The sequence below is a fragment of the Squalius cephalus genome (assembly GCF_949319135.1).
Source record: "Squalius cephalus genome assembly, chromosome: 2".
NCBI lineage: Eukaryota > Metazoa > Chordata > Actinopteri > Cypriniformes > Leuciscidae > Squalius > Squalius cephalus.
In genome coordinates this window covers 45,274,706-45,418,884 of record NC_137123.1, presented here as the reverse complement: position 1 = coordinate 45,418,884, position 144,179 = coordinate 45,274,706, and the positions used below count along the sequence as shown (strand labels likewise).

At 41.2% G+C, this 144,179-nt stretch overlaps 3 protein-coding genes across 3 annotated transcripts; 2 read left to right on the top strand and 1 right to left on the bottom strand.

The window, feature by feature from the left end:
• The first annotated feature begins 76,464 nt into the window (after positions 1 to 76,464).
• Positions 76,465 to 102,586, top strand: tet2 (tet methylcytosine dioxygenase 2). The gene is made up of 10 exons (XM_079863464.1): positions 76,465 to 76,912; positions 91,432 to 94,302; positions 95,185 to 95,275; positions 95,380 to 95,473; positions 95,688 to 95,896; positions 96,539 to 96,689; positions 96,779 to 96,868; positions 97,041 to 97,178; positions 99,378 to 99,729; positions 99,923 to 102,586. The coding sequence occupies exons 2-10, from the start codon at positions 91,476 to 91,478 to the stop codon at positions 101,299 to 101,301; spliced, it is 5,331 nt and encodes a 1,776-aa protein (XP_079719590.1). The 5' UTR covers positions 76,465 to 76,912; positions 91,432 to 91,475; the 3' UTR covers positions 101,302 to 102,586.
• A 26,269-nt stretch (positions 102,587 to 128,855) lies between these two features.
• LOC307153953 (uncharacterized protein) lies at positions 128,856 to 132,496 on the top strand. The gene is made up of 2 exons (XM_079863785.1): positions 128,856 to 130,552; positions 131,032 to 132,496. Exons 1-2 carry the CDS (start codon positions 130,297 to 130,299, stop codon positions 131,424 to 131,426), a joined length of 651 nt encoding a protein of 216 aa, XP_079719911.1. The 5' UTR covers positions 128,856 to 130,296; the 3' UTR covers positions 131,427 to 132,496.
• Positions 132,497 to 133,560: 1,064 nt separating this feature from the next.
• ppa2 (inorganic pyrophosphatase 2) lies at positions 133,561 to 139,424 on the bottom strand. The gene is made up of 12 exons (XM_079863712.1): positions 139,158 to 139,424; positions 138,678 to 138,742; positions 138,482 to 138,520; positions 138,339 to 138,392; positions 137,874 to 137,993; positions 137,617 to 137,703; positions 137,154 to 137,280; positions 136,945 to 137,072; positions 136,767 to 136,855; positions 135,608 to 135,677; positions 135,476 to 135,515; positions 133,561 to 135,351 (listed from the first exon to the last, which is right to left on the bottom strand). The coding sequence occupies exons 1-12, from the start codon at positions 139,330 to 139,332 to the stop codon at positions 135,323 to 135,325; spliced, it is 1,023 nt and encodes a 340-aa protein (XP_079719838.1). The 5' UTR covers positions 139,333 to 139,424; the 3' UTR covers positions 133,561 to 135,322.
• Positions 139,425 to 144,179: the final 4,755 nt, after the last annotated feature.

The window sequence follows — 144,179 nt, the reverse complement described above, 5'->3', positions numbered from 1 at the left end:
GATGTAGGTAGAAACAGTTCTTATAATAACAATTGCACACTATCTCTTTTCATTGTGCTGGTGAGGTGAGCTCTTTTAGATAAATGCTTTCACTGCCACTTCGCAGTTTTAGACCATTATGCACGGACACATCGGTGTCAGTCCAAACCTCCCTTACCACAGGCACATTTTATCTTATGAGCGTCCCCTTAATCCTCCTGGGAAATCTGCAGAGATGGTCCTAACTGTCAGCAGACAGAGATGAGAAATCGAGAGTATTTGTAGCTTGAGAATGTAATGGGCCTAACATGGCAGCCACATGACTGGCTCTGTGCCTGTCTCTTCCTACAGGTGTGTGTGTGTGTGTGTGGTCCTGGTAAACCCTATTCTATCATCTAATCACATTCTCTTGGGTATATAACCAACATTTGTATGTGGGGCCCATATGGGTATGAAATGGGCTGAAAATGGGCCCCATATAGGATTGTCCGCGGGTTCCATAATGGATTCTATGGAGGCCTGTTTTATGCCACATAAGAAAATAAAGCATGCTTTAATGATGAGTTAAGTTAAAATTATGGCAAAAAGTGGAAATTATGAGATTTGTTTTTATTTGTTATAATTTTGACTAAGTATGTCATAAAGATGTTTTCCTGTTATGTAGAAGAAATGGACTTCCATAAGAAATAGAATTGTTTGTTTCATATTGTGTTTACTATGAGTGAACTATTATATAATGTTATAAAATATTATACAATATGTTTTTTGAAAATGTTTTTTGAAGTTTTCTTTGATGGGTAGGTTTAGGATTAGGGGATAGAATATACAGTTTGTACAGTACAAAAAATCATTATGTCTATGGAATGTCCCCATAAAAAATGGAAGCTTTTTAGTCAACGTATATGTTGGTTTCTTCCCCATTATACTGAGTTTTTACAATAATTTATCAATTTTACAAAAATATTGCATTTTGGTTGCAATTGGATCACATTGCAACATCAAAAAAAATGTATATACATTCTAGAAATCGCTTTAAAAATTATGTAATCAAAATATAGCTAATGTGTAGTTTACATTTTCAGATTAAATGATCACTACTAAACTGTCACTTTGAGAAAAGTAAATTTGTCACAAATTAGGTGTCACAAAATGCCTGTTTTTGTTTCGTTTTCATTAACTTATTATTTGTTTTTATCAGTCACCTGTTTTCCTTTGTTTCAAGTTTCCCTCTCTTTGTTTGTTACCATGGTTTCTGATTAATGATGAGTGTTCAATCACCATGTGTATTTAACTTCCTCCTTTTCATGCTGTTGTTGTGTGATACATGCTGTCATGCTGCCTTCCTGCATTGGATTAACTAAGTTTGTTTAATTAAAGAACCTTTTTGTTTATTGAAACTCGTTTAAATGTTTTCATTATCTGGACCAGATCGTGACATTAGGCTTTTTATTTAGTTAGTTTTACACAGCCAAAATAAACATTTTGGCAATATTGTCCAAAGTAGGTTTTTAAATAATTGCCTCAGAATGTCCTTTTTGGAAGCTTTGGAAGTCGACAAAGGGAGTTATTATAAAATGTTTGAAACTATTCATATTTCAACTTTGACCATGGAAAAAACACACATACGTTTCTCATTTGTGCAATAAAATATATTTATACATCATGAAATGTAATTTCTTTTTTTTTTCTTTTTTTTTTCACAAATCTGAAGACACCTCTTTGGTAATCCACAACAATAAACAAATGCACTTATAAAACCTATTTAATGCAGTATCAGACTGGACCTATATATTGAGGTTATAAAACAAACTTTTCTACAAGATTTGAATATGCGTTTTTATGTAAAAAAAAAAAAAAAAAAACACCTCAGACATCTGTTGTTTTAAGTACATGTAGGGTAAACACAACATTGTGCTAACTGGGTTGAAGTCAGTCTTATTTGTAAACACTTTAGAACTCTCAAATTTACAACTCTGCTCTATTTTAAATAAGAAAAAAGTCAGTATTTTCAAATATATATTAAGAAGTAGCCTACATTTATTTGCAACAGCAAATGCTTCCTTTATAGTTTGCACTTGAAGAGCTGTGCCCTCCGGAGTGATTAGGGCAGGGATCCACAAGATCTACTTTCCTGCAGAGTTTAGCTCTAATTTTAATCAAACTCAACTGCCTATTCACCTTATTCCGCCCCGTCCACTTTTAATACTTCGCGCTTCCGCATTTTGTCATCCGACTTCCGGTAAACTGACACGACACATCCGGTAGCTATTTCAGTAAATAGAAGATTGTTTTTAGCTAGCTAAAACTTGACAAAAATGACAAATAACATTAATTCTGTTTTAAATTGGGAGCACGGAGAAAACTTGCGACGATCAGATGGTCTCATATTGTCCCATCCATCGTCATTGTTAACGTGGATAGACGATATGAAGAAGTGGCCTGAGGTAACCTATGGGGACATATTTAATTACTTCGTCCTGTCAGAAGGAGTTGATGGAGCAGTCATGAAAAACTATAAAAGTACTGAGGCCTATCGGTATTTACACAGTGGTAAAGTGGGTCGTGTACTCTTACACCCTGAGGGTGACTTTGTATTTTTAAAAGCAAACGTGCACCCCAGCCAGTCGAGCAGTCCACACCACTCTGCGTGGGTGCTAGTTAGCAGCCTGGGATCAGTGGAGACTACTGGATGTTCGTGCATCGCTGGTTTGGGAAGGTCCTGTAGCCACGCAGCCTCTATATTATGGAAGGTAAGACTATATCACACTCATTATTAGTATTTATTATTCATGGTAATATCTTGCAATGTTCGAGTTGTTAACATAAGTGTGTTATAAATGTATATATTTAGGTATATTAACATTATGTTTGTGACATACACAGCTGATGATGACCTGATGACCACCGGCAGGCTAAGTATTTTGTCAAATCTCTTAATTGTACATTGGAGTAAGGTAAGTGAATGGAGTCCAGGTAAGTACAGTGCATGCATCATTATTTTGCAATTTGATTTTATGATGGCACATTTGACCAATTCCAAACCACATCAATCTTAACAACTACTATTAATTGTGTATTTTAGATGTGCATAAATATTAAGCAGGTTTTCTTTTTAGACATATGAATAAAATGTGTTTTTTATATCACTTATAAATAATTAAATACAAAATTAATGCTAATTATTACAATTAATGTGGTTTGGAATTGGTAAAATGTGCTAGGAAAAAAAATATGCATGCACTGAAAATGGAAAAGGAAACGTAAAGATACATTTGGTAGGCCTACATGTATAAGTGAACATTAAGTCTAACTACGCTATCACCTGATGTAAGGAATACGGTAGGTTAACATTACGTGTAATAATAATGAATGATTTTTAAATAAGACAACTGTGAAAGTTTTGAAATATCTTTTAAGTATTCAAGCTCATCAGTGCATATGTTTGGTCTCAGGTGGAAAATGCTGTGTCCAGTGGGCTCACTGGCATTGCCTGCACAGATGAGCAGCGGCTCTGGAATGTGGGGACCCAGAGGAACCTCTGCCCGAAGCGGTTAACGGACATCACCTTTTCACACCACTGAGCTACTGATATACTGACGTCAGAGGTAATGCCCAACATTGTCCCTCTGCCTCCCACTCCTTCATTTTGCACCCAGGGTGAGCTGAGAGAGGGTCTCAAGCATCTTCAACTGCCTGTGTCAAGCCTTCTGCACAAATGTCTGAGTGCTGCTCAGACACAGGAGCCAGAAAAGCCTGCATCCTCCTTACCACATGCTGACCATGATGGCACCAACATCTGCCAGAGGTGCATGGTGTTTTATGACAGTTTCGTAGCCATTGATCTCTTCAAGAGTACAGCATTGGAGCGTGTAACTCTTGAACAGAGTTCCTCTCACTTGTGGCATGACTCTCGCAAAGTAAGAATCACGGCAAGCACAGCAAAGAAGGTCCCCAGCAGAGTCAACCCTCAGACCTTCCTCAGAGAGCACCTCTACCCCAGATTCCATGGGAATGCGGCCACTTACCATGGCTTAGAAAGCGAGGCATCTGCAATACAGTGGCTAGAGGGTTGCAGGTTTTCAGTCAGCCGCAGAGGCACAGTCGTGTGAGCAAGCGAGCCCTGACTGTCATCAAGCCCAGATGGAGTTTTGAACTCGGAGGAACTGCTGGAGATCAAATCCCCTCTCCTTAAAAGTGGCGAGACTCTGGAGGATCTCTTCAGAAGTCAGAGATATGATGTGAAGATGGTGGAGGGGACACCTCAGCTGCAGCCAAATGGTCCACGGGGCTTCTATATGCAAGTGCAGCTTGGAATGTTCTGTACAGGGCTGAGGGCCTGTAAGCTGCTCATCTGGGTTCCATCACAGCAAGTTCTACTACAAGTCCCATACAATGAGCAATTCTGTGCCAAGACTGTAGATAGACTGAAAGCATTTTATTTTAAGTATATGCTCCCTCATGTGTCAGATGAGTTTCAGGCAGGCCGTCTTTTGCTATCCACAAGATGCATGCAGCTTTGTAAATAAGCAGGAATGAGATTAATTAGGGTTAAAGGGATAGTTCACTTAAAAAATAAAATTCTGTCATCATATACTCACCTTCAAGTTGTTTTAAACCTGAATTAATTAATTTCTTCTGCTGAACACTGTCATGAGAGGACACACAAGGTCTTTTAACAACTATGTCTTTATTGAGCGGACTGCATTAACTACACACTTTTGTGCACTTTGAACTTCCTTCTCCAAAACTCCCCACTCCCCTTTTCCCAGGCCCCACCTACATCCGTTCATGGGGTGCAATAAGCCCATAAACAATAAGGCTGATTCACACATCTCCCCCCTTTTGAAAAAGAACATTTTCTTATCTCTTTTCATTAACACATAACAAAATAAAATGTAACACAATGAAACTACCTCATTATGGTTGTTTGTTTTTCTTATACTAAATGAAGACATTAAAGAACAATATGTGATATAGCATTCATTGTCTCGTTTTCTACATTAACTATCTTCTTTCCTGTTTGTTTTTAGAAACCAGAACAATAGAACAAAACCACATTCTTATCAAACTCTGTAAACTGATTTTAGTCTAAGTATCGTGTTGGTGTTTTCACAACTCTTCCGCTGGAAGTTACAACTGGTGTTGCCTTATCAGGTGCAGCAGGAGCAACTGCAGGATTATTTAAATGTACAGTCTCTGCAACAGGAGGGCCTGAATTCCTCCCTCCTTGAGGTTCACTGCACCCAATAGAATCTGGCTGCAATGGCATCACTTGCAGATGTTTACGGTTCCTGCGTAGGACAGCTCCATTCTGTGTTTGCACCATGTAAGATCTTGGTTCGGATGTTTTGTTCAGCACAACAGCTGGTGTTTTCCAGCCTTTCTCACTGTCCAGTTTAAGAAGAACTTTCTCCCCAGGCTGAAGTTCTGATAAAACACGAGCTGAGTGTCTCCGATCATAGAAGAACTTGTAGGATTTCTTTGCAGCTTGATCCTTCATCTCCACGGCTTTATAATCAATGGGTTGAGGCTGGTGTTTTTCCTCAAGCATTGGCAGGTTGGTTCTGATCTGTCGACCTGTCATTATCTGGGCCGGGCTTAGACCAGTTGCTGTAATGGGTGTCGCCCGGTAGCACATCAGTGCCATATGAGGGTCAGGTTGGCTGAGAATCCGTTTTGCAGTTTGAACTGCTTTTTCAGCAGCTCCATTGGCTTGGGGGAAATGAGGACTTGAGGTTGTGTGTTGAAAATCGTAGTCTGTACTGAACTGCTGAAATTCAGCCGAGGTGAACTGAGTCCCGTTGTCAGATATAAGCTCTCTCGGAATTCCCCATCTTACAAACATGCTCTTCAGTCTGCTGATAACTTGGAAGCTGGTTGGTGGTTGAATGTGGGCTATTTCGATGTCACGCGAGTAATAGTCTACAACTATCAAGTAAGCTTTACCATTCAACTCGCATAAATCTGCTGCAATTTTGCACCAGGGACCAGCAGGCAAGGGGGTAATGATTAAAGGTTCTTTCCTTTGTGTGTGTTTGTGGGCCAGACAAAAGGTGCACATTGAGACCCTCCTGTTAATGTCATTACCTATTGCAGGCCACCAAACTGACATCTTTGCCCTCTGGAATGACAATTCTGTCCTCATACAGGAGCAGCCCATTGACAACTGCCAAGGAAGCCTTAGCGGTATGATAGCCGCTCAGCCGGAAGGGTATCTTGCTAGGCCAACCCTTGTTGAGAAATTTTATCACTTCCTGGAGATCTTCATCTTCTTCTGTGGCCTCTCTAATAGCATCTAGCTTTGAATGTGAGACCTCTTTGGATGTGACGACTGCTTCAACATATGCTTTCACCTCATCCTCCATCTCTGAGTGGCAGTGCCCTTTCAGAGGATTCCGAGAAAGTGTGTCCGCCACCACCAAACATTTACCAGGGACATGAACTGCTTTCACATTGAAGCGCATGAGGCGCATTAATAACCGCTGACACCGTAATGGGGCACGATCAATATCATAGGAGTTAATGAGTGGGACCAAAGGCTTGTGGTCTGTTTGCAGGCAAAATTCATCCAAGCCTTGAAGGTAGCGGACAAACCGCTCGCATGCCCACACACCAGCCAAGCACTCCTTTTCTATTTGGGAGTATCTGCGCTCCGCTTCAGTCAAAGTTCTGGAACAGAATGCAACGGCACGTGCTGCATCACCATGGACTTGGAGCAAGGCAGCTCCTAACCCGAAACTACTCGCATCTGCACTAACTATAGTGGGTTTCTCAGGATCGTAATATGCGAGAGCAGGAGCTGTGGCTAGCTTGCACTTTACTTTGTCCAGAGCCTGCTCGTGGACTTCTGTCCAAAACCCCGCTCGCATTTTGGGTCTTAATGAGCTCAGACTGCCGCGCGATCTGGACTGCTTTGTCCAAAGTCAATTCAGGTTCCATTTGTAACCTTTGGGAAACGTCACGATCTGCAATCCCAATGACGACTCTGTCCCGTATTTGTTCCTCTTTGCTCGCACCGAACTCGCAGTATTCAGCCAATTCATAGAGGCATCTCACAAAAGCCTCAACCGTCTCTCCCGATCTCTGCGCACGCTGGTGAAAACAGGCCCTCTCATGTATGACGTTCCTCCGGGGAACGAAATGTTCATTAAATTTTCCAACAACAGTCTCGTAATTATTTGCATGCGAAGCTTCGGCAAACGTGAATGATCCGAATATCGCTTCGGCATCTTTACCCATTGCATAAAGCAGGGAATTGACTTGTACTTCACCATTTTCCTTGTTCAGCTTCGTTGCGATGCGAAAACGGGAGAATCGCTGGATCCACGCAGGCCAGGTCGCAGGCTGTGCGAAGTTGAAAGCCTCAGGTGCGTTGAACTTGGACATTATACCACTCAAGACGAGCCGAATTTGTTCGTGGGTGAAACTTGCTCTTCTGACACCATGTCATGAGAGGACACACAAGGTCATTTAACAACTATGTCTTTATTGAGCGGACTGCATCAACTACACACTTTTGTGCACTTTGAACTTCCTTCTCCAAAACTCCCCACTCCCCTTTTCCCAGGCCCCACCTACATCCGTTCATGGGGTGCAATAAGCCCATAAACAATAAGGCTGATTCACACAAACACAAAGGAAGATCATTCTTCAAAATATATTCGTGTTCAGCAGAAGAACGAAATTCATACAGGTTTAAAACAACTTATACTACAGGGCCGTTGAATGCTTGAATCTGATTGGTTGACGAACGTTCTAAGGTGTGCATTATTTTCAGGGAAACGCACAGCTAAAGTAGTTCCAGGCAGGTCTTGACCGCATTACAGTTCCATATCACTTCGCGTAGTTAACGGTAATAACGGAAAATAGGATACAATTCATAACAAGAAAAAACATTTAGCCGCATGTGCTTGATCTGGAATTTTCAATGTCTAGCTTCACAATCAATGGAAACATGCAGTTTAATTTGAATAAAGTATAAAGTCCTATCTATAATCAATAGAAAATTAAACTGAATATAGGCTAAATAAATGGATAATCTGCAGCACGGATTATTATTGCAGATAATATAACAAATAAATAATTATTGATAGGCCTGCTTGTTAAAAGGGCTTTGTGTTTCATTTATTTGGCTAGTCTGTCATCTGTCAATAATAGAAAAAAAAAGAATGAATTCGAATTAATTAAAAGGAATTTAATTAATAAATAAATAATAATATTGATGCACATGCTTTTCTGTCTCATTATTGCAACATCTCTCTCTCTCTAATAACTGCATTAATAACTGGGGACACACTTTAAGGCCGGTTATGAATGTAATTTGATACGTATGACTGATCATGCCCAAACGCGTGTTCAGCGCGTTCAGTCTGTGTTCAAAGTCGGTGTTTAAAATCTGCTGCAGTCGATGAAAACAGTCAGAGAAGGCGTTTCTCAATGTCAAGGAAGGATCCTCGGAAGCCAGAATTTCGAGGATGCTACGTCATCGACATCCGTCGAAGGACTGTTCCAATGTCGAGGATCCTCGGAATTTCCACCAAGGACTGAGTCCTTCGCTCAAACCTCCGTTACTAACTCTAAAATGACGTTTTGGAATTAGCAACGGAGGCATTGGATTAGATGCATAAGAAATTAGTCCTACATACAAGAGCGTTTTAATGACAAAAACTTTACAAACGTCTTGAAATACATAATCTGAACAATGTTTCGAGGTGTGGTAACTGTAGTATAAGCGGAATAATTGACTTCAGGCCGTTGAATTATTAGAAAAATAATGCACACCCGAGGTGGTAATGCGGTCACGACGCGAAGCGGAGTCATCAATTATTCCTTACTTGAAGGTGAGTATATCATATGATGACAGAATTTTATTTTTAAAGTGAACTATCCTTTTAAGGATAGGATATTAGATAACTGGGGTGGGATGCATTTTAAATTGGTTGTGTTAAAGCTCCAATATGTAAAAAAAATTTACCACAAGAGGGCGCAGTTTCCAACAATAACAAAGGCGAAGCTTGATGACGCTATGAAGGAGGTGACAATGGGAGATGTCGTTTTTAATGCGTTTTCACCATCTAGCGATGTATCTAAATGGAATTAATGAATCATGATCACGGATGAGGTAATTTATTCGTTTTTGTATTACCTGTATGTCTGATCGTATTATTTTATGTCATCATAATTAATGAACTGCAAGGAACGTTATGCTATATTATCCCGTTACAACTTACAGCTATTTGTCAAATGATTTGTTGGGTTAATGTTGTGCAGTTTTACGTGTTTATGGTTAACCCCCTGAGGTCGGCAATCACGCCGGCGTGATCTGCTCGTTTTTTTTTTTATCAGTGCAAAATACTCTGTTGATTTTGATTTTACATACTTGTGTTGTACATCATTCAAAGCTGTTAAATGTCTTCTTTTATTTGTGTACACTCATAATAAAAACAAAATGTTGTGTTTTCCGTAAAACAAAGAAAATAAACATGATGCGCGTTCTGCCGTCTCTCTCAATGTGAAACTCATTCTGAAACGCGACAGAAAATGACCTGTTACTCAGCGAATGTTTGTCACACAGACTTAAAACGCATGTCTATACAACGCTTGGAATCTCTATTTTTAAAGTATGTAAATTATATAAAAAACAAATATTATATTTTTAAGTAATCCATACAAAAGCAGCGGCATGTACAGTTTCTCAAACGCGTCCTAATTAACTATAATGTGACCACACCCACGCGCGCACGAGCGATTGACATGCAAATGATCCACGCAGAGAAATGCAGACCTGTAAACGCCCTCATCACCTCAAAACAAAGAAGCAGAGACTTCGTAACTTACTCCTCTCTGCTTTCATCGAGTTTGGACGAATGTAAGCTGTGCTGTGCTGTGCTGTTTACCTTGAATTTACCTCGGATTTACCTCAGAAGAACGCGATTTGAAGATGAGACGATTTTTAAGGTAAGACATGTTAAACTGGTCGTGCCAGATTAAAATGTATGTTATGAAATGAGTTTGGAGTAAAAACATGAACTAAGCCTAATGTCATATATGTAGCCTACATGTAGGCCTATATATATAGACAGAAACATGAAATGTGAACTGGTAGGCAACCTTTCAGTGCTTGTATACATGTTCGACACGAGGATGTTTTTATATTCTATAATAAAACACAGCATGGTAAAAGTAGGCTAATATATATATATATATATATATATATATATATATATATATATATATATATATATATATATATATATACATATATATATATATATATGTGTGTGTGTGTGTGTGTGTATTCTGTACATTTTAAAAAGCTATTTTAACCTGAAAAATCTAAAATGTATTCCCCAAATTGTGCAGCATAATTTCTCTTGATATCAGCATGTTCACAGCTGTTTTGTTGTTGTTGTTTTTAGAGTAACAAGATGCCACTGAATAAGTCCTGCTGACTTCAACATTCACATAAGTCTCCATACATGAACATGCTAAAGTGAAAAATCAAACACCATGGAAATGAAAGGTATGTACTATGTTTCAGGAATGGCACAAAGGTGTGTGACAGTTCAAGTCTCTGTCTTTAGTTCAGTGTGTTAAATAATGTGTTTTTTTTTTTTTGTCATTTGTGTATCTTTGGATTATGTTGTGTTGTAAATAAATGAAAAACAATCAAAAAGCCATTCTTTTTTAAGTCTCCTCATTCTTTGTGAAAGGTTGCTCAGAATGATAGGGCCTGATAGCTCCTAATAGGGCCGTTAGGGGAGGTTCTTTGTCTTTCTCAGGTGAGAAAAGCTTACATATTAACGAGCTCCCGCATAAGGCTTTTTCACACAAAGCACGTCGTAAAATTTTTAAATCAATATATTGTCTTCTCTGAATGAGCAGTCAGGGTGATTTTCACATAGTTTTGAAGCAAATATTCTGGGCTACGTCATAAAATTTTCAAAAGTCTTGTGAAGAAATAATCAGTATGGGTTTCATGAGCTTATTTCAGTGACAATTGTTTTTTGTTTTTTCACAAACCACGCATAAATGTTATTATCTCAAAACTACAAACTTTTATATACTTGCTGCTGATATATTATTGTAGCAGAGTTTGTGCTGAATACAGTGTAATCAGACTTTAGCCATGAAAATGTCACAAGTAACAGAAATAAGCACAAATGTCAGAGCATGTCAGAACACCTCCAGGGCCCAGAAAACAGCTCAGACCCCAGAGGGTTAATGCCGTGTTGTTTAACGTGTTCAAACCAATCGTTCTAAAGTAGGCCTATATTTGAATGAACATTTGCAAGTAATGACTAAATATATATTTTTTAACAACACATATCCGATTGTATTTAATTGTACTGCCATAATCTCGGTCACCACACGTGATAAAAAGCCTTACCGAAGTACAAAGAGCAATATAACTTTGTTTATAAGTGCTATTATTGACAGTTGCATGTGTTGCAGGGAAACACATAAAAAATGCTACAGTGACAGAATGTACAGGCATGTGGTGTAATTCATATCTATTAAAATCATCTTTACTGTAACTATTACGTTACCTGTACAATGAAAAAATAATTGTTTTGCTTACCTGTCTATCAATACACTCGCGAGAGCAGAGTCTCTGTCAAGTCCAAGATTGTCGTGCAGCTCTCTCCATCTCGAAAACGCCTGGCCGATATTTATCCGGGTTTGTAGCAAACTCCGTTTGTCACACAGTCTGCGTGTATCCGAATATGGACGCTTTCTTTTTGTTGGCACTTAAATACTCGCCAAAGAGTAATCGTGATCCATAACAACGATAACCATACAGTCTATGGCTATAACGCTATAACCACCACTTCCGAATTTGATCATGTGATATTCCGGTGTGGTGGAATATCACATGGTCCACACCGGAAAGGATAGTGCGGACATTGCGTCACTGAGAGGCGACATTTATTTTCCGGGACGGACAGTTATTTAAAATCGGAATTTCTATGAAATAAAAAATCTTTGGAGACTTTTGAGATATTGTAAGTACACAACTGGAGGAAATATATCACACTGTGCAAGTTATTTTCAGAAATTTTATTACAAAATTGTTACATATTGGACCTTTAAACAAGATATATTTGTGATTTTGTGTTTTAGAAAATATAAATGATTAAATAAGTTTTATAAAATCACTTGTGTTTGATGTTTTCAGGAAGCTAGAGACACCTTCTACTGACCTTCATGTAGATATATTTCACCATTTCATTTTCATCAGTAATAAACCAAGATGGTATTCATTTGCAAATTTGACATGACTTATTCCTTCTAACCAGAAGACTTAATTTAAGTTTTAAGGGGAAATCTACAGAGCTCACATTATATGGTTTTATAATAAATTACTGACAGGTAACATCTGGTCACATTGTAAGGGTTTATTAAACATCTGGTCACATTGTAAAGGTTTATAAAAATAACTATTCACAACAGGTAACATCTGGTCACACTGTAAAAGTTTATAAAAATAACTATTCACAACAGGTAACATCTGGTCACATTGTAAAGGTTTATAAAAATAACTATTCACAACAGGTAACATCTGGTCACATTGTAAAGGTTTATAAAAATAACTATTCACAACAGGTAACATCTGGTCACATTGTAAAGGTTTATAAAAATAACTATTCACAACAGGTAACATCTGGTCACATTGTAAAGGTTTATTAAAATAACTACTTACACTATTTACACTGATTAGTTAAAGCAGAATGCAGAAAGCAAAAAGTATCAACAGACATGGAACACACATACAAATAAACATTTATTCATCCTCAATCTCAGAAATGATGTCGCTTCGAAGGCTGCACAGGGCTGCACAAATTCTTAGAATTTTATCAATTTTAGGGGTGAGGTTAATTGGAATGGTTTGAGAGAGGACTTTGAAGTTTTTAAGTCGGCATATGACCCGCTCAACGTGGACACGTACATTGGCGATGCGCCTAGTGTTAGTGGTGTCTTCTTCAGAGAGTTGCATGCCTCTCTTGGTGAATGCTGGAAGGACAAGTTTCACCTTCCTTTCATAGAGGAGATCGGTAATGGTGAAGCCTCTGTCTGCCATTACTTCATCGCCTGGACGAAGGTATTCCAGGAACCCTGAATTTGCGGTTATGAATTTATCACTGCACCTTCCTCCATATGCTGGTGAAATGAACATGATCAGTCCACATGGAGCAATGGAGACCAGGTATTTAATGGTGTTCTGGCTGTAGTAATGGCTGTAGGACTCACCTCTTGAGTCAAGGTTGCGTGGCTTTTGAAGGGGTGTCTCTGAACAGTCGATCACACATGTTGTGTTTGGAAATTTCTCTCTGAAACACTGAGGCATTGTTGCCTGGATTGTCTCCCTGGGAAGCCATGGTATGTAACACCTCATCTTCTCCTCCATGATGTCAAGCCAACACGAAATCACCTTGCTAACAATAGACTGAGAAACACCAAACCTTTCAGCTAGATCACCCTGCAATAAATTAAGACGCAGCTTCATCAGAGTGATCAGGAGCTGATCCCAAGTGTGTAGCTGAAAGCTGTTGGTGTATGAATGGGTGAGGTGCTCAGCAACTGAATGGAATGCATCCAGTGTTAACCCTGTGTAGAGCTGACAAAGGTGGTCGTTTCTCAACAGAGTTATGTACAATGGCGCTGACTCAATGCATTGTGTTCCCATTTCAGATGTAGATGGCTTCACGTTGAGTTTAGATTTTAAAGTGTAGTTGTGGTCAGAGACAGATGGATCCTCCCATTGTGTTTCTGCATCACAGGTCTGGGGCATGTGGCTGTGATCATCCTCACAGTTGTCCACTGCATCACTAACGCTCATTGATGCATCTATGGAAAAATATAACCATACAATTTTTTACATTAGTACTTAAAATAGATCATGAGATTTAATGTATGATGGACCCATAGTTACAGAGAACAGTGTGTAAAAGAGAGATCCATTAAAAACACAAGACAGTATACACATACAATCTCCTCTATTTAAGTCAATATCAATATCTGAAAGAGAGATGTAGCTAGCTGGCCTGCTTACAGGAATAATTTGATCTATTATAATACTGTAATGTACCATAATATGTTATAATATCGTGAATATTAATTAATAAATTATAAGAAATATGATATTTAACGTTATAGTTGGGCAATGGTAATAATGCAAGGTTCGTTTTGTTAACGGCTCGTTACTGATCTTAAATGTAATCATTGAATCACGAATCTAACGTTAGGCTAACAAGCACATAAGTTAGCTAACAGTTAGGTAAGTTAGCTTACCTGAATCTGACAACCTGTTCAGCACCCGGCGTGACTTCTTTGCCGGAACATCGTAGCCGAGCCATTTCTCGGGGTAAGGGTGTTCGTCAGTCGGCTTCCCGTCTATAAAATGGTATGAACACACATAAGGGCGCTTGGGTGGGCACTTTAAGTTTAGCGCCTTCCACCATTGCCTCAGGTGCTCCTCGTCTTTAGGTGGTGGGTGTAAATCGTAAACTGCAACACAACACTCAGATCGCATCACATTGTGTTCGTAACACAGTTTGTTCAATTGTTCTCGCCTCTTGATCCAATTATTATGGCAGCCCTTAACTGAACATATAATACTCGACATATTGTTTACGTCTAGAAACTAGCGTACCGGTATGTCCTCTCAGCCGGAAGTTGAAGTCCCGCTCAGCTGGAAGTAAGATGACAAAATGAGCGTAATGGCGTCGCCCTTGTTGTCATGGAAAATAAGGTGAATAACTTTCTTGTAATTCTGAAGACAGTTGCTGTGTCCCAATTCGCATTCTAAATAGATCCGTGCACACTCTAATGTTGCTCACAACCCAATGCGCATTGGACAAGGATTCGATTAGAACTATGAACACAAATAAAAAGTGTTTAAAAAAAAAAAACTACAAACATGGCGAGTCCGATGGTTAAGAACAGAGGTTTAGTTAAAGGGGTTTGAGTGATTCATAATCAGTATCTAACTTGACGAAAATATATTTATTCAATGTTATCCACATTATATTTAATCTGCAACAGCATTGTGAACTTTTGTAAAGATACGTTTGCATTAACCTTTAAATGCATCATTATGCAAATTGCAAACACATGAGGAGAGTTATCCGGATGAAAGACCAACAACTGGCAGATCAACGTGCTACTATACTACATTTCTCGCCGAAACGGTAGGAAATTAAATAAAATTGAATTTGGAGGATTTTAACTGTGACAAGATGATTGACAGGGCAATTTAAACGGTTATAGGATGCACGTAACTAAGCGACAGAGCTGTCATTATTATGACAAATTATGCCAATTATGAAGAAGTATTAGCTTGCCTACTCTTCTGCAACACACTCTGAAGTATGTACTTTTTCTTCACAAAAACAATAAATCCTTTTAGTGCATGGAATAAGTAGGCTTATTGGGACGCAGCACTTGATTAGCTTGTTCAGGTCTGTTTGATTAGGTTTGTACAAAACTTACTTCCAATTAGAATTTGCGTACTAATGCTTCATTCTCTGATCATGCACTTCCCTTAATTGACCCAATACTGCCCTCTGCAGGACTAAATGGCACATCATTCCCTTTCTTTCAAGGTTTTAAAAACAGGCTAACCAGCTTTGCCACTTAGCTATTACACAAGTTTCTTTCTTTGCCTATATAATACTGCCTCATGTTATTAATTTATATCTACACAGTTCAGTCTCATTTCAGGACAATTATAACCAAATGTGCATTTTGATACTACCAGTAGCAGCTCCTGACTGTAAATTTAGGTAGGGCAGATTCTGGGTCTTTGCGCTAGTTTAAACATTTTGTAAGTTGAACACATGCAGACACAATTTTGGCAAAGGTCTAACGAGTTATTCAGCCTAAGAGTGGTGCTCTAATGTTTATTGACAGTCATGCATAGAATTCTATCTTAGTATTGCCTTAATGTAGTATTTATTGCATCTGAATGTTACAAGTTGTGTAAGAATTACGGTGAGGAAAAGAAAGTCGTTTCTGTTCTCAAAACAAACTTAAAACAAACACAACAGAACTATATAAAGGATATCCACATTATTATGTTTAAACTTTCATTAATTTGAAATGAACAAAGACTATTATATAGAAAGACGGTTAACTCCTATAACTTATGTTATGAACTGAAGAAACTGCAATGCACAATATGGCAGAAAACTTCTAAGCAAAAGAGCCAATCACTGACTGGTAAGGTCATTACGCCACTGCAGCTGCCTAGAAGCTCCAGTTCCCATAGAAACATGACACTCGCACTTAGGACTGCTCATGCGTATTGGATGGTATAGCCTGTAAAATACGCTTTTTTAATATTTTTAGGCATTGCAAATATGGCCACTGAGTAAACAGTGTTCCATCCTACCATCCTACCTCCATCCATGGGGTTCCATGGCGTTCTCTTTCTAACATTCGTTCGGTATCTCACTAAGGGAACGCCTCTGGCTTGACCGACTGTGGAAGCACCAATTACACCACGTCTGTCAGACTGACAGACCAATCGCTACAGCGATCAGGGAGTCCCGCCTCCTTGGTATATAACTCGCTGCTGCCCCCTGCTGCGTCATTCTTGCTTTCTTCCCCGTGAAGATTGTGGAAGCTGTACTCACTGACGCATTTTGGATTTACTGCTCAGCGGTTTACAGACGAAGCCGGTAACGTCACAAACGCGGAAAATCTATATTGCTGTTAGGAGTGCATTTTCTTGCGAGTGTGGGAAAACGTCCATGTCAAGGCGAGTTTTTCCACTCCTAGAGAATAAACAGCCTTATCTTCTAATTTAATACGATTCAGTTCATATTTGATACCAGAAAATAAGAGTTTATTTTCAGAATTACTCTGTATTCACTGCTCCGGGATAGTAAACCTACACGTCACAGTGAAAGTTTACTGAACAAAGAGGGTGAAGATACGGCCACGGCTAGAACGGCAGAGCACAGGAGGAAAGGATGCTCCTCCTCGCATGTGCTCCCGTGGCTTATGGATTTCGGCGAGAGATCTGCATTCGATCTGCATATCGTGCTTGGGTGTTAAGCATGCCCAAGCAGCGGTATCAAACCCAGAGGGCTGCCTGTTCTGTTTTCCCTACTAAGATTTGTGAAAGGAGACTTGGAGAGTTGCAATATCAGGAAACAAGGACCCATGCTCTCCTCTCAGACTCAGCCCAGAGAGGAGACAGTTAAACAGCTACCGGAGCCAGGTACCTGGAGCGAGATTATGGATGTGGAGTCCCTGGACCTCCCCCCTCTCTTTGGAGATCCCCTCGCGGGTATAGCGGGGGAAGATGATGATGAAGATGAGGAATTATCCCCTCATCTTCTAGATGACGATGAAGAGGAAGAGGATGACGCCATCCTCCCTCCTAATTCATCTCGTCCACCGAGTAACCAGAGTGGACATTTTCGTTGGCGGGTGCCATGCTTCCGGGAAAAACGGAGCGGTTTTCAGCATCTGTTTTTCAGAAGATTTACAAATCTTCCGCTTTGGCTGTCAGGGTCCTGAATGTGACATCTTTTCTGACAGCATACCAGGGGGAGCTACTGGAGGAGATTGGCTCTCTGAACCCAGCGCTTTGGGAGGAGATTTGCGTGATAGCAGATCTGAATCTCCGCACATCACGTGGGGCGGTTCAGAGCTGCAGCAGAAGTATGGGGCTGGCTGTAGTTATGGAGCGTTAAGAGCTAAGAGCGTTATGACTCAGTCTCTCAGGCCTTTCAGATAAGGAAAGAGTGGAGTTTCTGGACGCCCCCATGGACCCCAAGGCTATGTTTGGCTTTACTGTCACAGATATGCGCCAACAGTGTGACTTGAGGAGGGAGGAGGGAGAAGCGTCCGAGACCTGCTAGAAAGCCTACAACTCGACTATATCAGCCTGCCCGCGTGATTTTCACGCCGCAGTCAAAGAGGGCCTACCCAGACTATTGCGGTCATCAATCCCACCCACCTCAGCATCCGATTGCTGTGACGTCACACTCACAGCCCAAGCCGGTGCAGGGTAAGGGGAAAGGCGAAGCACCGTCCTTCCAATCCCCAGGGGGGCAAGAAGAGGCGGGCTACCTAGGATCGAGCCTTGGTTATCACAAGGGGACAGAGAGCAGCTCCTAGGATTTTCTGCTCCACCCCCCTTAGAGTTCAACACTTTTCCTCCTCCCCCGTGGAAATTAAGAAAGTTATCAAGTGTGAATGGCCCCATTTCAAGTGTTCCAGTGGCCAGTTCAGCAGGTTCACACACCATTATGAGAGGAACGGTAGCAAAAGTTCCCATGGTGCCCCCTGCGATTATTCTCCTACCTCCATCCACGGGGTTAATGATGAAGTCAGGAGAGAATGTTTGCACAAGCAAACTAGGTGTGAAAATAAAATAAATTTCCACACATCCAGGCCAAGAGCCAAGGGTGGGGAAATGTGTGAAAACAACAATAAAAATGAAACTAAAAAATTCCCCATTGAAACTGCAAAGCCTATCTTCGCCACTGAGTAGCGCCATCGCACCCCCAGTAAGCGAAGAGAAGCGGAGCACACTTGCTGCACAAGCAGAGAGCTGGCGCGCATGCGCAGTGTCTCTGTGGGTTTTATCCACAATAGAGAGAGGTTACAGACTCCAATTTGCTGTAAAACCACCTAATTTCAATGGAGTGGTGATGTCAACAGCACAGGGGGAATCAGCTCAGATTTTAGAAGAAGAAATCTCTTCTCAAAGGAGTATTAATAACGGTGCCGCAGGAGGAAAGCCATCAGGGTTTTTACTATGGTACTTTGTAATTCCAAAGAAAGGGGGAGGTTTCCGCCCTATTCTAGATTTGCAGACCCTGAACAAACACCTCAGGAGGTACAGGTTAAAAATTCTCGGGATACGAACTCTGTCCCAGACATTGCGTCACAGAGATTGTTTTACATCGATAGATCTCAAAGACGCTTATTTCCATATAGACATGCGCACAAATTTCCTGCTCACAGGAAATTTCTCAGGTTTGCTTTTCAGGGCAAAGCCTACAAGTATTTGAGGATTCCATTTGGTTTGTTTCTCGCTCCAAGAGTTTTCACAAAATGTGTAGAGGCGGCACTGACACCTTTGCGTCAAACGGGAATCAGAGTGTCAGCTTATCTAGACGATCTTCTGCTCTGCGCACAATCACTGCAACAGGCAGAGAGAGTCACAGAGACGGTGGTTTCACATTTAAAAAACTTGGGTTTCAAAGTGAATTACGAGAAAAGCTGTTTTTTCCCCACACAAGAGATAAACTACCTGGGTATCAGGCTGAATTCAATGCTGTATTGAATACTTGGAGCTATTAACAGTGTTGCTAGTGCTAAGCCACTTTATTCAGTTCCTTCAGGGATATCATGTGTTGGTAAGATCAGACAACACAACAGTGGCAGCGTTCATAAACAGAGAAGGGGTAGTGTGCTCTCAACAGCTGCACAGTCTAAACTAATTGTGTGGGGCAACACTCTGTTTCTGTCGTTACGAGCAACACATGTACCGGGAATAATGAACAGAGGGGCAGATTTGTTGTCCAGAGGAAATCCTATGTACAGAGATTGGACAATCCACCCGCAGGTGGTGAGTGAGATACAGACAGACTGCCGTAGATCTCTTTGCATCGCGTGAAAACACATAGCGCCCTCTGTTCTTTTCCCTGGTAGATGCACCGCTGGGTGTGGATGCTCTAGTCCACCCATGGCCAAACGTACTGTTGTACGCATTCCCCCCACTGAGCCTCATCAGGCCAACACTTGAGAGGGTGAGGGAATTCATATTCATATTCATTCTTTATTGTCCTCGTTAGAGGAAATTTGTTTTCACAGACTGTACCATGAGCGGTACTTAATTCTGAGAGATATTTCATTCTGCCCCTCTCAAGATAGCTCTCTGGGCTTGGCCCGTGAGAGGATGAATTTAAACGGCATCAGGCTACCCCCTAATGTGATCGAAACGATTCAGAGTGCGAGAGCAGCCTCTACGCGCTCTTTGTATGATCATAAGAGGAGCATTTTTGAACGATGGTGTGCAGAGAGACAAATCATGTTCTCTGTTTCCTGCAGGAACTGTTAAATAAAGGTAGAGCCTTTTCCACGGTAAAGGTCTATCTTTCCGCTATTTCGGCATGTCATGTGGGGCTGGATTCGGGAACGATAAGCCAGCATTCCTTGATATGTCAATTTATGAGAGGGGCGAGACAGTTACTTCCGGTCATGAAGTACCTGATCCTGCCCTGGGATTTATTGGTGGTTCTGGCGCGTGCTCTCTCTGCCTTCTTTTGAACCATTACTGTGTATTGATGTACAGCGTCTTTCTTTGAAGACGGCTTTACTACTGGCTCTCACTACAGCAAAGCGAGTGAGTTACATGCTTTGTCTGTACATTCTTCCTGTATGCAGTTTGTAGCAAGTGGATCGAAAGTTTCGCTGAAAACTAATCCGGCATTTGTTCCTAAGGTCAGAGAGACAGGAGCAAACAGATCTGTAGATTTGTTGGCTTTCATTCCACCGCCTTTTTCTTCATCAGAGGACGAGCGTTTACATTGTCTGTGCCCGCTGCGCGCTCTGCACACTTATGTTCAGAGAACGTGTGTTTCGAAAGGAGCAGTCTGCTCTTTGTCTCATGGGCTGACAGTTACAAGGGGAGACCTATTTCACGTCAGCGGCTCTCTCATTTGATGGTGAACGTGATTGTAATGTGTTACAAGAATGCAAATGTACAATCCCCACCAGGGCTTCGATCTCATTCCACTAGAGGGATGGCTACCTCCTGGGCCCTGTTCAAGGGTGTCTCTATTAAGGACAAGCTTAAGGACATGTGATGCGGCAAGCTGGGCATCACCGCACACTTTTGTCAGATACTATAGACTGGATGTGACCAAGCCACCGTTGGCTCACTCAGTGCTCAGTGTGGAAGCGGCGAGTGTAACGTCATAACACTTCACACATGTCTCTTATTTTTATTCTGTTTCCAGTTAAACACCCTGGTGTTGTCCACTTTAGGGGTTTTATAGAGGCTTATAAGGGCATGTTTTTCACTTTAGTGTCACAACCAAGGCCATTAGTTACCAGTTTCAGTGTTGCGTCTGTTCATACAGCATATCTGCTATACGGGAGTGGTCTATATCCCTTAGTGACATACCGAACGGATGTTAGAAAGAGAAAATTAGGTTACTTGCCTAACCCCGGTTCTCTGATAACAGAAATGAGGTATCTCACCACACCATCCTCCATGCAGACTACACGGTGAATAAGATATGTGTAGAGTGACGCAGCAGGGGGCTGCAGCGAGTTATATACCAGGGAGGCGGGACTCCCTGATAGTTGTAGCGATTTGGTTTGTTAGTCTGACAGACATGGTGTAATTGGTGCTTCCACAGTCGGTAACACCAGAGGCGTTCCCTTAGTGAGATATCTCACTTCTGTTATCAGAGAACCGGGGTTACGCATCTAGAGAAGCCTTATGCTACAGACTTCCAACTCTCTCTTAGGGCGCTTTCTCACTAGCACTTTTGGTGCGCACCCGGGTTCGAATGACGTCAGAGTTCGGTTCGTTTGGATGATGTGAACGCTGTCTTCCGAAAACAAAACCAAAGGTTCAAAAAAAGAAGAACAAATGTGAAGCGAGCAATTCTATCCATTTTGACGCCTTTCCATTCATAGTGGTTTACAAGCAACACAATTACGTGCCAGCTGCAGTCTGATGATATAAGCGTACCACGGTTCGGATACAAATATTTGTCATAGTGTGAAAGCACCCTTTGCCTCATTTTATCTAACGGCTCATCAACAGAGGTACTCTCAAATCAGGCAAAAACCTTAACCTAATTTACACTCACAACTGCATCACAGACAACATTTTGGTGAAACCTCTGCACATTTCTGATCATTTCTTTATTACTTTTATTTTACATCTAACTACTTGTGCACCACCAACCCTTCTACCAGTTACTTTCAGACGAAACCTGTGCTCACTTTTTCCTAACCATCTTTCCTTTGTTGTGTCATCCTCTCTTCCCTCACCCACACAATTATCACAATACTGCAACAGACACTTTATGTTCCACTTTAAGTTCTTGTCTAGATAATATCTATCCTCTCTCTTCCAGGCCAGCATGTGCTACTCCCTCTAACCCCTGGGTATCTGATGTTCTTCGAGAACACTGCACCAAACTCAGGGCTGCAGAAAGAAAATTGTGCAAAAACCCATCTGACCTGAGTATCTATCAGTCTCTGCTCTCATCCTTTTCTGTTGAAGTCCATGCTGATAAATCTTTATATTTCCACAAAAAGATCAACAGCACTTCAAACACATGCACGATTTTAAAAATATTCAGCTATCTCCTCTGTCTCCCTCCACCACCACCTCTTTAAATGCTGAAGATTTTGCTAATGTCTTCACTGACAAAACAACAATCAGCAGTCAGTTCTCTGCTCCACACATACAAGAACTCAGATCAACCACATCCACAGCCAGAAATCTTCTCTTCTCCTTCTTTCCCCTCACTGAGGCAGAAGTATCTAAGGCTACGTCTACATTAATCCGGATACATTTGAAACCAGCGTTTTCGTTTATAAACGCTCTCCGTCCACACTAGCGTTTTCAGGCATTTTCGGACGTTTCAGTGTAGATGAGAAACTTTTTAAAAACGCCTGAAAACGCTAAATTCACCTTTACTGCGCAAGCGTAAAACCCCACAAAAGATCACTGACATGATTCAGATGGAAAAATAAATAATGAAGTTATCGCGCAATTCTTCTGACAGGATCATTTTATTTAGTAAAATATCTCAGCATTCACTGATGCGGTCCAGGTCGGATGCAGTCACCATAGGTTTGGTCTAAAATGCTAAAACTGCTCTCCTGTATTGCCGCAGGATAGCAAATGTGAGTAAATTCTGTCATCTTTGCAGGACTGTGATATGAAGAGTGTGCAATGTAGAATATTTTTAGCAACAGTGTGAAAGTGAATAGCACATAACAGGCACAATACTGGTATGAACATGAATATCTATTGGTACAATATGCGTCACATGACTAAATTTACATCATCAATTTAAACACCACCGGTTTCTCAGTCCACACTACAACGCGAAAACGGCGTTTTCAAATGTATCCGCTTTGGAGTGCATTTTCAAAAAGCTTCGTTTTCATTAATAAAAACGCCGTCTCAGTGTGGACGGAAGGCCAAAACGGAGAGAAAAATATACGTTTTCAAACGAAACCGTATTAGTGTGGACATGGCCTAAACTTCTCCACTCTGGCCATCTTACCACCTGCCCTCTAGATCCCATCCCCTCACACCTTCTACAAGCCATCTCTCCTACACTTTTGCCAGCACTCACACACATAAACACATCTCTCCACACTGACAATTTTCTTACTGCATTCAAGCAGGTTTGGGTAACCCAACTTCTTTAAAAAACCCACATTAAACACATACTTTGTAGATAGTTACAGACCAGTCTCTCTACTACCATTCATAGCAAAAATACTTCTGTCATGAGAACTCTCGGAGTGATTGGCAAGGTAATGGGTTATTGCTGCGGCAGAGCAAATACGGGACTTGCTACTGCCAATACATACACGACACACTGCTGTGAGCAAGTAAGACATGCAGCTGCTGTACAATATAGCATACATGAATTACCCCGTTGTAGATCTATACAGGTGGAGCTGGGGAAGGTGGAGGGTTTCTGAAAGTGCGCTTCACTACTAAGGCAAATACTACCCAAGTATTTGAAGGTTGAGCAGCGAGCTCATTACTGACACGCAGGAAACAATCAGCTGCACCCTATAGATAACGATGTGATTATGAGCAGGTGAGTAAAAGGACCTATTAGACTGCACCATCTAGAGTTTCATGCCAGAACTTTGTATTTGAACGTGTTGTTTTCAACAAAGTGTCATCTTTCCTCTAACAGAATAACCAGCAGGACGTCATCCAATCTGGTTTCAAGAACGGCCATTCAAACAAGACAGCATTACTTTCAGTCACTGATGCCCTGCGGATTGCAAAAACTGATTCCAAATCATCAGTTCTCATTCTCCTGGATCTATCTGCTGCCTTTGACACTGTGAGTCATCAGATCCTTCTGTCCATCCTCTCATCACTGTGCATCATGGGAACTCCACTTCACTGGTTTGAAACCTATCTCACAGGTAGGTCTTTCGGGGTTGCCTGGAGAGGGGAGGTATCCAACACACATCAACTGATCTTGGGGGTTCCTCAGGTTTCAGTTCTTGGATCCCTCCTCTTTTCCATATACACTACATCATTGGGACCCATCATACATGCACATCTTGTCTTCAACAAGCCCAAAAGGGCCCACACCACACCTCTCTTTGTCTCTCTGCACTGGTTACCACTTGCTGCTCGAATCAAGTTCAAGGTTTCTCCTCATGATCATTGCTGGAGTGCCAGCCCCCAAAGGCCTGGTCCATCAGACTTATGGGTAGCCTAGTCATGCTGGACAGACACCAGTGGTTAACCCTGACTGATTTGAAGGACGCAGAGAAGGCTGTCCTCCTGAAAGCACATCAGCCTGTTAGTAGCTGTTTGGCAACTCTGTGAATCGCTCCACCAGCAGTTCACAGAGACACAGAAACTGTCAATGGCCTTTAAACACTTTATGCCAAAGCCTGTCGGAGACTCTCCTCCCTCACACACATTGTCTGCCCAGTGCTCTTTCTTCTTAGGGGTGTCAAATTCAAACTCAGAAAGGGCCATGCTGAGGGTTGTGAATAAAATCAGGGGCCGGACATATATTTAAAGGATTTTTCATTAATTGAAATATAAGTGTATTAGTAACTCTATTAAAAAAAAAAAAACTCTCAATTTATGTTTCGTTTCGAAATGCCTTCTTAGATTTGCGAGTGACTCTTGACATATGAGACACATTGGCATTTCTTTGTATTCACAGAATAAATATTCGGTTTCCCATCTTGCTTGGAATTGTCGATAGCCCATTCGCAGTCCACTATTCTTTACTAGCCATTATGCTAGCTTGTTTAAAGTCAGATAGCATTCAGGCTACGTTGTTTACAGTTATACTACAGGCTTTTGAATGCTTGTATATGATTGGTTGACGAACGTTCTTTGGTGCGCATTTTCAATGTAACTTTATGGTGCGCATTTTCAATGGAACGTTCTTTGGTGCGCATTTTCAATGAAATGCACCGGCCAGTTATTTCAAAGGTCCTTACAGCCAACAACAGCAAAATAACCAAAACTCACAGCAATATGCGACCAAGCAAATAAATATAGCCTAGTAAACAGGATAAAAAAGACAATGAAGAGTTTGGTTCCAAAACGCGATAAACACCATTTTTTTAAATAACTGAGAACCTGCAAAATTCAATATTGTATCTGGTTGGTATTGAAAAGTCACTTTTTAATTTTACGTAAAATGCGATATCCGCCGTGTTATTCTGTCACGTTTTCTCCCTTTCTTTCCAAACCGCGACAAACGCCAGTCTCCTTTCTCTGCAGAATGCGATAAATACGCTCAACCAATCACAGCGCACCATTCCACGCATTACAGTAACAGTATACCAAACAGTAGGCCTAACGGTGGCGCTTTGAATACACACAGCTTCCTAGTTTTCCGTATCTACTTTGTACTTTTTGATCAACAAACAGACAAAAGAAATTAATACATTTGACGGCATTGATGAACCTGTGGTGGTTTCTGTGGTAGGGAAGAAACGTAAGCCATCGAAATCTAATCGTTTACGTGAGGAGATTAAGAAGATGAGGCACTTGGGAGGAGGAAAAATGCCGGCTGTTGCTTGTTCTCATGGCTCTTCTCATTCAGCATCAGCACGGCGGTAAAAATATAATTTCCGGGTTCTAATTTGGCCTTATAAAACCATTAAAATCGACCTCATTTCCATATTAATTTGTGAATATTTTAAATGTTTAATAAATGAGCAAAAAGTCATAAACAAAAATCTGAAAATATGTTATTTTATTTTTTGCGCAGCATTTGGTGTGTAGTTCAAATTCAAATTTTGGTGTTAAATTTTGGATTTAAAAAATACAACAACCGTTAATTTTTCGTTTTTCGATTACTGGTTAAAAATGGAAAAACGAATGGACGCAAAAGTACACGGACCAGGTCATTTGCATTTTGGAAAAAAAATGTCATGGATTTATTGCATTTTGGGGGGGGGAAATAATCAGTTTTTTTGATAAGTCTTTGAAAGTCAAAATCTGGATTTAATTTTTTTTATGTTATTATAGCCTAATAATGCTATGTGAAAATTTGAAACAGAAAATAGTGGTTTTCATCTTGCCACTTTCTTGGTAAAGAAAAAACATTTTTTGCTCAAATTAATCAAAATGGATTTACTGCGTTTTGGAACCAAACTCTTCATTCAATGTTTTTGCTACAAAGTTACGTTTTATTATGCATAGATGCTCTCTCTCCCACCTAAACGCACACATATGGACACACACTCACACAGTGTTGTCAGCACTGCTCTGAAGATTTTATCAGTAAAATAGTTTAACAACTTAAAAGCTACAAGACATTTATCCTGGAGCGGATATACTTACAGTCTCACTATAGGAGAACCGCTGCTGCCGAACACTGTTGAAGACACTTATCGAACAGACACTTATCGAACACTTTTCTCTCTCTCTCTCTCTCTCTCTCTCTCTCTCTCTCTCTCTCTCTCTCTCTCTCTATAACAGCATTAATCAGCTAATAATTCAACGGCCCCTCGTCAATTATTCCTTACTTATTGCCGTATTCTCTGATAAAATTAGCGACTTGAGTGAAGCGCGACAGCACCACCTGCGTTTTAATGTTGTAATTGTCACAGACGTATATTTTAACAGCGGATGGGCCACTTTAAATTAATCACCAGAATTTGTTGGCGGGCCTGATTAAAAGTCGTGGCGGGCCGTGTTTGGCCCGCGGGCCTTGTTATTGACACGTGACCTAGACCGACAAAAACATTAATAATTGTGATAACATGCTAGATGATATAGACTCGGTAATTGCGATGATGTATTCGCTGTTTTGTATATTTTTCTCACAATGTTTGTATAGCAGGGTGACTGAATCCACTTATGAGGATCTCATTCACCTGTGCTTAGTTTAAGCCCCCGCCCCTTTTTTGTTTGATATAAGGGATGTGTGGTTGCCACATGGCATGCGTCTTGGTATTGCCCTTGTGACGTCATCCGTGGTTGCCGCAGGCTTAGACTGTAAGCTGGCTTCCTCCTCTGCTGTGTGCTGGCTGCCCACGCCTCACAGCATGTCACTGATAGCATGTGTTCCTGACTGAGCTGCTGTACTTAGTGATAGCAAAATGAGGCTTCCTGAACCACTGAGACCTCGCAGGCCATTGCTTCAGCTAAAGGTTTATTACTCGAAGCTTCATTCAGCATTGCTCACTAGTGACACCTAGCTACTGTGCAAAGAAATAGCAGACAAATTAATTCATTCTGAACCAGTGTCACGCCTAGCCTGGGTTTCCCCATACTGCCTTGCTCGCAGCGCGATTTTATTCACGCTGCTAGGCAGTCTGGACACCATGGACCAAATTTTCCCCTGAAAAAGGGAACCAATCACAGAACGGGGAGGGAGCAGCAAGACGATGACGACACCGAAGCAGTTTGTTTATATCTATGGATCCAACATGGAATCAGACTCAACGTTACCTTCTACCCTCATGTTTATCTTGCACAAACGGTAATATTCACTAAACGCCATCGTGTACAAATACATCTTTGACCCATCGTCTTTCTCCTCGTCGAATTTCAGTCGCTTTACATACGTCATCTGGTATAATTGAAGCGATTGGCTATGAGCTACATACAGGCGCATTTGATAGACATTCATAGCGCCCAATAAACGGCTCTGAGCATTCGTAAACCACGCCTCAAATACGAGAAAATGAACACGTGGTTCCCAGACCAAGTCTCAAATGAGACTTGGTCTGACGTTAGCCAGGCTATGTCACGCCCTCCCTCCCTCCCTCCCTAATTTTATAAAAAAAAAAAAAAATTTATAAAAAAAAATTATATTTTATAAAAATACTTTTATAAATAAAAATATTTATTTGTAATGTAAATATACAAATAAATATTTATATTTATTTGTATATTTATATTTAAATGTATATTTTATAAAAATATTTTTATAAATAAAAAATATTTATTTATTTATTTTGTACACACTGTTGATGTCTGTAACCTTTCATTTGCAATAATAAAAAGACATGATCAGACATTTGTCCATTACTGTGTATAATATAAAATATGTAGCCTATCTTTCTCTGTCTGAATTTACTTGTCCAGAGTCTCACACACAGTTAATTAATTATTCATAAATTGTTTGGATAGGGACAGTATGAACAACAACAGTGACACTGTGTTGAGTGCAGTGCTTATGTTAGAGGGAGTGTAATAAAGTACATTTATTAATTTAACAGATTATAGATAACAGATTAAAGTAAACTGCAACAGAATAGTCCGGAAGGAAGGAAAATAAAAATAGATTTTTTATTGAGAAACAGAATTATTTCAAGTGTGTTGGGGTTTAGACGATTCCTCTTTTTGGACAAAATCTCTCTAGCCTTGGAAAATATCCTTTCACAAGGAACAGAGGATGCAGGGGAACGTAAAAATGGCAGTGGTACAAATGAGGACACTGATGCTTCTGTTGAGCCCAGACAGGGGAGGATTCCCTCTTTCTTGCTGGCTCCATTACCAGGAAAAAGGAAGAGTCACAAAAAGCAAACAAATCCAAAAGGGCAATCCAAATCAAAAAGCAGTCCAGTCCAGATCCAAAAATCCAGAGCAATCCACATAATCTTATCTAATTAATATAACAAGACTATAATATAGCTAGGCCTACTATAATAATAATATAGACTACTATAACTATTCTAACCTAATAATGTAATAATATAGGCCTACAGCCCTCACATATGACACAATAACGACAATGACAATGATAACTCTCTGAGTCTCTGACACTACTACAACTCCTGACAACACCCACAAGGAGGCGCGAGTTTCGAATCGCCTTTTATCCGGAAGTGACACTCAGACCGAACCGATGACGTATTTACACAAACCGAGGCCTCGTTTGTCATTAGTCACGTGATTTTCACGTTAACAACACAAGCCTAGAATCGCGGCTTCATCTGCCACGCCCACTTTTTTTCGACACACGCTCCGACGCCTCGGTTCAAATGTCACATCACTAGCTGTACTGCAATATGGTGCGCGACTGCGAAGCGGTTTGTATGCCGGGATCATCCCGCGGTCCCCCTGCGTAACTGTGGGTCTCTTGGGCTAATTATGGGAATTGAGCATCAACACTGAACTTTGATTGTGTATAAGTGCGACTATGTCGCTGTTTTGCCTCGACGTTCATCACGATAGCAACCATTGGCCGCTGTGATTCTGTCGCTATTGAGTATTGCGCATTCACCTGACTGTGCGGGCTGACTATCTTATCTTCTCTGGCCGCTGCCTGCCGACTTCCATTAGTTTGAAGCATCTTGTATGTATGTATGAATGTATGTTTAACTGTGGGTAATGTACGGTTTTATGTTTTATTATTTGGTTTTGTTCATTGTCTTATTTTGGATCACTGCGAACCGGAGGGAACTTGGTTTATTTCACAGTGGTACTGTGAGTCCTAATTATGTCAAGTGGTTTAGATCGTTGAATTACTTGACTTTTCTTGTTTTTTTTTTGGATTGTTTTCATATGTTTTGTGTGTTTCCCTTTTTTTTTTAACCCTAGAACAGTGCCGAATCTCTTCCCGTGCTTTCCCCTCCAAATGGTCAAACAACAAAAAAAACAAAACAAATTCTGGTGATTAATTTAAAGAGAGAGAGAGAGAGAGGTCTGTTCGATAAGTGTCTGTTCGATAAGTGTCTGTTCGATAAGTGTCTTCAACAGTGTTCGGCAGCAGCGGTTCTCCTATAGTGAGACTGTAAGTATATCCGCTCCAGGATAAATGTCTTGTAGCTTTTAAGTTGTTAAACTATTTTACTGATAAAATCTTCAGAGCAGCGCTGACAACACTGTGCGAGTGTGTGTCATATGTGTGCGTTTAGGTGGGAGAGAGAGCATGTGCTGTCTATGCATAATAAAACATAATTTTGTAGCAAAAACATTGAATGAAGAGTTTGGTTCCAAAACGCAGTAAATCCATTTTGATTAATTTGAGCAAAAAATGTTTTTTCTTTACCAAGAAAGTGGCAAGATGAAAACCACTATTTTCTGTTTCAAATTTTCACATAGCATTATTAGGTTATATCAACAATCATACCAATCATATACAAGCATTCAAAAGCCTGTAGTATAACTGTAAACAACGTAGCCTGAATGCTATCTGACTTTAAACAAGCTAGCATAATGGCTAGAAAAGAAAAGTGGACTGCGAATGGGCTATCGACAATTCCAAGCAAGATGGGAAACCGAATATTTATTCTGTGAATACAAAGAAATGCCAATGTGTATGTCAAGAGTCACTCGCAAATTTAAGAAGGCATTTCGAAACGAAACATGAATTGAGAGTTGTTTTTTTTATTTTATTTTTTATAGAGTTAGGCTACTAATACACTTATATTTCAATTAATGAAAAATCCTCTAAATATATGTCCGGCCCCTGATTTTATTCACAACCCTCAGCATGGCCCTTACTGAGTTTGAATTTGACACCCCTGGTCTAGGTTATGAAATACCTGCTGACAGAGCGCTGTTTTTATCTGCGTTTACTCAGAACTTCTCTTGAGGAGATAATTAGGCTAATTAATTTCCACAGAGCTGTAATTATTAAGATGTTTATTAGTGAAATAAAGGTAAGCTAGTAGACGGAGATGTTAATGTAATTTAAAGAGTTTTAAACGAGTGGATCGTGTTACTATGCTATAAGAACTATGCTGAAGCATCAACCTGCTATGAATGCGGCTATACGATACTAATGATCAACTACAACAGAGAGAATTAAAGTCAGTGCTTTTATTTCCAACATGCACTCATTCATAGCTGTTTTATTTCTTTCATGTAAAGCAGAATTTTCATTTTTGGGTGAACTATCCCTTTAAACTACTAGGGGTGTGCATTGGCACTGCCCTCACAATTCGATTCGATTACGATTCACCAGGTAACGATTCAATTCAATTCGATTCTACGATGCATTGCGATGCATCAAAATTCTACTGCACACAACAAGGCGAATTTTTCATCAGTCATGAGGCATTACAAGCAGTCAGATATTGAACAACAGATTTTATTGGCTGCTATGTGTGTATTATCACTCTCCTGTATCTTTGACATAAATGTTATTAAATAAAATAAAATTGAATGGTACAGGGTATTGGATATGGCATTTTCAAAACTGAAAACTGAAAAAGAAAACATAAATCACTGCATTCAGTGCTTTGAATGAGAAATGTTTCTCTTCTTTAGAACCATTTGAAATTAAATAGAGCAATAATAACAGCCAACTTTTTCCAGCAGTGAACATAAGTGTTTTTTAAACTATTGCCAACATGCTTGATTTTAGTGTGGCAAGTTTTACACACCGGCCGGCGACACACCATGTTATCAGGTTAGAGCTTGCACACTATGGCAAGCCAAAGTATTCATAAACGCCTGGTCGGGCGTCTGATTGCACACTGGCACGTCAAAAGCGTGCGTTTCGACCGCCAACGTTCTTAACGCGCGCTTTGTGGTCAGGAAAACGCGCGTCACAAACGCGCGGTTTTTGCATCAAAACGCGCGTCCTCGACGTGTGATCTGCCATTTAAAACGCACGTTTGCAACGTGCGCTTTGGGGTCACGGTCATTTTGTCCTTTTTTGTAGAACTTATAGAAATAATATATTTAAATTGCAGTTTTATCTAAATTTAGATAAAAATAAAATTGCCTTGTTTTTCTTCGCTCATGCCTTTTTGTAAATAAACACATTAGTGGTCATTCTAGCTCTAACATGAAATCATTAACATTTGTGTGGGAAAATCAGTTACGGTGGAGGTAAGCAATCAATGCAGGTTAATCAATATCTGTTTTTAGAGAACAACGTGGACTTTTGTTGTGCTTACATTTGAAGGTATCACAAGCAGGTGGTGCTTATTGAAACCTTTTTGTTCAAATATTGTGCACTCAACACAGACAAACAGTAATTAAGTACAGAGGTGATATTATCCATTACATTTTTTTTAAGACTTAGTGTTTAAATAGGGTATTTTATACTTTATGGAAGTATTTAAGACTTACAGGATTAGAATGAGAGCTTGTGCTCAGGGCAGGACATATATAAGAACTTAATTTGTCCCTATATTTTTTCCATTTTCTTTTTCTTGTGTAGGCCAAAGAAAATATCTAGATTGCAATTTTATGAAAAAATGTTTTTTTACCAAGATAAGATTGCCTTCTTTTGCACATTAATACCATTCTAGCTGTATATCTATACCTCAAGTTTTCAAACTTTAAAAGTTAACATTTGATTGGGGAAAAGCATACAGATGTGGTTATTGATCGATGCAGTTGTAATGAAAATGTGTTAAGCAACATAACCTTTATATATATATATATATATATATATATATATAAAATGACTATAAAATGTATCACTATTGCGAGCAGGGTGCCACCAAGATGCTTTACAGGGACCAAATTACAGAAACATCCGATAGTTCACTCAAAATTCAAAACATTCTGTCTACATTTATTCACCCTCATGTTATTTCAAACATGCACAAGTCATCCTAATTTTTTAGATTTAACATATGCGTTTTATTTATTTTCTTAAATGTGAGCAATGGTAACAGAACTAATTTACATCCTGGGATCAATCAATTATATTTTTTATCCAATTTATTTTCTACAAATGTGATGCATCTTACCAGGTTTCAAATATAAATAAATACTGTTTATATGATATAAGGCTTATGTTATGAAGTCTTCACCTCAATTAGCACCAAATAAAACCAGTCAACCCATTAACATGGATAATCCATCTCTACATCTCTAGATAGATGGATAGTCATCTACATCTAGATCGATAGATAGGTTTATTTTCAAATAAAAGTACTTTTAGCCAGAGGCACTCTGAAGCGCCTCCCGGACTTCAGAAGTTCAAACTCACTATGGGGGTGAGTACTATCTATTGTGATCTTTCTTGCTTTTTTACTCATTCTGTCAATGTATATTTGAGTCAATTGTTTTTGTGGTTTTCCTACTATCTTACTAGCCATTAACACTATATTGTTAAGCTTTTTCTTAAGCTTACAGTTTAAATGGCCAAACCAAGCAGAAAGATGAAAAGTTAAAACACTTTCAATGTGTGTGATATACACAAGCTCAATAATCTTAGTACTGACACCCAAACAGTTCACACTTCGCCCTTTCAGGGCTTGGGCCCTAAAAATAATCAATCCGAAAACAATAGGGCCTTCGCCTTTTCAGGGCTTGGGCCCTAAAAACATGGCACATAAAGTTAAACTAATGATTTTTGGGTGTGTGTATTGTAAGTTGTATACCATTTCAATTCGTTGGGTTCGTCTGCAGCATGCTGCAAAGCACACAGTACTCCTCTGCATTACCTATACATTTGTTAACATTAAAAAGTTAAATGTGAATTCTTTGGGCAATCATAGTGTAGCCTACTAAATGTCAACATACACGACATGAAAAATACTATCTCAGAACGGTTCTGAAATTACATTAAATCATTCTTGCATTACTTTTTGCAACCTTCAAGTTATTTTGATGTATATCTGGATTGTATTTCTGTATATTTGAATATTCTTACTTGATTAAATACATTTTTAGACTGAAGATAGCATCTAAAGAGGTGTAATATGGCATACTGTACATACATTACCATTACAGAATTAAAATTAAATTAAATTAAAAATGGAGCACCCCAAACAAGTAATTATCAAAAGAAATGACAGCAGTAGATAAATACCAATAGATTCTTCATTTGTGATGTGGAGGCAAACTATAACTCGGGCTTTGATTCTTTCCGTACATTTTTAACATTACTTTAACATTTCCATACAAATATTAACATTACTGCCCTAACTATTTCTGAATAGGATGTCTACTTCATACATATTTGGAATAGTATGGAAATAAGGTTCAGATCACTAAAAACCATACATGGAAGTCGAAGATCTCATCGGTGGAGTCTGGATGTCATCTAGTGGAAAATTTTGGTACTGCGCACAATACACAATATCTTTCCTAAAGCTCATTTATTGAGACATCAACCTAAAATCTGGCCCAGAACTTGTCCAGATATTTAACATTGATTTTCTTGAAGTTTTAGGGTTGAAAATGTTTTGTAAAAAATAAATAAAAATAATTATATATATATATATATATATATATATATATCAACATTATGTATTGTATACATTTAAGATGTTCATAAACTTAAACTACTTTAACAACTGTTTTACTTTACTAATCTGAGAAGTGTACCCTTTTAGTACCCTGTTAGTTCGCAGTGCATTAAGTAATGTTAACAACAACTTTTGATTTTAATAAATATTAGTAAAGGTTGAAATGAAATTTGAAATTAACATGTAGAAGTGCAGTTCACTATTTATTCATGTGAACTAATGTACTTAAATAATGTATGAAACCTTTTTGTAAAATGTTACCAAAATTACAATTGGAAAATAAAAAAAACGTGTTTTTTCTCTTTCTTTTTTTTTTTACTTAAATGATAACTATTGGATTATAATAACTCACCAATTATAATCCCCTCCTCTGTAAAATTTGCCATCGATAATTCCATGCTGTTTTGCTTGGGTTTAATGATAATACAAGAGACCAAAACCACATAGGGACAAAGGCATGAGCGAAGAAAAACAAGGCAATTTTATTTTTATCTAAATTTTGATAAAACTGCAATTTAAATATACTATTTCTATAAGTTTTACAAAAAAGGACAAAATAGATAGGCTGAATAACCTGATCTATGGCATGTTAAATGGTGGTAGCCTAGTCGAACAGTAGCTAAACCCCCCTAAGCCCACAGAAATGGTTAGACCCAAGCCTTCAGCAGCCAATGACACTGACCCGTTCAAACTGATTTTAACTCGTATTTCACGCGTCCTTTTCGCCTGGTTGGACACTTCACACACGTTTGTACTGCCTGTTTGGGTTAACTGTTTACACGTCAAAAGCGTGCGTTTTGTCCTAGTCAAAACACACGTTTTCAACACCTATTTTTGTTATTATAAACGCGGGTCAAAAATGTGCGTTTTCGGTGACCCCAAAGCGCACGTTGCGAACGTGTGTTAATGGCAGATCACACGTCGAGGACGCGCTTTGATGCAAAAACCGCGCGTTTGTGACGCGCGTTTTCCGTGACCACAAAGCGCGCGTTAAGAACGTGCGCTTTTATGGCAAATCGCGCGTCAGGGCCGCGCGGAAAACGCGTGCATGCTAGAAATAGAACCGACGCCTATTTTTCACGCGACACGCAAGGCAAAATAGAACATGAAAAGATGTGTCATTTTGACAAGAATACATAATTAATAAATGTTATTTTGATGTTTGAAAGTCCCGGAAGTAATTGAAACTTCACAACTTATTGTCCAACTCAAGGCCAGAAAATAAACAGTGACATAATCGATTATGGCACTTTGCCTCATCGAAATCGATTATTGTTGACACCACTATAAACTACAAGGAGTGTAAATGAGACACTCACAACAATGAATAAAAATAATTCAATACCAAAGATAAGAAAATTTGGTATAATATGATAAACTTGGTATGATATGACATGAAATTTGGACTGATATGCTCACTGAATATATATGCTAGTGAAACAGATCACTAAGATCATAAGGATTCATTTTCATTCATTTTCATTCATTCATTCAAGAGTCATTTTTTAATGACTCTTCCATTCAGACAGGGGCACCATGAATTTAGTGATTCAGGTAGTCACGAATAGGATTTTAGCCAGTCGGGGTATTTGTGGTTGTTGGTTTTCCACCAGTTCATGGGGTCGATGTGGATGGGTGGACACATGTCCTGGCAGTACTGATTTAGTTTGGTTATGTCTGAAATTTCTACGTTATAGTCCTCACCAAAGAAGACTGCAATTGCAGATGCAGACAGCGAATCACTTCATGGCTTTTTGGCCAATGTTTGTTTCATCTGATTCTACTGTTAGGCCTATCTCTTCCTCGCTCTGAGCTGTTCGAGATGAGATCACACACCTTGGCCTGCACAGCACGTTTAACTTCCTCAGTTGCGAATCTCAGGTGTTTGTGTCTAGGATCCAGGAAGGATGTGATGCAACCTTGCAAGCGCTGCTGACATCTGCAGGTGCAAGTCGCCGCTCCAGTGAAGTAGACACTGTTTGCCTGAACTGAGAGACTTTGGGAGACTCTCCTGGGATTTCTTTGAGGTGTTTTGATGGAAGAGTTACTGTCACTGGGTAAACCATGGAGATGGATACTCTGGATTCTCCACACAAGGCAGTGGTGGCTCATTTAAGTGAGTGAAGCACTGGTAAGAGTTCCTCTATAACTCTCCAGCTATCATCAGTCAGTTTGAGGGTTTGTGCATCTGATAGTTTAGTGAAAGCTCTGTCTGATAAGACCGCAGATATTGCTCATCTTTGCTCTAGTAAGCGATCGAACATGTCATGAATAGAATTCCACCTAATTCGGTAGTACTGCACATGTGCTCAGGCAAGTTCTGCAGTTGCTGCTTTTGTTTCAGTGCTTGTGTTGTAGTTGTGCTGTGATGGAAATTAGAAACAAGACAACTGGCAGATGCAACAACATGGTTTATGTGTTGAAGCTTGAAACCGTAATTTGTAGCGAGTTGGAGTGTGTGTGCAAAACAAGGCTGAGAGTCCCACTCTAATCATTCAGTGTTGGCAAGCACCATGTTGCTCGCATTGTCATGTATGCATGCAGTGAATTTTCCGCATAGTCCCCAGTGGTCCATAGCAGTGGAAAGGGTATTTGCCAGATTTTCAGTTGTATGCCGCTCTGGAATGGTTTTGGTCTGCAGAACAGCACTGTGAATTTCCCAATCAACTATATAATGACAGGTGACCGTGATGTACGATTCGGTTGTACATCATTTGGTTCAACGTGCTAACTGACTGCGCAAAAAGCATCAAAAAGTTTCTCCAGTCTGGCAGTGATTATTTTTCTAGACGGGACCATGCACTCTGGCTCTACAAACTCCTCTAAAACCCTTTCCTTCTACAAAGCTGATCGGTTGTTTGCTCTGCCTATCTAGAATCCAACTTGGTTGATCATGAAACTAGCTACTGATTGCTGCTGACCTGTGGATTGACTTACTGGGTGCTTCGCCCTCAAATGACTGTGCATTGTAGTGGTTAACCTATGATAAGCTAGCTTCACATGGCAGACTTTGCACTGCACTTCATTCTCATTAATTTTCTAATAAGAACTCCACACAGAACTCTTATTTGACCATCTCAAGTTACAGTATTCGTTATATGCCACGCAAGTCTACAGTGTGCATGTGAGATAATGTGTTCTTCTTCTGTGAGTTGATTGACAGCTTTTAGGTGCGTTATTGGCAGTGCCACCTTCTGGTTACATGAAAGCATCACCACCGCATCAGCACCAAAAACATGTTGTTTTTTACAATAATCACAAAACCTATTCACAAGTACAGCCCTCTCTGTTGTGATGCTTGGTGCGTATACATCATCAAGGATTATGTTCTTTTTAACAGGGAACATCCCTGTGCCCCTGAATCCAGCCTGAGCATTTTCAACTGTCGCAGTTTTCTGCCAGGCCTGATGAAACAGAGAGAAGATCTGTGTTTTGGGGAGCTTCTGTCCTGCCGTCCTCCTTATTCACTTCCTCGTACCAATTGTGTTTCAAACTTTTGAAAAGTGCTTTGTCAGCAGGCTGGAGGGCATTTTTGGCTTTCATAAGTTGTAAGAAGTCCAAATTATAGACATGACTACGGCCATTCAACAGGATAACATGGGGCCTTGGGTCATCTTCTATCTCAACTATCTCCTGGTATTCATTAATGGGACCCCTCATTCTGTCATTTCTCCACTGGTTGTACTGACATCTTCCTTTTCTTTCCCTTTCGCTTCTCTCTTCTTGTCTCTCTGTTTCCTTTCTTTGCTTGTCCTTCTGCCATGCTGTCTGCAATGCAATTTTTTTGAAAAAAAAAAGAAAAAAAGACTGTTAAGATTTTGTAGGATAATGTTGATACATACATAGGCCTATACATATATTTTCAATTTCAATTTCTGTGTAAAAGTGTGTGTGTGTGTATGCAGCCCATTTTAGCTGAAAATTGTGGCCTATTTTAGCTTGACCAGCTATTTCTACCTAAAATGAAGTTTCTTTTTTAAATTAAACTTTTTTTATGTAGCAAAAATTCAGGAAACTTCAAGGCACTCTCTTTAGAAAGATTAAAAAGCCTTTATTGTTATGGCTTGGTCATCTTTAAACCTTTAAAACACTCTGTGTTTCGGCATACAAGACTTCGTCAGGGTGTCAACAGTTTTCAAACAGGAAGAGACTTTCTTATAAGCTTTCAAAACACCAATCAGAAACCTCCATTTGGCAGAAGCAGATTCAAAGTTGTAATATTATACAAAGACCACTAGATGTCCTCCTTGGTACTTAATAGAACAGAATTTTCGTGACCACACATCAAGGTTACATACAATGCATACATCACTACAATACATATAAAAGTAAAAATAGTGTCACCGGGTGACGAATAGGAACTACGATGAACGGAACGAGTTCCCTTGGGGAAACAGTTCCGGTGTAACACCAGGCCGGTTCCGGCGGCCTGTCATGGCCGCCCATATTGATGAGCAACAGCTGCGGTGGATAATGAAGTGGCTATTTGAGCGTGTGTTGGGAACGAGTGAGTGTGCGTGGCGGTTTGAAGAGAGAGAAGCGGCAGGTTGAAGGGAGGAGTGCGCAGGCAAGCAGAGCGGTTGTGATCAAAGTTGAGGTTACGAGAAGACGAGAGGCAGAGGCGGCAGGACGGCAGCGGAAGTAAAGATGGTTGGCGTGGCGAGGGAAATGAGTGGGGTCTGAATTGCAGATTGTTGGTCGAACTCGGCGTCTCCCTTTTGAAAGTATCCTCATGGTGGATCGGCCGGCCCCGACGAGCTGAAGTGAAGGTACACTTTTCACTGTGTGTTACAAGCGGTGTGTCATTGCAGTGTCTGACGATTGAAGTGAGCATGTTGAATATTTAAAGTGGTTTGATACATGCACGAGTGTTTGAACGTTTGATGTTGCCAGCACTTAGAAAACTTAGTCGGAGACCATCTAGTCTGGTGGAGTACCAAGAATTAATGTGAACATAGAGGACCTGATATCCTCCACCGCATGCTGCCATCGCTGTCCTGTGGTAAGAAGACTCAGTTGTTAACTGCTGGATTCTGTACTCACCACTGTTGTTCTTTGAACATAGAGAAACTGCTATCCGCCACTGCATGCTGTCATCGCTGTTCTGTGGAAAGAAGACTCAGTTGTTAACTGCTGGATTCTGTACTCACCACTGCTGTTCTGTGAACATAGAGAAACTGCTATCCGCCGCTGCATGCTGCCATCGCTGTCCTGTGGTAAGAAGACTCAGTTGTTAACTGCTGGATTCTGTACTCACCACTGTTGTTCTGTGAACATAGAGAACCTGTTATCCGTCACTGCATGCTGCCATCGCTGTCCTGTGGTAAGAAGACTCAGTTGTTAACTGCTGGATTCTGTACTCACCACTGTTGTTCTGTGAACATAGAGAATGTCTACGGTTACGTATGTAACCCTCGTTCCCTGACTAGGGAACGGAGACGTTACGTCGGATGACGATGAATGGGGTTTCGCTTAGAAAGCCTATCACCTTCGAGTATATAAAACGAGCCAATGGCAATGAAATGCCATGGGTCTGCGGAATTTGCATAGCGTAACTCCGCCCCACCCTGGGGGTATATAAGGAAGCGCGCTGGCAACATGCAGATATGTCTTCGCTGAGGAGCCGAGACTGAACTCAGGCGTTCCAGCGGTACAGCGGAAGTGGCAGGGAGACATAACGTCTCCGTTCCCTACTCAGGGAACGAGGGTTACATACGTAACCGTAGACGTTCCCTTTCGTAGTCACTCCGAGTTACGTCGGATGACGACGAATGGGGTTCCCAGTCTAATCGCGCCACCTCTCGACTGTCTTCCAGTGCCCTGCGTAAGTCTGAGCTCCCTGTCGTGAGATTAGCACGAACGAAGGAGTCCTACTTAACACAGGAATACCAAGGTACACTGGGAAGCATATCTCAGTGGAAATATGCAATTATGCCCAGCCCGAAGGGGGGAACTTGGAATACACATATGACCCCGGGGGGCTGCATATGGAGTATCACTGGGGTGTCCAGCCGCAGGTGGAATATTTCAACCCCAGGGGTGGCAAGGTGGCTTGCCAAGGGAAAGACACATGCTCAGAGAGGCTTACAGTGGAATACACATGTGGGGGTCACCCAGAGGGGGAACCATGCACATGGAGGCACCTAGCCAAGCGCGAAAGCTGCCGGTGGCATAACTCGGTGTTGACGTCGTCAGTGCTGGAGGAGACTCAGGGCTTATTAGGCTCACCTGAGAAGAATATCGCACGTATCCCGTCCGTGGAGAGGAATGGCGAGCAAGCGAAGACACCTGAGCAGAATCTAGTACCGGCTAGTTGAAGCGAGTACATGAGAAGAAACTGGCTCCACTCGGAGATTGTAGAATCTCGCGAATGTATTAGGTGTCGCCCAGCCTGCAGCTCTGCAGATGTCTGTTAGCGAGGCGCCATGCGCTAGAGCCCAAGAGGATGCCACACTCCGGGTGGAGTGAGCCGTCACATCAAGGGGGCACGGTCGACCTTGCTGCTAGTAAGCCAAAGCAATGGCGTCCACTATCCAGTGAGACAACCTTTGCTTGGAGAGAGCCTTTCCCTTCAGCTTCCCACCATAACAGACAAAGAGCTGGTCTGAGGTCCTGAAACACTGCGTTCTGTCTACATAAGCACGGAGAGCGCGTACTGGACAGAGCAGTGCCAAGGCTGGGTCTGCCTCCTCCGAGGGCAGCGCTTGCAGGTTCACCACCTGGTCTCGAAAGGGTGTGGTGGGAACCTTGGGCACATATCCAGGCCGGGGTCTCAGGATCACGTGAGAGTTAGCCGGCCCGAATTCCAGGCACGCTTCGTCAACCGAAAATGCCTGCAGGTCCCCTACCCTCTTGATGGAGGCCAATGCAACCAGGAGCGCTGTCTTCATTGACAGGAACTTAAGCTCCACTGATTGCAGAGGCTCAAAGGGAGCACTCTGCAGGGCAGTTAAAACCACTGAGAGGTCCCAAGAGGGTACGAAGGGAGGACGAGGAGGATTCAGTCTCCTCGCTCCCCTCAGGAACCTGATGATCAGGTCGTGTTTTCCCAGAGACTTACCATCAACTGCGTCATGATGTGCGGCAATGGCGGCAACATACACTTTCAGGGTGGAGGGAGACAGCCTTCGCTCCAACCCTTCTTGCAGGAAGGAAAGCACAACACTGATCAGGCATTTCGTGGGTTCTAGATGTTTAGAAGAACACCAGTTGACGAATAGGTTCCACTTCAACGCATAGGCATGTATCGTGGACGATGGTCTAGCGGAAGTGATGGTAGCCACCACCGCTGGTGGTAGGGTACTCAAACCTGCCTCGTCCCGTCCAGGAGCCACACGTGGAGGTTCCAAAGATCGGGACGAGGGTGCCATAAGGTGCCCCGTCCCTGAGAAAGCAATTGGCCAGGGAGGTGCTGTCGCGAGGAGTACTAGTTCTGGGAACCAGGTGCGGTTGTGCCAATACGGGGCAACCAATATTACCTGCTCCTCGTCCTCCCTGATCTTGCGCAAAGTCTGCGCAAGAAGGCTCACTGGGGGAAACGCATACTTGCGGAGGCCCCGCGGCCAGCTGTGCGCCAGTGCATCCGTGCTGAGCGTGCCCTCGGTCAGGGAATAAAACAGGTTGGAGTGGGATGAGTCGTGGGAGGCAAACAGGTCTACCTGTGCGTCCCCGAACTGGTCCCAAATCAGCTGGACCGTCTGGGGATGGAGTCTCCATTCTCCAACAAGAGGCCGAAGCCGAGACAGCTCGTCGGCCGCCTGGTTCAGGTCTCCCGGGATAAAAATGGCTCGAAGCGACCTCAGATGCTTCTGACTCCATATGAGGAGGTGGCGGGCGAGTTGTGACATACGGCGGGAGCGCAGACCACCTTGACGTTGATGTACGCTACGGTCGCGGTATTGTCTGATCGGACTAGTATGTGTTGACCCCTGAGCAACGCACGGAAGTGGTGCAGGGCAAGACGTACAGCCAACAACTCGAGGCAATTGACATGCCAAAGGCGCTGGGGTCCTGTCCAGGAGCCCGCGGCAGCACATGGCGCCCCAACCCGTGGTGGAGGCATCTGTTGATACAACAACATGCCTGGAAACTCGTTCTAAGGGAACTCCGGCCCGTAGAAAACTGAGGTTCGTCCACGGGGTGAAGGTCTGACAGCAGGCTGGAGTCACTGGGACTTGGAGTGTGCCATGTTGCCATGCCCACCTCGGGACTCGATCGTGAAGCCAAAGCTGAAGCGGTCTCATATGAAGCAACCCGAGCGGCGTTACTGTGGCTGCGGATGCCATATGCCCCAGGAGCCTCTGAAATAATTTCAGTGGAACCGCACTCTTGTCGTCGAATTGACGAAGGCAAGTCAGCAGTGACTGCGCGCGCTCGCTCGTAAGCTGCGCGCACATGGCGACCGAGTCGATTTCCATACCGAGAAAAGAGATCATCTGCACGGGGAAGAATTTGCTCTTCTCCCAGTTGACCCGAAGGTCCAGACGAGCTAGGTGCCGGAGCACTAAGTCCCTGTGTTCGCAAACCTGGTCTCGAGAGTGAGCTAGGATCAGCCAGTCGTCGAGATAATTCAAGATGCGAACCCTGTGTTCCTGTAGGGGAACAATGGCTGCCTCGACGACCTTCGTGAAGACGCGAGGAGACAGGGCTAGCCCGAAAGGGAGAACCGCGTACTGGTATGCCTGCCCCTCGAAAGCAAACCGAAGAAACGGTCTGTGTCGAGGAAGAATGGAGACATGGAAGTAGGCGTCCTTCAGGTCGATCGCTGCAAACCAATCCTGCGGCCGCACGCATTCAAAAAGGCGTTTGGCCGTGAGCATCTTGAACGGCAGCCTGTGAAGGGAGCGGTTCAGGACGCGCAGGTCCAGGATAGGTCGTAATCCACCGGATTTCTTCGTTACAATGAAGTAGGGGCTGTAGAAGCCGGACTTCATTTCGGCTGGAGGGACAGTCTCGATCGCACCCTTCGCCAGTAGGGTGGCGACCTCCGCTCTCATGACAGGGGCATTGCCACTGACCATAGTGAAGCGGACTCCCCTGAAGCGGGGAGGAGACCTCGCGAACTGAATCGCGTAGCCGAGCCTGATGGTCCTCGCGACCCAGCGGGACAGTCTGGGAAGCTCTAAACAGGCTCCCAAAAACTGTACCAGCGGGGTCATGCGGACCACAGACGTACCCTCGGTGGTGCAGCGAGGCGGAATGACCGGCCCAGGCGTGGGTGGCATAGCGGCCCGGTGCGGGGGCACGGTCATTAGCTACGTCCTGCCAGAGGAGGCCAGAGGAGGACCAGCGTCCCACGGGGGCATGCTCTGGCAGGGGTCTGGCGACAGAGGGGGACGAAAGTGGCGAGGCTCGTGGGCGGCGCGCACTGTCATCCGAGAACTCTGTGTGCTCAGAGATGGGAGAGTGAGTTCTTTCTTTAACCACAATAGGGTGCTGCCCGTCGGGGGACGAGCAGCGGGAGTGGGACAACCAAGGATTCTCCCCCGGCCCTCCACCGGGGGAAGGAGCGGCCCTGCTACCGTCAAAAGAACTCAAAGCCATCTCTGAGCAGCCCGTCTCAGGAGCGCCGTTTTGCCTGGCGTTTAGCGGGGCGCGGGGCGGGAGAGGGCTGTGGCGCCTTCCTGCGGCTTCCTCCACGACGCGGCCCGGAAGCAGCTTGCTGCTGGGGCCGATCGGGAGGGGCGGGAGCCGCAGAAGGGCGCCCTTGGCGGCGAGCAGACTGAGGCACCTGTGCCGACGGCTGCGTTGCCGGAGCAGCGGGCCGCCGGGGCAGGACATGTTTTAAAGCCTCAGTCTGCTTCTGGGCAGTCGAGAACTGCTGGGCAAAGTCCTCGACTGCACCGCCGAAGAGGCCAGCCTGGGATATGGGGGTGTCGAGGAACCGGGTCCGCTCGGCCTCCCGCATATCAGCCAGGTTGAGCCACAGGTGTCGCTCCAGGACCACACAAGTGGACATCACCTGACCCAGCGAGCGTGCGGTCACCTTCGTCGCCCAGAGAGCGAGGTCGGTGGCGGCACGCAACTCATCAAAGAGTGCTGGGTCAGTCCTCCCCTCGTGCATGTCACGCAACAGCTGGGCCTGGTAGACCTGCAGCGTCGCCATGGCATTCAGTGAGGAGGCTGCCAGCCCCGCAGCTCTATAGGTCTTCGCCACGAGGTTGGAGGAGAACCTACAGGCTTTGGAGGGGTGCTTTGGGTCGCCACGGGAAGAAGCACTCTGAGGACACAGTTGCATCGCAACAGAGCGTTCAACCTGGGGAACCCCAGTGTACCCTTTGGCAGCCGCCTGATCGAGAGGAGGCAAGGCGGAGGAGGTCGCCGAGTGATCACGGGAAGACAAGGGTGCCTTCCAGGACCTCGTGACCTCCTCATGCACATCCGGGAAAAAAGGCATTGTTGTCGGGCGCCGACGAGGATCAGCGGCCGCCCCCAAAAACCAATCATCCAGCCGCGAGCGCACTGGACCAGGTGGCGGGGACCACTCAAGACCAATGGCCACGGCTGCCCAGGAAAGCATGGCCGTCAGCTCGGGATCAGACTCGGGCAATGCTGGGACACCCGAAGGTGGCAGCACAGCCGAATCGTCACTTCCCAAGGACTCCTGCCCACCTTGTGATGCAGCGATCGACATCACATCTTCCTCTGGAGCGCCGAATGAGACCCGCGGCAAGTCAGAGGACTGTACCGCGGGCTCATTCGGAACACTCACGGGTTGCACGGTGGTAGAGGGAGGTGTGGAGCGTGGAATAGTCGGCGCTCTATTCCACACCGTAACCCTCAGGTCACCCTGGCCGCCAGCCGAAGTACTAGCTCTCGTTGAGCTCGTAGATCGGGGTGCGGATGAGGGGACTCTACCATGAAGGTCATTGAGTCTAGACCGCAACCGTGTGATGGGCATGTTCCCGCAATGGGAACATGACTCATCCACAAATGCTGCCTTAGCGTGCTTATCACCCAGACACACAAGACAGCGATTGTCCCCATCAGAGTCAGAAATGAGAAGACCGCAACCAGAAGTGCACGGGCGAGGCATCTTTAAAAAGACGTGCAAGCTCTTTTAGAAAGGAGATTTCTCCACAAATGTTGAAGCGACCAGGGAGAGAACACACAAACACTGGCAAATCACTGCACAGATAAGCAGGGAATGTGCACTCGCTGGAACTCGCTGTCACACCAACACTTGGAGAGAGGCTCGTCTCAAAGAGAAGGAGAGATGAATCTCAAGATTGGCTGTGGAGTGAAGTACATCAACTTGGCTCCGAAGCGAAAACATATCTGCATGTTGCCAGCGCACTTCCTTATATAGCCCCAGGGTGGGGCGGAGTTACGCTATGCAAATTCCGCAGACCCATGGCATTTCATTGCCATTGGCTCGTTTTATATACTCGAAGGTGATAGGCTTTCTAAGCGAAACCCCATTCGTCGTCATCCGACGTAACTCGGAGTGACTACGAAAGGGAACCTGTTATCCGTCACTTCATGCTGCCATCGCTGTCCTGTGGTAAGAAGACTCAGTTGTTAACTGCTGGATTCTGTACTCACCACTGTTGTTCTGTGAACATAGAGAACCTGTTATCCGTCACTGCATGCTGCCATCGCTGTCCTGTGGTAAGAAGACTCAGTTGTTAGCTGTTGGATTCTGTACTCACCACTGCTGTTCTGTGAACATAGAGAAACTGCTATCCGCCGCTGCATGCTGCCATCGCTGTCCTGTGGTAAGAAGACTCAGTTGTTAACTGCTGGATTCTGTACTCACCACTGTTGTTCTGTGAACATAGAGAACCTGTTATCCATCACTGCATGCTGCCATCGCTGTCCTGTGGTAAGAAGACTCAGTTGTTAACTGCTGGATTCTGTACTCACCACTGTTGTTCTGTTAACATAGAGAAACTGCTATCCGCCATTGCATGCTGCCATCGCTGTCCTGTGGTAAGAAGACTCAGTTGTTAACTGTTGGATTCTGTACTCACCACTGTTGTTCTGTGAACATAGAGAACCTGTTATCCGTCACTGCATGCTGCCATCGCTGTCCTGTGGTAAGAAGACTCAGTTGTTAACTGCTGGATTCTGTATTCACCACTGCTGTTCTGTGAACATAGAGAAACTGCTATCCGCCATCGCATGCTGCCATCGCTGTCCTGTGGTAAGAAGACTCAGTTGTTAACTGCTGGATTCTGTACTCACCACTGCTGTTCTGTGAACATAGAGAACCTGTTATCCATCACTGCATGCTGTCATCGCTGTCCTGTGGTAAGAAGACTCAGTTGTTAACTGCTGGATTCTGTACTCACCACTGCTGTTCTGTGAACATAGAGAAACTGCTATCCGCCACCGCATTCTGCCATCGCTGCCCTGTGAGGGATCCTATTATCCGTCGCTGCACTCCAACTGCCGCTGGCCTGTGAAAGGAAGGTGACACCCAGTTAGCTGACGCTGTCCTGTGAAAAGAGAAAGACCACTGTCTGTTGCCACCCACCTGTAGTCCCTTGTACCCTGCCCGTCACCTACTGCTGACTACTGCATTCGATCGGACGGTTATTGCCTTCTGCCTACCATATACTGCTCGTTGCTCCCTACCAAAAAGGTCCTGGTCCTCTGTCCAATCCCCGTCGTCCTGTGAAAGAGAGGTGACACTCAGTTATCTGATGCTGTCCTGTGAGAAGAGAAAACCCACCGTCTATCGATCCTTACCTGTAGCCTCCTGTGTCCTACTCATTACTTACGTTGGCCTGCTGTCTCCCATCTGAAGGTCCTGGCCTTTGGACCAATCTGTCCCTCGTCCTTTTTTCCCCTCCCCCCTTCTATTGTGGTCCTGTGAGCAGAGTTTCCCAGTCCCTGCTGTTTCTTAACCGAAGGCATCCGTCCCTTGTCCCTTCCCCTTCCCCCTGTACCAATCCGTGCAAGGAGGTGATCAACTGGCGGCTGACCTGAGCCTTCCTCCACTGAAGCCCCGTTCCGATGAGTGGCCCTTATGAAGAGTTCTGGGGCAGTGACATTCCTTTAAAGTGTTTTTATATTCAATAAAAATAATCAAGTTTTTACATCACGTCGTTGTCTGGCTTTTGGTGTGTCTTGGTGTAGCTCCTCCGGAGTGGTGGTTGTCCTCGGCCCTAGCGGTGACAATAGACAAAATAAAATTAAAATTAAAATAGATATGAAGGGTGTGGTTTACAGGAAAACACTAAAATCAAGTTCTTCGTTCAGGCCTGGGTATCTAGTAGCCTCCAGTTTGTCAATCCAGAAACCTTCTCTCTGTTTTATTTGTTTTTGTTTGTCCCCTTTCCTTAGTGACAGTGGTATATGGTCAATCCCACAGGCCTGTACGGTAGATGGGTCACTATTATGGTGTTCCCTGTAGTGCCTCACCATAGGATATTTCATATTGCCCGTGAGGATTGCATATTTATGTTCAGCCAATCTGTCCTGTAAACGTCACTTTATTCTTCCTATATAAAACACTTTGCACTCAGGGCATTCCAGTGTATATATATAAAAAATAGTTTTACAGCTTATGAAATGGTTAATAGTAAATTGGTTTTGGGATACAACATCACCAAAGGTTTTAGGATGTAATACATTTGTACAATGATTGCAGTGTTGACATTTGTAAGACCCTTTGGGCTTAGATCCCAACCATGTTTGTTGGCCCTCTGGTTTCAAATGGCTCCGGATCAGTTTGTCTCGAAATGTAGGACATCTCCTGAAAGTGACCAGAGGTGGCTCAGGAAACAGATGGCCAAGCACATCATCACTTTCAATAATACCCTAATTTTTTCTTAGTATTCTCTTAATTTGTTCTGCCTCTGTACTATACGTAGTGACAAAAATGGTGTCTGTCTTTTGTTGGCTTGGGTGGGTTTCTTTGTAGAAGTGATGCCCTATTTACAAATTTGGCCCTGATATATGCTTTCTGGAGAGTTGTGCTTTTATAACCCCGTTCCTTAAAACGTAACGTCATCTCTTTTGCTTTACACTCAAATGAATTGTCTTGGTCACAAATTCTCCTAACTCTCTGGAATTGCCCATAAGGAACATTTTCCTTCAACCACTTAGGATGGAAGCTTTTAGCATGCAGAATGGTGTTCCTTTCAGTAGGTTTTCAGTGTGTAGGGCACCATGAATACATGTCTTTACTATGTCTTACATGTCTTTACAGTCTTTACTATATTCCATAGATGGTTTAATGTTGGCATTAATGTTATTCAAAAAAGCATGGAACTCTTTCAAATCTGCCTCTGACCCAGACCAAAACAAACAAACATCATTAATGAAATGTCCCCACCAGACAATGTATTTGAAGTAGGCATTCTTTTCCTGGTTTAAGACAAAATCTTCTTCCCATTTTCCCAGAAATAGACCTGCATATGATGGGCTGTAACAAGCCCCCATAGCAGAACCTTTCATCTGTTTGAAAGTCTTATCCTGGAAGATGAAGATATTATTATTCAATGTCCATTCCGTTAATGACAGTAAAAAATCAGTTGGTGCCATTTCCGACTCAGGTCTCCTACTCAAAAAAATGTGTCAGAGCTGCAAGACCCTGCGTATGTTCAGTGTTAGTGTACAATGCTTCTACATCCATAGTGACTAGATATGTATCAGAGCCTATGTTTTGTAGTTGTGTGATCTTATTCAGAACATCTGTGGTGTCTTGAACAAATGCCGGAAGTGAAGGCAAATAAGGTTTAATAAAATAGTCAATGTACTTAGAGATTGGTTCAGTGAGACTGTCATTACCAGAGATAACAGGTCTCCCTGGAGGGTTCTTAACACACTTATGGATCTTGGGTAGCATGTAGAATGATGCCACTATTGGGTTTTCATTTCACAGAAAACCAAGTTCATATTCAGAAATCTAGTCGTTGTCTTTGGCCACATGTAGTAGTTGTCTCAGTTCCTCTTTAAGAGACTCAATAGGGTTAAATGTCAATGGTTGATAAAACTCCGTGTTGTTTAACTGACGAAAAGCCTCTTTTATATACATGTCCCAAATTACTATAGCACCACCTTTATCTGCATTTTTAATTACTAGATCACTGTCTTTGGATAGTATATCCAAAGCTTTCTTTTCAGTGTGAGACAGATTATTCTTCCTGGGTGATCTTTTATGTTTAAACAAATTTTCAATATCATAATTCACCGTTTTAGCAAATGTATTTAATGCTGTATTCTGAACCAGTAAACTTATACCAGTAAACTTAAAATTGCTTATACCCTTATTAGTGATGAATGAAATTGGTAACGCTTTAGATTACAGCCCAGAAAGTACTGCATCATTAAGATAAATTTACAGTGTAACTTTCGGTAATTATAGTGTATCAAAGGTGTAAAGTCCAGGTTCAGAAAGTAAAAGTCCTCCTCAGTATTTTGTTCCAAACACCTGGATTTACTAATATTAGCACAGTTCCCTTTCGTAAAGGGAACTCCCGCTGCATCGATACTCGATACTTTGGGGAATGCCTTCGGCATGAAGCGTCTGAAGTCTACTATACAACTATTCCAATCTGGATTGGTGCAACGTCATTACGTCAGCCGTGACGTCGCATGTGACGGTGATCCGGAAGCTATAAAACGGTCACAGGAACCAGGAAATGTTAGCTTCTGGTCTTCAGCAAGCGTTCTATGTACAACTTGTCTGTCTTATTTGGTGTTGTCTGTCCGTGAAAAGAGTTATATATTAAAATGGCCGAGAAACAATTTAGGCAGTGTGCGTCCCCTTGCCCGCGTTTTCTCGCTGAGGGTGACACACACTCGCTATGTGTAATTTGTTTGGGAGCGGAGCATGCACAGGCAGCGCTCGAGGGTGCTGCCTGTGCTAACTGTGAGATCATGCCCCTGAGAACGCTCCGCTCCCGGCAAGCTTTATTTGATGAAAGTGGCCAGCCCCGCGATCCCCGTGGATCGGGTCCCGCGTCTGTCGAGGCAGCGCGGCGTCTGCATTCATGGGGATCGCAGAGAGATCTAGTGGATGATGTCGAGACGGCTTCGGCCCTTTCTCGGCATTCTGAAGCTAGTTCTCGTAGTTCCGCTCAGGGTGCGGAAGCCCGCGCTGCGGCTTCTTCCGCCCCAGCAGAGGAACCGATGCTCGAATTATCTGGTTCCGAGGAGCTAGATATTTTGGGCATCGAGGCAGGGGAAGGTGAAAGTTTACCCCATTCCCCTGCCTTTGAGGAGCTGCTAGAGGTTGTGACCAGAGCAGTTAATAAATTAAAGATCGACTGGCCATCTGAGACGCAGGAAGCGACTGTAAAAAGTAAACTCGATGAGCGCTTCCTGCAGTCCCGATCACAACCTCTACGCCGGAGTCTGCCATTTTTTCCCGATCTCCACACCGAGGTGTCGAGATCGTGGAATAAGCCCTTCTCCTCAAGAATATCTAGCCCCAATGTACATCTATATTCAAATATAATGGGTGCTAGGGAGGAGGGCTATGGGATGATGCCCAGGGTTGAAGAGTCGTTTGCATCGCACCTCTCCCCTGACGTTGCGTCATCCCTGCGGGCTCCGGCGCTTCCCTCTAAACCCTGCCGTACAACATCGGCTTTGGTTGGGAAGGCATATATGGCGGCAGGTCGGGCTGGTAGTTGTCTGCATACGATGGGGCTGTTGCAGGCATACCAGGCCGACCTCCTCAAGGAGGTGGATGACGGTGGGGAGGTCGCCTACGACGACATTAGAGAGATGCGTCGTGTGGTCGACTTGTCTCTCCGTGCTACCAAGGAGACGGCCCGCGCCATCGGCCGCTCCATGGCAGCACTGGTAGCCACGGAGAGACACTTGTGGCTGAATCTGTCGGGCATCGGGGACAAGGACAGGGCTTGTCTCCTTGATGCCCCGGTTTCGCCTTCTGGCCTTTTCGGCGACGGTGTCAACAATGTCGTCGATAGGTTTCAGGAGGCGAAACGACAGTCAGCCGCATTTAAAGAGCTTATCCCCCGCCGTCGTTCCAGGTCTCGTGGGTCTGCTGCCAGGGGGCAGTCCCACGGGGCCGCCGCCAGCTCCTCACACCTGCTGAGGCAGAAGGAGAGTGTGGCCTCTCGTGCTCCCCCCCAAGGGGCTTGGAGGCAGGGGCAACACTCTCAGCCGAAGCCTTCCTAACCGAAGACAGATCTGAGGACTGTTATTCAGGCGAGGAAGGCTTCGGCTAAGAGGCCGTGACGGGACGTCCAGGCCTCTGAGGGCATCCCCCTCCGCGAGGGCTTTTTAAAACTTCGCTCCGCGGAGCCCTCAGGAAATCGATGTTGCTTCCCGCCGTCAAGTGCGCTTCGGGACGCATCGAATTCTAGCGAATGTATTTCACAGAATGTTCCTATGAAATCTATTATTCTGAAACGTTCGCTACCTCTCACGAGGCCTGTAGAAAAAATGATTCGGTTAGTTCCTGTCAGAAGAGTGCTTCAGGTCACCGAAAATATAAATGAAAATAAAGATGAAACTAGAGATGTGAATGGAACACCTGAGGTTAGTCCTGAGAGACTAATTCCCTTAGCAGATTATTTAGACACCTGGAAGGGTCTTCAAAATATATCTCAGTGGGTCCTGAGTACAGTTGAGAAAGGATATAGAATCCAGTTCCAGTTTAGACCACCCAAATTTAGTGGTGTTATTCAGACGCTGGTATCTCCTGATCAGGCTCAGGTAATGGAAGATGAAGTGCAGACTCTCCTAGCTAAGGAGGCCATAGAGTATGTGCCCTTAGAGCAGAGGGATTCCGGGTTCTACAGCCGGTACTTCATAGTTCCAAAGAAGGATGGTGGGCTGCGTCCCATTATAGATCTTAGGGTATTGAATAAATCTTTGAGGAGATTTAAGTTCAAGATGTTGACGATACCTATGATCGTTCATCAAATCAGATCCGAGGATTGGTTTGTGACGATAGATCTTAAGGATGCATACTTTCATATTTCCATCATTCCACATCATAGGAAGTTTCTAAGATTTGCTTTTGGGGGAAAAGCTTATCAATATAGAGTTCTTCCTTTCGGCCTAGCCTTATCACCTCGCACCTTTACTAAATGTATGGACGCTTCCCTTGCTCCACTGAGACTTCAGGGGATTCGTATCTTGAATTATATAGATGACTGGCTTATTTTAGCCCAGTCAAAGGAGTTGGCGATTCAACATCGAGATGTTGTTTTGAGTCATTTGAGGTGCTTGGGGTTGAGACTCAATGTGAAGAAGAGTTCATTAACTCCTCTTCAGAGGACTATGTTCCTGGGAGTAGAGTGGGACTCAATTACGATGCGGGCACAATTGTCTCCTGCTCGTATTAATACTATTTTAAACACAATGAAGAGTATTAGGTTAGGCCAGGCTATCACTGTCAAACACTTTCAAAGAGTTTTGGGTCTTATGGCTGCAGCTTCCACGGTAGTACCCTTTGGTCTGCTCCATATGAGGGCCTTGCAGTGGTGGCTCAGGAACAAGGGATTTTCTCCTCTGGGAAACCCTTTTCGTACGATCAGAGTTACGCGCAGATGCCTTCGTTCTCTTGTCGTATGGAAGAAGCCATGGTTCCTGTCTCAGGGCCCGGTGTTGGGAGCACCATGTCAGAGAAAAACTCTGACTACGGATGCGTCCCGCACGGGCTGGGGTGCGGTTATGGAGGGCCGTTACACCCGAGGTACTTGGAAGGACCATCATCTCTCATGGCATATTAATCGCTTGGAGATGTTGGCTGTGTTTTTTGCCCTGAGGCACTTCCTTGTGGACCTCAGAGGCCATCATGTTCTTGTTAGGACAGACAATGTGTCGGTGGTCTCTTATATCAACCGCCAAGGAGGTTTGAGATCTCGCCCTCTTTGTAGACTGGCGCATCAAATTCTTCTTTGGTCCCAGGACAAATTTCTCTCTGTCAGATCTATTTATATTCCTGGGGTTGAAAATAGGGGAGCAGACATCCTGTCGAGGCAGGGGCTGAGGCCCGGGGAATGGCGGCTCCACCCTGAAGTGGTTGAGCTTATATGGAGGGAGTTTGGCCGGGCGGAGGTTGACCTGTTCGCTTCTCATGAGAACTCTCATTGCCCGCTCTGGTACTCTCTCTCACATCCAGCTCCTTTGGGCTTGGATGCCATGGTACAGATGTGGCCGAGGTCACGTCTGTACGCTTTTCCCCCGATCGCTCTGCTCCCTGGGGTTCTAGAAAGGGTCAGGAGGTACGGAGTGAGACTACTCCTTGTAGCTCCGTACTGGCCGGCCCGAATTTGGTTTTCGGACCTTATTAGTCTCCTGGAGAGTCCTCCATGGAAAATTCCTATTAGGAGAGATCTTCTGTCTCAGGCTGATGGTATATTATTTCATCCCCGACCAGAGTTATGGAGACTATGGGTCTGGCCCCTGAGGGGGTCCCACCCATAATTAGGTTGCCCTTTCCACCGAGGTGGTCAGGACATCCATACTAGAACCCCACTCTACTAGGAACTAAACAATTATGTTAGGGAGGGCATCGAACCCAGTGTATTACTGCCCACTGGCTTCAGTTCTGGTGTTCCATCCCGCTCTCTAACGGGATCTCCTGTTCATGCTTAGGGCCTCTGTGGCGGCCTCAGTGCCCTCCGCAAGCCTCTAAGGGTGTTCTCGAAAGGACGTTCCCACTGAAACTCCATGTTCCTGTAGATTGGAGGATGAATCCTGTCATCCAGCCTATTGGCATCAGGCTGATGGGTTATCCCTGGCACCCATCATGTCCTGTGGGTGAGGTATACATATATATTTGAGATATATAAGTATATATAGGAGAATCTATCGAGTCTGCTTCCTGCTTGTCTTACTCCCTGGAAGAGTGGTGGTGCTGCCCCCTCTTACTTGCGAGTGTGGGAGCCACTCTACATTATTGTTGCCCCGGTACCGAGGTGCCGGTAGGCGATATCATGATTCTTCAGGTTTTCCATCCTCCATCGCATGTGTCGGGTGGTCAAGGCTAGCCTTGGAGGTTCCTATGCTAGGCCTCGGGCTGGGAGGAGTTAATCCATCTAGTAATGTATCAAGGGTTAGGAGATATTCCCCTCTATCAAGTAGACAGTGGGTTATCTGCAGAAACCACTTATAATTGAAATATAAGGTGCGCTTTTGCCTTCACCTTTTATCTTATACTTTCTACTGTCCGGGGTTTTTCCCTTTCCACGAGGTCAGTTGAGCCTCCGGCTCCTCACCTCCCCTTCTTACACCAAATCTTACGAAGCAAGCTAGTTTGGATCTACCCTCTACTCATTTTATTGTCCTTGAGTGTACCAGATCTTTGTACCAGGGCATTTTTCTCTCAGTGTGGCGGCGTGGGTATTTGTTCCCCAAAGTATCGAGTATCGATGCAGCGGGAGTTCCCTTTACGAAAGGGAACGTCTCGGGTTACGTATGTAACCCTCGTTCCCTGAGTAGGGAACGAGACGCTGCATCCCTCGGCCACATTTTTCGCGCCCCTGAGAACGACTTGCTTTGACCAATTAGAAGCTAACATTTCCTGGTTCCTGTGACCGTTTTATAGCTTCCGGATCACCGTCACATGCGACGTCACGGCTGACGTAATGACGTTGCACCAATCCAGATTGGAATAGTTGTATAGTAGACTTCAGACGCTTCATGCCGAAGGCATTCCCCAAAGTATCGAGTATCGATGCAGCGTCTCGTTCCCTACTCAGGGAACGAGGGTTACATACGTAACCCGAGACGTTTTTCAGCCAGGAGATAGAACTAATTAGTGAAATCAGCTGGCTGAGTTCATGGGTGGAATAAACATATGGCAGGACTTTTACTTTTTGAGTATTTATACTGTAAGTATTATAGAACTAAGGAGTAATTCTAATCTTATGATACAGTACCACAATCTTACATTTGGGAGCAATCTAGCAAGAAAATACACTGACTGCATACCTTTTTGTAATAATAGTTTACCAATACATACTCTATAGGCATCTTAAAAATTACAGGGTACATATCTGTGCAATTATAGGCCTACAGTAAAAAAAAATATTAAAAAAAATTGTTTTTTTAAAGCATTTTTCTTTTCTTTTTTCGATAGCAAAAGTGCAGATGTTTTAGTTTGGGCTTACATGTTTGTTTGTTTTTTAAATACTGGGGAAGTATATTTTTGTTCCATGTAGTTACAGGGTAAGTAGTGCTTGTTACCCTCTTGTTCCATGTAGTTACAAGGTAAGTACAATAAAAATACATACACATCACTGACTCTGAAACCTTTATTTGAAAAACAACATTTGAAAACAAACTTACAACACTTCTTATTCATCTAAAACATATTTAAAAGAAATGTTTTATTTCAAATACAGAAAGAAGCACATTTTGCCCTAATTTTGTTTTTCTTGCTTGGCTTCTTCCTCCTCTTGATCCTCTTCTCCTTTTTCAATCTTTCCACTGATGAATCTTAAGAAGGAATCCCATGTCTCTTGCTTTTCTATATTATGTATTAGAAAAAATATGTAGCGCTCCAAACAGGATAAAAGTCCTTGTACTGCAGGTCCTTGTACTACAGGTGCGTAGAGCCAATGGTATATTGAAGAATGAACAAGAAGGGTGGCTTAACATTATTCTCTCAACAGACATTTACATCGGTAGTCTGGCGTTATAATTTATTTGCTTTTGGTGTACTGTGGAGTGGGTAAAACTGTTTTTAATGGCAGGCTAACAGATACCGTTGACTCGCGCTAGCCTAGCACCGGCGAACTATGCAACTGGAAGGACTGTGTGAACATTTTTGAAAACTGTCTCCACAGATAAATAACACACATGCTAACTTGTAAATGAGGTCCGATGTCCAAAATTCTGAACCACCCCTTTAAATGAAGGCAAAGAGTTGTGAGAGAATGAGACGTGTGAGATCCGTGGCTGGTTTTAAAGGGACAGCAGCCAATAAAGCTTTCTGTCAGTAAAGTTAATCAAAAAACAAACGTAAGAGAAAAAGACTCGCTGCTCTTGACTAAAGAACATTTGTAACTTTAAAAAAGGATTAATCTATATATAATTTAAAATGTATGAAGTGCAAACTGTTTGATAACAATTACATTTCTGTATATTTCCTGTTAGACAAATATTTAAAATATACTGTCTTTATGTTGTTTCTACATTCATTTGGAGATTAACTGTGAAATTGTTACATTATAAAACATATTAAAAATGTAAGTTGTTTTAATGGCGAATTTGTGATTAATCTAGGCTAGTTCATTTTTTAAATCGATAAAAATAAATAAAAAAGAAACATGAATAAGTCTTGCACATGAATAAGTCTTTTTCATGTTTATTTTTATTGAATATTATGTATTTATTTATGTTAATATCTGCGCAATTAATGTGTATTTAGCCTGTCTCTGTCATCCAGCACCCCCCATAACCCCCAATCCCCCCCCCAAAAAAAAAATCTCCCATATTTTGGTACCCAAATGTTGACAGGTATGACCTACATCTCTTCTCCAACTACTCTTGTCGATGCCCATGGCAATTTTCCATGTCACAATTGTTCTTCTTGTACTAAGTATGTTAAATGTAAATCATTCACACATCCTGGAGCATTTTCTGGAGAGTTTTGTGCAAAGAAATGGAGAAATTGAGTCTTCCAAGATTTGTGAAAAACTGCAAGGTTAAGAGCATATTCTTTGCATTGTTGTAGTATCAACAGGTATTAGGACATTTAGCATTTACATTACTGTTAATCAGCAGTGGTGGAATGTAACGAAGTACAAATAGCCTACTTCATTACTTTACTGAAGTAGGCTACATTTTTCACGTAGTTGTATCTTTACCTATCTGTAGGTTACTTTACTTAAGTAGAATCAATAGTGCATAGGCCTACTTTTGACTTTTACTTCGTTACATTTTGCAGCAATTATTATACTTTCTACTCCACTACATTTCTACAACATTTCGTTATATTTTCTGATCAGTTTTTCCCCTGCCAAAACAGGGATTGAAAAAAATCTCCTAAGGGTGGCGCTGCCAATAAAGCACCTAAAATCTGTCACAAATAACCGGCAAAAGTAATGATTATGAATATGTAAAATATAGCAAGGAGACATTTTAATTGTTTATTAATAAACAAGTGTTTTCTGTGTCAGTGCCCTGCATAGATGAAGTTGACGATGCTGACTCGCGATCTTCGCAGTAGTGAACGCACCAGAGAGAAATGCACATTTTATACGGATTACACAAGCAGCAGTCTGTTTTCTCTCGTTTTGAATTGTTCTGTTTAAAATAAGACATTTCAAGTTTTCTATAGATATTTCTCAGTTCTGTCAGGCAAGTAGGCTACCTTATACTGTTATGAGGATGAAGGATGAACCCAATAGCAGACAGTTTGCAGGACACACAAGGTTTATTATATACAAAAAGGGAAAACAAAACCCACGAGGGGGCAAAACAAGACAAGACCACGAGTGACTAAACTAGACTGACTTGACAAAACTAGACTACAAATAAACAGCTAATACAGAAACAGAACTCTCTCTTGACAGGGTACTCACAATGAACAAAGTCTCACAATGAATGATAGCAGATGACATGGAACACTCAGGTAGGAATCACAATGATTAACAATGAACCGGCACAGGACAGCAAACACAAGGGGATTAAATAGGGAGAAACTAATGAGGGAAACAGGTGACAAGGGTAAAGCAATGATGACAAAACGAGGATAACAAGGGGGGCGGGGCAAGGAACGAGACAACACAAGCACATGGCCCAAACAAATGGCCATGTGCTTGCACATAAAACATGGGCCTGTCATGATCCTGCCTCAAGACCAGGGAAAATCAGAGACAAGAAGGCAGAATCATGACAGAACCCCTCCCTTAAGGAGCGGCTTCCAGACGCTCCCTAAGGGAACACTAAACACGTGACATGACAGACTGAGACAAGGACACAAACCAACAAAACATGACAAACAACAACAACGGCAAACATGAATAAACAATGACAGGATTAGGGTGAAAAATCAAAAACAATAAACAAGGCAAAGGAGGTGGAGGAAACACAAAGTCCTTGGGGGGCAGTCCAGGGTGAACAGGTGGACTAGGGGTCTTGGGTGGACAGGACGATGGCTGATGGCGAGGGGTCCGGGCAGACTTGGATGGGGACACATGAGGAACAGTCTTGGGGGAAACAGTCTGGGGTGATGTGGTGACAGGAGTGACCGGGGAAACGCACAGGGGTACAGAGGGCGAAGAAACAGGAAACCAGACCGGGGGAACAGCAGGGGACACAACAGGACACATGACTGGGGGTGTTGCAGGCGACTGTGGAGCAGAAGCAAGAACTGAGCTCCCCGAAGATGGCACAGAACCAACGCTCCACATCTCAGAATCGGGGAGATCGTCGTCTGCGGCTGACTGGGGTACGGTGCTCACGGCAGCTGACTGGGGTACGGTGCTCACGGCAGCTGACTGGGGTACGGCGCTCACGGCAGCTGACTGGGGTACGGCGCTCAAGGCAGCTGACTGGGGTACGGCGCTCACGGCAGCTGACTGGGGTACGGCGCTCACTGACTCAGTGGACTCAGGACAAGAAGACATGACTGACTTGACAGGGACTTCAAGAATTTGGACAAGACGTTTTAAGTATTCAGACATTGTCTCGGCAGCGACGAGGACAGGCATCTTCTGATGAGCAGAAACCGACCGTAAGACAGCTTCAGCAGCTGAATCGGCCGCTGCTCTCTCTGCAGCACTCACGACTGCAGGCTCGGGAACAGCGCTTGCAGTAGCGGGCTCTGGAACAGCGCTTGCAGTAGCGGGCTCTGGAACAGCGCTTGCAGTAGCGGGCTCTGGAACAACGCTTGCAGTAGCGGGCTCTGGAACAACGCTTGCAGTAGCGGGCTCTGGAACAGCGCTTGCAGTAGCGGGCTCTGGAACAGCGCTTGCAGTAGCGGGCTCTGGGACAGGCTGAGATGAAGGACGAGAGGCTCCCTTTCTCCTCTTCTTTCTCCTTGGCCGCGGAGCAGATGCCATGGACGGACTGGTGACAGTAGAGGGAGGTGAAGCAGGAACCGTTACAGGAACTGGGGAGCCCAGCGCAGGCGAGGAGGACTCCGGGCAGGAAGACTCCGAAGCTGACTCCCACGACGGGTGCCTTCCACGCTTACCATGAAGACTTATGGACGTGGAAGGTGTCTCAGGAGTCGCGGCAGGACTGGGTTGGTCCCCAAGTGTAGCGACGGCTAGCAAACGACCCTCAGGGATCACAGGAAGCTTGGCAGAAGGTGGCGAGGACAACCACCATTGTTCCCGGAGCTCCGACTGCCACTTGAGAAGAGACACACTGTCTGCTGGGTTCGGTCTTGGCCGGTTCATTCTGTTATGAGGATGAAGGATGAACCCAATAGCAGACAGTTTGCAGGACACACAAGGTTTATTATATACAAAAAGGGAAAACAAAACCCACGAGGGGGCAAAACAAGACAAGACCACGAGTGACTAAACTAGACTGACTTGACAAAACTAGACTACAAATAAACAGCTAATACAGAAACAGAACTCTCTCTTGACAGGGTACTCACAATGAACAAAGTCTCACAATGAATGATAGCAGATGACATGGAACACTCAGGTAGGAATCACAATGATTAACAATGAACCGGCACAGGACAGCAAACACAAGGGGATTAAATAGGGAGAAACTAATGAGGGAAACAGGTGACAAGGGTAAAGCAATGATGACAAAACGAGGATAACAAGGGGGGCGGGGCAAGGAACGAGACAACACAAGCACATGGCCCAAACAAATGGCCATGTGCTTGCACATAAAACATGGGCCTGTCATGATCCTGCCTCAAGACCAGGGAAAATCAGAGACAAGAAGGCAGAATCATGACATATACGCTGAGTTTCGGTTCATTTGTAAGACGAGCTCCAGTTCATGCGCCGGCGCCTATTGTCTGCTATATTTACTTCTTATTAAATCCTAGCAATTGGTTGATGAAACATTGATTAAAATTAAGATATCATTAATACAAAACGAAATTCATTTTTGTTTGAGGTCTCTGTGAACCTGTTTGAGGTCTCTGTGAAACAGTCTTTTAGTGCCGCTTTCAGAGCGCTCAATCCGCAACATTGTTTTTTCCTCATAAAAGCGAACGTGAAAAATAAAATAAAATTAATGTTCTGTTCTGTTCTGTTCTGTGGAGAGCCGACCCTTCTTCATCCGGTGGGTAGTACTTTGGTTTGCAGTTTAATTCACAGAATTACAAAAAATATATTTTGCCACCTGAAAGTTAAAGATTTTTTGTGTCATGTCCATGGCATGTGTAGCCTATTTCCCTCATATTAAATATAAAACGCATGTGTAGACTGATATTTCTTTATTAAGGGAGTATGGATATATAAACAGTTTAAATATATTGGTAGGCCTATTAAATGCATTTTCTGAGAATTTATATTTCAAGTTTTTACTGCAAATGTCACGTCCATAACGCTGGAATTGACATCACTTGATTACACATTGTATTACCTTGTTATGATATAGTGACCCATACAATGTGCCAAACATATTTTCCTTACCTTGTCATTCAAGGCCAGGACACTTTTTGTACAACCAACGTTGTGCTGAACTTGACAAAATTGATCTGCAGCTGCGGCCAGCAGCTCGTGAGTATTTTTTTTTTTTTTTTCAAGGCAGTAGAAAGTTATGGAACTTTTGCGCGCTTCCACATCCCGCGCAACTACTGAATCACTGATCTCCCCCAGCAACATTCATTATATATTGCTGCGTATATGTATCTGTGTCGGAGTTCTGAGTAGCCTACCTAGATGCGCATGGCATGCGCGAGCGGTGCGCGATCATGGTCGACTGGACAACGAGATTAAGCAGCTGAACAAGAATAAGGCGTCCTCCTGTATTTTTGCTAGTCGATTTTATTTCATCTAGTGACATGATGGGTTTTATCTTCATTCAGGAGATTTTGGGTAACTGCATAACTGACAGATGACTTTGAGCGCACCGCCAACGGTGTGTGTGTAGTGTAACCATAGCGACAAAACGACCAACTTTCGGACCCTGCACTTAAGCCTATAATTTCGTTTTAAAAAATGTAATTATGTATTTAAAAGTTGCAGAATGGATTCATTTGGAGACTCCGAAATCGGCAGAGATAGGCAGGCAATGCAAAACAAAATCTTACATTGGGAAATAGTGGACGGGACAAAACTTAGATTTTGAAATGTGGGGGGGACATGTCCCCCCCCCACGTATAATGGCTCCTACACCCCTGTGAAACTTACAAATCAATAATGAGAACATGTGACAGGCATAAAAGAAAAAACACTGAGGACATCTCATGGCCAAAAAAGGAACAACAGTCACATAATTCATGACAGGATATTCTCCTCAAGATATTGAAGGGCCCCACGAACCGAGGCGCCAACTTGCGGGACGCCACCCGCAGGGGGAGGTCTCGTGGCAACAGCCAGACTCTTTGCCCAGGGCATAGTGGTGGAGCAGGTCTGCAATGGCGGTTGGACTGAAACTGGTATCGTCGTGCAGACCTTTGAAGAGCTGACCGGACCCTACGCCAGACACGTCTGCACCTTCGGACAAGGTTCTGGGCTGAAGGGACCCCAACATCTGCCTCTTGGTATGGAAACAGTGGAGGCTGAAACCAGAGATGCTCACAAGTCTCTGAGCTAGAGTCCAAGTCAAGTCTCAAGTCTCTGAGCTAGAGTCCAAGTCAAGTCTCAAGTCTTTGAGCTAGAGTCCAAGTCAAGTCTCAAGTCTCTTGTCGTTATAATAAGTGTTGCATCACGTACAGCGACCCATCCAGGCTGCTTAGAACATTGCATAGCTATAAGGAATTCAAAGCATGTAATATGTTATTATGACTCCTTTATTTATTAGCATACAGTATCAGCTTTGATTTTGGTATATAATCAGTGTAAACAGGCTATTGCAACATGACAAAAACTGAATTTTATTAGGTTTAGTGGCAACATGTTACAATGTTAACATGGTACAATTTCTGGTAAGCTACATTTTGTTATTATTGCTTGACACAAATTTCACGATTTCAATTAAATTAAATTCTTGTGATTTGATTAAAAAAAAAAAAAAAAAATCTCACCTAATAATGTAAACATAGCTACAAAGAGCCCTATCAACTGGTAGTATTACTTGGTTAAAAATAACTCAAATTAAATATAATGCATTTTTTTATTATAATAACAACTTTAGTAAAAGTAAAATAAAATACGTCAAATAAAAATATAATAAATACGTAATATAGTACACATATTTAGCAAAATACTCTCTATAGCTCTTTTTTTTCTAGCCAAGTAACGTGATAGCCCATATTATGGTCATTAAATGGCTTTTCTGAGGTAAATGTTATGTGACATATTTGTTCTCCAGCTGTTTTATTGACCCCTTTCTGCGGATGAAAAACACTGATTGATCGATATCATGTATGAGGATGGAATATACATTTCGGTAAGTTGTACTGTATCGTTCAGTGTTCGTGTTTATTTACTATTAGCTAGTAGAAAGGGTCGCTTCACGTGCCGTTAGGAATCTGTCACGTCACATTTACAAGCGCCAAAACGGTATTTATTGTTTGAATTTCATAATAGAATTGACAGAATTTGAGAGCTGAGTAATGAAGCAAGTAACAACCTGAGTAAGTAGGCTAACCTACTCTGTCTAGTCTGTCGGTCTCCGTGTCCTCTTTGCTTCGCGATTTTTCTGTGCGTGAGAAAATGGATGTGTGGCGTGAGAGCGTGTGAAAAGTGTCAATCGCGTTTTATTAGTCTCACGTGAATGCGTGACAGTTGGCAGCTCTGTTGAAGTTTTTAAACCCAAAACTTACGATGAATGGCACAGCAGCCAGCGGCCTGTGCAGTCGACATGTTTGTTGTCCTCTCATGTGTGGCCGCTCGCAGCAGATACATAGTAGCCTACTTCACGTGTTACGTAGGCAGGTTATAGGTAACGGAGGGAGGGGAATAACAGCGAGGTCATCAGACGTTTCCTAAAAATAAACATTGTTCACGAGTCCCGCAGCTCGAGTCCGAGTCAAGTCTGAAGTCTTTCGAGGACGAGTCTCAAGTCGAGTCTGAAGTTACTGTGTGTGCGACTTAAGTCGCATTCAAGTCCGAGTCTCAAACTCGAGTCCCCACCTCTGGCTGAAACCCAAACTAGCATTCAAAGGGCGAGAGACCTGTAGAAGAGCAACACAGGGTGTTATGAGCGTATTCTGCCAAGATGACATACCTGCTCCAGGACGAAGGGTTGGTGGAGGCCAGGCATCAGAGGGTGGTCTCGAGGTCTTGGTTGAGCCTCTCCGTTTGACCATTAGACTCAGGATGAAAGCCAGAGGAGAGACTGACGGTGGCCCCAATCAGTTTACAAAAGGCCCTCCAAAAGCGAGAAGTGAATTGGGGCCCACGATCCGAGACTATGTCTAGAGGGAGGCCAAATGTTCTGAAAACCTGCTGGCACATAAGCTCGGCAGTCTCTTGAGCTGAGGGGAGTTTGGGTAAGGGGATAAAACAGCAGGCTAAATGACTGTGTGTCCCTGGGAGGGGGGAAGTCCCGTAATGAAGTCCATGGAGATGTGGGACCAGGGCCGATTGGGTATGGGCAGGGGATGAAGCAGGCCATGGGGGCGGGTGTGGGGGCTCTTGTTTTGGGCACAGACAGGACAAGCAGCAACAAAGGACTTGAAATCAGTATTCATCCTGAGACGAGAGATGAGACGAGAGTTAGGCGCAAGGCCGGAGCTTGCCGTCTGCAAGACGCTGGGAGAGGACCACACCCACTGCCAAATCTGAAGCATGTACTTCAACGACAAAAGGAGACAAGGGTCAGGTACGGTAAGGATTGGAGCTGAAGTAAACCTCACCTTTAGCGCTTGAAAAGCCCACTCAGCCTCTGGAGACCAGACAAAAGGATCCGATCGCTTCTTGGTTAGGTTGGTCAGTGGTGCCACTACTGAACTGAACCCTCTAATGCAGGGGTGTCAAACTCAGTTCCTGGAGGGCCACAGCCCTGCAGAGTTTAGCTTCAACCCTAATTAAACACACCTGATCAGGTAATCAAGTCCTTCAGGCTTATTTGAAAACTGCAGGTGTGTGTGTGTTGAAGCAGGGTTGGAACAAAACTCTGTAGGGCTGTGGCCCTCCAGGAACTGAGTTTGACACCTGTGCTCTAATGAATTTCCTGTAGAAATTAGCGAACCCAAGAAAGCGCTGGACCTCCTTGACAGAGGTGGTTTGAGACCAGTCACGTACAGCTAGAGTCTTTTTGGGATCCATGCAAAGATTCCCCTTGGACGGGATGAATCCCAAAAAGGACACCTCAGAAACGTGGAATTCACACTTCTCTGGCTTCACAAACAGGTGGTTGTCAAGAAGACGCTGGAGAATGAGTCTGACATGATGTACATGCTCATGTAGGGACTTTGAGAAAATGAGGACATCATCCAAATAAACAAAGACGGACCTGTTCAACATATCCCTCAGGACGTTGTTAATGAGTGCCTGGAAGACAGCTGGAGCATTGATTAACCCAAAGGGCATAACCAAGTACTCGTAATGTCCTGTTGGAGTGTTAAAAGCTGTCTTCCACTCATCCCCCTCTTGGATTCGAACCAAATGGTAGGCATTGCGAAGGTCTAGTTTGGTAAATATTGTTGCCCCCTGAAGCAACTCAAAAGCTGAGGACATAAGGGGTAAAGGATAGCGGTTCTTCACAGTCACTTTGTTCAGCCCGCGGTAATTGATGCAGGGTCGGAGACCGCCATCTTTTTCACCAACAAAAAAGAATCCAGCTCCGGCGGGAGAAGACGATGGACAAATGATTCCAGCTTCTAGGGAGGCTGTGATATACTCCTCCGTGGCTTTGGTCTCAGTGGGTGTGAGGGAGAAGATTCTACCACGTGGGGGAAAGGCACCTGGAAGGAGGTTAATCGCACAATCGTAGGGTCTGTGAGGAGGCAGTGATGTGGCTCTGAAAACCTCACTCAGGTAATGGTATTTGGAAGGGACTCAGGACAGCTCGAAAGGACTAAGAGACTTAGAAGCAGGGGGTAAGACTCTAGAGAGAAGACAGGTACCTTGGCAAGTAGGGCCCCACTCAACCACCGTCCCCGAAGACCAATTGATGTGGGGACTATGGTGAGACAACCAGGGAAAACCAAGCACTACTGGGAACTCGGGAGACTGAATGTGGTTGAACTGGACCTTCTCATGATGCCTTTCACCCACAGACAAAAGAAGAGGAGTAGTAATACGGTCAACGGTACCCTTTCCCAAGGGTTTTCCATCAAGGGCAGTCACAGTGAGAGGGTGGTCCAGGTTGGTTACAGGGAGATGAAGGTCACTAGCTAGGGAGGAATCCATGAAGTTCCCAGCAGCACCAGAGTCCACAGGGGCTTGCAGCGTGTGGTGATGTTGATGTCCCCAGGAAATCGTGACTGGAGTCTGCAGGCATGTGGTAGAAGTTGTGGGAGTAAGAGTCGCTCCCGTCCCCTCCTGGACGGGACTGCACTTTTCCCGAAAACTCAGGACAAGATGAGTGAAAGTGACACGGCTTCCCACAGTAGAGACAGCATCTCTCCCTCATCCTGCGGGTTCGTTCGGTTTGAGAAAGTCGGGTGCCTCTTAGCTGCATAGGTTCCTCAGGACAAGGGGACAAGTTCCGGATCTCTTGTGACCACTGCAGTGGACTTAAGGCGGGGGCACTGGCTCCGTGGGTGGATTGAAGCTCCAGTTGTCGTTAACGTCGCCTCTCTCGCATACGGTTGTCAAGCCAAATAGTCTGGTTGATCAGGGACTCAAGATCTGTGGCCGGGTCCTTTGTCGCCAGTTCGTCTCTAATGCAATTAGACAGGCCGTGATGGAAAGCGGCAATGAGCGCTTCCATATTCCACCTGCTCTCTGCTGCCAAGGTGCACCGCGTACTCAGCCACACTGGAGTTGCCCTGACGCAGCTGGAATAACCTGTTGGCTGCCTCCCTTCCTCCGACTGGATGGTCAAACACTTGCCGCATCTCATCAGTAAAGTTCTGGTAGCTGTTACAGGAAGGACCTTGCTGCTCCCAAATGGCAGTGGCCCAAGCTCGGGCCTTTCCTGTCAGGAGGGTGATGATTAGGGTTGGGTACCGAAACCCGGTTCCAATAGGGAACCGGTTCCGACGTAAATGGTAGTAACGAGACCGAATAAGAACGAAACTTTCGGTGCCTGATTTCGGTGCCTGACGTTTTTTACCGCCCCCTATAAAACATCTCGCGGCACGAATGATCCAATAATAAAACATCTCCAGTTAACCAGCAGAGCATTCATTTAGTTCGTTTGTTAAATAAGAGATCTAGCGCTGAAATGTGTTTTTTAAATCAAGTGATCAAAGTGCTCGTTGCCGCTGCGATCAGTGGCGCGGATACAGTGTTTTCTCTTGTGGCTCGCGCACACCGCACTGTCTTCACTCGGATACGTTGCGGAGATCGATCTATTTATGAGGCGCCGTCTATATGATTATGTGCGCAGAGAGTTTGTGTGTGCGTGCTCACGTCTCAGATGAGTATGTGCGTGGAGAGTTTGTGTGTGTGTGTGCTCGCGTCTCAGATGAGTATGTGCGCGGAGAGTTCCGCACGTCTCGTGTGTGTAGAGTTTGCGTGTGTGTGCGTGAGCGGCTTTAGATGTGACGTTGTGCATTTCATATGTATTAGTTTGAGCATTCAGCAGTATACATGTATGTGTGACTACTTAGTATATGTGTATGCAAGGGTTTCATATGTGCGTGAATGAAGTTTGATTTAAGCCCTAGACGGCGCCTCATATCTATTCGTTCTGGTGAAATCACAAAATATAATGGACACAAAGTGTCCCTGCTTGATATACAACCACTGATGAGCATAATCGGTTTATAAAAATAAAAAAAAACTACGAATGCGGATTAGAACCCAAAACCTCTGACACGCTTGACTAAAGTTCAAGTTCAGCTGCCAGTGTTCCTCTTCGGGTTAGTCTAATATTTTAATGCCAACTGCAAATCTTGCATATCATGTATGAAGTATATCAATATCAAGTATATTTATATGAGGCTATACTGTGTGTGTTAAATATTTCTGCTCAGTGTCAGATATTTCTCTGTTTTGTAAAATATGAGAAGACAAAATTTTGATCTTAACTCAAGTGTTTTCGGCTAAATCAGTAGCCTTTTAAACTGCACAATTTTTCATTTAATCAGAAATCAGAAAATCTTTTTCAGAAAATCACACACACACACACACACACACACACACACACACACACACACACACACACAGGGGTATTATTTTTTGATAAAGTGTGTGTGGTTTAGTTTTCTTAAGTACCGTTTCAAGAACCGTTTAAGCACCGGAACCGTTTGAAAAATACCGAGTAGGTACTGGTATCGGATAAAACCCAACCAATACCCAACCCTAGTGATGATGTAAGCAATCCTAACACGATCAGTAGGAAAGGTGGAGGACTGGAGCTTGAAGGTAAGCGAGCACTGGGTCAAGAAACCTCTGCAGTCTCTTGGGTCTCCGTCAAATCTCTCGGGAGTGGGCAGACGAGGCTCGCAGGCAGGCTGGGCTGGAGGTGGAGAAGGAGCTGGAGCTGGAGCTGGAGAAGGAGAAGGACGATTAACTAAGGTGGTCAGAGTCTGGTGATCTCATGGAGAAGTTGTTAATGGCGGCTACAGGCACTCTCATGAGTCCGCAGACGCTGCTCATGGCGAAGAACTGTAGTATCATGACTGACCACCGCTGCATATATCTGGTCCAATGTTGAAGAACTGGAAGAAGGTGTCTGCTGCGTCGGGCTGCGTCTCTGTTTCCATGGCTCAGTCTTGCTGTTATGTCCGACTGGGAATCGAACCCGGGTCTCCTGTATAATTCCCCAGTATTTAATCAAAAGTTGCAATAGTTTTAGTTTTCAGTGCACTTTTGTTAAAAAGATTACTGTAAAAATGCACAGATATGCAGAGGTGGAGAGTAACAATGTACATTTACTTGAGTACTGTACTTAAGTACACTTTTTGAGTATCTGTACTTTACTTGAATATTATTTTTTTTCTGGAAACATTTTACTTTAACTTCACTACATTTGAAAGACAAATATTGTACTTTTTACTACACTACATTTCTGTCAAGGTTCTTGAGTAGAAAGTAGTAATGTCAGTCAGGGAATGATTTTGGTTGCAGGGGTTGCATTTTGGTTGGAAATCAAAGTCGAGTTGATGTTAGAACCCTGATGTTGGTTTCTGACGTCAACGTGATTTTCATTTTCAACCACAATACAACGTCTGTCCAACGTTGGAGATAAACGTCAATCTGACGTTGGATTCTGACATCAATCTGATTTTCATTTTCAACGTTGGGTTTGGTCTTCTAAATGCAAATTTTGTCATTGGAGCACACTAGATTATAACAGTAAGGCTAACATTCATACTAAAAGTAAGAAAAAAAAAATTTAAATAGGGCACTATTTTAGGGAACAGCCATTTGGGTGTCCGAAACCATTGTGGACGTTATTGAGTGCACTTATTCAATCTCACATTCAATCCCACTACTGGAACTGTGTTCTATAAATCAATTTGATATTGATATAAGAGTAGGTATGCAGGCATATATTTAGAGCCATAAGGTACTGTAAGTATTACATTCAACAATGCAACAATAATAAAACAATTCTGTCAGGACCACTACCGTCAAATACAATTGACAATTAGCATACAGTTTAGATTGGCGGTATGGTTCCGTTCTGGGCGAGAACTCCCTGCGCATCCATGCAGCCTAGCATGGATAAGAGCAGGGAGAGCAGCAATAACCCCAACCCTTGGGGTAAAAAGAACAGAACCAACATGAATGTTTGCAAATATATTTAATTCAAGATTTTAAAGTACAACATAATTCTGATTCAAGGGGAATCAGAACGCCAAATCCTGACTGGGCGAGAGGAGGAGCTGGGGATGGAGGAGGGTAATTAGCTCCTGAGAAACACGATAGCAGTTGATAATACTGAAGGAGCTTATATATGTATACGGTGATAGGTGTCGTATTCCTATAGGTAGATGTGGATCAGCTGAGAGTCAGCTGATGCGAGCTTGACTAACGTGACCTGCCAGAACTAATGCTACGCTTGATTGCATTAACTTTTACTTTTGATACTTAAGTACTTTTAAAAACAAGTACTTCTGTACTTTTACTTAAGTAAAAATCATTTTTTTACAACTTTTACTTGTAACGGAGTAATATTTGAGCAGTAGTATCTGTACTTTCACTCAAGTAAGGAAGTTGTGTACTTTGTCCACCTCTGCAGATATGTACCCTCTAATTTTTAAAAAGCCTATATATATTGGTACACTGTCATTACAAAAAGGTACGCAGTGTATGTTCTCGCTAAATTGCTCCCAAATGTAAGATTGTTGTATCATATAAGTACTCTTTAGTTCTAAAACACTTACAGTATAAATAATTTGTTAAAGCAGGGCTCAGTAGTTTCGGGATTTCTTCGCTGTATTCTCGCTTTTTGCTCGCAGGTTTCTCTCTAGAGCTCCCCCCACAGCTTCGGAATAGATATTTGACAACACTGTTGTAAAAACTCGTTGGCGATTCTCAGACACCAGAGGCTAGTAGATCAACGACATCAAAGCAGATGGGACATTCTTTAAAACGTCTTCTTCATTCGGGTTCGAACAGCGTGATGGAGCGCAATAATGACAGCATTTTAGCAGATTTCTTTTGGCCGTAAAGCAATTGTTTACATCGCGAGACCTGATATCACGCGATACTTCCTGACGCGGCGACCGGCGGCCCGCCGGCTCAAAGTTGCAAGTGCGGATTTTCCGCTCACGGGCACCAGGGGGGTGCGAAACGACCACCATTCAACCCGAAATAAGTAATATAACCATTCCGATGACTCCGAAGCTGTTCAGTTAAGGTAAAAAAAGTTACTTAGTTCACCTTTAATTCTCCTGGTTGTTACCCTTTTATTCCCAAACTGTACATATTGCTCCCATATACTTACATGTAAGTACTTTTATAGGTACACTATAATTACCGAAAGTTACACTGTAAATTCGTTTTAATTACGCAGTACTTTCCAGGCTGTAATCTAAAGTGCTATTTAACTATGTCAGGCTCACTTACCTTACAATTTCTCTGAAAAGCTTCATGTAACACGCATTTCTATTTTGTATTTCTCTGTGTATTATTATTTGGGAATATATATAATTTAGGCATTAGTGTCCAGATAACTGACTGCTGCAAACTTTGATTCCTGCAGTGGCTGTAGTTAGTCAACAGATGGGGGCGCACTTCTTCCATCCATTTTAAAAACCCTGCCTAGAGCTAAAGCTGAGTTTATGGATCACAGTTCCCTGCTCTTTGAAACAGATGTTTATTTGGCTATATATTTAGCAGACTGACCGTGAACTGTCCTTCATGCCAGATGACTTGAAAACAGTAAACTCTGCATCCAGATACAGCCTATTCAAAACAGCAAAATAAAGTTAATGAAACTGAAGGTAGTTTTTCATAAGAAAATTAGATTTTTTGTGTTTTTACTGCTGCTAAGACCAATTAGCACATTTAAACTAAAAACATTTTAACTAAAGACATTTTAACAAAACTAAACATTTAAACTAAACATTTAAGCAAAAAAAGGCATTTATTGTAGTGAAATAAAACTTTTGCTTGTTTTAGTGAATCAAGTTGAAATTTATAAATCAAATCAAATCAAAATGTATTAATAAAGCACAATAATAACAACAGTAGTTGACCATTGTGCTTTATAAAACTTGCTAAAACAACATATAATTAAATGTAAACAGTTTTGACCTCAAAGCAATAAGGAGGAGAGTATTAAAAACACTGATGAGTGACGGATCCTTATACTCTAGTGACAGTTATAAGCCTGGGTAAAAAGCTGAGTTTTTTTACTTGGATTTAAATTCAGATTCTGAAGAGACTATTCTGAGGGAAACCGGAAGACAATTCCACAGTTTCAATTGAAAATGCACGGTCACCCCTCAACTTCAATCTGGATCTCGGGACCATCAACACTCTTTGCTCCGAAGACCTCAGAGATATAACGGATGTATTTGGGTTTAAAAGATCACAGAGATATTCAGGAACCATTCTACTCAGAGCTTTACAAAACAGTAACATTTTAAACTTGATTCTATAACAGACCGGCAGCCAGTGCAAAGAGCAAATATAGGGGAGATATGATCAAATTTGCAGGTGCCGTCAGAAATCTGGCAGCTGCATTTTGAACCATCTGCAGACGATTTATGTTTGATTGACTTATTCCAATACAGAGGGAATTACAATAATCAAGCTGAGATGACACAAATGCATGGATCACTCTCTCGAACTCTCGAAAAATATAAGAAACTCTTATCTAGCTGTTATAAATAAATGTGATTAAATATCTAATTATAAATACTATATTCTGACATGCTGTTTATTGACACTACATTAAACAAATAAACAAGAATATGATGTGTAACACTGGATGTGTAATACTCTAGTGCCAAGAGATCAATTTCATATTACTTGAATTCCAAAAAAAAAAAAAAAAAAAAAAATCCTACATTAAAATGAAGTTACTCTATCTGCAGTTACAGCCTGTGTTATCAAGAATGTGACAGTACATGGAACTGTCAAAGAAAATCTGAGTAACCAAAAAGAAAAACATAGCAAATCTACCCAGATTAAAATCACAACTGAGAGTGGGGATGCATGCATTTAAATTGGTGATTGTTGTTAAATGTGCATATTAAATACCTGCATTAACAACAGTATAGGTTTACTTAAGAATATTTTCAGCACATCAGTGTTCGAATTGTGTCAAAGCTCTTGGGGGAAAGCTTATATAAAAATTATATAAAACATAATAATATACATATTTTCATTTATTTATTTCATATAATACTATAATTTCATTTACTTAACTTTTAGTGTTTCAGAACATGTTTTTTCAGCTGAGCATTAACTAAGGTGCTAAAATCCCGATCATGTATTTTAATAAGATAATTAAATGTGTATTTGTCGTAGACAATCATATAGCCTACTGTGTTTCCAACAGTATTTTTGTGGGTTGAGCTCAGAAAATTCAGAAAAAGAAAATTTTGTACATTTTAAAGATAAATTCATTAATCTGGTGCACTTTGAGTCACCCAAATCTGCTGTTAAAAATAAATAATCCACCCGCCAACCACCCAAAATATGATATTCTCTGATTTAGATATCTGCATCTGATCATCACATTTCAATTAATCAAATTCTCAGTGTTAAGCATGATAATATGATGAAATATCACACTGAAGTAGGCTGATTTAAAATTAAGATTTATTTAAAATAAAAGTTCTTCTTTTGTCAAAATTACATTTCCAGCCTAAACAGAGACTTTACTCCCATCAAACTTAAATTGTCAATGTTTCATTACATCACTGTTGGAAAACACTCTTATCAGAATACATTTTTTAGCTTTATAAAGGGCATTTCTTTCCCTAATTTTTACTCTCTATACTCTTTCCCTACTCTCAGGGAACTGAGGTTACATTAGTAACCGAGTAGGCCTACGTTATTTCTTATTTTATTTTTTTGATATTGAAAATTGTATTAATCAGGGCATTTGTCCAGTTGGGCAAGTGCAATTCTCTTTCACTTGTCCCTTAAAAAACACACGCACGTGTCCCGGACAAGCGTTAATGTCGAAATTCTATTCAGATCAGTAAATTACTAAACAATCATATGATACGCACTTTATGGGGTGTAATACGCACGTACTCCACACTCCTAATCCTAAACAAGGGGTTTGCAGTGCATATCATTTACACGGGGAAAAAAACAACAACTATTTTTTGGCGTATAAATGGCACGATAAATAAAATGTATCTGTTTATAAATTCAACAGTCTGTAAATTCCTTCAGAAAACAGCGTGTGGCGCACTTGAGCGTCTTTTCAGACGCAAATCTAATTTGAATTACTTTCTAATGGGAGCGGCAGCGCAATACTTTGATTAAAATATATATATTACCTAATAAATTATGTTTCTATTAGTTTTAATGAAAAACCAGGGGACCCCCCAAGGTAATTTTTTTGGGCCTTATGGGGGGTCCCGGTCCCGGACCCCTCAATTCGAACACTGCAGCACATTACTGTGCAAACTTCTTAGGCACATTAGATGATTCACAAATCATCTTTTTTTTTAAATTGCAATTTATCTGTTGCTTTAGTGTGCCAGTAAAGACATCAAATCCAGCTAATACCTAATCCCCACTATACCATCTGTTCATGTTGATATGTGAAGTGATAGTTTGGTGAACCTAACGTAGAGCTTGAAAACCACAAGTGTAATGCAGAAGCTCACGGGAACCTCACGTGAACAGACAGGGCCAGCAGTGGCCACAATATGGTCTCATCCCCTGAAGGCCCTACATGACCTGTGTCTGTGCAAAGAGAATAATAAGCCTTTGTGCATAGAGCCTCGTAAAATCCTGCATCCCTACAGAGTGAGAGAGAACCAGGCATCTGTAAACAGAGTGCGTGAAAACAGCTTCAAACCTTTTCACTTGAAGCAACTGCTTAGTAGGGGGTAATTAAAAATGGTTAATTACAATGCAAAATAGCCCATAAATAGAAATGCAGATGCAATAACTAGAGAAACACAAAACAAATTTTCATTACAAGTTACTTCTTTGAGTTGGTTATGTCTGCGTAATGTTGGTTTGTTCTGCTGTAACTTGCTGTAATTCTCTGTGCCCTCCTGAACTCCCCACTTTAGATCTCTGGCCCTCCTGCTATGTCTGTATTATTTAGGAAATCAAGGTCTTACACTAATGAGTCTTGTAAGATAAGCGCAGAAGTGACTTCTTTTTAGAGGAGGTCCCTAAAGTAATGTGTATTTGCACAGAAGTTTATTTATTGCATAAAATTATTTGCATGTCAAGCCTATGTCAAATGTCAGCTCTCATGTTTTTATTTGGAGCATCACAAGGGTTGCCTTAAGCCCTCCAACTATAAAACAAAATAATAATGTAGTTTAAGCCCTCTTTAATGCCTGTAATCAAGCAGATGTGTGAGGTCACTCGTGTTAAAAGTGTGTCCATTATGTCATTGTCCCCAGCAGTGTGGGATCATCCCCTTTTTCACGCACAAGGTGAGAGTTTTCCCCCCCAAGAGGTGAGGAGTGATGTGAAAGGATGATTTGTCATCTCTGACACCTCTTCACAAGACGTTTGGTCAACATGGTAGCTATGTTATTTTTAACTACATTTCATTTTCTAATAGAAAGCATTCACAATGGGCTTTGAGTCCAGAAAACTGGAAAATGCCATAGAGCTTTCTGTATAAACACAGACCAGAGCCAGAATGCTGTACAATTCATTCATAGTATAAGACCCAAGTAATGTTACCAGTATTGAGCCTGGAACGCATTTGTGGTTGTGTATAGGGTGTGTCATAGTAATGACATTAGCAATTATTGTGTGACTATAGGACCTGGGGAAGAAGAAGAAAGTTCCAGTGATACCACAACCAACAAACAATGAAAAAGCACCTTATGATGTCAGTTTGTCTTTACGGGACTGTGCGAGATGTGTGTTAATGAATGCACAGAATACTGGAATGCTCTGGGAATGCAAACAAACAAAATAAAACAGTTACCAGAAACTAAACTGGCTTTTCAGAAGCAAGAATTGTGTTTTGTGGCGTTTAATCCAAATTGCATAATTTCTTGATGGTTCCAACACACTAACATTACAATTTGTATTCATTTTTGTTGTTTTACAATTTGTGGTGAATTTGTACAATCTTATACATTTTTAAATGATCTACTCATGTGATTGTAAGGGTTAGTTTTAGGGGTGAAACTTGGTCAAATGGTGAAGTTTTACATAGAAATCGCGTTTTTGTGAGTTAGATCTTACAAATTCATAAGAAATCAACAATTTGAACAATACTTACAAATTGTCACAAGATACTGGATGTAACATGTTAGCCTATGTGTAAAATATGTTGCACAATTACATTATACATTATACATCATCTATAAATGTGTTATTCAGTATTTATTACAATGTTATAATCCAAAATAAATTGACAAATAAATAAGAATATGAATGCTATGAATACAAACATTGGGATTACAATGTGATTAAAACATGACCAAATGACTTGGATTCTTTGGTAAATGTTATAAGTGTTTGACCAGGGGATGCAGCCTGCTCTCTTATTGCACAAAATGCTGAACCTGATATGTGCAATGGCCATTTCTGGTGAGTACTGCTCATGCAAACCTTCCTGCCTTCCCCCACTGCCCTTCCTCCATGCGGTGTAACAACAAATCTCCTTTTCTGCTCCCTGCCTGAAACTATTGAGTCAACAAACGTCACTCCAGCTAGGCTGTATCTCACAGGAAAGAGGTGGGGTCTCCCTTTCAAAACTGGAGAGGAGCCAAAGGCTGATTTTTTTTTCAGACAAGAACCACCTATTAAAATCCAGACAAGACAAAAAAAAAAGGATGTTTAAAAGTTTTAAAAAAAGAGAGTGGAGGAGGAGAAGGGCTAGTGCAAGCTTTCACATGTACATGACTACACACACAGGGCCATAGTGTTAACTGAGAAGCTTTGAACCTTCTGTCTTCAGTACAGAAAATATTTATCTGTATTAGGTCAAATATCAGATTTGTTCAATCAAATTTTTATCTCGCCAAAGTCTCACTTTCTTGTCTCACAGTGGTGAATTCAAAAGTATAAACTCAGTGTCATGCTTCCTGCTTGTCAGAAGTCTAAGTGTGCAGCTCCCAAACCACTGTGTGCCAAAATAAGACCAAGCATGTGTAAATAAGGGCAAGGCTTCATAGAAGCTGAGGCAGTGCTTCGCCATCTCAGAGAGAAAGAAAGACTGACAGTCAAAGAGATATTAGTAATTAGACAGAATAGTGTAAGAAATTTTGGGTTAATATCTTATAATAATTCTTTCTCTTTTCATTTTTCCATTTTGGTATACTTTGCATCAGTGAAACAGATTGTGAGTGGAGGTGTTTTCCCTCCCTCTGTGTGCGCTGGAGTGGGCGGACGGTGCAATCCAGTCCAGTGCTTCGGGGCAGCCAGTAAAGTGTGCACTATTGTGTGCGGCTGAAAAAAAAAAAAGAAAGAGAGCAAAAAAAAGGAGGGGGAAGAAAAGAAACTCAGTCCCTTTGTGTGTAGAGGACCCAGCAGGAAAGCGATTTTGCAATTACTTCAGCTTGCCGGCAAAGCAAGCTTGGTTCCTCTGATCTGCACACACTTGTACACTGGACTGTCTCACTCTGCTCACTGTCTATACAATCACATACAAGAGTGAGCGTGTTTATGGGTTGCGTCTGGAAGCGCTTCGAGAGCCAACAACAACACAGGGTTTCTGCCCCTGATGATGAAAGCAAACGTCAGACTAACCCATGAATATTGATGCGGAGGTAGTCTGTTTCATAGACGGAACAGAAGGAAGCAAGATGGCTGCCCTTTAGGATTTGTTTAAGAGGAGACCTAGACGGTTTGTTGGAATTCTACAAAGTGGAGGGACTTAAAACAAGGTGAGAGAGTTTTTCTGTTCTTGCCCTTTTTCCTCTGTCCCCCAGGGTCTCTTTAATGGCTTCAAGCTCTTGTTTAGCATTGTACTGTCCTCTTTAAAACCCGTGAGCTGACATAATAATGAAAGCATATTAGATAAAGCTTCACCAACATGGCTGACGTTTTCTGTCTCTCTTTCTCCCTCCCTCCCTCTCTCTGTCTCTCTCTGTTTCTCTCTCTCTCTCTCTTTTTTTTCTTGTGCAGATAAAGTATTTCAAGCATTTCAATCTCATTTGTTTTCATTATTCATTATTTTTTTAAACATAAGATGTTGTGCAGAGGACAGATTTAGGAATGTGCCTGCTTTAAAAAACTGTGATCTTTGTGAGGCTGTTGGCCAATTCTTCTTCTGGCATTATTTCCCAATGGATCTCCTGTGCTGAGAGCAAGACTAAACAGTCACACTACTAACAAAATTATCTTATCTCTTCAGTGTCCACCGGCCTTATTGGACGGCTGAATGTAGATAAAAGAAAGGGGTGTTTTAGGAGGTGAAAATAATTTCTTTAATATTTATTCCAAAAAACTTTCTTTGTGTAAAGGATTTTTTTTTTTTTTTTTATCTGACAAAATTCTTCTTGCTACATTTCCTTCATTTGTTGTGTGCTTTGATTGAATGTGGGAGTTTGGCGAGGGATAGTGGAACTCCTTGCTTTCATTGCATTCATCAGTGAGTGACAAGCAGACACAAAGACTAGCACAGTTCTGAGGTAAAAAAAACAAACAAAAAAAAACAGAAGAGCGTAGTGGTGGAAGCCCACAAGGTCAGAGGCTTTAAAAGAACTGAAACCCAACCCCATAGCACCATTAGCTGAGGGCCACCGGAGAGCGGACTTTTTTGAGTTGTCTGACATTAATAGAATTCCCATTGTTTATTTGTACACAAGATCTAAATTATATATTTAAATTTTAAGCTCACACATGAATATTCTCAATTGGAGCAAAACATTTTTATTACATTTAGAGACCAGTTTATTGTCCATGCTGAATTTGATTTAAATTCCTTTAGGATATTATGCAGAGCAGAGGTGGGCTATAGTTGCCTGGAACATATCTGCATATGTTTGACATTAAGCTTTAGACTATTGAAATTCCATACTGAGCAAAGAACAAAGAAAAAAAAAGAACAAAGAAAAAAAGTCAAATGCTTGAATAACTTTGACTATTAATAAAGTCAACATTCAGCTGAAAGTGACCAAGTCTGAATGTTTCAGACATATTGAATTCATAGTTGCTTTCGACACGTAACAATCAAAAGTATTAATTTGAGTAAACTGTTACAAAAGGCTACAGCATCTGTACTAATGAACTGCAAATGCCACCTTTGTTTAACTGATTGTAACAGCCCTATTAGGATTTGCATCATAATTGGCTGATGGAATAATACAGATAAAAGTCCTGCCCCCTTATTTTGTGTATTTAGCTTGTGTATTCCAACATTCTGCTTAGATGAGAAGTGTGGAAGTTAGTTCATGCCTGCAAGGAGATGCTTTATGGAGTGCTGTCAATAAACATGATAGAGAGGTGGTTCAAATGCTAATGTAACTACAATGAAGGGATCTGGAGAGAGTCAAGGGCCATAATGACTTCATGTTACTGTTTAAGCTTCAACTCCAACTTTAAGCTTAGAATTGATAATCCCTTGGTGATATAGCGGAGATATTGCAGTACATCACTCAATAAGCATAATTATACTTTAATACAATTGTAACTGGTACATCTCCATGGCATGATATTATATTTAGTGGTGAGAATACACAACACTGACAACATTAGCTGAAACTAAACTGGAAGTTTAGTCGTACCCTTTTTCCTTGTTAAGAATGTTTGGATCAAGATGTACAAAACAATCATGTACTTCTGTTCATGACATCCTGTTCATGATCCTTGCATGATAAGAAGTATATTTGTGTGGGGTAGACTTGAATTATTCCTTAGAAATCAAATGTTTATTTGGTTGAATTCATGAAAAACAAAAAACAGAGTGAAAAACAAACATTTGTGTTCTAGAGAATGTCTAATGTTTCATTTTATTGCATATTCAATTTTATAAACACTCTCTGGCAAAAAATCAATGCTTTTCTGGTTTTCAAATCAATGCTTAGGGTGACAGATTTTACATTAATTGTACTTATAGTATATTTTATTATTGTTGTTGTACTTGTTGGTGTTTATAATTGTAGGATTGACAATTTTTAAAAGAAAAAGAACAATGAGTATTCAAGGTTTATATCGACACTTATCATCAGCTTATTCATTTTTTATTTGCTTTGGCTTGGTGTTTATAGTCATATTTTCCATATATTTTCCTCTCAAAAGAGATTTTATTGTCTCTACTTGGATTGGATTTTTATACTAGGCATTTACAGTAGTTTTATTTGTAGGGTTTATTAAAAGTGGAATATATACTGTATTTTAATTACCATACCCCTTGGTCCAAAACATTTTCCAGTCTGCATAGTAATTTATTAGCTGTCTTAGATGGCAGCTTATATTGCACTGTATTTAGGAATACTTTAGCAATTTTGGTGTAAATTTTCACAATAGTTCTGATTTCTGGCATTTATATGACACCAGATACACCTTTGTCTCATCCTTCAGTGCAAGTCATTTGATGTTTGATGTGAGCCAGAAAACTGAGGAAACTTTCAGGGTATTATAATATGTATTGTTGTGAAGGTTTAATCTTGGACTGAATTTACAAGGTCACGAATTGAAGAGCACACTCCACGTGTGTAAGCGCACATGGTTGCTCTGTTTACAAACACTAACTTACTACCCAGTCACAGGGTTAGGTAGGGAAGTGTACTTACGCCAGCCAAGGAGATCACTGGAAAGCAGGTCATTGACTACGCCAATTTAGACCCTTTCCAGAACATCTGTATTCAAAAGGGTTTAGCTAAATTAAACTCATGGCACGTGGTTTGGATTTTATTCTGCCATCTTCAGTTCTTTGAAAACTACAAAGGTCTTGTGGTTAAAGGAGTTGGCTGAACATTTTTGTAAAGCTCAGGGAATCTCTAAAAAAGATTTTTCAATTCATCATCTTTTAAAATAAAGTAACACAGATTGGTATCGTACTTCTTGAGAAAGCCAAATGTTCATTTCCTCTGAGGTGAATGAAGTGATGGTGCATTTATAAATGTGGTTTTCAAAGGTTTTCTCTCCAGTTCCAGCTGTGCAGATTCAAAGAAAATCTGATTGGTTTCAGAAAACAGTGGTTCATAACAGAAACAGTTGATGGTTTTCCCCCTTCAAAATCAAAGATTAAGAAAAAATGTATGTCAGTATGATATAAGAATCATATGCCACATGCTAATTTCGAAAAACGGTTATGTCAGTTCAAGGTTGTAGGGGGATTTTGCCTAAGAATTGCCCAGAAATAAGTCTACCAAGAAGAGGTTTGTTGCATGTGTCTGTGAAATGTTGTGTGTGTCTGTGTGTGTGCACAAATCTAATACCAGCAGACACACTAATCACAACCAGGCTGCTCACAAGCCCAGCAGCCCAGTGCAACAAGGCCACAGAGTCAAGAAATCTAAAAGGACCCTTTTCATAAAATACTTCAGAAGAGTGTTTTCAATACTTATTGATACACCGAAAATGCGGTTTATCATTGACATACAGTCATTGGTTGGCACACCAAAAGTCACCTTGTTGACGGCAGAGACAGCTGAATAACTACCCATAAGCCTTGCATGACATTACCCCATTTCTAGAGGTTAATGACGACCAGGGGTCGGTCTGAAACTTGTTGAATGAAATTTCGAACAGACAGAGGGTGTAGCCAGTGTAGCCAAATACTTTTCATATGGTGTGTCCTGTGTGTTTGTGTCAAAGACATTGTCTGTGCTTTTGATTTCCATCACTAGAAAATAATGGCATAGCAGTGGTCTCTGAAGTCAGACTGTTTTTTGGATAATAAATGGGAAGATATCCCAAGCTAACATCAAATGTAGAGCACATGGTTTGTCAGTGTTGTGTGGAAAATGTTTCCAGGAAAATTACATAATAATAATTATAACTTTATTTATTTATTTATTAGAGCTTTGAACACAACATGTTGTTGCACATTTACAGACTTAAACTTCTAGGTAAGACGAGGAAGGAACATTGGGATGAATCAAGATACAACTGACAAAAAATGCAATTACTATTTTAAAGTTCTGATTAAATATTCCTGTTAGGAATAGTCAGCCATGGCCAAAACGGGGTCGATTAGCAATAACTTTAATATCTTTAGGGAAGTCTCATGCCATCACTCAAGATTTTTTTCCTGAATCACCAAAACTTTCACATTCTTACCTACCTTAGTTCAGACTGTTATGTGAGCACATTGACACAAAACACAAAAGTGTTTTTAACTGCAGTATTTATATTGTAATTGTATCTATCTAAACTTGCTTTGTAAGGAAAACTGGGTTTGCCTAATATTATTCTAGCCATTCCCCTTTGCAGAGCCCAATGCTAATCATAATGGATGTTGTTGTTTTTTTTTGTTTTTTTACACTGACAAATTCATAACAGTTACGTAAAATATAAGATGGTAAATATTTATGCATAACTATGGACTAGGATTAACTCCAAGGTAGCTAAATTGTGTAAAGCAGACAAGGTTTTTTAAGATAATCGAGCAGTAATAATTCCTCCGTAAATAATCTAGCTCTACTGTTGGGTCATCTCTGGTTCTCATTGAAAACCATAGATATCACAAACCTCAAAACAACCTATCACACACTTTTGTTGTTGTTAGCAAAAGACGACAGCTGTTACTGTGCGTTCAAACCACCACCGGCGAGAGCGTCAAAGTGCCCGGAAGTCATTCATTTTCAATGAATTTTGCTGCTCTCGCCGGCGGCGATGTGAACGTACAGTTAGCCTAGCTTAGACTCATAACACAAACAGCTGACTCGCCGAACCAGCTGGTGGTGTTGATTGACGAAACTACAGGGCAACTTAAAGACACGATTAATTACATGATCATACACCCATTGTATTCAAACAAATGTTGAAATTTCCTTTGATGGAGTGATGGAATGATCACTGCACAGACGTGTATACTGTGAAGGTTGCTTATCTCATCTGCGGTTAGTGCATCCAATCGCACAACAACTATCTGGCATGTCGTTTACACCTCAAAACACCAACTTTTGTATAGTAAAACTGGCGACGTCCTGGCAAGATCCTTGATTAGTTTACTGGGTTTCGTTGCTGGAGAACGACGTTCTTGCCCGCCAGGCAGTACTTGTGACGTCACGTGCAAAGTATGAATTGTCAATACAATATATAACCTAGGGTATGATTTTACCCCAAAATTCAACATATCTGACACATAATGGTAACTACAAATCCACGTTTCGCTGTCTGGATTCCAGTTAATTCTGTAAATTGCAGGGATATTTGCTTATTTTTGCTACTTAGTGGGTGTAACCGCAGTGACTTACGCCTACTATGATGTCATGTGCATATTCTCTGTACTGTTAGTGAACATCCCGACGCCATTCACACTGCTGACACTGGCATTTAGATGACTATGTAAATATGTGCTGTGCGCTTACCTTTCAATAACAAAAGTAGCAATAACAAAACAGTAGTTGAGAAAGCATCTGATTATAGCGGTGTGGATATGTTTGCACAAACTCTGCATTTCGGCACTCCAGTAAAGTTACATCACGTTTATTTTTATAGCACCTTATACAACACTTTATACAATTGTTTAAAAGCAAGCAGCTTTACAGTATAAAACATGAAAAAAACAGTGTCAGTGTCTCTTTCAATTAGAATTACAACTTCAATATCTATAAAGCGTCTCTCCAGTGTATTTATGTTTTTCCTCGCAGAGGTCTGACCTTGTCAGACTGAACAGAAGAAATGAACCAGAGAAGATTTAGACGTCAAAGAAGGTGGAGCCCCAGAGCACACATACCTATTATGTAATCCCCATGGACCAATGGTATTTCAAAGGTGTTTCCAGAAAGTTTGCTTTGGCAAAATGTTTCGAACTTAACACTAAACGAACTTCATTTTGGCCTTATTTTGTTCGAAATAACGTCACACCAGCTCATTCTTCGAATTTGCTTTATGTATATCTGGCCCTTTGTACCCAGGACAGCTTTGTGGAAACCATATTTGACCTGTGTTACTTCGGACACCTTGTTATTTATATGAACAAAGTGATAATGATTTGACAGGTGTAATCTCACTCCTCAAACAATTATACTCCTAACCGCCTCCCTATACACAGATTGACCGTATCACTCTCTGTCTCCAGAGTTGGTGTGTGGTGGACAATCTGGTGCACTATGGCTGAAATGCATGGATGGATGCAGCACACTGGAGGTGGTTAAAGAGGTAATTGCCCATGTTATAGGCAATGTTTTGTTTTCTCCCAGCTGCGCTCCATTTTTCTGGCTGCTCTCTTAAAGGCCTGAGTGTGCTTCTTGTACCACAGCATTGGACTATTTAATCTTCTTTAAGTGCAAAGGAGCAACTGTGTCTAAAGTGCTGGAAAAGAGAGAGTCAATAGTTTATGTTGCAACATCGAGTTCTTCTAAGCTATCTGGGATGCTGAGGAGATTAAACTGATCAGGAAGATTATTTATAAAGCAATCTTAAGTGATAGAAGTGATAGTTCTGCTATATTTGTAACAGGGAGTCCGTTTTGCAGCCTTGTCTTCTAAATGGAGTATACACAAGACTTAATAATGATCTGAGATGTCATCGCTCTGCTGCAGAATTTCAATGGCATCAACATTGATTCTATGTGACAATATTAGATCTAAAGTATACCGACATGAGTTGGTCCCTGACACGTGTTGCCTAACTCCAATAGTTTAGGGTTTAGAATGTTTCTAAATGCTAATCCCAATGCATATTTTTCATTATCTACACATGGATATTAAAATCACGAACAATTAGGACTTTATCTGCAGCCAGCACTAACTCTGATAGAAAATCAGCAAATTATTTGATAAAGTCTGTATGGTGCCCTGGTGGCCTGTATACAGTAGCCAGAACAAATGTCAAATGGGATTTATTACTTACACTAGATAGCTAGATGGTGTTACATAAAGCAGCACCTCCCCCTTTGCCTTTCAGACGAGGCTCATGTTTATAACAGTAATCTTGGGAAGTGATTTAAAGTAAATGATTTAAAGTAATGTAATCGCCTGGTTTTAGCCAGGTTTCTGTCAAACACAGCACTGGGTTATGATCTATAATCATATAATTTACAATAAGCGCTTTTGAAGAAATGGATTGTATATTTAGCAACCCGAGTTTTATCATTTGTTCATCTGTATTACAACAATTGTTTATTTGTTGAACATCAATTAAATTTTTAGTTTGGGAGTTTTTTGTATTTGCTAATTCGGGGAACAGACACAGTCTCTATGTGATGATATCTAGGTGAAAGAGTCTATATGTGTCTATATGGGATTTATCTGACCTCAGTGACGTGAGACAGCTAGCAGACGGTCGGATTAGCCAGTCTGTCTGCTTCCTGACCTGGGCCCCAGTTAGTCAAGGTTCAGCTCTAAAACTATGTGCCATATTTCGAGAGAGAAGTGCGGCACCACCCCAGGAGGGATGAATACCATCTCTTTTTAACAGGTCAGGTCTGCCCAAAAAAAAATTTCAGTTGTCTATGAACCCTATATTATTCTGCTTATTCTGACACCACTTAGACAGCCAGCCACTGAGTGATGACACATCACTCTCATCAAAGTTTAAATCCCGTCTAGCTAGCGCTTCCCATAATGTTTACACATTAAGTCAGTAGGTGGAGAGTAGGCGGGCTTTCACGGCTCTTCAAACACATTCGACCACATGAGTGTTTACACTAAGAAAGCAATCCGGACAAATGGGCTTTCGACTACCTCTGCAAGTGGTTGAAAGTGGACAAGCTCAAACGTTTTACACCCAGATTACACCTGTATTTAGCGTCGTTCACTTGTGATCCGACCGACCAAAATGCATTTTAATGCCAGGTGTAAACAGGGCCAAAATGTACAGTATAGAGCAAACTGTCAGGAAACTGTCAGGATTTACAATGGAACTTTTATAAACTAAATCTTTAATACAAAACAAAGCAAACTTAAATGTCATGTATATGGCAAGCTTAAACATCTTATCTATACGATGCTTGTTTTTTTATTCTTGAACTTGCCACAAGCATATGCCTTTGTTTAGCTTTGTTTTGTAACTCTGAGCACATTTGCAACTGAAGACCCCAGTCAAGATATAAGAGTTACATTGAAAGTAAAGAGATGGCTAGGGCTTCTCAGCTTTCATGTCATGGCAGTAAATAAAACTCTGTCACATACGCATAAAAGAGAGCTGATCCCACCAGAATCAATGTGCTTAGCACATGTGTTCACTCTTTTGCATTTTCTCTATCTCTTGTCTCTATATCTATGTCAGTCAGTCATGCTTGGTTAATGTTTAGAGCAGATGGCCATGCAGCACCAATATATAATGATCACCATGGCTACCAAACTCTCTGAAAGAAATTTGCTTTGCACTGGGCACAGTTCATCAAATTAGTCAGATATATTGACTGGTGCAGAAACAAAGAAATGGGGTGGGTTGGGGGTTGTAGAAAGAAACAGAAAGAAGTTGAGATTAATGTATATTGGAATTATATTTTGGAAGTTGATTTTTGGGAAGGGAGATTGTATGGAACAATGTGCTTAAATACATATTAATTACACTATAGTAATCTGTGGTTATTTTTACTGTTTACTGTCTGAAGCAAAAGGTCAGTCTGCTAAAACTGGAGTTATAAAGTGTGTTGTAAAACCTATGCCAAGTTAATTATCATCGACTCAAATACACCAAACACCACCACAGGGAAGAAAAGAGGCAGTGTAGGTTTAAGTGAATAATTACAGATAGCCAAACTACTATACAGTAGATTGATCATTTTATGATCAGCAGGGATTGGATTGGGATTTCTTTCTTTTCTTTCAAAGTCAGTACAGTATAAATTTATTCAGTTATGAAGTTTTTCAAAACCAAAAAACAGCATTGTGATTGAATTTACCACATTATCTAATTTTTTCTTATCTTAAAATGTAAATGAATGAGATGGAGCAACAACCTAAACACAACTGAACAAATTATTGTTTTGACAAGTTAATATTTAGCATGTTAATGTTTATGTTCAAGCAGCCGTAGCAGGGTGGATACTGAACCGTACTTCAAACAAAAATCAGATGCTAATTTCTGAAATAAAAAAATAATAAAACCCAGAGAGTAATGTTGTGTTGTTAACCAGTTCTTCATTGTTATCTGTTGTTGTAATACTGTTGTAAAGTAATGCTTGTGCGCATGCTCCTGAGTGTGCCGGATTCTGTGACTGTTGAAAAAGTAAACAAGAAAAGTTGCGTTCTGTCAAAGCACTGTGTGTGTGTGTATTTTCCTGGACATAACAAGTGACTTATACAATACTGTAGAACCTCTATAACAAAATTATATTGTTAAGGTTACTGGAACACACCGTGAAAGACCGCATTGTAAGAAATTTGTCCATAATTATAACATTTTATTTTTTCAGTACAATTTCTGTCATGTCAACTTGATTATGTGATACGAGTTTAAAGGGTTTTCAGATTTTCAACTTGATATTCTTTGCTATAATCAAAGTAGCTGAAATGTGCAATGAACTTATAACTGTAAGTTGTCAATTTGGCAACACTTTGATCTTTATTAAAAGTTTAAGGCAGAAATTAAGTTAAGTTCATTGGTTGTATCAATGCAGGTCATGCAAAGGTGGCTTGGTATGAACGAAAGCACAAAAACTGGATTGCAAATTGTTTCAGCAGAGCCACATCTGCCTTCTATTAGTAACAAAGGACAATGGCAGGTCCAACACAGACTTAAGAGGGGACCTAGTTGTGGGTGAAATTACAAACAGAAGAGTGTATCTGCCTAGCATTTGAAGTAATCTACCTCTCCTCAAATCCTCTCCCACAAAGAGGATTTAAAATGTCACTGGGGATGAACAAAGGGTTCACAGACGAGGAAAAATTAAGCAACTTTAAAGACAACTTCTATTTTATCTGTTTTGTTTACTATTCCGTTGTTTCTAAAGAATCAAAATGTGATACACACAATCAATAAATTACAAAACAATTCTCACAGAGCTCTTCCAAACAGACTCTGAGGCATGTCTCATACCTTCCCCCGTACACATGCTGACTCTATAAATACCCGTTCATTTCAAAGGGGTTCTTTCCTCTTTGTTTCCATTCTTATGCTTATGTCTTCTGGTTTCTTATTGGAAAATGACGAAATGTTACGGATGTTGGTGGCACCATTAAAGAAGGCTGTGGTGTTCAGAGCCCAATAAAAAAATTAAAAAAACGTTGGTTAGGTTTAATGATTTTGTTTCATGAGTCATAGTGCTGATGTGTTGAATGGAGTGAGAGTGCAGTTTTTCCGGACACACTCACACACACTCTCTCACACCACACACTCTCTCTCACACACACTCTCTCTCACACACACACACACACACACACACACACACACACACACACATTCCAATGGCAGTGTGACACTTGAAAAGGAAAGAAACACTGATCCTGATTATGTTAACTGGCTTACGGTTTCTTTTGGTACTCTTTATAGCAATGTGGAAAATGTTTTCAAGTCAAAGTTTCAAACTGCCAACAACAGTTGTATGTGAAACCTGACATTCTGGTTGAGCTTGTTTCCTTGTCTGTGTGTCAGGGGAAAATAAGGCATGGTTAATGCTCAGAGGAGAAGAGTGAAAGACACTTTTACAACCCTGCATGCGTGACATTTAAAGCACACTTGCACATGAGCTGTATGATCAAATTACAGTGGGAGGAACCAAGGGATGAAGTTTCACTCAAGAGCACAACTACAGCCAAACTCCCAGCAGCAGTATGTTTAGCAATTTATCCATTATTTATTTAGAGTGTTAAAAAAGTCATCATTCCTGTCTGAAGTGCGCAAGAGTAACTTTTTTGTTCTTGACACAAATATATATTACAATCATGCCTAATTGAATTTTGGATCCTCTGACTGTTTATCAGAGACCATGTCTGAAACAAGAACAACTCCTGTCTCTTGTCATAACACAGAAACACATTGACACAGAGTAGTGCACCACATATTTTTTTTATAACACTTAACCCTAACACTAACCAAAACCTTAATCTCAAAGAAATTATTTAAAGCATAATACTACTACTACTGATAATAATAATAATGATGATTCACTTGTTTGTCCATAGTACCACTGGTAGAGTGTAAACCATGAAAGACTTCTTTTTTTCTGCAACCAAAGCACTGATCAGTTGTATACACTTATTTATTACAGTGGGAGATCACAACAGTTTGAGCTCTTGTGAGATACAGAGAGAGAATGAGGATTAAAAATAAAGAAACTAAAAAAAAAAAACAGGATAGACAACTAACTGAATTTAAAGCCACTCCTAGCTGACAAGAGACCAGATAAAAACATAAGGATTTTTGTTTGTGTTTTTATGTTTTTATGGATTGTCCATAGGCATTTCTTTAAGATATATCACATTTAAGTTTAAGAAACATATCAATCTTCTTATTTTAATTATATGTATGATACATCCAATGCAAACCCATTGTCTGAAAGTTTAGTGCATATAGACAGCTTTCAGCTGGGAATGGGATCTCGTGCTTTGTCATTCTAGCTCAGAGAGATTTTTTGTATTGTTTTCAGTGTGGGCTTATCCAACTGTGGCAAGCTGTTTGGCTTTTCTCAGCTGTTGGGAAACTCTGAAATGGCTCTGGAATGGATCCACATTCTAGCTTCATGGAGCACACCAATCACAATCTACCCCTTTCCAGAGATGATAATAGATACAAATTAAAAAAACATGCAATCAAACTTTTATTAGTATTGTTTGACTGCAGCCAGTAATATATCACAGGTCGAGTCACAGAAGAGTATTTTTCATAATATATATACACACACACACACACACACACACATTAAATATATATGTGTGTGTGTGTGTGTGTGTGTGTGTGTGTGTGTGTGTGTGTGTGTGTGTGTGTGTGTGTGTGTGTGTGTGTGTACACACATGGCTTGACATTAACACCCACCAACACGCCAAATGCAGGTGGATTGTAATGTAATCTAAGCTAACGCAAAAGCTAACACAGGTGTCACATGTAACCAAACGCAATCATCAAACATTTAACAGCAAATAATTCTCTATGTTTTGTTTTCTCTATGTCATCGTTCTGAATCAGATCTGGACTTTTGTCACAAGTCTTTGACTTGTGTTCTCTGCTCTGTTCTTTCTTTTGATATATTGTATGTTCAGATATTCATATATCAAAATATTCTGAGGGGCATGAAAGTTTTGTGAAAATGATCAAAAAGGCTGGCGCTGATTGGCAACTTTTTTTTAAAACACTGGCGGAGAAAGAGTTAAATTTTGAATATTAACATAGTAAATAAACCTAATCCAGCTTATCTGACTATGTTGGTATAGTTCATGACAAGGTAGATCATGACTGATTTTCTTAAATAAAAAAGTTAATAAAACAAATATATATATTAAAATATTATTAATAAATCTTTATCACTCCATATGCTGACTCCAATTTAAAGGCCATTTCAAATCTGTTTTTAACTGTCCTTTACCCCCACCATTCTGGACTCAAACAGATGGAAACCATTCCATGAAGAATCTGTTACATATTAGATATTCTGTAGGGCAGTTCTTTCTGTATGGCTCTGTAGATTTGATTACAAACAAAAAATCTACATTTGTCTATTTTCAAAGATATTTTAGCATTTCTAAGTTATCTATACATGGTTGCATAAATGTGAAAATGTGTTTTTGAAGAGATAAAAAATTATGATTTATAGAAGCCTGGTTTTCTAAGAAAGTGCATAGTAAAATTAAATAGAAATGTATAGTGAAATAGATAATGATTTTTGAAAAAACTATTGCAAGGGGCTCAGGGAATAAAGTCGCAAAATATATTATAATGGCCACTGGTAGAAAAAACAAATCTTCTTTTGCTATAACCCAAAGCCACTTAATGATAAATGCAGTATTAGGAGTGTAAATTTACATATATGTTTACAATTTAAAAGCATAAATTGTAATTATAATCAACCCCCAGTTACTCTCATGTTCAACAGTTCTAATTCATATATGCTCAAATCTATAAATACCAACCAACATCATTAACAAATTGACATGGGTACAGAACACCGGATATCAAGATGGCTGGAATCATTCTTTGTCATTAAATACTTAGTGAAAGTTAGGGCAATGTTTATGACTGAAGCTGTGAGATCCAGGACTTTGTTTTTTAACATGTCTTAACAAAATGCAAGAAGTCATTGGTATGCACTACACAACCCTTGCCTGTAAGCTTCTCAGATTTGACTGCAAGAAAATGCTAAGCATGCAAGGAATGACATATCTTTTTCCTTTTTAAAGACCTTCTCTGGTGGGCATGTTTATTTTGAGATATGGGCTAATATTTCAAAACAGTAGAGTCTGACTTGAGAGGGAAAACAACATTCAGACTTGTGATTTCTTACAGCATTTCTCAGCATCTCTCAACTGAATTCAAGCTCCCTGCACACACATATACATTAGCCGCTTTTCCACCTTCGGGCCGTAAGTTTCTAAGGTACAGAGCGATTACGTTTATATTTCCACTTGAGCTTGGTTCGGCACAGCACGATTGCAAACTGTTCTTGACCCAGAATTCTCAGCATGGTTGGCCGTGCTGGTAGAATGCATGTAGTGACGTCGCCACTCAGGATTGGTCACTTGTCTGTTGCCTGGCTACCAGTTTCTCTGTATCTGGCAAAGTAATTTGAGTGGTTTAAGCGAAGTAAACACCATAATAAAATTAAAATAAATATATGATCATCCTCCAACGTGATCACTATTTTAATCTGATACCATCTGTAAACTCTTGTGCTACCAAGTGTAATTCTCTGATTATTCGACTGATGCATTTGTAATACATTCCAAAGAACTCTGTTATGATATTTTGAATACATCACTCTTACACTGTGTCTATACCAGACGCGAGCAGCACAGTGTAATGCGACAAAAGCAAATAGAGCCCATTATAAACAGTGATGTTGTCTACACTGGATGCGGCGTGACTATTTCTATATTCCCCATTCTATTTCTGATGTATTCCAAGCACACATGCAACTTCTATCACAAAGGACAAATGGATTTGAAACGGTCGCTTTGTCACATCCAGGCGGTGCGCCGCAAAAATGGTCGTGTCCAGTGTAGAGACAGTGTTACTAGGTATGATATCTTGGTAAAATCTAGGCCATTTTTACTTTATCTTTTCTTTTCTTTTTTTTTATCCATCAATTTTTGACAGTCCAGATCATTAGCTAGTAACCCACACTACACCAGTACATTATAACTAAATTATGTTTTTACAATTATGGTAATATTTCTTCTCTTCCATGTAGGACGCAGAGAGGGCAGCCTTGTGAATGGACCCAGAGCAGACCAGATGGAAACAGAAAAGACCAACCATGAGACGGAAAAAAGTCTGATACTTGCACAAATCGGTGCCACTCAGCAGACAGACCCTCTTCTCATCAAGCAACAAAATGGAGATCAGTCACCTGAGCTCTTGTCTCAGCAGTTCAATGGAGACACAAACTGGAGCCATCTCAAGCCCAGCACAGTGGTCTACCCAATGAAACGACAACAGGATAATTGTTCTAGCCCTGCAAACATGCAGGGCATATTTGATCAAAACATGTATGAGATGAATGGACAGATGAAACATGCTCTAAGTGAACAGACATATTTGGACTTTCACCAGCCTAAAAAACTCTGTACTGATTCAGAGGTGAATGGAAATGAAGACCTGAGGCTTTGGGATAAAAGAGAAACCGGAATGGAGAACCGATTAGAAGGATTCTCTAAGCACAACAAGCCAGGAGATTTTGAGATAAAACATAGTAAAAGAAACTGTAACTTTCCTAATGGGGATTTATTCTCACTGTCACAGAACAAGCAAGTTCCAATGTCCAATGGTGCTACAACAAGACCACCTTCAGTAAAGGGTATAACTGGTGAACTCTTAGAGAAAACTTTGTCTCAGTATTACCCAGAGCATGTGTCTATTGCACCTCAAACCAACTCATCTCAAGTAGATCAGGTCACCAGCAACCTGCCTGAGCAGGCGACTTCTTCACCTTCATTTACCTCAGGTTTTCCTATTTCACCCCATACATCTTCCTCCGAGCCACTTGCCAAGGCAGCCCCAGAAGTACAAGGCAGCAATGGCTACAACCCTGAATTTACAGTGAATGGATACTCTAGCTTTGCAGCTGAGCAAAAGAAACCTGCTTATCCTCTCTCTGACCTCCCAGAGTTGGGAACACAATCACTGAGTCAGGAAGCTTCAGAGTCCAAAGTGCCATCACAGACAGGCATTAATGGTTGCTCACAGATTCAAAAAGATAGAGAAGATAGAAAAGATAACCTTCTGAGCGAGACTGAGTGTTTAAGTATATTCTCTAAGTCCAACCAGGATTTTAGCTGTGAATCGTACAAACTGCCCCCCGTGATGGCAAGTGCCCCCTCACAAAAAACTCAGACAGGTCAGCAGAACCTACAGATTAAGGTGCTACAGAAACAACCAACTGATGAAAGCCTCCACAACAATAGAGACTTTTCTTTGCTACAGCAACAGAACCTTAAGCCACCAACAGTAGACAGCAGGTTGATGTCCCAGGCCTGTACACCAACATCTCAGAATCAGTACAGTGACCATGATAATAAGCCTAAACCAGGTCAAGAAAAGACAATGTCAAAGAGTACAGATCACCCATCCCAGATGGAATGGATAGATTTAAACTCGGCTTCAGCTCCACAGCCATCTACTGACCACTCACAGATGTGGGATTTTTTCCTTCCACAGACCCAAATGCAGCAACATACAGTCTCACAGAGCCAAAGTCATTGTACAAATTCCATGCCCTCAAACAACTTCCAGTCTTTGAATTTCAGTAATCCCAGTTTTCCCTCACATGACAGTCAGGCACAAGATTGTTACAAAAACTCCCTACCTCCTACACGATTCCCCCACAATTCTGCCCCTGAATGTCAACAAAGAAAATCCGGAATGCACAATCATGCTTGCATGCAATTTGACAAACCCCAACACATGTGCCAGGAATTATGCAAAAATGATCAAGACCAGATACAATCCCAGAGCTTCCTCTCTCAGTCACCACCTACTGAGCCTCATCAGCAGGCCACCAGCACATTTCCCCATCCGTTCCCTCAGGACAGACAGAATATGCAAGCAGCTCCACAAAAAGATGTTTCCCACATCCAGGTAGATACACCACTATTGAAACGGCTTAAAACAGAGGGTTGTCTTCATTCAGAATCCCAGACAATATCTCTAGGTATTGAACCCCCAGAACAAACACTGTCTAGGACAACTATAAGAGAATACTCAACATTTCCAGACCCATCTGATTCAAATGTACAATCCTTGTCTAAAGAAACAAAAGCTCTAACAGAGAGGAAACTCCAGCAGAACATACAGTACTCTCAAAACACCAGTAAACAACAACCAAACTACCAGCAACCTCTCCATCACAGGGTACACAATCATTTGGAATTCCCCCAGTCTCCGATTCCTCAATCACAAGTTTCTAATGGTCTTCAGATACCAGCTCAAACATTTACCAAAACTGAATTCCAAGAGCTCTTTGCACAAATCCAGAGGGAGTCTCTCCCAAGCCAAGGTGCTCAAGGAGATTTGCAGAGGCACACAGCCTTACGAATGCACCTTCTGCAGAGGCAGGAGCGGCAAGGCCCCAACAACAACAGACCAATTATGCCAGCCATAAAAACTGAAAACTGCTCAGGTTTAGAGACCTCAGCTCAACTGCCACCCATGGAAGTGCTACAGCAAGATCAAGACAAAACCAAAGTCATGCCAGTGGTTGTAAAGCAGGAGTATCCTTCTTCATCCTGTGAACAAAGCCTGCAAAGGAGTATTCTAGCTACCATGGAACAGCGGTTAAAACAGTATCAACTATCACCTGTGTTTGAAAGAAAGTCTTTGGTCATCAAGTCACCCAATAAGGTGAAGGTGGAGATGGCTGGGGCTGTGACTGTGCTCTCAACCAGTGCTGAGGGGAATGTCAAGGAACAGTGCAAACCACAAAACTTCACCCCACCTAAAAAGATTGAACCCGGGTTACAAAGCTTTCTGGATTCACCCATGAAGATGCTTAATACACCAATAAAAAACTTACTAGATACACCTATGAAGACACAGTATGATATTCCTTCATGTCACTGTGTTGGTAAGAGATTCACACCACTTTTCTTTTTTTTCTTTTTTTTTCACACATTTTGTGTTGTTTATACATTAGAACTGCACACTTTTTTAGTCCATAAATAACTCACCCTCAAGCCATCCTAGGTGTATATGACTTTCTTCTTTCAGACGAATACAATCAGAGTTACAGTATATTAAACAATATCCTGGCTCTTCCAAGTTTTATTGGAACAGATTGAAGCTCAAAAAGGTGCATCCATCCATCGTAAACGAACTACAAACGGCTCCAGGTGGTTAATAAATACCTTCTGAAGCAAAATGATGAGTTTGTGTAAGAAAAATATTAATATTGAAAACTTTATAAAGTAAAATAACTAGCTTCCAACCAAACGAATATACGGATTCCACTTAAGTTTAAAGCACAACTTATGCGAGTAATGCAACGTACTGTTGATAGTTACGCAACGCCATGACGCACTACGCTACTTCTGATGTCATAAATTTCGTAAATTGTGCATTAAGGGCAAATAGACTGCGTTTGGCCGGTAGCTAGAATTTGACTTTGTAACGAGTTAAATATGATTTTTTTTCTTACACAAACTCATCGTTTTGCTTCAGAAGGCCTTTATACAGAAGCCGTTTGTAGTTAGTTTACGATGGATGGATGCACGTTTTTGAGCTTCAATCTGTTGGTTGGAATCCACTGCCATTATAATATTTAATATATAATATTTTTTAATATATCTCCGATTGTATTCATCTGAAAGAAGAAAGTCATATACACCTAGGATGGCTTGAGGGTGAGTAAATCATGGGCAAATTTTCATTTTAAAGTGAACTAATTCTTTAATGTTTTTATATTAGTTATACAATTTTTTCTCCTGACAATCTACTACAAAATCCACAGACCAAATCAGTGAAAGGGACGAAGGACCATATTATACTCACTTAGGATCATCACCGACTGTTGCAGGCATCCGCAAAATTATGGAGGAAAGGTGTGATATTATGAACTTCTCTCATGCACAAAATAAATGCTTGTAACTTACTCTCTCAGTATAGATGTATTTTTTTAGCTATTACACTATATTTCCTGTGACAGATCTGGACTGACTGGAAGTGCCATTAGGATTGAAAAAGTTGTGTATACTGGCAAGGAAGGCAAGAGTGGGCAGGGCTGCCCCATTGCTAAATGGGTAAAAGGCAATTTATTTATATCCTGTGTGTTCTCTTTTTTGTACAAATGCATCACCTCTCTTTGTCTGTTTCTGTAATTAAATATTAAAACATTCTTGTTAGTTTTCTCATCTACAGCACCCTCTATGGAAAACTCAGTTACATGACAGAGGTCTCAAACTGCCACCTGTATATTTTCTGGTTATATCTGTACATGTGCACTATGTTGTGTAGGTAATACGGAGGGCAAATGTAGACGAGAAACTCCTGGTCTTGGTACGAGAACGGGCTGGTCACTCATGTGAAACATCCTGTATAGTAGTGGTCATCTTAATTTGGGAAGGCATATCAACGAACCTGGCTGACCGTCTCTACACTGAACTCAGTGACACACTAACAAAACATGGTGCCCTAACCAACCGCAGATGTGCTTTAAATGAGGAGTAAGGACAAATGCTTGTTATTGCTTTTTTTCACAAATACAGTAAATATTTAAGTCAAGTCACCTTTATTTATTGAGCGCTTTTTACAATACAGATTGTTTCAAAGCAGCTTTACAATGATAACAGAAAAATAACACAACCAAGTTTGTTTTGGCTGTACAGCAGCTGTAGAAGAAAATTTCATTGTCCAGCTAAAGTAAATTCAGTGTTGATTAATTTCGGTTGTAAAAATCATTGGTTACTAATTTATTTCATTTATCTATACAGCAGCTCTGGAGAAAATAGTAAAATCATCAGTCAGCTCAGTTCAGTTCTCATACAATGGTGTCAATGCAGTCAGATCAATAATATCATTGAATATTAAGTGTGAATATTAGTAAACAGTCACCAACCAAAAGACCAAAACATTTTTATTAAATAAATTATTATATAATATTCAATTATTATCAACCGATAAATGTATTGTCTGTGGTCTTGCTAAATATCTGACCACTTTCTGCTTATTGTACAGTTATGTTATTTATGTTTTCCTAAAGACAAGATATTTAATGGCTTCAACAAAACATAAAATTCTAGATATCGTAAGGTATCTTTACAATATGTTATTTGTATTAAAACTTAACATTCTGTCATTTTCCTTAGGAGAACATGTGCATGTCAGGGTTTGGAACCTGATGCCTGTGGAGCTTCTTTCTCCTTTGGCTGCTCCTGGAGCATGTACTATAATGGCTGCAAATTTGCCAGAAGTAAAATCCCACGAAAGTTCAAACTGCTTGGTGATGATCCCAGGGAGGTGAGATGCTCTCACACAAAAAACAAAATGGAGTCAACAAAGGACATACAAAATAGGAAATAACAAGATAATTTTTGATTCCCTTACAGGAAGAGAAACTGGAGCAAAATCTCCAGGGTCTTGCAACTTTCATGGCCCCAGTGTATAAAAAAATGGCTCCCGATGCTTACGGCAATCAGGTATACGTTTAAGCTTTCTGCTTCAGTATAGTGTATTTACATATATGTATAGTGTTGTAATATATATAAATAAGTAAAGTGACTGCAATAGTGCATTAATTGCATAAGGGGCATATACCAAATTTTAAGTTAAAACAAATTTCACATTTATATATCTACCGATATTTGCCAGGTGGAGCATGAACACAGAGCTCCCGATTGCCGCCTGGGCCTAAAAGAAGGACGGCCATTTTCTGGAGTGACAGCCTGTCTAGACTTCTGTGCTCATGCCCACAGAGACCTTCACAACATGCAAGGGGGCAGTACTGTGGTAAGAATTAAAGTCAACATGAAACAGACATTGTGATAGTCTTTTCTTCCCTATTGTGATGTATTTCAGAGTGAAACGGCTACTGGAATGAGAAATAAATGTAGGGCGGGACTGGATTTCGTCCTTGGGAATTGATTGGACTGTAGGAAGTTGGAGTTGCTAACTAAATGGAGGCAGAACTGAATGCCAGTTAGCAGTCAGTTGTGAATAGGGCTGGGTAAAAATATCGATTCATCAATGCATTGCAATTATTTGTTTCTCAATTCAATATCGATTCATCAAATCCTATGAATCGATTCAGCCCGCCGGCCAGTGGCGGCGCTGTGGGCAACACACTAGTGAGAGCGTTCAGCGTTGTACAAGCAAGCGGCAACCTCCCCGTCTCTTACAGCAGAAAAAAAAAACATGTTTACAGCCTGGATCTCTATGTGGCTTTAGTCTATACAGCTAATTTTGCCCTTCATAACAACTGTGAGGAGGGTGAATTTTTGTATAACTCATCCGTTTAGTTGATTAAGTTCTGCATAATTAAGTGTGTGGCCACTTGAGTGACAGGTGGATTGCCGCTGATGTCAATGCTAGCCGTTTGTCTGCTGTTACTAGCCGTCACTTCACCTCAGCAAATGTTGCTGCTGAACTTGCCATCTCAGTGTTTTGTGCTTTTTTTCCGGGATTATTATATACAATTTAATACACCCATTAATGTTACTTTGCCCACGGCTTAGGATTCCGTCGTTGTCGTCGAGTGTCGTTCGAGAGAACAACCAGCGCTGTATTTCAGTTGTGTTCCTCTGTGAACATGCACTAATGGATGTCTGACAATTTCGTTGCTTTTTGGAGTTTTCAGTTTTAAAAACGTCAATAAAGGCTCGTTCGTTCTGCTCTCACGGAACAGATGGATTATAATATGTTTATACCGTCAGGTGAAATCCTGCAGGTGTCAGAGCTTTCTCCGTCCATGCTATAAATGCACATCCACGAATGAGCGCGGATTTTCTAGCGCATTACTTGAACTTCATAGGCAATATATCTATGGTTTAACCCATTTGAGAGGCGGCCAAAATCAGAATTTAAAATGGACTGAATAAGCTCTCTACGAACTTGACGAGCGATGCCGCGCTGACATGTATGCACATAAATCACCACACACACTCTCTCTCTCAGAGTAATATTAAGTTACTGCATAACGTTAATACATGTTCAACTAGCAGAATAGTACAGAATCACGATACACAGTCTCACTTGTAGCCATGTCTTTTAACTATCATAATATTTCGAAGGGCAAAAATAGGAACTTTTAATTGGCAGTGTTATTTATTGTGTTGACAAAATAGCACTTTGTAATGTTATAATATATGGTTGGACTTTTTTTATGAGTATGCACATTTTGTGCTTCTGTTTACATTTATTTTATAACTTGAATGTATAGGAAGAGATAAATATACTTTCTACTACTTACAGTTACATGCACTTTAGAGGTGTTAATAAAGCACCTGTTTGTTACAGTTGTGTTTTGTATTCAACACATGTACAATATTGTACAGTTTGTTCTGCTAAAATAAACCATGACAGGAAACATACTAGGGTCAATTTGTTCTTAAACATTGGTAATACTGCACACATTATTTAAAAATATACTCAGGTACTTAATTACTTGTGTATTTACGCATTATTGAATCGATATCGAAGCTAATGAATCAATATCGAATCGAATCGAAATCGAATCGAATCGAAGCCTCAAGAATCGAAATCGAATCGAATTGTGAAATTCTTAACAATACCCAGCCCTAGTTGTGAAGGATATTTAATCTCACCCTCTCCACCGAGACATGGCACGAAGAGAGCAGATGCTGTTTGAAGGGGAGGGGAGGTTAATGTTAAGATTATGAGTGGGTGTGAAATTTTTTTTAAAATAATTTATAATAAAAACTTTTTAAAAATAACATTTACATTCAGTAAAAAAATAAAGAATTGTCCATTTTGATTTCATGGTGACTTTAAATACAGTACAGTGTACCCTAATAAGACTAATAATGAGCATTCACCAAAGCCAGCAGTTAAGTCTATTACACGATACAAATAATATATACCCTGCTTGATACTCTGAAAGTGGAAAACAAGATAGCTAAAACACAGTTGTGGTTGCAAAATGACATATTAAACAGGCCAGACCTCCCTCTCTCTTTATTCCTATTGTAGGTCTGCACGCTAACACGAGACGACAATCGTGAGATTGGAAAAATTCCTGAGGATGAGCAGCTGCACGTGCTTCCCTTATACAAGGCCTCATCCACTGACGAGTTTGGCAGTGCTGAGGCTCAGCTGGAGAAGACCAAGACTGGTGCCATTCAGGTGCTCAGTGCCTTTCGTAGACAGGTGCGTATGCTACCAGAGCCTGCCAAGTCTTGCCGGCAAAAGAAGCTGGATGCCAAGAGAGCTGCAGCTAACAAAACAAACCCCAACACACCTAACTCCAAAATGGACAGCACCCAGCAAGCAAAGCAGAAACAGACCGCTTATGAGACCCCAGGCCAGAACACAACTGTAACAGGTACAAAAGCAAGGCTTCAAAATGGATAGAACCAATACTCAATTTTTCAAAATGTATTCAGTTATAATTCAATATTTGAATTAGGGATGATAAAATAAATGATATAAAAAAGAAATGGAACAAATTCCAAGTGTTTATCAATGTTTCAACACCAAAAGTTTACATTTTGGTCTAATCCCATTATTTCTTCCAGGCCCAGGTAACATAAATCTGGACTCTGGGCATCTCCCCCATGCTCATGCTGGCCATCAGCCTCAGCAGCAGCGGCAGCAAACACAACCTAATTCTAATCCCACTTACACTGTCCCACAGTTCCCTAGATTCTCAAATCCATCAGGAACCCTCTCAAATGCTTCTAAACCAATGACCCCACATCCTCAAACACCACCTACTGCCAGTCCTTATCCCTCTCCTTTACATGCACCCAACTCTTACATTAACGTGTCTAATGCACCCACCCCATACCCCAGGTCTCTTACACCCAACCCTCTCTATACTGGTTACCAATGTAATGGGGGGCTTCCCATGGAAAACTACCACCCTTACTACTCTTCTAATCTAAAGCATCCAGATATGTATCATCCCCAAAGAAATTCACTGTACTCTGAGCAGCAGTACAGTGCACCTCAACATTACGCTGTCAACTACCCACCACACTATGGAGAGCCTAGCTTACCACCCAATGGTTATGGCACCTGTAACATGAAACCTGGCATGCACTCTATGGGACATTACCCAGGTTATAATCCTAATATGCCACCTGATGCCTTCTCCAGGCCTCCATCAGCCCATCTACATTTGGACTATGCTACTATTGGCAAAAGCAGCCAGTTTGAAGCTTACCCCAAGCCTCATATGTCCCAGAATCCTCAGATGTTTCCCCCAAATCCAAATACCTTAAGTATGCAAAGTAATAAAGATTTAGAGATAAACATGCATGTAGCAAATGGTATCCCTCAGGTTTTTCCTTCTTTGGGTAATGAATGCTTCAACCCAAACCAACATCCAGGCTTGAGGCATTCCAGTGAAAATGCCCTTAACCCCATTGTCAACCAGACACCACTTACCCAGAGTTCAGAACAAAAAGAAAAGGAGGATGTGTGGTCTGACAGCGAGCACAACTTCCTTGACCCTGAAATTGGAGGGGTGGCAGTGGCACCTAGTCATGGTTCGATCATTATCGAGTGTGCTAAGCGGGAACTCCATGCGACTACACCAGTCAAGAAGCCTGACCGCAACCATCCCACCCGTATCTCACTGGTGTTTTACCAGCACAAGAACTTGAATGAGGCAAAACACGGACTGGCTCTGTGGGAAGCAAAGATGGCAGAGAAGGCCCGGGAGAAAGAGGAAGATGCTGAGAAGCACAGTGCTGAAAATACAACGAGCAAGAGCAGTGGAAAGAGAGTGAAACGAGAACATTCAGAACCTTCTGAACCCTCAGAACCTCCATATAAGCGGTTTCTTCTCATGCTTACAGAACGGTCAATGTCCTGCACTACTAATACATATGTAAGCACATCCCCCTATGCCTTTACCAAGGTGACCGGGCCTTACAATCATTTCCTGTAAAAACCTCTCAAGGTTCAGAGCATTCATAAACACAAGAATGAGAGTGGCATCAGAAAAATGACATGGTGCATGAAATGGTGCTACAATATAGTGACCTCAGTGCCACTGGCCACATAACCCATAATTCTTGTTCAGTTTCAGGTTATTGACAATAGTAAGATTCTGTATTACTATACGTAGAGCATCAGTTGGCTTTTTACACGCTCTTAAAAAGAAAATCTTTACTGTTTGATCAATTGGAAATATTTATGTATTATTTAAATACTCACGTATGATAACACTGTTCTTCATCCATGGTGCTTACAGTCCAACAAATTTGGACATATTACTGGAAAGAAATATTCATCTTAGGTGACTTTTGTGGCTAATCACATTTTATGGTGCTAGTGAGTGTTTTGAATGCAAAAACATGTTTTTAAATGCCTTTCTTTAACAACACACAACTTGCATCATTTTAGCATTTTAGTTATAATGAGGGTATCACTTTCTGCTCTCCAATTTGAAAGACAATTCATTACACTGCATTCATTTTAGTTTCACAATGTGGAAAACAATAATAATGAACTCCATAGTGGATAGTTAAAAATCATTTAAAAGACTTTTAAACAATTTCTCTGGTGCTTTTACAATTTCTTTACAATTACTGTATAGTGAGCCACTGAGGGTCAATTTTGTAACAGTAATGTTCTGAGAAAGAAATAACACAAAATAACACAAAAATAAAAAAAATAAAAAAAAACATGAAATTTCAGAACACTGAATACTGGAGTCAAGAAAACCAATGGCCAATATTTTGTCCTTAAAGCATATATCAAGGAACACATAACAGGGTTACTTTTACATCAATGTCACTGTTTCAAAGGCAGCTGGCTTGGCTTGCTTTTTACATAATGCAACTTTAGCTGTATAAAAAAAGTTGAGATGTGTACAGTAAATTAAAAAAAATTTTGAATGTATGCTTAGACAATAGTTTCGTAAAGAAGAGTACTATTTCTTTGGGTTTGAACTGATTTTATTTCAAATGGTGCTACTTGACCTGCTATAAATATAATGTGAGAATCTCTAAGGGCGTTGAGAAGGCTTATGAATGATGTAGAAAAACCTACTTATCATATACCTCAGAACTAGTTTGGCAATAGAATTATTATATCAAGGTGTTTCTGTTATTTTACTTCCAAACACTTTGTAGCAAAAATAACACATACCTTAAGGCCATTATTGATGCAAAGTTCATTTCTTACTTTCTTTACACTTGATCTACTAGAAAGTATTGCTTGAACTTCAAGTGTCAATGGAATTGCAAAATCAGGGATATATCAGCTCATTTCTGTGCATAAACATCACTTGTGTTCATGTTGTCTTCTCTAAAATATAAAGGCTCAAACCTGAATTAAATCCTAATGAATTACTTGTATACCAGACACATATCTAATTTATTAGAAAATTAAAACAATCAGAATGTATGTACTGTTGAAGCAAAATGCTGATAAACCTTTTAAGAAGTAATTTGAACATATTTAACATGCACTGATTTAATTAAAGGGAAGTGTCATGACATATAAAGCAATGCATTTGCTCTTTACTGAAGGGTTAGACCAAGTCAGTTAAAATACTATGTGGACAATTAGTTGCATATGTATAGTTTGAGGCTAAATGCATTTACAACCACTAAACATGTTAATGCCTCTTACACTACTCCTGTCCCTGAATTAAATTAGATGAGTTATTGGTAATGAATGAAATACAACTCATTCCACTCTGACATGAAAAAATTAAGCACTTCAATTTGTTTTTCAAAAAAATTAGATGTAAATTCAAAATAGGTAGAATATTGTAAATTTATTAAATAGATTATTCCACATTGTATATACCACATAATTGCATTGCAGAAGTCTAAGTCCATTCTTCTTAATTGTCAATGTTATGTACGAAGGTTAATTTCCATGTTTGTTTAAAGTACCATCAACCCACACAATAATAATAATAATAATAATAATAATAATAATAATAATAGATTTTGCTCCAAAAACCTTTGTCTTGTTGGTATTCGGGTTACCTGTTTTTTTTTTTTTTTTTTTTTTTTTTTTTTTTTTTTGTTTTGTTTTGTTTTTTCTGTCATACAATAGCAACGTTTACAATTTTTTTTTTGTTTTTTTTTCTATTAGAAATCAATTTGATGTACTGACTAGTTAAGGAAGAAGCTTCCAGTTCTGTAGTTTAAATTAGATGTTAAATTTAAGTGTACAGGGCCCAGCTTGAGTAGCAGGTTGTGTATGAAGCAAGTGAAATGGGTGGTTAAAATTTAGTGAGTGACAAGAATAGCCATACTTGAAGATGCTTCGGAGTTTTTCTGAGTGGAGTCAACTTTACTTGAATGAATTTCTGACTTCAACTAACGAACTGGGGTGCACAACTTTTACATTAAGCTAGCAGTTTATGTACACGTTGGTATTTTGCCATTAGACACTAAAAGTTTTAAATGTACTATTTTCTGCCGTTTTTGTATTGCTCCTCGTTTGTAATGCTTAAAACATTGAATTAAGAATGGCTTTGAATACTGTAAGTATTGTATTGTACTGAAGAACTGAATGCAGTTTATTTGAAAACTATTTGTTATGATTTGTTATCATTCCTAATATTGCTGAAATGTGGGTTTTTTAATAAAATGTATATTTATTTCAAGCATTTACAGTAAATTGTACAATGTTTAATAACTTTGACTTTTTCAGTAATTAAACAGTTAAATATATAAAACGTTTTATTTATAATTTGCAAATACTACAAATACAAACAATCAATAGAAAAGTGTTCAACCCTTGACGTTTTCATGTTTTATTCCTACAACATTTGGATTATTCGTTGCTTTTTATTATTATTTTATATTCTATTTAAACAAAGTCTAAAGAGGTGAAAAGGCACAGCATGTATGTTTTCACAATAACTGCTGTTTTACAGAAATTACAATCAATTTAAGACACCATTCTTCTTGCTTTGAGAATGTATTCATTGAAAAAGCTTTTAAGATAAAATGTTTTTTATTAATATATTTTCATGGAAAAGACTAACAGAAAAGATTGGAGGAGTTCATTTCTACTTCCTTGATTCTGATGCTGCACATTTCAGGGAAAGTAGTACAACATTATTCATTATTTATAGCGTTTGAGTTTATCACCTTACTAAGAAAAACTCATCTTGTCCTAATTTGAAGCCAAGAAAAGTCTTGGTGGTTCTAATTTTGGAAGACTTTACAAGGTTCCATTTCTTGACATTAGTTAACATGAACTAATAATGAACTTTATTTCTACAGCATTAATTATTATTATTTTATGTAACTTTTATCAAAAGGTTGTATCCTTTCACATTAAAGTATGAACTTTGAATGAAGAACAAACAATTGTATTTTTATGAATTAGCAATAACAAGACATATAAATGCTATCGATATAGTTGTAATCAAAATTATTCAACCCCCATTGCAAATCAGGTATATTGAGTAAAATCAGATCCAAAGCACGCACATCCAACGCAAAGCAATATGTTGCTCAAATTGGGTGCTCAACAAGAAAATTAATAAAAAAGGGAAAAAAAGTCGGCACACTATGGCTCCAAAAATGTGAAAAATTTAATAAAATCGTCTTACGAAGAGCCTACGTGCTCGAAACGTTACCACCTGTGTGTGAGTCTATTATTACATTTTTCACATTTTTGGAGCCATGGTGTGTCGACTTTTTTTCCCCTTTTTTAAATCAGGTATATTGGCAAAATTTAATTACTTTCAGCTTTTTGCAATGAACAAATCTAAAGTAATTTAAATAGCTCAACATAACAAATGTTTCAAGTGGTTTCTCCAAATTCAACTGAAAATGCAACTTTTAATGACTTCTGCATTCTCAAAATTATTCAACCCCCTGGATAGAATGAGTCCCTCACAACAGCACAATCTGCAAAACAGGTGTTGTCTCAAGCTAACCTGACACAACTAATTAAGGGCTTCATTAGTTGCACCAGGTGTGCTTGAGCTAGAAAACATGAAATATCTGAACTGGCTAGGTTTGTTGAGTGTCATGTTTGACTGCATGTTAGAAATATGGCTAAGTCAAAAGAATGGTCCAAAAGGTTAAGAGAAGATATAAATCACCATTCACAAACAAGGAACAGGATACAAAAAGATAGCAAAGGCACTAAATGTTCCTAGAGACACCGTTTGAATGTTAAAAGTTAAAAGTTACAGTGGTTACACTACCTTTTCAGCCCTATGGATCAGCGTTATGTCTGCAGGAAGAATGAAGCATATGCTGAAAAGAATACCCTGCCTACAGATAAGCATGGTGGTGGCTCGATGATGCTCTGGGGCTGCTTTGCATCCTCTGGCACTGGCATTGAAGTATCAGGAAATCTATAGGAGAAAACGGCATGCCGTCAGTGAGGAAGCTGAAGCTTGGGCGTCATTGGACCTTCCAACAGGACAATGATCCCAAGCATACCTCAAATTCCACCAGGGTTTGGTTGCAGAAGTCCTGGAAGATTTTACAGTGGCCATCACAGTCACCTGACTTGAACCCTATAGAAAATCTCTGGTGGGATTTGAGGAAGGCAGTTGCAGCATGCAAACCCAAGAATATTACTGAACTGGAGGCTCATGAGGAATGGGCTAAGATTCCTCAGAAACGCTGGCATCTGGTTATACATCTCGTTTGCAGCAGGTCATAACAGCAAAATAGTGTTCTACAAAGTAGTAAAGATGCTTGCCATGAAGGGGTTGAATAATTGAGATTGCAGAAGTCATTAAAGGTTGCATTTTCAGTTGAATTTGGGGAAACCACTTAAATGATTTGTTGTGTTGAGCTATTTCAATTACTTTTGTTTGATTTATCATTGCACACACACACACACACACACACACACACACACACACACACACACACACACACACACACTAACTGTTGTTAATGAATGAGACCTTACTGTGAATTTTATTCACATTACCCAAATTTCATTGGCGACCTTCCTGTTCGGCGGAGTGATGAGATACTTAGTAGACTGTCCTCACTCAATGGCTGGCTGTCTAAGTGGTGTCCGCAAAATAATATAGAATTCATAGACAATTGGAAAAGTTTTTGGGGCAGACTTGACCTGTTGAAAAGTGATGGTATTCATCCCTCCTGGGATGGTGCTGCTCTTCTCTCTAGTAATATGGCATAGTCTTAGAGCACAAACATGAATTAGGGCTCAGGTCAGGAAGCAGACCATCTGCTAGCTGTCTCACGTCACTAAGGTCAGATAAATCCCATCACCTCTCTTTCACCTAGATATCATCATATAGAGACTGTGTCTGTTGCCTGAATTAGGAAATACAAAAAACTCCCAAACCCATTTAAGTGTAAAAATTTAATTGATGTTCAACAAATAAAAAAACATATAATACAAATGAACAAATGATAAAGCTCGGGTTGATGAATATTTGATCACTTACTTCAAAAGCACTTATTGTTAATGATATGATCACAGATTATAACCTAGATGTGCTGTTTCACAGAAACCTGGCTAAAACCAGACGATTACATTACTTTAAATGATTCCACCCCCCAAGATTATTGTTGTCTTGTTTCAAATATAATTATTTTGAAGTGTTGGTGCTTAATGTAACAATCTAATGTAAATGATAAATCACATTTGAGATTTGTGCTGGCTACTGTATACAGGCTACCAGGGCACCATACATACTTTATCAAAGAATTTGCTGATTTTCTATCAGAGTTAGTACTGGCTGCACATAAAGTCCTAATTGTTGGTGATTTTAACATACATGTAGATAATGAAAAAGATGCATTGGGATTGGCATTTAAAGACATTTTGAACTCTATTGGAGTTAGACAACACGTGTCAGGACCTACTCATTGTCGTAATCATACTCTAGATCTAATATTAGCCTATCACATGGAATCTGCAGCAGAGTGATGACATCTCAGATCATTATCTAGTCTCGTGTACTTCATTTAGCCAAGGCTGCAAAGCCAACTCTGTGTTACAAATATGTTAGACCTCACTTCTGCTACTAAAGATTGCTTTATTAATAATATTCCTGATCAGTTTCATCTCCTCAGCATCCCAGATAGCTTAGAAGAACTCGATATTGCGACAGAAACTTTTAGCAGTAAATCATTTGACGTATCTAGTATCTGTAAAACCGCATTCTTCCAACTTAAAAATATATCTAAAATACGTCATATGCTCTCAATGACAAATGCTGATTATGCTAATTAGTTCATGTGTTATGCTAATTAGTTAATGCATTCATGACATCAAGGCTGTAATGCTTTTATGGGTGGTTGCCCAGCACGCTTAATAAATAAACTACAGCTGGTCCAAAACGCCGCAGCTAGAGTTCTTACTAGAACCAGGAAGTATGACCATATTAGCCCGGTTCTATCAACACTGCATTGGCTCCCTATTAAACATCGTATAAATTGTAAAATGTTGCTGATTACTTACAAAGCACTAAATGGTTTAGCTCCCCAGTACTTGAGCGAGCTCTTAATGCATTATAAGTCCTTCACGTCTATTGCGATCTCAAAATGCTGGCCAGTTGATAATACCTAGAATATCAAAATCGAATGGTGGCGGTAGATCCTTTTCCTATTTAGCACCAAAACTCTGGAACAGTCTTCCTAACATTGTCAGGGAAGCAGACACACTCTGTCAGTTTAAATCTAGACTAAAAACACATCTCTTTGACCTAGCATACACATAATACATTATAAACTTCTATAATTCAATGTTAGGTTGGATAGAGAACAGGGAACACTCCCCATAAATCCTGGTGTACTCGTTACATCATAAGAAGAATACCGTCTACGCTAATATTAGTCTCTCTGTTTATCCCGAGGTTTACCACAGTCCGCCGGATCCAGGCCGTATCCAGATCTGATGAAGGACCTTCGCCTGGACACAATGACAACGCAGTCCTGAAGTGTCAACTAGTCTCTCCCCTGTGAAAGCCTTCTTTCCTTCCCTTTACCTCTGTACAGATAAAACGTTGTCAAAATAGTTCCGGTTCACATGGCAATGTGAACATCCCAGGAGAAATAAATAATTCAGTATTATAATTTTTTAAGGCCAGACAAGTAATTTGTTGAGGTCAATTTGTAAAGAAAGACTAAACGCCTGTGCACATATACATTCAAATGCGCATACCTATAAACACATAATACGCATGTGCACACCATCATGGTTTTCATAGGTTTGCATTTTTAAAGTCTGCACAGTTTTTTTTTTTCCAAGACTTGCACCTTGGAACCTTATTTCAAGGTTTGCGTTCTTGAGCCACCAGGCACTGTTGTTGTGCGGGTGAGCGGGCCGGAGCGTGTTAGGGGTTTTCTGTTAGAACGGTGTCGTGTAAAGGGCCCTAAGTTAATAACTAATGATCTTTGCAACAGAAGTGAATCAATCAAAACTAAATTTAGCTGGACAATAACTTTATTCTAGAGCTGCTGTAAAGCCAAAACAATCTCTGTTACTTGAATTTCCTATTATCACTGTAAAGCTGCTTTGAAACAATCTATATTGTTAAAAGCGCTATATAAATGAAGGTGACTTGACTTGACTTAGAAAATACTAGGGGTGTAAATTGCGTAGATTAAGATTGCGTTGGACTCCGAGCCTCGCAAGTCTTCCTAACAACAGGGAGAAAAAGGGTGAGTTCGAGTCCCGCCGAGGCCGCCCAAGCTTTTCAAACATTTCCCGGTTCCCTCCTTTCAGGCGACCGAAAATGTCTACACTGCAGTCAATGTGCCGGTTACAAAACTCGCTCACCTGCAAACAAACGCCGTTTTAACGGCGACACACACAAAGCACGAAAAGAGCCTTTTTCTGTCTGTGTCACCTGTAGGTCACGTGCCCACGACTATGTACGCACCCCTACACACAAGCACTGTTACCACAGTCCCAAATATTTCCCCAGCTCAGGCTGGAAGTCACAAAAATGTAGCGCGCGTGCCTGCTGTTATGTATGCACCCCTGCACATAAGCACTGTTCCCACAGTCACAAATGTCTCCCCCGCTCACACGGGAAGTTTAATAAAGGTAGTGAGCGTGCCTGTTTTACAACACGCACCCCTACACACAAACACTGTCAACTCGACACTCACTCTCCCCCCTACCAGCGCAGGAGAGATATTAAACGTAGATCCTGTGCCCACTCTTCAGCGTGCCTAGCTACACATAAAAACTGTTCCCGCATCAGTTTTCCCTCTAACCCACGCTGGCAATGTGAATATGAGTCCGCCCGCTGTGCAGCGCATGCCTCCGCTCATAAGCGCTGTACACACGGTGTTGCGGCGATCTGCCGGGAGGTGTGGCTGCGTGCGGGTGCATGTGACAGCGGCCTTGCTTCTACATGCGCATAACAGCGAGCGTGCAGCTCCGCAGCGCGCCTCAGCAGGTGAGCGAAATTAGACTAATTAGCAGCACACGCCAGAAACCTTCAGACAATAGAAGCGGCGCGAGTTTGTTCAGGTTGGCAACGCAGCTAAGAGCTACAGAAGAAAGAAGAAATCGCTAAAGAATCACGGAATTAAAACTCATGGGAAAAGGAAAAGATCAAAAGGGATACCGGTAAGCTCACATCTCTTTACCGGACTCTGAAGACTGTTTAAATGTGATCGCTGGCTACATCGTAGTCTTGATGGGCAAGCGAAATTTATAGTCTGCTGATAGAGATGCATTGTTAATTGCACTATTAATAGATTGAAGCTAGAACATTTCTGTACATTGGGTAAATGTTTAGCTTTGTACAAAGAGACTTAACCATTTCTGAACAGAAGTAATCTTATGCTAATCCATAGTAAAATCGTTTGGAATGCTTGATTACATTTAGGTTGAAATTATGAATGAAATATGTCATATAGAAATTCTGTATAGAATGATCTAGGTTAAACAAAGAATAACAGGTTAATTTAAAAGTAAATGGGTCTAAAAGTAGAGCTGGCTTTCTGGTTATATTCAATGCCTGATTTACATTGTTTACCTGGGTTGATAAATAATGAAGTAATGGTTAATCTAAGTGTAAAATATACATACCCTTTGCCTGATGTACTTTGCTGTGCTTTATTGTATTTGATGTGAAATATTGAACTTTATTTAACCTGTTAAGCTGCAACCCCACTTTTGAAAAATCCCCAGAAATGACATACCCAAACTGAAACAGATACAGTTCATGAACCCTTGGTACTAAAAGCACAAGTATGATCTCGTTTGAAAGCTGACACCTGGCAGTTTATTGTAAATGTAGAATTAATTATTGTCGTAATGACAAAAATTGTTATAAATCGCTTCAAAGTTTTGTAAAGTTATTAGAAATTATTTTTTATGAAACATCCTCATGAAAATAAAATTGAAGTTGGCACTGGAGCAATCTAGAAATGCACTACAGCTAAAGTCACATGTCTAAACATTTTATGTTTAAAATCTGAAGATAATAAGTCCAAAACTCTGTATTTAGTTAAAGGGGGGGGTACAATGGTGTTTCATGTATTCAGAGTTGTTTACAGTGTTAAAGAGATGGATTCTCATGCTAAACATGGCCAAAGTTTTTTTTTAATATTTTGGACGAATAACAGAGAATTTCTGTGCTGAAAATCTTACTTCCGGGTTGGTACAAGTTTCGGCTGGGTTTTTTTCGACCGTGGATCTAATGACGTAGCCCAGAGTGGAACTCCTTATATGAGCATTTCTCCCGGAAAAGCGCGGCCGCGCACACGTCGACCAGAGGAGAGCGAGACCGCCAGTGTTGCCAGATGTACGATAATTATCGTATTTGTACGATAATTTTGACCTCTGTACGATGTACGATCAATAATGGAAAAAATCCTATAATGTACGATAATTTCCGAACTGTGTGACACTTCAAATGATGGTCGTTGTAATAGGACTTCTCATTGATCTAGCCGTGGATTCTACGTCTACCGGGGGAAGAACGTGTAGAGAGAGGGAGCGAGAGACCTTGCGTGCGTGTGCTAGTGTGCCTCACGAAGCGCATGTAAGGACCATAGACTGTAAAAAATAAGTAAGGACCCAACCAATCAATTGTAAGTGCGGGCGGGCTTTTATCTATACTCCCGAATCAGAACCGAACACCCCCCCCCCCCCCCCCATTGGAGATTCCTTGACTCCCAGAAATGAATTTGTGCAGGTTGGGATGTCTGTCATTTTCATGTCGTTGACTCGTGTACGATAATTTTCTTCCAAATACGATAATTTTGAGCTTCTGGTATAACACAGTCTCACCCCCAAACGTCACATACTGACGCGTCTTGACCATACGGCAACATATGACGAAAAGGGTACCCCTAAAACGTCCATATTTGACGATTCGGGTTATGGGTAGGTTTAGGTATGCGTTAGGGTACCGCTAAGAGGCGCTGCTGGTGCGCTTATGTCTTCGTCTCATATGGACGTTTTAGGGGTACCCTTTTCATCGTATGTTGCCGTATGGTCAAGACGCGTCAGTATGTGACGTTTTGGGGTGAGACCGGGCTGTCTGGTACGATACTTGGACATTTCCAATCTGGCAACACTGGAGACCGCGCACATCAACGCGCTTCAACAGGAAATCATCGGCAGCGCTGCATAGTGTCTCCAAAGTGTGTTTTTGGATGTGAGGGAAAGCTTACCAAAGAACCCAGCGTTAGGAACAGTGGATGCAGAAACGAGTTGTGTAGACTGTTTGTTCCCTGCATTTCGACGATGAATGTTTTATAAACAAAGCCCAGATCGACTGATGCTCTGGCTTCGCCCACACGGCCCGCCTCCAGACGCTCGGTTTTTTCCGGAAAGACTCGGTACAGCCTATCTTTCTTTAATAAATTTAATAAAACTAAAGACTTTTTGGAGATATGAAGGATGCAATACTACTCTATAGGTACTCAAGATTAACAGGAGATTGAGTGAAAATGAGCATTTCACCCCCCCTTTAAATGTTTTTAAGACCATGTCATGTGACTTTATTTTGATTTGACGCTAAAATGCTACTGATGTTTATTGTCATCTTCTAACCATCTATCCAGTATATTGTCTCTATTGTTTTGTGGTGCAAACGATCCCCATTCAGTCTCAATCTCCCCCTGCACACATTCACACCTCTCCAGCCAGGTTATGGCTCTAAATATGCATTTCTTTTGTCTGCATTATAGCTACTAACGACTGGCTATTCACAGGCTATTCATAGGGTTTCAGTCCCTAATTTCTTTTCTCAAAGTTCACCTCACATTTTAAACTGTATCAAATGCATTTCTTGAATAAAGAAACAATTCAGTAAGCATTCAAAAAAAATCATAAAAGTATAACTGCTTGACGTGGCAGGTGCACCTAGGGCTAGCTAGCATGTTAGCTTAGCACACCATCAATACACGACAATTTATGAGATTAAAACCATTTTTGTGCTCCAAACTTACTTTATAACGCAAGACGAGTGTTTTAAATAATCTTCTGTGATCTAATTTGGCTTCAGATAAAAAAATCAGACAGAAAATATACTATTGGATAGTGTTCTGCACAATGATAGTCTATATAGATTAGCATTACATTATAAATATAATCTATTATTATGAAAATACCTGGCATGGCTTGAAAAACACAGGTAACTCAAATATCAATGCAAACATGTTTATTGTCTTCAAAACGTAGGATAAAGGATAAAGCTGCTGTTTGTCAATTGAAGAGAGCAAAATGGCAAAGTCACTTGATGATTTGAAAGTGGAGAGGACCACAGCTAAGAGACTTTTCTCCCGTCTTGCCAATAGCATTACGAGGACCCACACAGAGATGTCTATAGAGGAGTTAAAGGAGAACTTCAAGAAGCTTACACTAGAGAGCTCCAGAGTCATGGAGGCAACCGAAGAGATAGAGGCCGCTTACATGGCAGAGTCCAATGCAGCTACTGCAGAGGAGCTGAGCGACTTACTGAGAGCCGACATAGAAAAGACGGAGGAATATTGTAAGCAAAAGACTAAAGAAGTTAAACTCCTAATTCGAGAGACACTCTGGGTCGTATATGGAGAAAAAGAACTGTCCCTAGCTCTACATGTTGCAGAGAGTGAGTGCAAGAATGTCTCCTCCACCCAGCTAGACGTAACTCTGGAGGTTTATGAGTTCATGCTGACCCACTTAGAGAAGTTGGTGCTCAAGGCAAAGGAAGCGCACCAAAACTGGAACCGCTGGGCTTCGCCAGCCGAGCAAGGAGACGCTGATGGCCGCCTAAGAGCACTTGAGGTGCACTTTCCCCAGCTGGTGTCGCGGAAGGCCGCCTTCATCAAAGCAGCTAGGATAAAACCAGACACTGAAGAACCCCCAGGCCGCCGTTTAGCTCCAGTGGCAGCGATAAAGCTGAAAGCCACAGCTCTACCAAAGTTAGCCGGTAACCAGCGAGGCTACTACAGATGGAGGCAAGAATGGGAGGCTCTGCAGAGACAAGGTGAACCAACCGGCTCCAAAGAGGTAAAGAAATTTAAACTGCTCGATAGCCTTGATGAGAAGGTGGCCAGAGATCTATGCCTGTCAACATACAACTCATCAGACGAGATCTTCCGAATCCTGGAGAACCGGTTTGGGAACCAAGCCACCATCACTCTCGAGATCATCGAGGAGCTACAAGCAACTCCACCAGTCAGGAGCGGCCAGCCAAGAAAAGTCATAGAGCTCATCCAAACTGTGGAAAAGGCCCTTTATGATTTAAGTGAACTGGATAATGTAGATGCCATAAAGAACCCGATAGTGACTAAATCCATTCAGGGCAAGCTCCCAGAAACTCTGAAGAAGAAGGACTGGCTCACCTATGCTGCTGATGAGAGAAACGCTGTTAACCGTCAGAACCGTTTCGACAAGCTTATCACGTACCTGAAATCACAAGAATCCATATATGAACAACTAGATCAGCTGAAAGACGTCGTCAAACCCGCCAAGGAGAAGACCAAGTCTCTTAAGAAGCCAGAACAAAGACAACCAAGACCAGCAGTGAAACAGCAGGCTGCATCATTTGCGGTGACCCAAAGCACAGAAAGAAACTATATTTCTGCAGAAAGTTTAGGGCTAACCTAAAGCCAGCGGAGAAGAGGGACGCAGCGCAACAAATCGGTGCCTGCAAGAGATGCCTCGAAGTCCACAACGGCGACTACTGCAGGAAAACTACTTACCTGTGCGGGAATCCAGAGTGCAAAGAACAACACCCCTTTCTTCTTTGTCCAGTTGCCAGATCCCAGCCTCAAAGAACACCCAAGTCCAGTCCAGTGGGAACTGAGGGCAAAAGATATACTGAAATCCAAGAAAAGTTCCTCTCCAAACTTACACCGGCGCTGACGCAGCAATGTCAAGACGCCTTCTGCAACGTAGCATCCAGGGCATACAACTCCACTGTAGCTGAAAGAGGTCTTCTGGAGGACAACTGCTTAACCTGTTAACCGTTGCCAGTGCGCCCACGCACTGAAGCGTTTTTTATTTATTTAATTCAAAATTACTATCAGATTTAATGTTATACCTTGACAAACTATACATAATTAAAAAGATATAATACTCAAGTTTCAGTATTTGACCACTATTGTATTCTGAGAAACTCATAGTGACAGTTATGTCTTAATTTGTGTCAGGAGTTATGAAATGAAAAAATGAGTCGATACCTTTAATATGAATTATGCGCGTCAGCCGCTTTCATTCATAAAAAACTCTGTGCTGTCGTCATGACAGCGATACACAAAACAACGTCCCTCAGGGCTTTAGCTCAAAACTGTGCAGATTTGGAGAAATATTGATATATTCTCATAGATTTACATCATATTTCTATAGACAGGAATAATATTTATTGAATTTATACCCAAATGCGTCGATGTAATCTTTATGAGCGTTTGGTACTCTGATACTGTGTTTTCAATTCATACCAATAGCCTGAGGGCGCTATATGCACAATAATAGTCCATATATGGAACATGAAGAAGAGCCATGATCATGTGACATTCCAGGACGTCACTGATACACACAAAGCTACAGAGATCGCGCTGTAACATGCAGATAAAGATGTTTTGAAGACAATAAACATGATTGCAATGATATTTGAGTTACCTGTGTTTTTCAAGCCATGCCAGGTATTTCCATAATAATAGATTATATTTATAATGTAATGCTAATCTATATAGACTATCATTGTGCAGAACACTATCCAATAGTATATTTTCTGTCTGATTTTTTTATCTGAAGCCAAATTAGATAACAGAAGATTATGTAAAATACTCGACTTGCGTTATAAATTAAGTTTGGAGCACAAACATGGTTTTAATCTCATAAATTGTCGTGTATTGATGATGTGCTAGGCTAACATGCTAGCTAGCCCTAGGTGCACCTGCCACATCTAGCAGTTATACTTTTATGATTTTTTTGAATGCTTACTGAAGTGTTTCTTTATTCAAGAAATGCATTTGATACAGTTTAAAATGTGAGGTGAACTTTGAGAAAAGAAATTAGGGACTGAAACCCTATGAATAGCCTGTGAATAGCCAGTCGTTAGTAACTATAATGCAGACAAAAGAAATGCATATTTAGAGCCATAACCAGTCTGGAGAGGTGTGAATGTGTGCAGGGGGAGACTGAGACTGAATGGGGATCGTTTGCACCACAAAACAATAGAGACAATATACTGGATAGATGGTTAGAAGATGACAATAAACATCAGTAGCATTTTAGCGTCAAATCAAAATAAAGTCACATGACATGGTCTTGAAAAACATTTAACTAAAATACAGAGTTTTGGACTTATTATCTTCAGATTTTAAACATAAAATGTTTAGACATGTGGCTTTAGCTGTAGTGCATTTCTAGATTGCTCCAGTGCCAACTTCAATTTTATTTTCATGAGGATGTTTCATAAAAAATAATTTCTAATAACTTTACAAAACTTTGAAGCTATTTATAACAATTTTTGTCATTACGACAATAATTAATTCTACATTTACAATAAACTGCCAGGTGTCATCTTTCAAACGAGATCATACTTGTGCTTTTAGTACCAAGGGTTCATGAACTGTATCTGTTTCAGTTTGGGTATGTCATTTCTGGGGATTTTTCAAAAGTGGGGTTGCAGCTTAACAGGTTAAAGGAGTACCCAGTGATCCTAATGCTCCTTGATGTCACTGCCAACGATGGAAAAAGAATAGGGACCCTCATTGATTTGGCATCAGACACGAACTACATAACACACAGAGCTGCGAGCAAGTTGAACCTGAGAAGTGAAGATGTGACTCTGGTGGTTTACGGGGTTGGAGGGATGAAAGTGTCTGTCGCAACCAAGCGTTACCTCCTCAGGATACATTGTTAGCACTCCCAGAGGGACCCTCAGGTCACACCATTTGATCTGCTATGGACTTGATAGAATTGCAGAAGTTCACAGGCATGTTCCAGCCATCAAGTTACAGAAGATATTCCCGGATGTTTCCCTCAAAGACCTTGCAAGACCGAGGGAAATACAACTCCTGATCAGCCACAAAGAAGGGCAGCTGGTACCCCAGAAAGTTCGTTCTGTTGGTGACCTGGTGCTCTGGGACGGCCCGCTCGGCAAGACCATCGGAGGCACGCACCCGGACCTCTTTGAAGAAGTCACATTAATGGCCCATACGTCAAAGACGCACTTCGCAAGATCCATGAGAACCGCAGCAGTCAAATACACTGAACTCACCTGTAAAAATCCAGTCTCTTGCCAGTCTCTCGACCATCCCAGCACCCAGTCCCATACAGCAACTAGCAGCAGAGACTTTCTAAAGTGGTGGAAATGGGAAAGCATCGGAGCCGTTTGTGAGCCGAGATGTGGAGGATGTCGCTGCGGGAATTGCCAACCCGGGGGGAAAGAAATGACGCTGGCTGAAGAAAGAGAGATGGAGAGGGTGAGAGATGGCTTGACGTATGTGAAAAGAGATCACCACAGTCCTGAACCACACTGGCATGCCAAGTATCCATGGACAGAGGATCCAGCATTGCTCCCCAACAACAGGAGAGCAGGTTGAAGCCACATTTCACAGAACGGAGAAGCAGCTGGCAAAGGAACCCGAGTGGAAAATGGCCTATGCTTCACAAGTCCATGAAATGGTTAATCGCGAAGCTGCAGTGAAGCTGTCCAAAGAAGATCTGCAGAGCTGGACGGGGCCAGTGTGGTACATAAGTCATCTGATTGCACTAAATCCACATTCATTCTCTACCCCAGTGAGGCTAGTGTGGAACAGCAGCCAGAAGTACAGAGGCCTAAGCTTGAACGACATACTGATCAAAGGTCCTGACGTCCTGAATCCGATCAGAGCCGTCCTGCTGAGGTTCCGAGCTGGTGTCTTTGCTGCCCTTGGTGACATCCGCAAGATGTACAACTCTGTCTGGCTGGAGGAAAGAGAGGTCCACCTGCACAGGTTCCTGTGGCGCGACACTGAAGATGCAGAGATAGAGGATTTCGCCATAACAAGAGTCAACATCGGAGACAAACCTGCTGGTTGCATAGCCCAAGTCGCCATGCGAGAGACCGCCAACTTACCTCCATTCACAGCCACTTCAAAGAGGAGAAACGTGTGCTGGAGGAAGACGTATATGTTGATGACATCCTAACTTCTCACAACAACCTCGACCACCTGAAACTCCTCACGTCCAACATCGAGCAGATCCTTAAAGCAGGAGGATTCTTCATGAAGCCCTGGGTCTACTCTGATCAAAGTGGGAGGAAAGGGCAGAGAGGTGAGAAGATGGAGTCAAAGACCGTGATCCTGCCAAACCAGTTAACTGAAGAGGATAACAAAGCCCTTGGCCTCGGTTACACCATTGAAGACGACAAGTTACACGTCATGGTTGCAGTGAACTTCTCCAAGAAAAGGAGAAAAATGCGCCTTGGCCAGGACTTACTGAGGGAAGAAGTAAGAAGCCAAACCCCAGACCCACTCACCAGAAGAGAACTGTTAAGCCAAGTTTCTGGTCTTTATGATCCCCTCGGCCTTGTGGCTCCAGCAAAACAGAAGGGAGCCATCCTGATCCGAAAAGCTTTTCAAGAAGCGAAAGTGATGCACTGCATAGAAGACACCTGGGATGCCGCCTTGTCCAAAGAACTCCGAGAAGACGCAGTAAAGCTCCTCGAAGAGTATGCTGACCTGAGGCTACTCAGATTCACCAGAGCCCTCACACCGCCAGATCCAGGTGGACGACCATATGGCATCACCTTCTCTGACGGTAGTGAGCACGCGTATGGCGCCGTGCTGTACCTTCGTTGGAGCTGCAGCCATGGTGTCGTTGTGAGGCTAGTCGAATCTAAGGCCAAGCTGACCCCTCTAGACCACAAGGGTGACCCTGTGAAGGCGGAGTTGTGCGGAGCAGTCTTTGCAGCCCGGCTGAAAATCTACTTCCAGAAACACTGCCGAATCGATGTCGAGAGGTGGTACCATCTCGTCGACAGTCAAACCATCTTGGGCGCAATACAGCGTGAAAGTTATGGTTATCAGACCTTCTTTGCGAACCGAGTTGGCGAGATCCAGAGCAGTACCGACATCCGAGATTGGTTGTGGATTCCAGGGTCGGCGAATATTGCAGATATCATCACCAGAGGGACCAGTCCTGATAATTTAACTGAGGAATCCGAGTGGCAGTCGGGTCCACAGTTCCTTCAGCTTCCTGAGAGTGAGTGGCGAAAAAATCAGCCAAAGACATTGCTGCACAAGCAGGAGACAATATCACAAAAATGCAGAAGAAAACATTTGTTGCAGTACTCACCCGAAGTCAACAGAAAGTGAAAGATCCAATCAGAGTCCAGGAGACAGAGTCCAAGTCCAGAAGACCACCGGCAGTAGCAGCAGTCCAAAAGCTATTGGACGAAAGGCGCTTCAGCAGTCTAAGACGGCTGGTCGGGGCGGTAGCATGGACTTGGAGAGCAGCTAAGAAGTTCCTGTGTGCTAAGATTAGAGAGAAAGGAAAGTGGGAGGCAGTAGAGTCATCTGGTGTCATCATGGTCAATGAAAGAGAAGAAGTGTTCCGGAACCTATGTCTGGCAGCACAAGAGGGCGTACACTTTCCGAACACGACAACGGACAGACTGGTTGTTTACAAGGATCAAACAAGTGGGCTCCTGATGTGTGGTGGCAGGATCCAGACCTTCAAAGAGGACCAGAGAGCGGTTCCCCTGCTACCTTTCCAGACCTGGATCTCCACCCTCCTAGCCCGAGAAGCACACAGTGAGGGACATGATGGAGTGGCAGGGACTTTGCTGCGGATGCGAAAGAAAGCATGGGTCATCAGGGGAAGAATTACCGCCCAAAAAGTCGTTGACAAGTGTGTCATTTGCAAGAAGGCAAAAGAAAAAACCTGTCAGCAAATAATGGGAAACTTACCTGAGGAGAGGTCGAGCCCGGCTGCACCGTTTCAATTCACGCCTGTCGACCTGTTTGGCCCATACCAAGTGAAGGATGATGTTAAGAGGAGAGTGAGCTTGAAAGTATGGGGTGTGGTCTTTTGCTGCATGTCAAGCCGAGCCATCCATGTCGAACTGGCAAGCACGTTAACAACAGAGAGCTTTCTACTTGCTTACCAGAGGTTCACTTCTGTCCGAGGCCATCCTCAGAAGATCTGGTCCGATCCAGGTACGAATTTTATTGGAGCAAAACTTGTCCTGGAGGAGATGTACACTTACCTGAGACAACAAAGCAAAGAGTCACTTGAAGAATATGCTGCCAAGAATGGGACTTACTGGACATGGAAAATCCTTCCAGCCAACTCACCTCACCGAAATGGCGCTGCCGAAGCTGCTGTCAAGATCACCAAAAAAGCTCTCCAAAGTCTTGGTAAAGGAGGAGGCCTTACCTTTGGCGAATTCCTGACGGTGCTCAAGCTAGCTGCCAACCTTGCCAACGAAAGGCCTATCGACACCAGAGTCCAGAGCCGTGAAGACCGCATCCAATACATCAGTCCGAACACCCTGTTGCTTGGTCGAGCCACACAGAGTGGAGATTTCAAAGCATTCGACTACACTACTTACCCCTTCAAAAGGCTACAAGAGATGCAAACTCAAGTTAACTACTTTTGGAAGTCCTGGAGCCAGCTTGCAGGTCCAAACCTGTTCATCCGCAGCAAGTGGCATACTGCCGAAAGAAATGTTGCCATTGGAGACATAGTTTGGCTCTGCGACCAAAATGCACTAAGGGGGCAGTTCAAGCTAGCAAGAGTCATCAGTGTGAATGCAGATTCCAAAGGCATCGTCCGGGATGTCCACGTGAAAGTCTCTCCAAGTTGGTGTGTTCAGGCGAAGACTACAAAACCTCTTACCAAAGAGTCCGGGTCTAAGGAGAAGGATTTCCAGGGTACCATACTGCATCGGGACGTGCAGCGCCTCGTCGTCCTCGTCCCAGCAGAGGATCAATTTGACGGGGATCAGCTCGCCTGAGAGGTGCGATCTTTCCGGTCGCACCGCGCAAAGATCGAGTGGGAGGTGTTGCGGCGTTCTGCCGGGAGGTGTGGCTGCGTGCGGGTGCATGTGACAGCGGCCTTGCTTCTACATGCGCGTAACAGCGAGCATGCAGCTCCGCAGCGCGTCTCAGCAGGTGAGCGAAATTAGACTAATTAGCAGCACACGCCAGAAACCTTCAGACAATAGAAGCGGCGCGAGTTTGTTCAGATTGGCAATGCAGCTAAGAGCAGCAGAAGAAAGAAGAAATCGCTAAAGAATCACTGAATTAAAACTCATGGGAAAAGGAAAAGATCAAAAGGGCTACCGGTAAGCTCACATCTCTTTACCGGACTCTGAAGACTGTTTAAATGTGATCGCTGGCTACGTCGTAGTCTGTATGGGGAAGCGAAATTTATAGTCTGCTGATAGAGATGCATTGTTAATTGCACTATTAATAGATTGAAGCTAAAACATTTCTGTACATTGGGTAAATGTTTAGCTTTGTACAAAGAGACTTAACCATTTCTGAACAGAAGTAATCTTATGCTAATCCATAGTAAAATCGTTTGGAATGCTTGATTACATTTAGGTTGAAATTATGAATGAAATATGTCATATAGAAATTCTGTATAGAATGATCTAGGTTAAACAAAGAATAACAGGTTAATTTAAAAGTAAATGGGTCTAAAAGTAGAGCTGGCTTTCTGGTTATATTCAATGCCTGATTTACATTGTTTACCTGGGTTGATAAATAATGAAGTAATGGTTAATCTAAGTGTAAAATATACATACCCTTTGCCTGATGTACTTTGCAGTGCTTTATTGTATTTGATGTGAAATATTGAACTTTATTTAATTTGTTTATTTGTTGTATGTTTAAAGGTTTTTCACCTTCCTTGTTTACTGGTCAAATAAATTGAAGAACGAGTGAAATCCTGAGTCTGGTCAAGTCCTTCCCTTTTCAAGTGTGGGAAGCCATGGTGTTTTAAATACACTTGACACACATGCCGTGTGTATATAGCCCAAAGTGTCTATAGTGTCTATAGCCCAAAACGGCTTGACGGCCGGGTCCCTATCTCACAGCGACCCGTCCCCAGCCTTTATTCAACCCCTAGCAATACGGGCCGGAGCCTCGGAGGCCATCCCCGGCATATCGAAATGAGTGTTGAACATAATAAAACACGGCTACTCGCTACAGTTTGCTCGCAGACCGCCACGAGACCGCCCGTGGTCGAGACGAGAGTGAGAAAAGATGTTTCACATGTTCTCCGCACCGAGGTGCTCAAACTGTTAGAAAAGGGTGCTATCGAAGCAGTACCCCCCCCCCACAGATCGAGTCGGGTCTGTACAGCCGCTATTTCCTCGTCCCGAAAAAGGATGGTGGTCTCTGACCCATCCTAGATCTCAGACGCTTGAACAAAGCACTGGCGAAGCGCCCGTTCAGAATTCTTGACACCCAAACATATCCTCGCGCAAATTCGCCCGGGAGATTGGTTTTTCTCAGTGGATCTGAAAGATGCCTATTTTCATATCCAAATATCGCCTCATCACAGGCAGTTTCTGAGATTCGCTTTCGAGGGACAAGCATACCAATACACGGTTCTACCGTTTGGTCTATCGTTGGCCCCCTGTACATTCACGAAATGTATGGATGTAGAACTTTCCCCCCTGAGACAGCGGGGAGTGCGAATACTAAACTACCTCGACAATTGGCTGGTTATAGCACAATCAGAGGCACAGCTAATAACGCACAGATCTGGGATCATCAGCCATCTAGAATGCCTGGGTCTGAAGATCAATTTTTCCAAGAGCGCACTATCCCCCAGACAGAACATTTCCTTTCTGGGTATAGTAATAGACTCTATACATATGAGAGCGTGCCTCTCGGCGGAGCGCGCGCTCTCTGTTCGGCGCCTCGCGGCATCTTTCAGAGCGGGCGCCCGCGCCCCCCTCAAAAGATTACAGAGAATGTTGGGTCTTATGGCCTCTGCATCAGCAGTGCTCCGGCTCGGATTACTGCAAATGCGCCCTCTCCAATGCTGGCTAAACAGCCGTGTACCAGCTCACGCGTGGCGCTCTGGCCACTTACTGATCAAGGCGAGTCGCGGCTGCATCAAAGCCCTGACTCCCTGGAAAGCTGTCGACTGGTACCAGTCGGGCGTGAGTTTAGGTGTGATTTCGAGGAGAAAGGTGGTCATGACAGACACCTCCAACCTAGGTTGGGGAGCCCTCTACGAGGGCAGGCCTGTCTCTGGCCTTTGGCTGCCTACACATAAACTGTCTGGAGATGAGAGCGGTCACTCTAGCACTCAAAGCCTTGCTCCCGTATCTGAAGGGCGACCACATCCTAGTCCGAACGGACAACATGACAGTGGTGGCTTACATAAACCGCCAAGGCGGCCTCAGGTCAAACACCTTGCACACTATGGCCAGGAGTCTAATTCTGTGGGCTCAGCACAACCTGCGCTCCCTGAGAGCGGCGCACGTGCCAGGCATTCTGAACCAGGGTGCAGATATGCTATCAAGAGGCAAAGTTTCCCCGGGGGAATGGTCTCTTCACCCTCAGACGGTTCAGCTAATATGGAGCACCTTCGGCGAGGCAGAGGTCAACCTCTTCGCCTCCGAAGACAACGCTCATTGCCGATTATTTTATTCAAAGAGCACGGACGCGCTCGCCCACGAATGGCCGAACCGCCCGTTGTATGCTTTCCCCCCGGTCGCGATGCTACCTCAGGTCATCAAACGGATCAGGGAGAACAAATGTGCAGTGCTTCTTATAGCCCCCCTCTGGAGGAACCGACTATGGTTCTCCGAGCTGGCGCAACTGCTGAAATCAGCCCTGTGGCCGATCCCGCTGAGGAAAGATCTCCTCATGCAGGCGAACGGAGAAATCTGGCATCCCCGTCCCGACTTATGGGCCCTTCATGTATGGCCGCTCAACGGGTACCCGGGGACCTCCCAGATAAGGTGGCAAAAACCATTGCTGAAGCTAGAGCGCCCTCAACCAGACGCCTCTACGCTCAGAAATGGAGAGTGTTCTCTAGCTGGTGCACCGCTAGAAACCTGAGCCCACACTCGTGCGAGATACCGAGTGTACTCGCCTTTTTACAAGAGCTTCTGGACGTGGGTCGCACCCCCTCCATGCTTAAAGTATATGTGGCGGCCATAGCGGCATTCACGCTCCCGTGGCCGGGCAATCACTAGGGAAAAACGACCTGGTCGTCCGCTTCCTTAAAGGGGCAAGGAGGCTAAACCCTCCGCGTCCCCCCTCTGTGCCTATCCACGGTCCAGGAAGCACTGAAGGGCGCCCTGTTTGAGCCACTTCAGTCTGCCGACCTGAAGCACCTCTCACTCAAAACCGCTCTTTTACTGGCGCTCGCTTCAGTTAAAAGAGTGGGCGATCTGCACGCGCTGTCTTCGAGCGCGTCCTGTCTTGAGTTCGGACCTAACGACTGCAGAGCTGTCCTTAGGCCGAGGCATGGGTATATTCCTAAAGTGCTCTCTACCCCCATCAGAGCACAGGTTATTTCCCTGACAGCTCTCTCCTCAACAGAGGACGAAAGAGACGCGAATTTACTCTGTCCCGTCAGGGCTCTCAGAGTGTATCTGGAGCGTTCTGCCTCATTCAGACAGTCAGAACAGCTTTTTGTATGCTTTGGCGGCCACACCAAGGGTCTCGCTGTCTCAAAGCAGAGATTATCGCGCTGGATAGTTGACGTCATAGCGCTAGCTTATGAGTCTAAGGGCCTTCACTGCCCCTTAGGCATCAGAGCTCATTCCACTAGAGGCATGGCCTCGTCTTGGGCTTGGTCGAGTGGAATACCCATACAGGATATTTGTGCGGCGGCCAGCTGGGCCTCGCCGTCCACTTTTATCAGGTTTTATAACCTACAAGTCCCTGCCCTGCATTCTAGGGTACTTTCGGTATGAATGTGTAAGCACAAACCCCCCATGAAACGTGGACCCGATACTATCCGGTCCCGTTTTTTACACAAACTATGTTCATATGTCATACCATACATACAGCGTATAAGGGTTTTTTTCTCTGTTTAACATGGGGCCCGTTATATCCGGTCCTGTTACAGAACTACAGTTCATATATGACACTATATCTTAGACTGGCCCTCTTAGACCACTCTTTATGTTTCCTTATGAAGCCCGTCACTGACTGGCTTATTGGGATCATACTTTACTCTCACGGCTTCAGGCATCTGCCTCGGGCTATATTAGAGTGAAGTCAAGCACGCACGGCGTTTTGAAGGGAGTTCCCATAGCGTAAGCTACTTACACAATAGGAGACCTCTCGAAAGGGAAAGTCTCGGTTACTAACGTAACCTCGGTTCCCTGAGAAGAGGGAATGACTATTTCGTAAACCGCCGTGCTTGTGCTTTAATCGGTGTATCGCTTCAGTCGATTTAACCTAGTCTATGACAGCTCGGGGGACTGAATTTATAGCCTTGGGCCACGCCCATTCTGGCGGGTTATGACGCGTCAGGGCGTGAATTACCCTGATTGGACCGAGCGTCTGAGCCACCCTGTCATAGGTTCATGCAATTGCCGCAGCACAGCATACACAGATGAACAGCTAGCGTGGTCATTGGCTGTGCTACACTGCGTTTTAAAATTTTGGCTTCATATTCTCGAGAAAAGGAGTTTTCCCATAGCATAAGCTACTTACGCAGTAGTCGTTCCCTCTTCTCAGGGAACCGAGGTTACGTTAGTAACCGAGACGTTTTCTGTTCTTAAACCTGTCCTGTGGCGATAAATCAATGGTAAAAAGAATCAAGCGCACAACTGATGCTTGCGCGCGCAGTAAATGACTTTCGCGAGAGGATTACAGATCTACACGCGAGGAAACAGGAACTCGCGAGCTCATTCAAACCCTGCACGCGCATGACATCTCCTCTGCACGCAATACAAGCCCTCGCGCGCACATGATCATTCCCCAGGCTTCGCGCTTGATCTCCTCTCGCCTGCTGCTTTTGCTCGCTCGAACACTTTAATTTTTGGCAGTCGAGGGGCGGGACTTACTGTTTTAATAACCTCAAATGTCATTGGTTACTTCCCATTTTCCAGAAGTCAGTTGTGATTGGACGCCTGTCCAATGACCCGTAATTCACTTGACTTCAGACATGAGATTTGTTTTATTTATATAGCCTATATTAATGTTTAATGTGATTTAATGCATTGGTAATATAGAATAGATTCTTACCAGATACTTTATTAACAGAAAGTCATACTAGTGATTGCATAAGAGATATTTACAGACTGTAATGACGCATTTCCATGGTTATTAGAATTGTAAATCTACCAAAATTCTTATAAATCTTTGCGTAATATAAATGGTTCATTATATTTTATATTAAATGTAAAAGGGGTTCTGGCTTCTCAAGTTAAGATACAGTACGTAAGGGATAATGTAGAGCAAGGCGGTTGTTATAGCGAATACAACCCCGACAGGCTGATCAGCGAAGCGGAGGGGTCTTGAATCAGCCTAAAGGAGTTGTATTCGCTATAACAACCGCCTCGCTCTGCATTATCCCGCTTATTACATGGCTACCTATCAAAAATAATAATAATTTGACACAAAATATTGATTTAAAAAGGAGTTTATTGATTTAAAAACGATTGTATTGCTTCCACTAAAGAAAATAGTCCGTTCCGTCGCTACGGTTAGAATCCTGCGTCCATAGCAACGCTCTGTTTTTCATGGCAACGGTGTGTTATACTTAGCAGCGGATTGTTATCAAGAAATAACTGTCATGACCACCTTTCTCCTCGAAATCACACCTAAACTCACGCCCGACTGGTACCAGTCGACAGCTTTCCAGGGAGTCAGGGCTTTGATGCAGCCGCGACTCGCCTTGATCAGTAAGTGGCCAGAGCGCCACACGTGAGCTGGTACACGGCTGTTTAGCCAGCATTGGAGAGGGCGCATTTGCAGTAATCCGAGCCGGATTAGAAATAACTAATCTACATTAGAATTCAACCTAGCCATGTAATAAACCGCATTAATTATAGCTTACAAATGCCTTTTCAGAATTTGCTACAGAATACAGAGGAACAAAATTAAACCCAGCAAATTATTAAACCCAGCTTAAACCCAGCAAAGTAGATATTACACATTATATAGTGATCTTAATCATCTAACTTTTTGTAAGCGAATAACCTAATAAGAGAAAGTATGAGGCAAGTACAGTACAGCATAAATGATTATGCCAAGAACACAAATCATAGTGTTATAAATATACAATGTAAAAATGTATACGAATTTTGGTATTTACAATGCTAATAACCATGGAAATGCATCATTACAGTGTGTAAATATCTCTTATGCAATCACTAGTACGACTTTCTGTTAATAAAGTATCTGGTAAGAATCTATTCTATATTACCAACGCATTAAATCACACTAAACATTAATATAAATAAATAAAACAAATCTCATGTCTGAAGTAAAGTGAATTACGGGTCATTGGACAGGCGTCCAATCACAACTGACTTCTGGAAAAGGGGAAGTAACCAATGACGTTTGAGGTTATTAAAACAGTAAGTCCCGCTCCTCGACTGCCAAAAATAAAAGTGTTCGAGCCATAGACAGTAAAAGAAATGGACACAGCGACCCCATTGGATTCAATGGAGAAAAGTGAAGTCAATTAGAAGCACTCACTTCCTGATGGCTGACCGTACTGCGCAGACTCAAACTGAGCTTGACGACGTAGATGTGACGTGAGCAACCTGTCTGTCTTCTAGTAGCTGTGCCAAGAGAAATCGGAATCATTCCCTTCCGAAACTTGCAGAGATGGAGAGTGTGAGTAGGAGGTGTCCATGAGCTAGGAGCAGGAGAAACTTTTGCTAAGTATTCTGATTAATTATTTTGTAATTTTGCCTCCACGTCCCCCCAATTGCCCGCGAGCTTCTCCTCCTGTCCATACGGTAATTTCTCTACTGTGCGATAGTCGTTAGCCTATTTTTACAAACACTGCTTCTGCAGTAAGATACGGTAATGGAGCCTTTTATACATTTTCGTGTTTCTTTAGAAATAAATAATGGACAAATAGAGTATTTAAACAACTCAGATGTAAAGTTATTCGCTGTCAAAGTGACGCCAAAATGGGAGTCAATGGCATGCTAACAGCAGGTGATGGTCTGCTAATCAATGGCGGCCCCCAGGGAAGCTTCAGTTTTTTCTGAAAGATTACCCCCTTGGTTCGAGCGAGCAAAAGCAGCAGGCGAGAGGAGATCATGCGCTCAGAGCTTGTATTGCGTGCAGAGGAGATGTCACGCGCAGGGTTTGAATGAGCTTGCGAGTTCCCGTTTCCTCGCATGTAGATCTGTAATCCTCTCGCGAAAATCATTTACTGCGCGCCAGCATCAGTTGTACGCTCGATTCTTTTTGTCATTGATTTATCGCCATACCTGTCTCCCTCAACGAAACTTAAAGGAAGTAGGCCTATGTGTCTCAAAATCATTTTGCTATTAGATAAGTTATCTTCTCAGCTCACTCGGGTCGGGATACAGCTGCGCTTACCTGCAGTCGTGAATGCAGTGATGTACAGCTGTCTTTCCTCATTTGACTGCTGTTTGGATTTCATGTGATTTCTCATTGTGGTGATTATAACTTCATTCATTCATTAATTTGATCAAAAGTAATTCCATTTTGTAAAACCATTTAGTAAGATCATTTTCATCATTTTCAAGTAATTCCAAACTTCGCGAGGCAGAGGACAACATTATGTGATCAAATACAAACAACTTGTAAACACGTTCCACAGCGCCACCCAGTGCATTTAGTTCTAACAGAGTTACTTTTCGAATAATAATTACAGATCGAATGTTCGAAAATTCGAATATTCGTGCACACCCCTAATGAAATGCATGACAAATATGTGTGTCATATAATCACAACAAAACAACTTGAATTATTCTGTTTAAACGTTAACTCCAACTCTCTCCTGATCCTTTTATTTATTTGCTGGTTATGCTCAACCAGAGGCTCAACAAAATTTGTTATATTCAGGTATTTGATTATGTAACTTGTTTGCAAAGTTGAAGCATTCATTAAAAAAAATAATAATAATTAAAGTCTCCCACCATATTTAGATTTAAAATGAATTGCAAGGACTTGTCACCCTGGGTCACATGACCATAAACGATTAAATTACTTCCTTGAAGTGACCATTCATTGTATGTTGCTAACTGACTTGTGGAAGGGCCCTTCGTGAAGGGATTCAGTGGTTCACTCTCGTTTAGAACGGCCCTACAAATGGCGTCCCATTCCCAAAGTGCCCTTTCAAGGGTGCAAAAACGCAGTTTGGAATTTGCCCATAGTATACACGTGCGTTTTCCTTCTCGACTGTTTTAGTTCACTTAAGACATGACCTACTATGTTTGCATGTCAAGACAGGCATGTTGACATGATTTTTGTGTGAATCTGTCTGTTCAAGCACAAGAAGACTTGAAAGCGAACTTAATTTAGTATTCATGCAAATTTCTTCCCTTTGGATGAGTGTGCACAAAACTTCACACAGCATATGTGAGTTCTCTTTTGCATCTTCTTATGCTTGAATGTTTAAATTAGCAAGGCTTAAAAATGCACAAATGATCAACTTTTGTGACGATGCAGCACAGGCCCTGTGGACCATCGGGCAGTCCTTACTGTCGATCCATGCCAAAGCACTTTTGTTTTGTTTTCGTTATTGTTATTGAGTGCCTTCATCCTTCCCTTGCACTTTGTAACAAATCCTTTCCTCAAGCCCTAAAATTATACTTAATACTTAAATTATGTCCGGAAAGCTTATTTCATTTCATTTTGATAATTTAACAGTTGTTTTGTCATTTACCTTTAAATTTCTATTTTATCAATAAATAATAATTTAAGCACATTCTTATCATTTTTTCAACTTAAATTCAAAACAACTAATTTCATGCATAACCATTTATATAAGCATTGCTAATGTGTCGTCATCATGACGTATTCCCAGTGGTGAACGCAAAGCATTTTGGGAATCCGCGGCACAAACATAAGGCGCCAGACTTGATTGCATGGAGGGAAGAACGCAGTGTTCAAGATGCCGTCTGCCTGCTGTGTTATAAACTGCAATAGTCGTTCTCACGATAGAAGTGGCATAAAGCTTAAGAACGGAATATCCTTTTATCGTTTTCCAGCATGGAAAAATAATAGTAAAAGCCATGTTTCAGAGGTGACAAAAAGGCGACGAATGGCATGGATAGCAGCAGTAAGGAGGCCCAAGATTACCTTCGATACCTTACTCCACCACACATGATGGTGTGTTCAAAGCATTTTCTCAAAGGTAAGTTACAATTACTTTCTGTAAATGTTATGTTGTGGGCAAATAACCAGTGTGTTTTGTTTGACTTAACCAGATCATTAAATTTGACGTTAGGCCAATGTTAACTGTTAACTAGCATGAAATGGCTAGAAAATGAGCTTAAGTTACCAATGTACTAAAGCGTTAATCAGTTTTAAATGTTGTACATCTAGGCTACATAGCAATTTATTTGGTGACTGTGTTTGCAGGCAAACCTGCCTATGAAATGTTGGAGTGTGATCCTGACTGGGCCCCTTCTCTGTACCTCGGCCATACTGAGGTCAAAGCTACGAACACAGACCGGTTCAAGCGGTTTAGGAGAAGAGCGGCGAGGTCACAACAACAGCAACCCCCATCGCTAGGCACTGACAACACTGGTCCTGAGGCTGAGTTGGAAGATCCCATGAATCCACCCCCATCGCCGGGCACTGTCCACACCGGTCATGAGACTGAGTTGAATGAAGCAGCACATTTGTTCCCAGGTAAATATTGTTAACAGACGCAAGTAGACTCAATATATTTTATGTCCAATTGTGTTTCTTTATCTAGACAAAGGATTAAACCTAAGTGTAAGTACCTTTCACACAGAGTTGTAGCTTTTCTGACACAAAGGCCAGTCATTCTAGGAGGTCATTAGGCATTTGGCATGCTAATGTAACAGTCTTGAAATACTTGGAGCAGCTATCGGTAACAAAAGTATGGTGTGAAAGTCACATACCTGGGCCCAGTTCTTCAAAAGTGTCATTTGGATCAAAGTGATCCAGATTGATAAATACCATGTCTTGATGTGTGGAATCAAGGATTACTTTTGAACTGGTCCCTGATCACAGATACAAAAACATGGAATTTTCAAATCGGGATCATTTTTATCCAGATTACACTGTTTTGAAAACAGTGGGCCCTGGGCATCAGGCAAGTACAGAGATTTACAGTTTATTCTTCTTATTGTTATTACAATCAGACTACTCTGCACCTGCGGCTGAGATGGAAGGACAAGAGACTCAGCCCCTACCACCAGCCCCAGACAATGCAGGGAGAGAGGAAGATATGAAAACTGAAACATCAGGGGATGATGGGGCTCCAATGGGGAATGCAGATGAACAGAAGAAGTGCACCATGTGTGGCCTCAGACTCAAAGAAATAATCCGCTTGCAGGAGGAGAATCGAAAACTGAAGGGAGAGCTCTCCAAAAAGGCCCTGGATGAGAATTTTCTCAAAGACAATAGCCGCTTTCCGACCGGAGGAACCTTTTCACAGTTCCTAGAACTATTGGCTATAGTACCCGGATGTCGGCGTGTTCGCACCGCAGGAACTAGGAACGATTTTAGTTCTAGGAACTCCATTTGTAGGAACTAATTTAGGTCCTACTTCAGAGTAGGGTCTAAACCAGCGCTATAGGAACTATCCGTGACGTTAGTGTACGCTGATTGACCGAACGCACGCGGAACACCAGCACCCGCCATTTTTAAAACAGCTAGAATGTAAACATATTGTAGCCTATATATTTACTCCATAAACTAACTATACAAACATGGAAAACAGTGATAGATGGGTCTCTAAACCTTAAATGCTGAAGAGAAAATCCAACGCAACTTTGAGGGGACCAAGCCAAACATGATTATGTAGGCTAATAACCATTTTTCATATACTGTCTACTTTCTATAACAGTTCTATCTAATATGATATTAAACAGTACTGTTAGACAGATCGCTAAGTAATAAGCACAGAGAATGCGAGCATTGTTTGCTCTGGCGTTCTCAGCGCCGCCAACATAAAGGTCCGTCGCGCCTTCAAAATAAAAGTCACCGTGCTTGCGTCACTCCCTTACCCCTCCTACCAGTTCCTATGGCCATTGATGGGTGTGCTGATGCAAATCATTCCCAGTCTACCAAAATCAAAAACAAAAGAAAGAAGACCCATTTTCAAATGCTCCTCCTGACCCTTATGCGCTTAAGACTTGATCTACCTGTTGAACATATTGCACACCTCTTTGACATTAGCCGACAAACCGCATCCAATCTGTTCATTGAGACCATCAATGTACTGCATGCACACCTCAGCCCTTTGGTGTACTGGCCAAAGCGACATTGTATACAGGCAAAAGATGTGGAAGAGACCAGGAAGTTAGCTCATGTCAGGATCCACGTGGAGCGAGTGATAGGGTGTATGCGCTCTAAGTTTAACATATTAAATGACACAATACACCTGGGATTTGTGGTGCCTTGTGAGGGGGAGGATAAGACTTTGCTGGATAAAATTGTGGTTGTGTGCTGTGCTTTGACCAATATGTGTCCAAGTATTGTTGTGAAGCCGTCGTGTTAGAATTATACACCATGCTCACATCTAATATGTAAATATGTTTTTTTGTTTTCCAAAAAAATTTGTAATGTCACTTCTCACATGTAATTATTTTTAGCCATCTCTGTAAATAAAATACACAAAGACTGAATGAAATTCTGCCTCCTTTATCTGTATTAAGGAAGAATTGTGCAAAATCAGTGTTCTTTGGTTGCAAACACAATTACATAACTTAAATAGTAGTAACAACCAACTTAATTTCAGTTTCTTTACATATTTAACATGTAAATACATTGAGACATTTACGTTAAAAAGAGTCCATAGAAAAGATAACTGGAAATGTATGAGGTAGGTTGTGGGTGAAAAGTCACAGACATGTGCAAGCATCGCATTGCCATGACTCTTCTCTACCAGTCGCTATGCTCGTAAGGATCCAGTCCTTTGATTCCCTTTATTTTCTCATCATATCTCGTCTTTGCATTAGGATTTAGTTTTAGGCTGTATGGTCCGACAATGTTTTCTTTTACCCGCTGCATTTTTTAGGATTATATTCTGTTTTTCACGCTAATTTTTCATTATTTTCATGCCAGAACACTAGCCTGTTATGCCAGCCCATGTAAACGGGCCAAACATACCCATAATTCTTTGCGTTCCGATGACGTTGTCGCCCAGTTGGTCACATGTCTTAGCGATCTCTATTCAGCTCAAAATACATCACATTGGGTGTCTCTGCCGACCTCTTGTGGGAAAAAAAATTATATTTACATATTTCATGACTCTTGCCACTTGATGGCCTTATAGCCCTGGCCTCCAAGGTCCTAAAGACAGTTATTCCGTGTTTTCCATCAGTATGCATTCAGGTAGACATGATACAATCTTTTTTTGCCAAAGTTTTAGCATTTTTAGTTGTAATTTTGAAAAATGTTCTTGTTTTTTCTATATATACTGAAGTGTCAGATATTGTAATAATTTAATAATAAAAAAAAAATTAAAAAAATAAAACCTTGAATATTAATTTGAAAATGCTTATTTTAATTCAGAATAAAAAAAGCTGTCACAGCTTCAAAAAAAAAAAAAAATCTGTTATAATTTCACTATTTATTTTGCATTTGTGTGTGGGGGGGGGGGTTTGTTCTGCATTGTAAATTTGTTCAATCGAACCACTTCATATCTGTGAGCAGTCTGCATTGTTACTAAATGATTTTTATTTGAAAAAAGTTTTTGAATTTCAACCACATAAACTCCTCGAATCCAGTCAATTTATTTTGTGTGCATTTCGAGTTCAAGTGCGACAAAAGTCCTAAGGTCTTGGACCACTCCGATGAACACTCAAATTTTTCTTCAGGTCAAAATGACCCATGGGAAGGATGAGGGTTAAACACAGAAGGCAATGAGTGCTGTTTTAGTCTCACCTGTACGCTATCAAAACCTGGGTGATGACAGTGTAAGACTCATATTAGACCTTACGGCACTCGCATCGAACACAGTTTTCAAAGAGTTAATGTTTAGTTCAGTTTTTTTCTGTAGCCAGAATGTTCCCAGGCAGGAGATTTATGTGATGCATGCAGCAGCTCTATCAGCGGTTTGTCTCCTTGCCATGCTGAACTGAAACACACCAACAACTGTGTTGTTGGAACTGTGATGTCAAAAATAGATTTACGTACTTACAGATGATAGGACAGCTACTCTCATGTGAAACGCATGCGGAGCATATCAATCGACAGAAGCATACATTAGCAGCCTGTTTTACGCATTTTTCCCCCCAACACACTAACAAATATAGATGCCTTATCAGATTTGAGATTAACCACACTGCAAGTGCGTGCCGAACTGTGGGTGGAGAACGGTACGGTTCGAATTTTTACTGAGAAGAACTGTTACACCCCTAGAAAATACGTCACAATACTGAAGTAAGGTTGCAACTTTCGGTTCATGCGGACATTAAACCAGAGTGTTTATTGCAACCAGGCACACTAAACACTTACAAAAATAAAATGCTGTCCTTGATAAACATCTGTTCCTAAGTCAGCCCAATTAAATAAACAGAAATTTAAGAAAAGAAAAAAAAAAACATTTAAAGGTGCACTGTGTAATAATTAGGAGGATCTGTTGACAGAAATGCTATATCATATACATAACTGTTTTCAGTGGTGTATAAAGACATTACATAATGAACCGTTTTGTTTTTATTACCTTAGAATGAGTAGTTTCTATCTACATCACCTTACATGTTAAGTCGTCATTTTGCTCCATCATGTTTCTACAGTAGCCCTAAACGGACAAACACGTTTCGTCACTATGTTGTTCTTCGTGCAAAGAAACTAGCTAAAGTCAGCGAATAAAACACTGACACAATGATGAACAAGTAGCAATAATATTCTCAATAACATTTTGTTTTACTGAATAATTAAGTAAACATAATTTCTTACTTTATCTTTGTAAAGAAACCTCATTGCTTAACTGGCTACTCTCTGCTGTCTCAGAGAAGACATCTCCAGTCGTCCACCGTAACTTATGTTGGTTGCAATTCGCAACCTCACCACTAGATGTTGCTAGAAAAATCACACTGCACCTTTAAAAGACATTGTAAAAGGATGATGAAAGAAAAAAAACAACTTGTTGACTATTTAACCTTTAAAGTAAGAAAAGTAACGAGCTTTTGATCTGAAATGTGTATTTTAAAATATGTAAATAAGAGTAATTAAGTACAGAAACATGTCAAACAATATTACTGCAAGAATACTGAAATACAAGAAAATTAATTGCATATATGATAACAAATGAATGACAAGTAAGTGTGTATGCATTGTGCTAATAAATAAAGACAAGTTTTAAAAATAAAATATTAATGAAACAAAATCTTTGTACAATGGACATTACTAAACCCATGTAAAGGCATCGTCTGCCCTTTTCTACCTTCTTGTGAGATCACTCTGCAAAGTGTGAATGATCTTTTACTTTGCAAAGAAGTTCCATTTGTCCACTGAAAAATGGAAACGGGTTAAAGTTATATCATTTGTAAAATAAATAAAAATAAATAAATAAATAAATAAAATAAATAAAATAAATAAATATAGTAATAAAAAAATATATAAATACAATTTTACCTTCAGAAGATACTGCGAGGGGTTCCCCATATTCTGCAGCCTACAAAAGCAAATGTGCAGTTGTCTTGTGTGTTCTCAAGGAATGGCAAAAATGACAAAAATTTGCCAATATTAATAGACATAAATACTCACAGCTTGAACCACAGCACTGGCCTCTGCATCACTGCATTTGAATGGACTATCGCACAAGGAGGTGTTTTGACTAAAAAGAGAGATCAAAGTAAATAACAAGATCATAATTACGGTCATCAAAATGACTACCAAATCTTTAAAGGGGTCATATAATGCCATTTTTGTACAAGCTAATATGATTCTTTAGGGTCTAAATTAAAAGTTTGTAATATACTTTAAAAATTCTCATTAGTATTGTAAGAAAACACTCATTTTACCTGGTCAAAAACAGCTCTGTTTTCAGCACGCCGTTTCAGTGCGTGTCTTTAAATGATAATGAGCTTTGCTCACCCCGCCCCTCTGTTCTGTGTGTACACCGTTTGAAATAATAACACAATAACCATAACGCGTTGTTCATTATAAACGTGGGATTATGAATTATATTGAGAACGTCGTACATAGAAAACATGCTGTAATGTACCCTGAGTGTAAACCTTAGACATTCATCTGAAGCGTGCAGCAAGGTTTGCAAATTTGCAAAGATTAATATAAATATTAATATAAAGGTTAATAAAACATTACACTCACTTCTAGAGGTTCAGCAGGAACTCGTTGGTACCGATCCGTTTTTTCTCGTTTGTAAAGCTGTCTGGTGTGAAATGATTCGCGCAAACATGAAAGCATGGTTGATCGTGGGGAATCCCCACGTCAATCCTTGGGGCATATCCCTTCAAAAACAAAACTCAGCCACCGCATCTTCAACGGTTCGGATTTAGGAACATCAAAATGACTGCTGTGTTCCTTATTACACCGAAGAACACAATCACAGACGCCATTCTGCTCATAGACAGCGCTCCAGTGAGGGTATCAACAATGACGTGCGGACTATGATGACAGACAGCTCGCTCACGAGCGAGGGCGGGTCTGTGTTGAAACGCTGCTGTCAATCACCAATCGTGGGAACGGCTTGATTTCAGAGAGGGTCAAACATATAAGGAGATTTAAAAAAAAAACACTGGATAGATTTTTATCATTTTATGATGGTTGTGTACAGGCACTGCCAACACACATTTCAGTACAATCAACTTGTAAAAGTGCATGTACCATTATATGACCCCTTTAACAAAGAGAAACTCTGTTGTCATTTAAATCTGGTGTACAAATCAAATCTCACACTCACCAAACAATTTCATCCCCTTTCATCTTTTTTCTCATCACTAATGCTTTCCAGAAGCTGTGTGTTGATTTTATGACTTCTATAGCAAAGTCCTAAAAATATATTAACAACATCAACATTAGATGATTGACCATTAAATGGATTAACACTTCTTCATCAGCAATCTACCATGATACGCTACCTTATCCTTAAACTGTCCATTTAATGCAAACTTGTTCTCAGGCTTTCCATCTGGTACTTTATATTTTTTAAACCAATCCACCGTAGCCTCAAGATGACCAGGCTTAATCTTTCTCACATCCTCAATACCTGTTAATGATACACTAATTGAGATTACTCAGTCATAAATGCAGTCAATAACTACATAGATGTATAAAAACAAATACTCACTATTAAGGCTTGATGCATCTGGGTCCTCTATATTGATGGCTATTACCTTCCAGTCAGTCTCTCCTTCATCTATCAAAGCCAGAATTCCAAGAACCTTAACCTGAACCACCTGCCCCGTTACACACACCTGTGTAACAGAACCACAACCAATTTGTGTTGGTAAAGAAAGAATATATTGTGCTAAATAATAAAATACCAAAATACATGGAATAATGGGCAAAAAATGCCACCTACACAGTGCCACAAGCTACAAAATAATTAGTTAAATTGTCAAAGTATTATAAAATTATAATATCAATATACAAAAATACATTTTTATATATTAAATTTAAGGTTTCAGTGTATTGAATTAGAAGCAAAACTTAAATGTAGGATTTGTAATTTTGTAAATTACAAAACTGCTTAATGGTTTAAATGCTTTTGCAAGACATTATATTATTATTAACTATGCAGTTCCACCCACCTTGGAGCTAATCTCACACACGTCTATGGGGTCATTGTCTCCACAGCACATGGTTTCCTTGTCAGTGTGGTTGGGATCTTCCCATGTCTTTATATATTGGTAAAAAAAGGGTATTATATTCATATTAAAATGTGATAGAGGATTATTAATACAAAAATATTACAACAATTAAGATGACGAAACAAAAACATTGCTTTTTCAAATCAGACTGTAGACAGATCTTAAATTCATAGCCATAATCAAAACCAGGACATCACCTGTGGAAGTGCACCATAGTTCCAAATGTAACCTTTGTGCGGAAAAATGTTAGCTACATATCGTAGCTTGCCTTTCTTCACATCTTGCTTGATCGGGTTTAATGGTTCCTTTGTTGCTATCTGTGGGTAAAGGAAATTAGGTAGTGTGTTTTTAAAAATTCTGTGCTCAAAATAACATACTATTGTATTGCACATAAGCACAATATAAGAACATACAATACTGTATTTAAAAAAAAATTTCTACTGATAGATTTTATCAATCTAATTTAAGTGTTACATTTAATGAGTTTGTCCAATAAATTAATAACTTTCCAATTAATTAGCCAAATCAGGCAACTGATTGATTTCCAATCACATTAAGAAATGGAGAGATGCTGGTCATTCTAGCCACAGTCAGACACAAGGACCACAGTGGGGCAGGGAGGTGGAGACTTAACAGTTTTTAATGTTGAAAAATATACTTACCTCCATCTTGGCATTTGACCAACGAGGAACTTCTACGACCATATTAAACAGGATCTGTTAAAGACAAACCAACATTATTACATTAAACACAATCTATTTTGCAACAATAAAGTCCCAAAATGCTAATATTGATGAATGGTTACCTCATTCGTTTTTAATTTCTTTCGTGGAACACCACATTCCTGATAAATAAGAAGTATGATGTCATTAGAAAATAGACTGAGTAAGAACTGTGCCAGTTATCTTGATGCAATTAGGTTATTGGACTAATTCATTATTTATTATCATCTGACCTAATAGCACTGATTTTAAGTAGACATCCACATTATACATACAAACCTGTTCATCAGCAACATACAGAGGAATGTCATGGAAAGGGGATATGTATTTTCCATCGGAAGTTTCTGCAAAGCAAATGTTACAACCTGTATCAGTCGTCCAAATTCAATTTGTCTCAAGGTTCTTCCTCTCTCTAATAGTGTTTGATACAAAGTGTTAGGTCATGGGCGTTGCTAGACGAGATGTAGAGAGCATAAAGTGCGCACACACACACACACACACACACACACACACAAAAGGAATTTGAAGAGTTTAATATGGTTTGGTCACATTCTCTGGTTTGGTTTTCAATGCAGTTGAGTGTAACCTAAATCGGGAATGCGTGCATGTTACTTTCACAATCTCCCGCCTTTGGCGCTCACAAATTCGCAGCGAGGTAACACACTGTGTCAGCAAAAATCATTTTATTTGAGAGGAGTGAGGGGCTTACAGTCCTAATTTTTTACTAATGACATTTAAAGATGAGAAAGGCAAACTTACTTAAATAAATCCTGTAGTCAGTTGAGTTTGGTCGTCCCCTCTGCTCTGTTAGGTAGTGCACCATTTTTCTCAAATGAAAGGAAGCAGCTGAAATGAAAGACTTGCTTTTCCGAGAGGACTGCGAACAGAGAAAGGCTGCAGAAAACTTCGCAGCAGTATAAATAACTGAACGCATTATTTACACTGACATTTAATATAATAGTTCCTGATTGCGTGTGAACGTCACCCACGTTACGCCTCACACAATCTCTTTTAGTTCATACTGCCACCTATCGTCAGATGACCGTAATTTACACAAAAGGATCCAAGCAAGTATGGGGAAGTATAGGCCTGTAATTTAGGTTAATTGTTCATATGCTTTGTACGTTTAACTTCATGTTTTTCTATTCAGAATTTTTTTTTAATTAAAAAATATTAATTTTGTTATAAAAATGTAAATAGAAGGCAATGATGTTTTGGTCTTCTGATGAGGATTCCATGTGCTGAGAGTTCAGTAGGGGGCGCTCTTCGTGTTTTTTGTAGCTGTTAGAAGGTTAAAAATTCAGCTTTTAATAATCTTCATTTTATTCTAAAGTAGCCTACACAAGAAAGTAGAAAAGAGTAGAATGTTGACATATTTTAAAAGTGAAAGGTGACCATGAGAGGTCAAAAAATAATAATAATAATACATAAACCGTAAATAAATCATACATTATAGGCCTACTTCAAGAATTCTGAGATCATAGCTTTGTGTCAGGAGCAGACTGAAATTGAACTTGTCGCTGATAATTAGTTCCTCAGCTGCACTTCTAAAATCTCATGTGTCGTAAGTCGTAACCCATTCAAATTTAGCAAATTATGTTTGAGAGTCTTTCAGTAAATAATTAAACCTTAAAACGTAAATCTCTGACTGTTTCTTAGCTATCAACCACAACAGAATAGCCAGAGGTTATGAATGCAACCTCAAATGTAGAAGAATACAATAAACATTGTATAAAGCAGGACTGGTCTCACTAAAAGTACATTAGGCAAGTATTAAACTCTGATATTGACTTAAGATAATGAGCTTTTTCATGTTGTTATGTTGTTGTTTTTTGTTGTTGTTGTTTTGTCTAAAGGTCTATTAGGTCCAGTATTGCATAGTGCGTATGAGGACGGGTAGGCCTATCAGAGCTAGATGTTTCTAGATGCTTAGATGTTTCTGTCTATAAACAGAACATTTTATACAAGTGTTTAGATGACTAGCCCCCGGTTTCACAGACAAGGCTTAAGCCTAGTCCCAGGCTAAAATGCATGTTTAAACTTAAAATAAAGCAATTTGCACTGACATTTCCTTAAATATGTCAGTGCCATTTTTGATTTATTTTTTTAAGATGCACACCAGTAGTTAGTGCTTTTTTCCAGGTATGTTTATGAAAGCTACCTTAATGTCCTAATTGAACTGGCCTAATCCTGGCTTAATCTGAGACCTGTCTGTTGAAACCAAGCCTAGATGTCAGATATGTTGCAAACCACATTTAATAATTTCATTATATTTGTGAAATTCCTTAATGCAAATTTTTCAGGCACCCTACAAGGCCTTGTACTTTTTATTAAAAAAATAACTAAATCGGTTTTCACTTAGCCCTGCTAAGAAAGAAAAATAAAAGGCAGTGAAGTTATTTGATTTATTTGTGAAAGTTTGTAAAGGTTTTCATTTATTCCTTGTTCTTGTAGCCTACTTTTTGTTCTTGTACTTTTACATTTTTTTATGTGCTTGTACTTTTTATGTTTATGTTTTTATTTATTTTTTTATTTTTTTATTGATTTACCTACTACTGTAACAAGTATCTTGTTCTGTCCATGGACTTTTATGCTGAAGTTTTAATCCCGTTTCCTGTTCTTCTTCCTTTGGATTTAATGGCAAACCAGCTTTGGTGCATTTTCGCCACCTACTGGGGTGGAGTGTGAAGCGTTGCCGTAGATAGAAGGAAAGAAAGGGGAAACAAATAAAAAAAAATCTAAATTCTTCCATTCAAACTTGTTTTCTTAAGATATTGTAATGAAGCTGTGGTCACTTTTGAATTATTGTTCAAAGTTCTTTAATGTTAACCTTTTTATTCTTACAGATACAACCTTAACCTCTTCTATGAGCTGAGTATTATAACCAACAGATCTTAGAAGAGCATGTCCAACTGTTTATGGTAATCCTCGTTTGCTGCACAATCCTGTAGTATGTTTACCCATTTAAAAAAAAAAAATATTGATTCAAAGTTGAGAGTCCAATACGAAGTCATGAAATTATTGTGTCATCCCTTCTTTAGCACAAATGGCTCTCACATTCCCTACTTCTTTATATAGTAATGTGTGTGTCTTCTCTTTCTTTCCTGTGTCCACAACATGCCATATTCTTAATAATCTTTTTAACTATCCCCTTAATTTCATCTTTTCCCAGAGAGACATCAACATTTATTCTTGAATAGCCTACTTTAAAGCCTTTTTTTTTTTTTTTTTTTTTTTTTTTTGCCAACTCATCTGTTATTTTATATGTCCTGTGCAGGAATTTTATTAGATGTTAAATTCTGAACAGGGTCGGAAGGGTTTCTGTGAGAATATCATGTCTTGAGTCAGATTTTCATTTTTGAAAGCTTATAAGGTAAATAATCAGAGCAAAGAACTTGAAGTATACATTAACCTCTTCCACCCATTGAAGAGCCAACTGAATTGCAATTCTGAGGAGTAAACATATAAGAAATTAGATGTTTTATAGTCCTGATTTTATAGTCCTGCTGTGGAATGACTACTGTTGCAGCTGTTTGCCCAGATTCAGGATCTTTTCAGCTGTCAGTATATTTTGAGTGCAATAATGATGATACTCTTGATCCAAATATTGTTTATCCTGTTTCCGGTGCCATGTTTGTAGTCCTTTGTAGTTTTTCCTGTTGATTAGTCTTGACTTGGCCAGGTTGTCTTGTTAGTCTATTTGCCCAGTGTTTCTTGTGTTCATTGTTGGTTGTTGTCCATGGACATGTGTTTAGAGTTAAGTTACTTTAGTTCCTTGTGTTCCCTTGTTTTGTTTTTGGCTTTGTTTTCATGAAACTATCACTCCTGCACTTACTCCTGCGTGGTACGTTTACACAACAACAGTGTTCTAAAAAATGTTCCGTTCACATGTATCCGCGAAAATGACTACAAATGCTGTTTTATGCATGCTAGGCCAGTAGTTGGCAAAGGCACTTTGCAAAGAAACACTGTGCATGACGTCACCATTTTCACGAAGTCGCTTTTTTGTAGTTTACACGAAGAAGATTACTGTATCGTTTTCAAAAACTTTAACACATTGAAACCCATTTTCAAAAGTTTGCATTTTAAGGCCCCAAAAACGCTGTTTTCTTGTAAATGAACAGGCTAAATGCGTAAAAAGGTCTTTAGTCAAAAACAGTCTCGTGTAAACAGCCCCTTAGAAGAGAACTCCGGTCAATTTGAACATTTTACAATGTACATTTACATTTAACAATTTTAACACATCAAGGAGGTTTAAAACCTAAAAGCAGGTTTAAAACTTGCCCCATTGAAGTCAACAGGGTGCAAATTTTAAAAAGAGGATAACACGGTGTAGGCAACACCGATTTTTGTCGTTGTTCTCTGTACTGACAGCACTCCAAATTTACAAAAAAATGAGCTCAATGTTAAAATTGACCGGAGTTCTCCTTTAAGGCTGACCAATGCTAAAATATTTTTAAAATCTTATAAGATTTTCAAAATGTGAGAGACCACAAACATGACAATAAAAAAAAAAAATTGTTCCTATAGTGCATGGAGTGCTGGAACAGGTTCCATTCACAAACAACCAGATTCCTGACTTTGAACACGAGAAATCCATAAATTATGGGGGGGAAGAAAAAGGTTTGGATGAAGTCATGAAGATTGTTGTTATACTTCCGTCTTCCGTCAGAGCTCGCTTTCTGATTGGGTATCGTTTCGTTCCACGTGACAATCTACTGACTGTGTTCGAATTTGTCCTCAGAGTTCCCCCTACACAACAGGATTTCTGGTCATAAATATTAAACCTGTTGGATATACGATTTGAGATTGGTGCAGCCCCAATGTTCTTCTGAGCAGGTTCAGTCACTCTTATCACACATCACACCTCAGGAAAATCTGATAAAATAATAGAACCATCAAGATAATCGGGACTTTACCTCATCAGAAGGGGAGAATTGGGTCCAAAATCGGCCCGATAACGTAGCTGTCACATGTATGTTCTGAAAATGGATTTGCCAGCTGTTCAAATCCTCTGCCTTTCAACAAGAGGATCCTGAGGATCACACAATGTATTTTTTTAGATCTGGCCTACCTGACCCTCTACCCGGACAGCTGCCTGTGCACATTTTAGTTGGACTTTACACTGAAAATGCTACTTTTAATGACTTCTGCAGACTCAAAATTATTCAACCCCTTCATGGCAAGCATTTTTAGTACTTCGTAGAACACCCTTTTGCTGTTATGACCTGCTGCAAACGAGATGTATAACCAGACACCAGCTTCAGGCAGTGTTTCTGAGGAATCTTAGCCCATTCCTCATGAGCAATCCAGTTCAGTAATATTCTTGGGTTTGCGTGCTGCAACAGCCTTCTTCAAATCCCACCAGAGATTTTCTATAGGGTTCAAGTCAGGTGACTGTGATGGCTACAGTAGAATCTTCCAGGACTTCTTCTGCAACCAAGCCTTGGTGGAATTTAAGGTATGTGTCACCGGTGCAGGCCGGGGCGGACTCGGATGACCAGCCGCCCCTGACTCCAGACACCACCGTGAGGAGCCGACACCACAGGCACGCAACGGACGGACAAAGGAGGAGGCAAGTAATTGAGTTCAAAAGTAACAATCTTTATTGAATAACAATCAACTTGAGAAAGGAATAAGCAACTCTTTTCTTCTAGGGCTATTTGACCGGAGTAGCCGCTGGATCGATTCTTCACGGTCTTCGGGACACAATAGTGCAATAGTGACTCTAAAAGCTTACTTCACAGCGTTGCTGCACATCTGCAGGACTCAGACAGTAAG

Excerpts from the sequence above, each read along its gene's own strand:
- tet2 (XM_079863464.1), top strand. The coding sequence starts at position 91,476 with ATGGAAACAGAAAAGACCAACCATGAGACGGAAAAAAGTCTGATACTT. Across the intron at positions 95,474-95,687 it reads GCTGCCCCATTGCTAAATGG|GTAATACGGAGGGCAAATGT; the intron begins GTAAAAGGCAAT and ends TATGTTGTGTAG. Across the intron at positions 96,869-97,040 it reads CCGATGCTTACGGCAATCAG|GTGGAGCATGAACACAGAGC; the intron begins GTATACGTTTAA and ends GATATTTGCCAG.
- LOC307153953 (XM_079863785.1), top strand. The coding sequence starts at position 130,297 with ATGTTGGAGTGTGATCCTGACTGGGCCCCTTCTCTGTACCTCGGCCAT. Across the intron at positions 130,553-131,031 it reads AGCAGCACATTTGTTCCCAG|ACTACTCTGCACCTGCGGCT; the intron begins GTAAATATTGTT and ends TATTACAATCAG.
- ppa2 (XM_079863712.1), bottom strand. The coding sequence starts at position 139,332 with ATGCGTTCAGTTATTTATACTGCTGCGAAGTTTTCTGCAGCCTTTCTC. Across the intron at positions 137,281-137,616 it reads TGTGTGAGATTAGCTCCAAG|GTGTGTGTAACGGGGCAGGT; the intron begins GTGGGTGGAACT and ends TCTGTTACACAG. Across the intron at positions 137,073-137,153 it reads AGATGCATCAAGCCTTAATA|GTATTGAGGATGTGAGAAAG; the intron begins GTGAGTATTTGT and ends TATCATTAACAG.